This window comes from Ornithorhynchus anatinus, chromosome 17 (assembly GCF_004115215.2).
Source record: "Ornithorhynchus anatinus isolate Pmale09 chromosome 17, mOrnAna1.pri.v4, whole genome shotgun sequence".
Lineage (NCBI taxonomy): Eukaryota > Metazoa > Chordata > Mammalia > Monotremata > Ornithorhynchidae > Ornithorhynchus > Ornithorhynchus anatinus.
The window spans coordinates 21,846,632-21,965,144 of NC_041744.1; the positions used below are offsets into that span (position 1 = coordinate 21,846,632).

A 118,513-nucleotide genomic window follows, 5' to 3' on the forward strand; every position below is an offset into this window, starting at 1 on the left:
TATTGAGCATTTACTGTGTGCAGAGCGCTGTAATGAGTGCTTGGAAAGTACAATTTGGCAACAGAGACAATCCTTGCCCAACAAAGGGGGCTCACAGTCTAGAAAAGGGAGACAGACAACAAAACAAAACGAGTAGGCATCAATAGCATCAAAATAGATAAATAGAATTATAGATATGTACACATCATTAATAAAATAGAATAAGAAGTACATACAAATATACACAAGCGCCGCGGGGCGAGGAAGGGGGTAGAGCAGAGGGAGGGAATAGGGGTGATGGAGGTGAGGAGGAGCAGAGGAGTCTTCGTGTGTGTAGCGATTTATGGTTTGGAATTTTTTTTCATTTATTCCTCTGTGCCTAATGATGATGATAACCAGGGTATTTGTGAAGGGCTTACTGTGTGTCAAGCACCGAACTGATCGCTGAGCTCAGATTCAGTCCTGTCCCACGTGGGGGCTCACAGTCTAGGTGGGAGGGAGAACGGGATCTTATCCCCATTTTACAGATGAGGAAACTGAGGCTCAGAGAAGTTAAACGACGTGTCCCAGGTCGCCCAACAGGCAAGGGATGGCGTCAGGATTAGAACCCAGGTCTCCTGACTCCCAGGCCTGTGCTCTTCCAAGGATGCCAGGTGCTTCCCGGTCATTATTACTTATGTCTATTATTTATATCTCCTCTTTTGCTCTCGTGCCTCGTGTGTATTTGGTATTTTGCGTCCACCTGTTTCCCTAATTGAGCTCGAATATTCCCAAGCCCCCAGGACAGTGCTTTGCCCTCAGCTCAGCGCTCCGTGCTCACTACAGCGCTCTGCCCCAGGCACCTTGCTCTCTTCTCGGCAGAGTGGTCTACGTCCAATAAAGCGCTCTGTGCCCGGTACAGAGTTCGGCACCCAACAGATACGATGATACACTTTGGTCTAAACATTTAAGAAATCTCGAAGGGTTTTTTTTCTGTTTTGGCTTGGTTTTTCTGGGGGGTGGTCAGAGACGTCCGGACCCTTGAAATCTTCAGCTGGCCCACCTGGCCAGCTTCTAGACTGCGAGCCCGTGGTGGGGCAGGGATGGTCTCTATCTGTGGCCGACTTGTACATTCCAAGCGCTTAGGCCAGTGCTCTGCACACAGGAAGCGCTCGATAAACACAATTGAATGACTGAATGGATGGCCCCTTCCCCCCGAGGCAGTGATCAGAGCGAAGGCAGGGGAATGGCTCCTTCCTGCTCTGGCCGGCGACCGGTCCTTTCGGGACGCGGCCCCACCCCCGGGCCAGAGAAATCCTTTTATTCTGCGGCCGCGGAAAGGGGGGGGGGGAGGGGGAGGGGGAGAAGGGAGCGTTATAGCCGCCCGCACTCCGTTAGCCAGGGAATAGGAATTATGTGGGCGCCGGGCCCTGGGAGTAGCCCCCACATTCGGGGCTCTCCGAGGGTGCTTGCGACCAAAGCAGGATGCGGGGAAAGGGGTTCCTTCCGGAGGAAAAATCAGCTTCCAGATCTGGGGGCTGACCCGTGTGGGAAGAGGGCTCTGGTTTGGTGCACGTCTGTCGACCCATCGTGCTTAACTCATCAAATACCCATCAATTATTATCATCATATTTTTATGGCATTTGTTTAACGCTCACTATGTGGCAGGCGCTGGAATGGATAATAACCGTAGTAATTCAGCGCCTACTAAGGGCCAAGCACTGTTCTAAGCGCTGGAGTAGATACAAGGTGAGCAGGTTGTCCCACGTGGGGCTCGCAGTCTTAATCCCTATTTTCCAGACAAGGGAACTGAGGCACAGAGAAGTGAAGTGACTTGCCCAGAGTCACACGGCAGACAAGTGGCGGAGGCGAGATTCGAACCCGCGACTTCTGACTCCCAAGCCCGAGCTCTTTCCACTAAGCCACGTTGTAAAGCGCTTACTCTGCGTCGGGCACCGTTCTAAGTGCTGGAGTGATAATAATGATAATAATAACAATAATGGTATCTGCTACGCGCTTACTATGTGGCGGGCACCGTTCTAAGCGCTGGAGTTGATGATAGTAATAATGGTATTGATTAAGCACTTACTCTGTACCAGGCACCGTGCTAAGCCCTAGAGTCGATAATAATAATAATAACGATGGTGTTTGAGAGCTTACTGTGTGCCAGACATTGTTCTAAACTCGGGAGTAGATAATAATAATAATGATGCTATTTGTTAAGCACTTACTATGTGCCGGGCACCGTTCTAAGCGCTGGAGTAGATAATCATATAATAATAATGAAGGTATTTGTTAAGCGCTTACTATGTGCCAAGCACTGTTCTGAGCGCTGGAGTAGATAATAATGCTGATGGTATTTGTTAAGCGCTATGTGCCAAGCACTGTTCTAAGCGCTGGGGTAGATCCAAGGTGATCAGGTTGTCCCAGGTGGGGCTCACAGTCTTCATCCCCATTTCCCAAATGAGGGAACTGAGGCCCAGAGAAGTGCAGGGACTCGCCCAAAGTCACACAGCGGAGCCGGGATGAGAGCCCCACATCCTCCGACTCCCAAGCCCGCGCTCTTGCTACTAGGCCACGGGGTTTCGACTCAGTGTCCTAAGCCCCATTTTCCCGGTGAAGTTATTGAGGCGCAGAGAAGTAAAGCGACTCGCCCAAGGTCTCCCAGCAGACGGGTGGCGGAGCCGGGATTAGCCCCGAATATTTATTTGGAGAGTCCGGTGGAGCTAATGGAGAAGATTCCCTGCCCCCCGGGCATTTTCCAGGCTAGCGGATTTGGTGATGGCGTATATACGGGCGCGGGAAAGTGCCAAAGTGTGCCAGTCCCGGAAGAAAGAAAATAATAATAATTCATTCATTCAATCGTATTTATTGAGCGCTTACTATGTGCAGAGCACTATACTAAGCGACTGGAAAGTACAGTGCGGCAACGGATAGAGACAATCCCTACCCAGAAACGGGCTCACGGTTTAGAAGGGGGAGACAGACAACAAAACAAGGAGACGGGCATAATGTTGGTATTTGTTAAGCGCTTACGATGTGCCAAGCACTGTTCTAAGCGCTGGGGGAGATACAAGGTGATCGAGTTGTCCCCAGGTGGGGCTCACAGTGTCCATCCCCATTTTCCAGATGAGGTCACTGAGGCATCCTCGACTGCGGCCCCAAATTAAAATCTCTTCTGACCAAGTCCCCGTCGCCGGCTCTGTCCGTGTGTCTGTCCGAACCCCGCGTCTCTCTATGTCCTTGTCCCCAAGTCATTCGTTCATTCATTCAATCGTATTTATTGAGCGCTGACTGTGTGCAGAACACTGTACTAAGTGCTGAAAGTACACTACAGCAAGAAAGAGAGGCAATCCCTGCCCACAGCGGACTCACCGTCTGGAGGGGGAGGGAGACAGACATTAATGCGAGTAAACAGACATCAGTAGACATAAAATAATAGATAGATATGGACGTAAGCGTTGTGGGGAGGGGAGAGAAAAGGGAGCGAGTCGGGGTGACAGGGAAGTAGGGGGGAGATGAGGAAAAGCGGGGCTTAATCTGGGAAGGCTTCCCGGAGGAGATGGGCCTTCAGTAAAGCTTTGAAGGTCCGCCCTTGTGCTCCGTGACCCCGTCCACTTGTCTCTCTACGCCTCTGTCTCCAGAGACCCCAGTGAACGGGACTGTTCCACCCTCACAGCTGCGCGGCTCAGTGGCAAGAGCCCGGGCCTGGGAGTCAGAGGACGTGGGTTCTAATCCCGGCTCTGCCGCTTGTCTGCTGGGCGACCTTGGGCAAGCCGCCTAACCTCTCTGAGCCTCAGTGACCTCATCTGTAAAATGGGGATTCAGACTGTGAGCCCCACGTGGGACCTCCTGATTACCTTGGATCGACCCCAGCGCTTAGAACAGCGCTTGACACATAGTAAGCACTTAACAAATACCTTACTTATTATGATTATTATTATCATCTCCGGGTTGTGTGACAGGCATCCGGGAATCCTGCCACCCCCTCCCAGTTCTTCGAAACCAATTCCTGAAAAGATCCCCCCTTCCGCTTTGGGCGATGTCAGGAATGATGAATTGGGTATCGGCTAAACGCGTACTACGCGCTAAACGCTGAGGTCGATTCGGTTCCCATCGGGCACCAGCCCCTCCCCGACCCGGGACTCCTAATCCAAGGTGGGAGGAGGCCCAGGTGGCGATTGGCCCCCGGACTCGGAGGGAGAAGCGCTTTCAAGGATTCTAGGGATTTTTCGCTGAACTCTTGTGGACTGTTTGGTTTTTAGGGTGCGGGTCGTCTGCGTCCCCGACCCAGCCCCGACCCCGGGGGTTCCGGGACGTCTTTGGTTGGAGGCGGGATTTGATGATGACGATGATGGTATCTGTTAAGCCCTGTCCTAAGCGCTGGGGTAGATCCAAGGTCCACGTGGGGCTCACGGGCTTCATCCCCATTTTCCGCGTGAGGGAACTGAGGCCCAGAGAAGTGAAGTGGCTTGCCCAGGGTCACCCAGCAGACAGGGTGGCGGAGGCGGGATTAGAACCCACGTTCCTCTGACCCCCCGGCCGGGGCTCTTGCCACTAAGCCAGGCTGCTCCATCAAGTCCCTGGGGTGACGCTGCCAACTTCGGTGCCCGTTGGCGACCGGCCCCACCCCCCACCCCCCCAGGACCGGCCCGAGGAGTCCCCGCCGTCCCCGCTCCCAGCCTCGGCCGGGCAGGTCGGGACCCCCTGAACAGGACCCCCTCCCCCCAGCAGCCCCCCACCCCGTAGCCCGCCCCCCGCCCCGCCCCTCCCCGCCCCCGCCTCCGCCTCCAGGCCGCCCGGGCTGGGCCGGGACTCCTCCGGCCCCGCGGTCTAGTCGGGAAGACGCAGCCCCGGAGCGCGGGGGGCGGGAGGGTGCCCAGCCGGTGCCCGGGCGGTGCCCGGGCGGTGCCATGCCCGGCGCGGGGGCGCGATGAAGGAGAAATCCAAGAACGCGGCCAAGACGCGGCGGGAGAAGGAGAATGGGGAGTTCTACGAGCTGGCCAAGCTCCTGCCCCTGCCTTCGGCCATCACCTCCCAGCTGGACAAGGCCTCCATCATCCGCCTCACCACCAGCTACCTGAAGATGCGGGCCGTCTTCCCCGAAGGTGCGGGGGGCCCCCGGCCCGGGCGGGAGGAAAGGCAGGGGTACTTAGTATCGGTCAGTAATGGGACTGATGAACGGCTCGGGAGACTTGCCTCCCGGAGAGAGCCCCTTCCCCCTCGGCCACCCTGGCCAACCGCCCGTGGCCCCCGGCCCCCCAGCCCCGGCCCTTGGGACCTGCCCTCCGTCCCCTCGCTTCCGTTCGGCCTCGGCGGGGGGCTACCGCGGTCGCCGGCCGGGAGGGGTCTTCAAGGGTCTTCCCACCCCGCGGCCTGGAGGCTGGGGAGGCGGGAAAGGATATTCGATGCGGGGGATACCCATTTCGGGTTCACCTGGGGGCGAGGGATATTGGTTTTAAGCTATCCGGGGGCGAGGGATGTCGGTTTGGGGGTACCCGGGGGCGACGGGTATTGGTTTGGGGGTGCCCGGGGGCGAGGGATGTCGGTTTGGGGTTGTCCGGAGGCGGCGGATATAGGTTTAGGGATGCCCGGGGGCGAGGGTTATTGGTTTGGGGGTGCCCGGGGGCGAGGGATGTCGGTTTGGGGTGGTCCGGGGGTGGGGGATATTGGTTTTGGGGTGCCCGAGGGCGAGGGAATATTATTTTGGTGGTACCTGGGGGCGAGGAATACTGTTTTGGGGGTACCCGGGGGCGAGGGATGTTGGTTTGGGGGTACCCGGGGAAGGGGGGTATTGTTCTTGGGGTACCGGGGGCGAGGGAGATTGGTTCTGGAGAGTCCGGGGGCTGGGGGTATGGGTTTTGGGGTGCCCTGGGGCGGAGGATATGGGTTTGGGGGTGTCCAGGGGTCGGGGGATATTACTGTCGGTCTGCCCAGGCGCGGGGGTTGGCCTGACCTGCCAAGCCGGAGGAGCTGCGGCCTACCGGCTCCGTGGATCCCGTCCTGATTGATTCCAGGAGGGCGATCGTTCCGACGGAGGGGCGAATTCAGGGCTCGGTATTGGGGTGGCCTAGGAAGGGAGGCCGGAGGGGGCGTGCTGGAAGAAGGGGACCGAGGGGGCAGTCCGGAGCGATTGGACCGAGAGGAATTTTAGGAGCCGTTTGGAAGCGGGCCCGGATCTGGATTGGGGCTGACACCGAGGGGTCTTTTTCATTCAGTAGCGTTTATTGAGAGCTTACTATGTGCAGAGCACTGTACTAAGCGCTTGGAATGTACAATTCGGCATTTTGGAGGGAAGACGGGGCCGGGGGGGCGGGGGGCGACCGAGGAAGACATTCGGGCCCGGGAATTGGTCTCCGGGTGGACAGGAGGAGCCCCTCACTCGTTCCCGCTTTCGTTCAAAATGGTCCATGGCCAGGGCGAAGGACCGCAAAATTCCTTCGGCCCCGGGGGTGAGCGAACATCGGGTCCACCCCGAGGACGGACCGACCGACTGACCGAGCCGTGGCACAGCTCGCCCCGAAGGACCGGCCCTGGGGAAAAGAAGCGAAAGAAAGGAAAGAAAACAGCCAGGGCGGCGGGACCGGCCGGGATTCCCGGACTCCAGGGAACCCGCCTGGAGCGAATCGGGTCAGGAGCTCAGACGTCGGGGGCTGCTGAGTCCGGGGAAACTGAGTCCGGGACAGGGGGATAATAATAATGATAATAATAATGGTCACTGTGGTATTTAGAGAAGCGGAGTGGCTTAGTGGAAAGAGCACGGGCTTGGGAGTCAGAGGACATGGGTTCTAATCCCGGCCCCGCCACTCGTCGGCTGTGTGACCTTGGGCCAGGCACTTCGCTTCTCTGTGCCTCAGTTACCTCATCTGTTAAATGAGGATTAAGACTGTGAACCCCGTGTGGGACACAACCTGATTTCCTCGTATCTACCCCAGGGCTTAAAACAGTACTTGGTATATAGTAAGTGCTTAACAAGTACCATCATTATTATATTATTACTAATGATATTATTATTATTAATCGCCAGGCATCGTACTAAGCGCTGGGGTGGATATAACGAAGTCTCTGTCCGGCATGGGGCTCACGGTCGTCATCCCCATTTTACAGATGAGGTAACTGAGGACCAGAGAAGTGAAGTGACTTGCCCAGAGTCACACAGCTGATAAGTGGCCGAGGCGGGATTAGAACCCTTGACCTTCAGACTCCCAGGCCGGCGTTCTTGCCACTGTCGGGAGAGGGATTTCGCCCCTTTCCAAGGAGGAGCGGGCAGGGTCGCACGGTGCAAGACCCCCGCGAGAAGGACGAGCGCGGGACCCGTCGTCTGGGGAGCGGGGTGCGTGCGCGTCCGTGCCCGGGAAGGTCTTTATTCATCCATTCAATCGGATTTATTGAGCGTTTACGATGTGCAGAGCATCTTGATGATGTTGTCTTGTTTTTGTTTTGCTCTGTTTTGCTTTGCCGTCTGTCTCCCCCGTTTAGACTGTGAGCCCGTCACTGGGCAGCGATGGTCTCTATCTGTTGCCGAATTGTCCATTCAAGCGCTTGGTACAGTGCTCTGCGCATAGTAAGCGCTCAATAATAGTAATTGAATGAATGAACTGGAACTAAACACTCGGAAGGTGCAACTGGCAACAGATAGAGACCATCCCTGCCCAACAACGGGCTCACAGTCTAAACGGGGGAGACGGACAGAAAAACAGAACAAGTAGTCAATACCGTCAAAATAAATAGAATCATAGATATAGACACATCATTAACAAAATAGAGTAATAAATATGTACAAATATGCACAAGTGCTGTGGAGGAGGGGAAGGGGGATTGGGGAGGAAGGAGGAGCAGAGGGAAGGGAGGGCTCAATCTGGGAAGGCCTCCTGGAGGAGATGAGCTCCTGGTTTAGGCCTACGTGCGTGTCTGGGTCCGACTCATCTGGGTTTCTTCCCACATTTTGTGGGGCAGGGACATTTCGCACCTCCGTTCGTGAGTGCGCTTACCCGGTGGTCAGTTGCTCGTGGGGCAGCGAGCGTGTCTATCCGCTCTGTTGTACGGTAATTCTCCCAAGCGCTTCAGAGCAGTGTCCTGCCCATAGTAAGCACTCAATAAATACCGCTAGTTGATTGGTTGCTGAGTGTGTACGGGGCTTGTATTTTTCTATCATTTTAGGTCATTTTTAGGGGCGGGTTTGTGGGGAAGCCGTGGGTATGTGTGCGTTTTGAAGGTGTTCCCGTGCCTGTGCGGGGTAGATTGTCGCTATCTGTTGCCGAACTGTACATTCCAAGCGCCTTAGTACAGTGCTCTGCACATAGTAAGCGCTCGATAAACACGACTGAGTAAAATGCACGATGTCTACACCTACCTCCCGACTTCTCCCGACCACGAGCAGCTTCGATTTTCCGGTCGGAGCTGGGACCGGCACCCCCAAAATCTGGGAAGAGAGAGGTATGTGTGAGTGTGTGAGAGAAAAGGAGGTTATTTTTGTGTGTGGTGTGTGTGAGAATTTTGTGTACGCGTGTGTGTTTTTTGTGTGGTTTTATGTGGTTTTTGTGGTGTGTGAAAGTGATTTTGTGTATGTGAGGATGGTTTTGTGTGTGTGTGTGTGTTGATGTATGGAGAGAGAGAGATAAAGCGCTTTCTCCGAATACACTACTCTTTGCTAGGCAGTCCGGGGAGCGGGCCGTTCCTGTTCTGCCCCCCGGGAATCTGGAAAGGGCCCGTCTTCAGCCTTGGAAAATCGGTCACAGACTACGTCTATACCCGTCAGGGACCCGGGAGATTCCAGCGAAATAAGACCCTGGCCCAGGAACTTTCGGATCATTGAATCCAAAGGGTATTTCGAGAGAAGAGCGGTATAATCCGGTTGGTTTCTCGGTGTGGACTCGGGCCTCGGCCTCCTCACTGCCCGGCTCTAACAAACCGATGGTCCGGGGGAGAGGAGGGGTCCGTTCCCTTTGCAAATTACCCTGACAATAATAATTAATAAGAAGAATTAATAATGGTATTTGTTAAGCGCTTACTACATGTCAAGCACTGTTCTAAGCGCTGGGGGAGATACAAGGTGATCAGGTTGTCCCACGGGGGGGCTCAGAGTCTTCATCCCCATTTTCCAGATGCGGGAAACTGTGGCTCAGAGAAGTGAAGTGACTTGCCCAGAGTCACCCCAGCTGACAAGTGGCGGAGTCTGGATAGAACCCACGACCCTGACTCCCAAGCCCGGGCTCTTGCCCACTGAGGCTTGCCCGAATAATTCGAACCCCCAACGACGCCCCGTTGGCCACGGTTCCCTGGCGGTGGTTTGGGAGCCTGAAATCCGCGGATCGCTGAGGTTCGAAGGGAGTTTTCCGGGCGTGAGGGATGGGATGGAAAGGGTTTCTTCTCTGGAGCCGCCGCCGCCTCCCCCGCGCGGCCTCCGGGCTTGCTTGTTTTTGGGTCGTCGCCGCTGCCTCGGGTCGGCCTCCACGCCCCGGGGGTCTCGCCTAGGGCCGGGGGCCCCCAAATCGGCCCCTTGCTCGTCTCCTTCCCTGCCAGGACCGCCGTCTCCACGCCGTGTTGTAAAATAACATGTGTTCATTCATTCATCGTATTTATTGAGCGCTTACCGGGTGCCAAGCATTGTACTAAAGCACTCGGAAAGTACATTTCGGCAACAGAGTCAGTCCCTACCCAACAACGGACTCACGGTCTAGAAGGGTAATGGTATTTGTTAACGCTTACTGTAAATCACCGTTCTAAGCGGCCGGGGTAGGTACAAGATAAGCAGGTTGATCCCACGTGGGGCTCATAGTCTTCATCCTCATTTTCAAGAGGAGGTCACTGAGGCCCAGAGAAGTAAAGTGCCAAGGTCACGCAGCAGACAAGTAAGTGGCGGAGGCGGGATTCGACCCACGTCCTCTGACACCCAACACCGGGCTCTTGCCACGTAATTGAGCCACCCGGCCCCGATGAAACATTTGGAGTATCCAGGGGCAGATTGCGTGGTTTTGTCAAGGCAGTTTTCCCCGGCGGAGCGAAGTCTGCGGGATTCGGACTTTTTTGGGAAGCCGGGAAACCGCGGGGTCCGGGAACCCTCACGTGGGCTCGGGGGAGGGAGACGAAGAGACATGAGAAACTGAGGCAGGAGCCCGCCTTTCCAAACGGGCCTTAGCCACGGGCCTCGGCCTTCCTTCCCCGGAGGCCTGGGTTTGGGTAGGTGGGCTTTGCCCGGGGGAAGGTAAGGGGGTGGAAGGGGTGAAGCCCGGCCCTCCGGCTCGGAGGCGTTTTTCTGAGAGGTGGGGACACGGGTCTTCTCCCTGGATGATGATGATGGTATTTGTTAAGCGCTTACTATGTGCAAAGCACTGTTCTAAGCGCTGGAGCCTTCTCACGGGCCAAAGCGGCCGGGAGAATTGGCCATTTACCCACTTTATTTAATCTTCGTAATAATAATAATGGTATTTGTTAAGGCGCTTACTACGTGCCAAGCACTGTTCTAAGCGCTGGGGTAGATCCACGGTAATCAGGTTGTCCCACGTGGGGCTTACAGTCTTAGTCACCGTTTTACAGATGAGGGAACTGAGGCACAGAGAATAATAATAGTAACGTTGGTATTTGTTAAGCGCTTACTATGTGCCGGGCACCGTTCTAAGAGCTGGGGTAGATCCAAGGTAATCAGGTTGTCCCCACGTGGGGCTTACAGTCTTAGTCACCATTTTACAGATGAGGGAACTGAGGCATAGAGAATAATAATAATAATGGTATTTGTTAAGGGCTTACTATGTGCCGAGCACCGTTCTAAGCGCTGGGGTAGATCCAAGGTAATCAGGTTGTCCCACGTAGAGCTCACAGTCTTAATCCCCATTTCCACAGAGGCACAGAGAAGTGAAGTGACTTGTCCAAAGTCACACAGCTGCATGTGAGGGAAGTCGGAATTAGAACCCATGACCTCTGATTCCCAAGCCCGGGTTCTTTCCAATGAGACAGGGTAATGACACGCAGCCCCTAAAGTGGAATGATCCCGTTTGTCCGTCTGCACAATCGAAACAAGACGGTTTTCCACCAATCCCTGGCGCTGCGGGGCGGTGGAAAAGAAGCAGCGGGGCTCAGTGGCAGGAAGCCCGGGTTTGGAAGTCACAGGACGTGGGTTCTAATCCCGCCTCTGGCACTTGTCTGCTCTGTGACTTTGGGCAAGCTACTTCACTTCTCTGGGCCTCAATTCCCTCATCCGAAAAATGGGGATGAAGACTGTGAGCTCCAGGTGGGACAGCCAGATTACCTTGTTATCTACCCCAGCGCTTAGAACGGTGCGTGACACTTCGAAAGCGCTTAACAAATACCATCATTATTATCCTTTCCTTCAATCTTATTTATTGAGCGTTTACTGTCCGCAGAGCGCTGGACTCAGGGCTCGGGAAAGTACGGTGCAACAATAAACAGTGACATCCCCCCGGCCCGGGGGACGTGCTCTGCACCCAGTAAGCGCTCAAGAAATACGTTTGAATTATTAATTAACTAATGATTAATTAATAAAAAGGCAGGGGAGCGCCGGAGATACCAGGAGCAGGAGGGTGAGGGGTCTACGGAGTCGACACGGTTGGATTCGATTGGATTCGGCCCGGCTTGGGTCCGATTCGGTGAGGTGCTGTTTGCGGGCGTCGATTCGATCTCTTCGGGGCGGTTTGATTGGGAGGGAGGTCGCCGTTTTCCCGTATTTCGAGCGAAAGCACGCCGCTCCTGAAATATACGAATATTTGCGGTTTTATTCATTCGTATTTATTGAGCGCTTACTTTGTGCAGAGCACTGTACTAAGCGCTTGGAATGTTCAATTCCGCAACATTTTAGTGCCTCTTTAGCCCGAATGACCCGGATTAATCATCCCCTTTAGACCCGGGCTCTTTGCGGGCCGGGATTGTCTCTCTTTATTGCCGTATTGGACTTTCCCAAACGCTTGGGGTACAGTGCTTTGCACACAGTAAGCGCTCAAGGAATATGATCGAATGAATGAATGAACCTGATCCATTAGCCTCCAACAAAACTCCACTTGCGAATAATAATAATAATGATGGTATTTGTTAAGCACTTACTGTGAGCCAAGTACTGTTCTAGGCGCTGGGGTAGATTCAAGGTAAGTAGGCTGGCCAACGCGGGGCTCGCAATCTTAATCCCCATTTTACAGACGAGGAACTGAGGCCCCAGTGAATAATAATAATGATGGTACTTGTTAAGCGCTATGTGCCAAGCACTGTCCTAAGCGCTGGAATAATAATAAAGCGCTTATTATGTGCCAAACACTGTTCTAAGCGCTGGGGTAGATACAAGGTCATCAGGTTGTCCCACGTGGGGCTCCCAGTCTTCATCCCCATTTTCCAGAGGAGGTAATTGAGGCCCAGAGAAGCGAAGTCGTTTGCCCAAGGTCACCCAGCAGACAAGTGGCGGAGCTGGGATTACGAAGAAAATCTTCCTGCAGAATTCGGCATTGAAGCAGGGTGGTCTAGTGGGTAGAGAAGCAGACAAGTGGCGGAGGCGGGATTAGAACCCACGACCTGTGACTCCCGAGCCCGGGCTCTGGCCACTGAGGCCACCCCTGCTTTTCTGTATAAAGCTCCACTTGGTCCGGCATCCTTTGAGCGGGTGGGCACGACCTGGGTCTGGTCCCTTCGGATGCCAGTGCGCCTTCCTTCCTCTCTCCTGCCTCCTCCTCCTCTCCTTCCTGGCGGCAGTCATTCCTCCGGGAAAACGAAAGCAGGCGGCGGGAGGGAAGAAGAGGGAAGGGGACGGGTGCTTTGAACCGATCCCCCGCCCCTCTGGAGCAGAGTAGCAGCACACTACCCCGCAGACCCCAGGACTCTCCGTGCCTCAGTGTCCCCTCTCCTATCCCCCCTTCTATAGCGCGAGCGCGCTCTTGGGAATTTCCTAGGGAGCGTTATTTGGGGCGGGGGAGGCGGAATTTGGTCCGGGTCGGAAGATTGCGGTTTTTCGGGAGGGAGGGAGGTGCTGGAAGGACATGGCCCGGGAGGTGGGGAGGGGGAGGTCTAACAGTCATGGTGATGATAATGATGATGGTATTTGTTAAGCGTTTACTATGTGCCAAGCACTGTTCTAAACCCTGGGTTGGATACAAGGTAATCAGATTTGTCCCAGTGGGGCTTCACAGTCTTCATCCCCAATTTTCCAGATGAGGTCACGGAGACCCAGAGAATAATAATAATGGTATTTGTTAAGCGCTTACTATATGCCAAGCACTGTTCTAAGCACTGGGGTAGATACAAGACAATAATAATAATGGTATTTGGTAAGCGCTTACTATGTGCCAGGCGCTATTCAAAGGTAATCCGGTTGTCCCACGTGGGGCTCACAGTCTCAATCCCCATTTTCCAGATGAGGTCACTGAGGCCCAGAGAAGCGAAGTGGCTTGCCCCAAGTCACACAGCAGACAAGTGGCGGGTCGGGATTAGAACCCATCACCTTCTGACTCCCCAGCCCGGGCTCTTGCCACAAAACCACGCCGCCCCTCGGGCAGGGTGAAAATGGGGGCTGGAGGATGTGCGGTGAGGGGAGGTGGGGGACGGGGCTTTGCCTGGCCCCCTCCCCCGGGTGTGTGTCTGCGGGGAGGGGGGCGTCCCCCTCGAAATCTGATTCCTAGAACAAGGAAAATCAAATATCCCGGCCTCCTGCTTGCTGCTGTGGTGTGTGGGTGTGTGTAACGTCGTACGCTTGTATGGATCTAGGCGTCCTGTGTATTTGTGCTTAATGATTAGGGTATTTGTTAAGCGCTTATTATGTGCCTGGGACTGCCCTAAGCGCTGGGTTTGCGGTGTCCCCCCCCTTTCTGTGTGCTTGTGGGGACCTGGGTGTCCTCAATGTTCACCGTGTCCCAGACGTCGCGTATCCCTTGAAGCAGTGTCTCAAACCCTCCCTTTCCACTTCCCAGACGGTTTCGGCCCCCTGGGAAGAGGCCGGCGAGACCCGGAACTTGGACCGTCCCCGGGATTTTCCGGGAACTCACAGGCGCCGGATTCTCTCTCCCTCGGGTCTGCTCCCCGACCCAAACAGGAATCCAAGAGCAGAGGCCGCCTCTCTCCTGCTCAGTCTCCCCACCCGCAAACTTCCCACCCCTGTTTCTCCTGCCGAGACGGACTCGTGCGGTCCTGCAGCCGGGGCGAGGGGCTGTAGGCAGCGCCTTTTCCAAGTGGTCCCGCCTCGTTTGTCCTCTTCCCTCCCCAGGTCTGGGAGACGCCTGGGGCAGCCGAGCGCCTCGGGCCGCTGGACAGCATGGCCAAGGAGCTGGGCTCCCCACCTGCTGCAGGTAAGGGCGTGCCCGGCTTTCGGGGAGGGCCCAGGAAGACCGCGGGGGCCACTCCACGGCCCCACGGACATGCGAGCGTCTCGGCTCGCGGGGTCCGGCCTTGGGAGTCAGAGGTCCCTGGATTCTAGTCCCGACCCCGCCACTTGCCGCTGTGTGACCTCCGGCAAGTCACTTCGCTTCTCTGGGCCTCGGTTGCCTCCTCTGGAAAATGGGGGGTTGAGACTGTGAGCCCACGTGGGACAGACTGATGACCCTGGATCTACCCCAGCGCCTAGAACAGTGTTCGGCACGTAGAAAGCGCTTAAAAAATACCATTGTTGTTATTGCTATTATAAGGAGAGTTCGTTTCCCTCCTCTTTCCCTCTAAAGCCCTCCCGTCTACTTCCCAGCTCGTTTCGGCCCCGGGGAGAGGCCGGGAGACCCAGAAGCTTGGACCATCCCCGGGAACTCCCGGGATTCACTCTCCCTTGGGCCTTCCCCCAACCCAAACAGGAATCCGGGGAGCAGAGGCCGCCCCGCTCCTGCCTCAGTCTCTACACCCCCGAAAAATTCCCGCCCTCTTTTCTCCTACCAGGCGGATTCACCTTCTCCCATCTTTCCCTCCCCCAGACCCTGGACGGCTTTGTGTTCGTGGTGGCGTCTGACGGCAAGATCATGTACATTTCCGAAACGGCCTCCGTGCACCTGGGCCTGTCTCAGGTAGGACACGCTTTCTTGTCCCGAAAAGGGAACTTCCGCGGAAGGAAAATACCGGGAGGCGAGCAGAGGTCCCGGCACCCCCTTCTCTCTCTCTCTGTGTGACACAGAGATTCAGTCAATCGTATTTATTGAGCGCTTACTATGTGCAGAGCACTGTACTAAGCGCTTGGACCGTATAATTGGGCAACAGATAAGAGACAATCCCTTCCCAGTAACGGGCTCACGGTCTAGAAGCGGGGAGACCAGACAACAAAGCAAAACAGAACAAAACAAGTAGTCTACCGTAGATATCATCAGGATAAATAGAATCATAGATTTTCGTGTCCGTGAACGCAGGAGAGAGCCAGAGCTTGGGAGCCAGAGGGTCGGGGAGGTTCTAATCTGGGCCTGTGACCTGGGCCGAGTCACTTCACTTCCCTGGGCCTCAGTTACCTCATCTGGAAAGTAGGTATCAAGGCTATGAGCCCTCTGCCCGACAGGAACTACGTCCAGCCCGATTTGCTCGTAGCCACCCCAGCGCTTAGTATAGTGCCTGGCACATAGAAAAGCCCTTAACAAATACCAGAATAATAATAATTATTATTTTCTGAGACTCAGTTTCCTCAGCTGTAGAATGGGGATTAAAACTCTGAGCCCCATGAGGGGCGTGGATTGGGTCCAACCTGATTTACTTGTATTCAACTCGGCGTTTAGGCACACAGTAAGCGCTTAAGAAATACCAGAATTATTAATATTATTATTTTTATTACGCGACGGAGTACATCTATGTGTGATTACAAGACTGTAGTTTCCTCGAGGGGAGACTCTTCCCGCGCGTTTTCCCCGAGCGGCTGGGCCCGGACCCTGACAACAGAAGGGGCTCGTTAAACGCTCACTACGTGTGTGTGTGTGAGCGCGGAACTGTAGAGTGTGTGTCTTTGTGAGCGCAGAACTATAGGCGTGTGTGTTTGAGCGTGGAACTGTAGGCGTGTGTGTCTTTGTGAGCGCTAAACTGGAGGCATGTGTGTCTGCGTGCGTGGAGCTGTAGGCGTGTGTGTCTTTGTGAGCACGGAACTGTAGGCGTGCGTGTCTTTGTGAGCGCGGAGCTGTAGGCGTGTGTATTTTTGCGCGTGGAACTGCAGGCGTGTGTGTCTTTGTTAACGCAGAACTGAAGGCTTCTGTGTCTGAGCGCGGAAGTGTAGACGTGTGCCCCTGTGTGAGCGGGCAACTGTAGACGTGTGTGTCTGTGTGAGCGCGGAACTGTAGGCGTGTCTTTGTGAGCGCGGAGCTGTAGGCGTGTGTGTCTCTGTGAGCGTGGAACTGTAGACGTGTGTGTCTTCGTGCGCGTGGAATTGTAGGCGTGTGTGTCTTTGTGCGCGTGGAACTGTAGCCGTGTGTCTGTGTGAGCGCGGAACTGTAGGCGTGTGTGTCTGTGTGCGCGTGGAAATGAAGTCGTGTGTGTCAGTGTGTCCGCGGAACTGGAGCCTTGTGTGTCTGTGTGCGCGCGGAACTCCAGTCGTATTTATTAAGCCCTTACTATGTGCAGAGCACTGCCCTAAGCGCTGGGGAAAGCACAATGCAATAATAGAGGCGGGTCCGTGCCCACAACGAGCTCACGGTCCCGAGTGGGGGGAGAGACAGGCATCAAGTGGAGGCTGGTGGGTGCCCATGCCCACTCCTAGAAGGGTGTTTTTCGGTCCCCCGGGCACTCAGCTGAATTTCCCAGTCAGGAGCGTCTTCGGGTGCAAAAAATAAGCGTATGTGTGAGTGAACGTAGTGTGCGGTGGGCAAGCCAAATCCCTCTCCCGCCAGCGGAAAGGGACAGGCCGTCGAGATGCATTCAACCGTATTTCGTTCAATCGTATTTACTGGGCGCTGTGTGTACTAAGCGTTTGGAAAGGACAGTCCCACGCAGGCTCGGCCTCTCGGGCTTTTGTTTTCCCTTCTGGGCCAGGGCCACCAGGGCTCCGTTCGCCAACGGGGCTCCCGGCTGAGGGCTCGCTGGCCCAAAGGGCGAGGCCCGGGGCACCCTGCCGGGGCGGGGAGCGGGGGGGGACGCCGACCTCCACAGTGCTCAGTACGCTTTTGAGCGGGAGAAAGCCAAGGGGGAAGGAGCCCGTTATTAGGCAGGGATTGTCTCTACATGTTGCCGAATTGTACATTCCAAGCGCTTAGTACAGTGCTCTGCTCATAGTAAGCGCTCAGGAAATACGATTGAATGAATGAAAGAGGGCAGATTTATCGAGCGCTCAACTAGCCCCAATTCAGCGGCCCGAGGCTTTCCAGGCCAGTGCACTTGCCAGTAAAGCGTTTTATATGCCTGCCATTCACTCAATCGTATTTACTGAGCGTTTACTATGTGCAGAGCGCTGGACTGAGTGTTTGGAAGGTACAATTCGGCAACAGAGACAATCCCTGCCCAACAGCGGACTCACCGTCTAAACGGGGGGAGACAGACAACAAAACAAGTAGTCAGGTGTCGATATCATCAGGATGAATAGAATGGTAGATATAGACACAACATTAACAAAATAGAGTAATAATATATAGAAATAGGCACGAGTGCTGTGGGGAAGGGAAGGGGGAAAAGCAGAGGGGGAGGGAGTAAGGGGAATGGGGAGGAGGAGCAGAGGGAAAGGGGAGCTCAGTCTGGGAAGGCCTCCTAGAGGAGGTGAGCGCTCAGGAGGGCTTTGAAGAGGGGAAGAGAGTTCGTTTGGCAGATAAAAAACCTCGTCCGTCTCCTACTGTTCCATGCCCTCGGGCTCGTCGATCTCGGCCCAAAGTTTCTCACTCTTGGCATCGAGAGGCCCTCCTCCTCCAAGAGGTCTTCTCAGACTAAGCCTCCCCCCACCCGCCTTTTCCTCAGCACCTCGACTGGCTCTCCCCGCCCCACAGCATGAATGTGTCTATATGTATACATCTAGAATTCGATTTATATTGATGCCTGTTTTGCTGTCTCCCCCGCCGCCCCAGCCTGTAAAGCACGCTGTGAGCAGGAATTGTCTCTCGTTATTGCTCTGTTGTACTCTCCAAGCGCTTAGTACAGTGCTCCTCTGCACATAGAAAAATTCATCCATTTGATTCATTCAGTCGTGTTTATTGAGCGCTTACTGCGTGCAGAGCACCGCATGAATGATTGAGGACTTTGCCCAGAGTCGGCTTTGATGGCACGGGTGGGCGCCCATCACAGCGCGGAAAATAGCGCGTTTTTCAGACGGGTATCCCCGTGGCCCGAAGATGAAACCGCACAAGCCGTCGACTGTGTCCGACAGAGCGGTTTTTCCCCACCTCCCCGACCGCCCGGCAGCCCCAGACAAACGGGGGAACGATAACCCGAAACCCCAAGGCCTTTGGACCAAAGCTGCATTACATCAGTTTACCTAAACGCGGTTAAGCGGAAACGAAACATGTGGGCTTCTGTGTTTTGGGGCTTTGGTAATTGAAAAAGTAAATGACCGAATCTGAACCGCCTTGCCGGGGCTTGGGCCCGAGGGGAGGGCGTCCCCTCCCCGCCCTCCGCTTGCCAATTCTTCTATTTGATTTTTGGTAAACTGGCAGAGCGAGGCGTCTGTTGTGCCTCTTGTTTACAAACTCCTGTCTACCCTCCGTGCCCGGTGGGGAGGGGAAGGAGGGGAACACGGGCTACCCAAGCTGCCCTGGAAAGGAAAATCCTGGTGGAATTGTTTGGGGATGGGGCCCTTTCCCGAAAAGGTATTTTCCTGATAGAAATCCCGAGAAGGACGGCGTGGAAAGCCCCATTACCAACTTCGGGCGGCTCCGAGGCCCTTTCCCTGCCCGGATCACCTTCGGGGGTTCCTCTACGGGGTAGTCGATCCAGGGATTTTCGTGTCGACTCGTTCCTCTCACAGCCGGACCCTCCCCACCTCAGGGTCGACCTTCTCAGCCTTTTTGTCTCTATTTGTTGCCGAATTGTACTTTGCAAGCGTTTAGGACAGTGCTCTACACACAGTAAGCGCTCACTAAATACGATTGAATGAATGAAGCCCAGTACCCTAGCGCTACTACAGTGCCCCAGCGCATAGTACAGAAGCAGCGTGGCTTAGTGGCAAGATCCCGGACTTGGGAGTCAGAGGACGTGGGTTCTAATTCCGACTCTGCCACTTGTCTGCTGGGTGACCCTGGGCAAGCCACTTCATTCTTCTGTGCCTCGGTTTACCTCCTCTGGAAAATGGAAATGAAGACTGTGAGCCCCACGTGGGGCAACCTGATTACCTTATATCTACTGCAGCGCTTAGTAAGCGCTTTATTATTGTTATTATTTTGATATTTGTTTAGCGCTTACTATGTGCCAGGCACTGTACTAAGCGTTGGGGTGTATACAAGCAAATCGGGTTGGACACAGTCCCTGTCCCGCATAGGGCTCACAGTCTTAACCCTTAACAAATCCCAGAATTATTATTATAATAATTATTATAGTACAGTGGCTGGTACGTAAGCGCTTAACAAATACCATTAAACCCCCTCTTCCCTTAGTCGTAAGATCAATCAATCAATATATTTATTGCGCCTTTACTCTGTGCAGAGCATTGGACTGAGCGCTCGGGAGAAGACAGTACAGTAGAGATGGTAGGCACGTTCCCTACCAGCGGGAATTTACATCTGTGTGGTGACGGTGGAGGGGCGGGCGGCGGTGCAGTGCCCGCCCGGTTGACATGGATTTTCCTGTGATAACCTGTTGGAGTTGGATTTTCCGTGACTTGGTGGAAAGAGCCCGGGTTTGGGAGTCGGAGGTCGTGGGTTCAAATCCCGCCTCCGCCACTTGTCAGCTGGATGACTTTGGTCAGGTCGCTTAACTTCTCTGTGCCTCATTCCCTCATCTGTTAAAATGGGCTTTAAGACTGTGAGCCCCACGTGGGACAACCTAATTAATTTGTAGCCGCCCCCGGCGCTTAGAACGGTGCTTGACACACAGTAAGCGTTTAACAAATACCATTATTATGATTATTTTCCTGGTGAATAACCTGTTGGAGTTGACCATTCTTTTTATGGCTGTTTCAAGCGGAGGGAAATGGAGTAAGGCAAAGTTTATTTGCACGTGAAATGAATCCCCTGCCGGCCCGTGGCGATAAAATGGGGGAAGAAGAAGAAAAAACAAGCTTTCTATTCTGCTCTCTCCTCTCCGGAGTAGAACTCCTTAGACAAAACGTGCCCAGCTAGGTTGGTGGGGAGTGTATTTTGGCCGGGTTTGTTTAAAACACCAGCAACAAGCCTTTCTCCTCCCCCCGCGCGACTCCATGTTGGGATTAACTCCACATCAGAAGATCCAGGAAGGATAACAGTGTGGTTTACCCCCTCCCCCTTTATCTTCTGCATTTGGACGGGCCATTGAATAGAAGCCTCGCTTTTCTGTTTTCGTGGCAGCTCTTTTAGAGGTGAACCCCTAACTGGCGGCTCGAACGGGGTTGGTGTTTTAGGTTGGGGACCCCCCCGGCCCTCCCCACCCTCCCCTAGAGAAGGGACTGTTCATCGTCCTTGTGCCAGTCCCAGCCCGAAGCTGTCGGGAGGCGAGGGCCTCTCTCGGCCCCGGGGTCCTGGAGAGACGCTTTGCAACCTTTGCACAAAAGCCAGGCCCTGGCTTAGAAGCCCCGGGCTCTGCCCACGGAACAAAAGCCGCAATTGGCCGGCCGGGGTCCGTGCCTTTGGGCTCGGAAATTGGCCTCGGGTCTCCCGGTTCCTCGATCCCCCCTAGCCGGGATTCGGACAGAGCGCCGAAGCCTGCCACATAGGGTTATCTGGGAGCGGCAGAACAGCACAAAACCAGAGAATTTTTAAAGCAGGGTGAAACGCCTTCTGTCTGTTCAAGAAGTTTGGGGAGGAAGGGCCGGGATTTTGATATTTCTCGGCTCAGAAGGGCCTTGTGGTCCAGGCTCGGCCAGCAAGAAGGTCCGAAGGAAAAGGGCGTGGATTGGGGTGGGGACGGGCAGAAAGGGAGCGCCGATAGATACCCATTTGTGCCTCTAACTGTGCCCTAGGGTAGCGGGCGGAGACGGGGTCTTCCACACCTAGGGCAAGTGATTTCATTAGGGCCAAAGCAGCAAGAACAAGCCCTCGGGGGTGCGAGCCGGGCTCGTTCTAGAGGAAAAGATGGTGCCCCCCCACTCGAGTCCAGCCAAGGCGACATTTTAATAATAAAATAATAATTATAATAATGATGGCATTGGGTTAAATGCTTTGTGCCAAGCACTCTTCTAAACACTGGGGTAGATGCAAGGTATGTCAGGTTGTTCCACGTGGGGCTCACAGCCTTAATCCTCATTTTAACAGATGAGGTCAATGAGGCCCAGAGAAGTTAAGTGACTTACCCAAAGTCACACAGCTGACAAGTGGCAGAGGCAGGATTAGAACCCACTACCTCTGACTCCCACTTAGAATCCACAGGGATGCTTGTGTGGCCGAGCCTGCTCCCCTTGCTTTCCGGGATCAAAGGCAGGAGGTGGGAGGGGGATCCGATCATCCTTCCCAGCACTGTGTTCGGCGCATAGTAAGGCCCTATTATTATTATTATTATCGTTTTTATTATTATTAGCATCAATTGGCTGCAGCACCCAGTTCGGGTGAGCATTTGCCGGCTGACCCAGGAGGCCCCACCAGCCGGGTCTGTAGGGGGTGAGGAGTGGTGGGTGTGGAGGCAGGGGACAGCCCTCAGCGCTAGATGTCACTCGGGGCCCCTCCTGGCAGTGACTTGTCGTAGGCCGGTCTCTCCCCTGCGAGACCAATCCATGGATCCTAATGGATCCGATGCCTCCTAAATCGATTCTTGTGTGCTGGTCTCCGAGCAAGCCCCTGAACTATCCCCCAATCCAGCAACATCTGGGAAGGCAGCGCTCAGTGGGGTGAGTCGGACGTGCCGGGGTTCAGGGCACTGCTGCCCTGGGATTGGCAGGGGACGGAGGGGACAGTGTGTTTTAGTCAGCAGTCCGGGAGGAGTGGATCACATGGCCCAGATGGGCCCCGAGTGACATCTAGGCTCACACAGGCCAGGGCCTGGGTCACCTCAAGCGATGGGGCACCCCATCCTGGCCGGAAGGCCAGTGCTCGGGCAGCAGGTTGCAAATGCCCAGGCTTGGGCCAACGTTATCCTGGGAGAGCCATTCCCTCCCTGTGGGGCCAGGCCAGGTTTCTCCCTTCGTCCTCCCGGAGAATGTGTGTGTGTGTGTGGTGTCCTGCTGTCCCTTTGCCCCTGCACCCTCTTTGGGCAGGAAGCTGCTTCTGGGCCAGAGGGAGGGTCTGCAAACCATCTGAAGTCTTGGCTGGGCGCCTTGACCCTGATTACGCAAAGGGACTGGTTCCTCCCTCCTTCTGGACTGGCCTTTCCCACCTTTATCTTTTCCTAGAAAGGCTGCGTGGCAGGATCTGTGAGAAGGGGGTGACAGAGCTCTGCCCAGCCCCGGCCCACTTGTCACTTCCCTCCTCTTCTTTCCTTCTCAACTTCCCCCGTCCCTCGGCCCCCTGTCTGCCTTCTGGGCCTCTCCTACCCACTTTGCCGCAGACTCCTCTTGGACATGGGGGAACATTTTCATTCTGAGGGTCCCGTCTGTCATCAGGGTGACATCCTCTTCAGGCAGAGGGTCCCAGCAGGTTCAGGAAGCATCGGCCTGGTCTGGAGCTGCCACCGTGGACAGAACTCCACCCTTCCAGGCCTGACGTCCTGGGGATTCTGAGTGGGCAGGGCCAGATCCCAGGCAGGCCAGGCGGGTGTCGGGTGGGCGTGGAGCTTCCATGGCCAAACTGGATCTGGACCCTGGTCGGCAGACATGGGGTCTCAGGGCCTGGTGGGGTGCCCCAGGCAATCCGGGCCGTAACCTAAATCGAGGGACTGGATGGGCTACCCCAGATATGTGTTTCCCCGTCCCCTTGGCTGAACGCATCCCTCCCCAGCTCCGCTCGTCTGCCGGGCACCCCTCCCGTCCCCACCATTCCTACTCCACCAAGAAGCAATCTCAGATTAGCCCCGCCTGGCTCCAGCTGCTCTGCAACCCCCTTCCATTCACCATCGCCCCGATAGGTTTTTTGGGTGCGCCCATCATCCGGGTTGGCGTGCTTCTGTGATGGTTAGGCGTCTCTGTGCCTGGTCTTCGTGTTTGCCCGTGCGCGGGCTGGCCCGTCTCTACTCCCGCATCCGACCGTGAGCTCCTCGTGAGCAGACACCGTGACTCGTCTGCTCTGCCCCTTCCTTCCGGCCCCCGGTTGAGGATTTCGCCCAAGTGACTCACCGTCGATGGACTGTGAAACGACTGGCCGTCTGACTGACGGTCGGTGACGGGTGACTGAGTGATGTTTGGATTGCTGCCGGACCGGGGAGCAGGAGACGCGGGAAAGGCCAGGAGGGGAAATGTCCGCGTCTCTGGTTCTGGGAGGGGGGGCCCAAGTGGAGCTCTCTCACGGGCAGTAGAGCCGGCAGCCCTGTACCCGGCTGAGCCCCCCAGGGGCCAGAGGCCTGTCTGACCGTCTCCCCCCCGTGACAGGTGGAGCTCACCGGCAACAGCATTTACGAGTACATCCACCCCTCGGACCACGACGAGATGACGGCTGTGCTCACGGCACACCAGCCTCTTCACCCCCACCTCCTCCAAGGTACAGTCACCCTCCCCCCTCAAAAGGCAGTCACGGGAAGATGACACGGTCACGGCTCCTCTCGCTCCATCAGGCCGGTAGAGCCGTGGTGGGGAGAGGGAGGCAGTTGTGAGCTGGGGGGGAGGGGGTGCGGTGACCAGCATGGAGACTGGCCTCAATTTGGGTTCAAGCCCCCCTGCGGCCTGTCTGTCCAGGGGGGGAATGCACTGGCCGGGCAAAGCCATTCAGAGCGGGCACTGGGACGGGGGTCTGGTCCGCCCCGGGTGAGAGGATCCCTAGGTTGGGAGCGGGGAAGCTGAGGCGGGTGTCCGGCAGGGCCCCGGGTAAAGATAGCCGCCTTCCGGCCTCCAGGAGACCTCACACCCTCAGCCTCCAGCCCTGCTCGCTGGCCGGACCCCTCTGGCTTGCCCCAGCCCAGTTGCTTTCCCCTGAGTTGGTTGCCGCCCTCGGGATCCGAGCGGAGGGTGAGTCTCGGCTTGTGAGGCTCCCCCAACGAGGCTCGGGGGTCTCTGCGCCTCTCCCACCCGACCCGGGTGGTAGGGTGGCAACCTGACGGCCGGGATTGACGCCGGAGCCCACCGGTGGAAGCCAACGCCCTTTCCCAGAGGGCGGAGGAGACCGGGCCCGGTTGGGGCAGGATTAGTTCCACCCTCTGCATCCGTGGGAACATAAAATGTGGGAATCACATGCAAGTAAGAATAGGCCTGAGAGCAGGATGCGAGGGGGGCCGAATGCAGGGGGTGTTTCCTCTCCGACCGCAAAGTGAAGAGGGTGGTCACCTTGGGCCCCAGGAAGAATCCAACCCTCATGCAAGAATGGCGAGCATTTGGAAAAGAAATCTAATCCCTGCTCCGTCACTTGTCTGCTTGGACAGGTCGCCTCACTTTTCTATGCCTCAGTTCCGTCATCTGTAAAACGGGGATGGAGACTGCAGAGCCCCATGTGATACGGGGACTCTGTCCAACCTGATCAGCTTGTATCTTCCCCAGGGCATAGTACAGTGTCTGGCACATAGTAAGCACTTAAGAAATACCATTTTTTTAAAAAAGGCATCGGACCCTAGGGACCGCGATTCCCTCAGTGACACAGAAATGCCAAGCCATTTGGAGCTAAGGTAGAGGCGGCCAAGTTTTGAGGGAGGGGGCTCCTGTGGAGGAGAGAGGAGACTTCAAAGACTGGATGGTCGGGGAAGGGGGACCTGAGTCTGGGTAAATAAGAGCATCACTGGAGGTCCCCATGGTGTTAATTCTGTACTGGTTCTAGAGCCGAATAAAGAAAAGCACCAGCCTGAAGGCTGGGGGCTGGATTAGGTGACCTCGACTTTGATTCTAGGACTCTGGGCTTCTGGAATTTCAGAGATCTGGGCTCTGGTCCCGGCTCTGCCTGCCCTCGCTGTGTGCCCCGGAGTTCATCCCCTAACCTCTCGGTTCCTCTTCCCTCCCTCCGGGGCTTCTAGCAGACGGCAGGGGCAGGGGAGAGGAGAAATGCCTCCAGACGCTGGGGCACTGTACTTCAAGTCCGACCTCTGCTTTCAGAGTACGAAATAGAGCGCTCTTTCTTCCTCCGGATGAAGTGTGTCCTGGCCAAGAGAAACGCAGGGTTGACCTGCAGCGGGTACAAGGTAGGAGGGGTGACGCTGCGGCCGGGCCAGAGGCAGGGGCTTCGGTGGTCTCGAGCTCACGGGAGAGCTGGCTTGGTGTTCCGGTACCTTCGGCTTGGCCCCAAGCGATGCCAGGGATTCGGGTCAGCATCTTTCAGGTTCATCTCCGCCAGCTGGTACGGCTGACACGGACCTCTCCAAAAAAGCACCCCCCCTCAAAACGCAACTTGTATGCCCTCGCGGGTAAATGGTTTCCCCAACACTGAGGGAAAAAGAGGGAATGTGGAGTCAGTCTGTCAGTCAGCCATATTTATTGAGCACTCACTGTGTGCAGAGCACTGTAGAATGCAACAATAAACAGGCACATTCCCTGCCCACAAGCTTACAATCCAGAGCTTGGGGACAGACATGATTAGAAATAAAAAGTAAATTACTATGATTAAATTGGAGCAAATAATAATAACTGTGGTATTTGTTAAGTGCTTCCTATGTGCCAAGCACTGTTCTAAGCGCTGGAAAGGCCTCTCTGCAGAGGACTGACCAGGGGCTCAGTGTTGCCCACGGAGCTACAGGTAGTGTGGTCGTCTACTAGGCCTCCTCCCCCAACATCCCTGCAGCCCCGAGAGAGGGATCCTGTTCGGAGGCCGGCCGTGAGCCAGCACAAGCTGACATTGGCCAACGGACTCTTCCCAGGAGCTCCTCACTTGCCCCACCTGACTCTGGGAAGCGAGTGTCCTGGATAACTAACTCAGCCCTCTGCCCTCTTTGCCCCCACTGTCGAGCCTCCCTGGATTATCTGGGTAATTGAGGCCATATTGGCTTCAGAGGCCTGAATTTTCTCCATAGTTGAATAATATAGAAGTCACCCCAGAGAGGGGAAAGAATCGGCTTTGGAAAAGCCCTCCTGCCGCCGGTGATTAGCACGTCAGACCAGGAGCGGGTTGTGGTTGGGGGGGGAGTACCCACCCTACCCGCACCGAGCCTGCCTCTCTGGATGCTGTGGGCGGCGTGGCCCGGAGGCCAGGAGATATTTGGATTCCGGCCCTCCGTGAGCCCTCGGTGATTCCCCGGATGGAATTGGGCAAGGAGCGTGGGCACGGTTTGGGCTCCCGTATTCTCACCCCTCCAGAGGCTCACGGGAGAGGCTCAGGGCCTAGGCCACCCCCACTCGTCTCTTCGCCCAGGAAGTCCGTGGAGCCTCAGTCAGGAGGGACCCGGTCCGGTGGGATGACCAGGGTGACGTCCAGGACTAGCTAGGGGACTGGGACCTCCAGCCGGGCCCTCGCCTGCTCTGAAATGGGAGTCGATAGGTTGCTTTTCACCCACCAAGCTGAGGGACTTGAGTCAGGAATAAATGGCACTTTTCAGGGGTTTCGCATAGCAGGAAGTGGTGGGCGACTGTGCCCCCCGGCCTGAGCTCCAGTCAGCTCTGACCCTCTCTGCCTTCCCTTTCTTCCTATCCCTCTCTCCCTCCCTCCTGCCTGCTCGCCTGCCCTCGCCCCAGGTGATCCACTGCAGCGGCTATTTGAAGATCAGGCAGTACATGCTGGACGTGTCCCTGTACGACTCCTGTTACCAGATCGTGGGGCTCGTGGCCGTCGGCCAGTCCCTGCCTCCCAGCGCCGTCACCGAGATCAAGCTACACAGCAACATGTTCATGTTCCGGGCCAGTCTGGACCTGAAGCTCATCTTCCTTGATTCCAGGTCAGTCGACGGCATCTACTCCCGCCGAAGGAGGCTCGGGCGTTGGGAACGCCGCCTCCGCGGCCGGGAGCCGGGCCGGGTTCGGGCCGGGAGCGTGAGCTGCTGTGGATGCTGCCGACACCGGGCCTGGGCTGGGAACGTGGGTCTCTGCGGCCGCTGTGGCTACCGTGGCCGCCGCTGAGAACGGTGCCAGGCCTGGACCGGAAGCTTGGGCCGCTGCGGCTGCCGCTGACGTTAAGCCCGGGATGGGAGCGTGGGCCGCTGAGGCTGTTGCTGATGCCGGCGCTGGGCCAGGAGAATGGGCCGCTGGTGTAGATGCCAGGCTGGGCAGTGGTCCCCCGAGCAAGACGGTAGCTGGGGCGGCCTTCCACGGTGTCAGTCCTCTAGGAGGAACCAGGTGGGACCGGGTAAGCTCTGCTGGCCTCACCCGACCCTCCTGGAGTACCAGTGGTAGTGGGTCCTTTCTGCGACAGCCCAGAGGGACCGGAAAGGGTTAGATTGGACCCAGCCTCTAGGATTTTGGCGGGAAGATCGTTTCAGGTCCCGGCAGCTCCGCCTCCTGCAGGCTGAGATTGGGAGAGGAATTTTCCACGGGACTTCTAAGTTTCCCCTGGAAGGAGGCAGGAAAGTGTTGTCGCGGGGGCCGGGCAGATGCCTGCCAGGCCCACTGGCCCTTGCCGCTCTTGACCGTGGCCTCCGTGGGCAGGGGGAGAGGGTGGGGCCCGGCTCGGGCCCCAGTGCGGATGCCTCTTGGCTGGGAGGAGCCGAGGAGAGGACGCAGTCGCTCCAGCGGGGACCGGGCCGCGTCGCACGCGTTCTCTTCTGCAGTCAGCACCCTGGGGCCGGGTGAGCGGGACCCGACTCCAAAGAGGGCTGTGTCACGGGCCCGGACTCCTGGGGAGCCGGTGGTCAGTGTCCCCCCACCTAGAGTCCCGGATGGCTGGCCCGGGCCGACTTCCTAGTAGCCCTGTATCGAGTGATGGGGCCGGGGCTGAGGCCGGGGGTCCACGGCCGACCGGTTTTGGGGTTTGGCGCGTGGCTCCGAGGAGTCTTCAGACACTCAGGGTTTGGAAAAACCCAGGATGGAGCCCGGCCAGTCGCCCGCTTTTCCCTCTAATTGTTGGAATCCAGCGCGCATTTTAATGGGAACCTTAATCCATGTGTTTCTGATTCATTTACACTTAACTTATCAAGTCGTTCTGCAACTTGAGCTCCCGAGAGTTGGAGGGGGTTCTCCGCCACCCTGCCGCCCCCGCAGACTGGCACCTGGAACCCCACGCGGTTCAGCCTCCAGGTGGAGTTTTTAGAAGCCCTCAACTCAGTTGGACTCCGACCGTACCAGGGGCACGGGGGCTTCCGACTTTTGCCTCGCCCCTCTCTTCTCTCCACCTCTCGCCTTCTCCCCTCCCGTCCTCCTTCCCAGCCTTTTCTCTCCCTCCTGAACGGAGAGAAATACCATGGAAATATAAACACCAAACAGTGAGCAATTCCAGGGAAAAATGATGCCTTCAGAGATTTACGATCAAAAGCATGAACAGAACCCGGAGAAGAAAACAAGCAAAAGAATAATAATCAAAATGCGGTCGGGTCCCTCGGTCCCTCGAACCCGCGGCCAACACTGAGGAGCCCGGAGCAGAGGGTGTCGGTGAGCGTGAAATCCCTCCCGTCCGGCTGGGTCCGAGCTCCTCGCTCTCCCCGCCAGCCAACGTGCCCCGCTCTCTCCTCCTGGAACGTCTGCAGAATTCCCGCCTCCGCCACCCTACCTCCGGGTCTGGCCGCCACTTGGACTGGACAGGGGAGGGGAAGGCCGGCTGGCGCCGGAAGGCAGGGGGAGGTCGGCGGGGCCCGGAGCCGAGGCCAGCCGACACCCGAGACCGAGCATGGAGAGGGGCCACGCTGGGCCTATGGGATCCGGGGTCTGAAGGCACCTCACCCCAGGGGATTTGGGCGGGATTCTGCCCATGTACAATCACCTAACGGAAAGTGACAGTAATAATAATAATAATAATAATAATAATTGTGATATTCGTTAAGCGCTTACTGTGTGCCAGGCACCGTACTAAGGGCTGGGATGGATACAAGCAAATCGGATTGGACACGGTCCCTGTCCCAGGTGGAGCTCACGGTCTCAGTTCCCATTTTACGGATAGGGAACTGAGGCCCAGAGAAGTGAAGTGACTTGCACGAGGTCACCCAGCAGACGAGCGGTAGAGCCGGAATTAGAACCCTTGACCTTCTGAATTCCCAGGCCCGTGCTCTATCCACTACGCCATGTTGCTTTTAGCCCACGGAGAGTCAGAGGCCTGTTCGCGGAGCTCAAAGCCGGGGCACGGGTCCGTTTGTGTTACTCTCGGTAGGGGCTTGGAAAATGCCCAAAGGGCCTGACTGACGAGGATGAGTCAGGGGTGAGGGTGGGACAGCTTGGGGAGGCCGAGCTTATTAAACTTTTTCTCTGCTTTGGGCTTTCCCCTCTCCAGCGGGGGCTCGGGGAGGGAAGTAACGCTCTTATATGTAGTCCTCTTTTGGGCGGACCCCAGCAATCCAGAGTTGAAAGGGCCCCTGGGGTCAAGTAATCCAGCCCTCTGCCTCCAGGCAGCCCCACATCCAAACAGTCGCAGGCGGATTCGGGGGGGGCAGCTTGTCTGTTCCCGTGCTCAGTCCCTGAAGAGGGACGGAGCCACCAGTGCCACCCCAGCTCCCCCGGCCCGCTGTCAGTCACTGCCCAGTCAGGTGCCCACGTTCCCAGAAGTCCCGCAGGTGAATCGTGGGAGTCTGCTTAAGGGTACCAGCGGCACGCCAATTGTCCCCAGTTTAGACAGACGCATACACACACTTACTGGTTGCACCTCTGTGAAGCACTGTTTGAGGAATGCTCTGTAGAAGGCCGGGCCTGAGCAGTCGGTTAGTTGTATTCATTGAGCTCTGTACTAAGTACTCTGCACTACAGTACTCTACATTTAGTACTGTACTAAGCACTTGGGAAAGTCCAGTATAACAGAAAAGTGCTTATTACAGTGCTTTGCACACGGTAGGCGCTCAGGAAATCCGGTCGAATGAAAGAATTCCCCACCCACAATAAGCTTACAGTATAGAAGCGGTTGACCTGAGATCAGCTCTGAGCTGACCGCCTTCCGGCCGGGGCCGGGGGGAGGGGTGCGTCGGCGACGGCTCCCCGGGGCGGGAGGGTGGACTTGACTGCCGGTTTGGAGTTGAAAAGTTGCACTTCTTGTCAAAAGATGATGCTCGGCTTCCAAGATCAACAGCTTCTCCCCCCGCAGCCCTTGAGCTTTTGATTAGTTGGCAAGATGAAGATCTGTCTGGAGGGGAACGTGGCAGGGCCCGCAGACGGGCCTGATTAAGCGACGCCTCCCTCTTCCAGGGTGACGGAGCTGACGGGCTACGAGCCACAGGACCTGATCGAGAAAACCCTGTATCACCACGTCCACGGCTGCGACGCCTTCTACCTGCGCTACGCTCACCATCTCTGTGAGTTTCCCGGCCTTCCCCAGGGGCGGGGGGGCACGCCCGGGTTTTCAGCCTGTCTCGAGCACCCGCATCGGCCTGTCTGAAAAACGTGAAAACGATCGGAGCGAATCCCGCTGCCCCCCCCCCCCGGTCCCTCCCAGCCCTTGCCCTATAGCAGTCAGTGACGTGGGGGTGGGGGTCCTTTCCTCCTGGAACCTCGGGGTACCCGCTCGGAAAAGCCGGGGGGCGAGATTGGGCCAGGAGTCTGCATGATTGGCGGCTGGTCCTCAGGGATGCCCTCTCGCCCCCGCACTCTCCCAACTAGAGTCTCCTGGCCGCTGGGGCATCTCCTGGCCGCTGGGGCAGCAGCAGGGGGCAGAGGCTGAGCTGGAGATGCTCTCTGTCAAGCAGGGTGCAGCAGGGGCAGGCTGGGAGGTGGGGCCAGTAGCCAGAGGGGCCTCCAGCCTGCGGTGTCCCTGGGCCCCATCTGGGGGTCCCACCCCCTGGCCCTGGGTGTTCAGATGGAGTTTTACATTTTCCTGGATTGTTGGTTAAGGAAAAATTTCCAGGTCTGGAGGTTCTCTGAGGTCTCCCTCCCCATAAAGGTTCGAGGCTCGGGTGCGAAGGGATGCCGGGAGGTCAGGTTAGCCGTACCTCTGCAGGCCTGCCCGCCACCAGCTCCTGTTGTCAGTCCCGGGCCACCTGGCTCTTTCAGTCAGGAGGCGGGGGCTAAGCTCACGGGCCGCAGCCCCGGAGTCGCTCGGCCCAGAGGGAGTTTGACCTCCTGGGAGCTTCTCGGTGGAAGGCTGATTCAGAACGGGCACACTTGATGAGGGACAGGGGAGAGGGAATGTGTGCGGGTATGTGAGAGAACCCAGTTAGTTCTTGCTTTAGGGATCCTGTGGGGTTGTGTATGTGTGTGCACAGGCTTGTGGGCTTGGTATTCACCTTTTTGCCTTGGGTGTTGGGTCCACAGTGCTGGTGAAAGGCCAGGTGACGACCAAGTACTACCGGCTGCTGGCCAAGCGCGGAGGCTGGCTCTGGGTGCAGAGCTGTGCCACCATCGTCCACAACAGCCGCTCGTCCCGGCCTCACTGCATCGTGAGTGTCAATTATGTCCTCACGTAAGTCATAGCGTCTTCCCCCACCCTCCTCCCTCCTCCTTCCTCCAGACCATCCACCGCCCTCCAGCTTTCCTGCCCTCCCTTCTCCCTCCTCCCGCCACTGCCTTCCTTCCCCCCCGCCTGTCTCCTCCTGACTTCCCTTCACCCGTCGTTTCCCATCTCTTGGCTGCTGCCCGCTCCCTGCTGCCTTCGCTCCTCATCGCCGCCTTGCCTCTTCCTTCCCCTTTCTCCTGGCCGCATCCCTCCTCCCTTCTCTTCTCCCCGTCGTTTCTTTCCTCCCTGTTGTCTTTCTTTCCTTCCGCCCCACCTCCCTGCAGTTTCTCCTCCTGGCTGCTTCCCTCTTCCCTACCACTTTGTCTCAAATGCCTTCCTTCCTGTCTTCCCTTCTGTCATTTCCCTCCTCCCTGCCCCCTTCCCTTTTCCCTGCTGCCCTCCTCCTTCCCTATTTTCCTCCTCCCTGCTATTTCCTTCTTCCCTGCTTTCCTCCTCCCTGCCATTTTCTCCTTCCCCGCTTTCCTCCTCCTTGCCATTTGCCTCTTCCCCCCTTTCCCCCTCCCTGCCATTTCCCTCTTCCCCACTTTTCTTCTCCCTGCCATTTTTTCCTCCCCTCCTCCCTATCATTTTCCTTCTCCCTTCCCTGCTTTCCTCCTCCCTACCGTTTTTGCCCCCTCCCCTCCTGTTTTTTCCTTCTCCCAGTCATTTCCCTCCTCCTTGTGGCCTCCTCTGTTCCCTGCCACCTTCCACCATCCTGGCTGTTTTCAATCTCCCTGCTGCTTCCAAGCCCTGGCCTGACGGGGAAAGAGCCTGAGTCCCAGACAGACTTGGCGGGGGGAAGTGTGCGGACACAGCTTGGGGGAAGCAGAGGGACAGAGGTGCTCACTCTGCACCCGGGACTCTGGGGGAAACTGCTCCCCTTCCCCTCTTCCTTTGCCCCATCCGAGGGCCTGGCCTCTCTGCTCGCCAGAATCCAGGGGTCGGGGGGATGGGTCCGGGGAATCCCAGGAGCTGAGCGTCCCTGCCGCCAACTTCCCACTGAGGCCGTGCAAATGGAAGTGAGGGTGTGCTCGCCCTCGTCGGGGCCACGTACATGGGAAAATGCATGCACGCTCACTGGGGCCTTGCACACAGGAACACATAATCGCTGCGAGTGTGTACATTCACTCACGGGGACCACGCACATGAGAACGTGTACTCACTGAGAATGTGGACTCATACACTCATTGGGGACATACACATAAACGTGGTCGGTGGGGCCGTGTACAGGGGAACGTGTACGCAAACACTCGCCGGGCCCCCCGCCACGGACACGCTCATGGGATTGTGCTCTTTTTTTATGGTATTTGATAAGGGTTTAATTTCCTCCAGACACTGTTCTAAGCACTGGGGTAGATACATACTAATCGGGTTGGACACGGTCCATGTCCCACATGGGACTCTCAAGTCTTAATCCCCATTTTATAGATGAGGTAACTGAGGCCCAGAGAAGTGAAGGGACTTGGCTGAGGTCACATAGACAAGTGGTGGAGCTGGGATTAGAACTCAGAACCTTCCGAGTCCTGGGCCCCACTGGCTGGAGCCTGACAGAGAGGAAGGGTCCTGGCCGGACGTGGGGGTCGAGGGCGGCGGGGTCTGGGGCTTTTCCATCTGCCGGTAATCCCTGCCCCGTGGAAGAGGATTTGGGGTTGGGGGGCCCAGTTGGGCCCTTTCCCTTTGGCCACTGCGAGGGGACTCTGGGTCCAGACTGTGGCCAGGGTGGCTCTTCACCTGGCCAGGAGGCCCCATCCCAGGAGGCCCTGGGACTCAGGTGTCTCTCTCTCGCTCTCTCTCCCCCATTTCTTTCTCTTTCTCCCCCCCTTTCTCTGTCTCTCTCCCTCCTCCTCTCCCCTCCCCCTCTCCCCTGCCCCCCCCCCGGTGCGCAGGGACGTAGAGTACAAGGAACTCCAGCTCTCCCTGGATCAGGCCTCCAGCTCCAAGCCCCGGTACGCCTGCAGGACCTCCCCGTCCACCTCTCACGAAGCCCGGAAGGCCGCCAAGCCCAGAAGCGGCAGTCACAAGGCCAGGACCAAGGCCCGCAGCTCCGGCCCTTACCTGCCCCAGGTAGCTGACGGCCGGGGGGAGCTGGGGGGAGGCGGCGGCAGCGTCACTGCCCAGAGGTTTTGGATGTAAAAAGGAGTTTGCCATCAGTCTCTCCCCGGGGCCGGTGGGCCGGGCATCTCTGAGAAGGGGAAGGTGGGACTGGGGTGGGTACGCTGGGCCCCGAGTCCCACCGTCAGGGGCTCGGACCCTCCTGGCGGGAAGGATCCCCCAGCGCTACTCCCGCGGGTCCTGCAGGTCGCCCTTAAGGTGAGCCGGCTCCCGCAGTGTCCCACAGTCATCCTACAGTGTCCAACAGGGCTCCTGTAGCGTCTCCCAGTGCTCCCGCAGCATCCTGCAGGGCGCCACAGAGCTCCTACACTATCCCGTAGGGCTCTCGCGGAGCTCCGTCTGTGCTTCTGTAGTGCTCTGGCTGCCCTCCCGCAGTGCTCCGGTCATGCTCCCGAAGCGCTCCCGCAGCAGGCCAGGAGGGTGGCCGGGCAACGGGGCCGAGTCTACTAGGCCGGCGGCACTGACCCTCCTCCTCCTCGTCTTCCTCTTCCTCCCCCATTTCCTCGACCGTCTCAGCCGTACAGCTTGTTCCAGTTGGACAAACCGGACTGCGGCAGCCAACCGGGCCCCTGGAGAGCCGGGCCCCCGGCCCAGGCCCCCGCCTCCGAAGCCCACCTTCGTCCCGAGGGCGGCGAACTGCTCTTAGGCCCCCCGTCCTACGGCCTGCCCTTCTCCTACCGCTACGGCCCCTTCCCCGTCGATCCCCACGTCCTGGGCGGCAAGAAGGCCGGGGCGCTGCCCCCGAGGCTCGGCCAGCCGCAGGGCCCCCCGTGCCAGGTGGCCCGCCTCCTACTGGGCACGCTGCAGCCCGGCCCGGCCGACTGCCAGTGGCACCACCCTGCCGCCCTCCTGCCCCCGGGCCCGACCCCGGCCCGAGCCCTGCCCCAGCTGCCCGGGACCGGCGCCCGCCTCGGCTTGGCCCCCAGCTACCAAGGTGAGTGTCCGCCGGGCGTTCGGTTCTGTGCCCGGGAGGAGATGGCACGGGGTGGGGGTTGTCGTATTTATTGCGCACTTAACTGTGTGCGGACCACCGTTCTGAGCACTCGGGAGAGACAGGCACGTTCCCTTCCCACAACGAACTTAGGGTCTAGAGGACGAGCCTGTGGTCTAGGAGGACCAGATCCGGCCACTGCGGGGTCGCGACGCACAGGGGAGGCACAGGCTAATGGGGATATGGGGAAAAGGGAACCATCAGCCAGTGGGATCTATTGAGAGGTTACGGTGGGCGCAGAGGATACGGACAGAGGTGCCGTGGGCTTAAGGGCTACCCAGCCAAGCGCATAGTCAACGCAGCGAGGAAGGCGGGGAGGGAAATGAAGGGCTTAGTCCGGGAAGGCCTCTTGGGATCTTTTAGGATTTTTTAGTGGGATTTTTTAGGAGTATTTGGAAGGATGAGGCCGAGGATCTGTCGGATCTGAAGGGGAAGGGAATTCCAGGCCTGAGGGAGGATGTGGGCGAGGGTCCGTGGCAGGATGGGGGAGATGGAAGACAGTAGGTTATGGTTAGAGGAGCGAAGTGAGTGGGCTGGGTTTTTTTTTCTTTTATTTTTTAATGGTATTTAGTGCTTACTTTGTGCCAGGCTCTGTACTGAGGGCTGGGGTAGATGCAAGCTAATCAGGTTGGACAGTCCCCTTCTCGCATGGGGCTCCCAGTCTTTATCCCCATTTTACAGATTAGGTAATTGAGGCTCAGAGAAGTGAAGCGATTTGCCCAAGGTCACAGAGCAGACAAGTGGAGGGAACTGGGTTTAGAACACAAGTCCTTCTGATTCCCAGGCCCGTGCTCTATCCACTAGGTCACGCTGCTTCTGCTGGGATATAGTCTTGATCAATCGATGGTATTTTTTGAGTGCTTACCATGTGCAGAGCACTGTATTAAGCGCTTGGGAGAGTGCTGTCTGTTTTACGGTCCTTGTAAAGTGTTAACTCTTCACCCCCCGTCTCAAGGTCCTCTCCGCCAACCACCTCCCCCCTTTCACCCCTTCCGATCTGGCTTCCGTCCCCTTCGCTGCACAGAAACGGCCCTCTCAAAAGTCACCAGCGATCCCCTTCACGCCAAATCCAACTGCCTCTACTCCATCCTAATCCTCCTCGATCTCTCAGCTGCCTTCGACACTGTTGACCGTCCTCTTTTCCCAGAAACACTACCCAGCCTCAGCTTCACTGACACTGTCTTCTCCTGCTGCACTTTCTGCCTCTCGGGCCGCTCATTCCCAGTCTCTTTGGTGGGCTCCTCTTCTGCTTCCCAACCCCCCATACTGTGGGGGTCCCTCAAGGTTCAGTTCTGGTTCCCCTTCTATTCTCCATCTACAGCCACTTTCTTGGAGAACTCACTATGCGGATGATTCCCAGATTTCCATCTCCAACCCTGAGCTCTCTCCCTCTGCAGTCTCACATTTCCTCCTGCCTTCAAGACATCTCTACTTAGATATCCTCCTATCACCTCAAACTTTACACGTCTGTAACAGAACTTATCTTCCCACCCAAACCCTGCCCTCCCCGTGACTTTCCCATAACCGTAGATGGCACCACCATCCTTCCTGTCTCACAGGCCCATAACCTTGGCATTACCCTTGACTCGTTCCTCTCATTCGGCCCACATATTCAATCCATCACTAAATCCCGTCAGACCTTCGCAACGTGGCTAAAATCCTCCCTCTCCTCTCCATCCAAACTGCTAGCATATTAATCCAATCACCCTATCCCACCCTGATTACTCTATCAGCCTCTCTGCTGACCTCCCCGCCTCCAGTTTCTCCCCACTCCTCAAAAACCTCCAGTGGTTGCCCGTCCACCTCCGCATCCAACAGAAACTCCTCACCGTCGGCTTTAGAGCGCTCAATCTCCTCACCTCCTCCTCCCTCACCTCGCTACTCTCCTGTTACGGCCCAGCCCGCACACTTGCCTCCTCTGATGCCGGCCGTCTCACCGTACCTCCATCTCGCCGCTGACCTCTCGCCCACTTCCTGCCTCTGGCCAGGAACGCCCTCCTTCAAAGCCTTCCCGAAGGCCCCTCTCCTCCAACAGGCCTCCCCAGACTAAGCCCCTCCTTTCCTCTTCTCCCACTTCCTTTCGGCGTCGCCTTGACTCGTTCCCTTTCTCCGTCCCCATTCCCGGTCCCCGCAGCACTCACGTCTGTGTCTCCTCTCGCCCCACAGCGGCCCCGCCGCCCCGCCGCTACGCCGAGGGGTTCGGACCGTCCAGCTGTGCGGCGGCCGGGTCCCCCGCCGGGTTCAAGCCGGACGCCTACGCCCCGAGAGCCGGCAAGGCGGAAGCGGGCCCCGTCGGCGAGGAGGAAGACAAGGGGGCGTTCGGACGGGACTCGGCCCCTGGGGCCGCCCCCGGGCCCCACTGCCTCCGGCCCAAAGCGCCGCCCCCGGCCGCGTACGAGGCGGGCACGAGGCCGTGCGCCAAGGAACCCCGCTCGGGCGGCCCCGGCCCGCAGGCCGCAGGGGAGCGCGGGGCGGAGGGTCGGGCGTCCGGGGGGCCGCTGCCCTTCATGCTCCTCAATTACCGCCACGTGTTGGCCAAGCACGGGGCGCTCACGCCGCCCGCCGGCCCGGGCCCCGGCCCGGGCCCCGACCAGCCCTTGGGCTACGGCCCACAAGATGTCAACGCCTTCCTCTACCGCAACCCCGGCCCCGCCGCCCCGCCCCCGGACGCCCTCCCCCACTACATCGGTACCTCTGTCATCATCACCAACGGCAGGTGATGGGACCCGGATGCTCGGACGGACGTGGAGGAGGGACCCCGGCCGCCAACAGGCCCCCCGCCTAGCCGACGGAGACGGGAGAAATCCCACCCCGGGTCACCCCCCGGGCTGAGCCCCAGCGGCCTCGGCTCTTCCCGGGGCCCGCGGGCACCGAGGTCGGTCCGGACGTGAGGCTCCGCCCCCCGGCGCCTCGACACCCCCCCGCCCCGGTGGGCCCCCCCGGGCGGTCAGGGAGACGACCGGGGAGACGCGCGCCTCCCCCCCTCCCACCTCTCTGCTCCGTACTTTGGGGGCCCGGGGGCCCGGCCCGCACCACGCCAAAGAAAGACAGTGACAAAGGGATGGAGGTAGCGACACGGAGCAGTTTATTCAGAGTTTCCACATCTCAAGTGGAGCGAGCGGGTCTGTTGCAGGCCCCAGCCTGCCGAGCCGGGGCTTCACATGTCCGCCTTGGACCGGAAGCCCTTGTGGGGCGGGGACCGTGTCTACGGCGCTCGAGAGCTGTGCCGACCAACTCCCGGCAACTTCGGAGAGACGGACCGAAGCGACGGGGCCGTGGCCCCCTCCCCGCCCACCGCTCACCCCCCACCTGGCTCTGCCCCTCCTCTGGGCCTGACTTGGGTGGTGGGGGGGAGGAGAAAGGAGGGAGGATGGGGCGGCTCACACGCGTCTCGGTCGGGCCCGGTCCACCACAGGGCATGCGACATCCTCCGGTTCTCAGGAGGGCCAGGGAGGGGCGCCGAGGACGGACGGGCACGGGTGGGGCTCGGGGAAGAGACGCCATCGGCCGCTCAATAAAGTCCCCAGAAGCGAGCGTCAGTGTCTGCAGGAGGCCGCCGGGGCGGCCACCAGCCGTCTGTGGGAGATGAAAACACAAGGCTCCCGGTCAGTGCGTGGGGGTGAACACGTGAACTAGTGGACGCAGGTGAGTGTGTGTGGCTGAGGCAGTGAGTATGTGGGGTGAATGGGTCTGGGCGTGGCCATGCAAGTGAGGGGATGAGTGCGTCCATGTACGAGGGCGGGCGATGACTGTGTTTGAGTGGACAAGTGGCCACGCCAAGGGGGGGGGGGGGGGATAATGGGTGAGTGCATGCATGACTGATAATGGGGATGAGTGTGTGTGGGACCGGGAGACATGAGTGTGTGACCGCGGTGAGGGCGTGATTGACCGCGGTGAGTGCGTGCGTGACGGCGGTTAGTGCGTGAGAGTGCGTGCGTGACCGTGGTGAGTGCGTGCGTGACAGCGGTGAGTGCGTGAGTGACCGCGGTGAGTGCGTGCGAGTGCGTGCGTGACCGCGTGCGTGACGGCGGTTAGTGCGTGAGAGTACGTGCGTGACCGCGGTGAGTGCGTGCGTGACAGCGGTGAGTGCGTGTGAGTGCGTGTGTGACCGCGGTGAGTGCGTGACCGCGGTGAGTGCGTGATGGCGGTGAGTGCGTGAGAGTGCGTGCGTGACCGCGGTGAGTGCGTGCGTGACCGCGGTGAGTGCGTGCGTGACCGCGGTGAGTGCGTGCGTGACCGCGGTGAGTGCGTGTGAGTGCATGCGTGAACGCGGTGAGTGCGTGAGAGTGCGTGACCGCGGTGAGTGCGTGCGTGACGGCGGTGAGTGCGTGAGAGTGCGTGCGTGACCGCGGTGAGTGCGGGTGAGTGCGTGCGTGACAGCGGTGAGTGCATGTGAGTGCGTGCGTGACCGCGGTGAGTGCGTGCGAGACCGCGTGACCGCGGGCGTGACCGCGGTGAGTGCGTGTGAGTGCGTGCGTGACCGCGGTGAGTGCGTGCGAGTGCGTGCGTGAGAGTGTGTGACCGCGGTGAGTGCGTGCGTGACTGCGGTGAGTGCGTGCGTGACCGCGGTGAGTGCGTGCGTGACTGCGGTGAGTGCGCGTGCGTGCGTGACAGCGGTGAGTGCGTGAGTGACCGCGGTGAGTGCGTGCGAGTGCGTGCGTGACGGCGGTGAGTGCGTGAGAGTGCGTGCGTGACCGCAGTGAGTGCGTGACCGCGGTGAGTGCGTGCGAGACCGCGTGACCGCGGGCGTGACCGCGGTGAGTGCGGGTGAGTGCGTGCGTGACAGCGGTGAGTGCATGTGAGTGCGTGCGTGACCGCGGTGAGTGCATGTGAGTGCGTGCGTGACCGCGGTGAGTGCGTGCGAGACCGCGTGACCGCGGGCGTGACCGCGGTGAGTGTGGGCGTGACCGCGGTGAGTGCGTGCGAGTGCGTGCGTGACTGCGGTGTGTGCGTGAGAGTGCGTGACCGCGGCGAGTGCGTGCGTGATGGCGGTGAGTGCGTGAGAGTGCGTGCGTGACCGCGGGCGTGACTGCGGTGAGTGCGTGCGTGACTGCGGTGAGTGCGTGCGTGACGGCGGTTAGTGCGTGAGAGTGTGTGCGTGACCGCGGTGAGTGCGTGCGAGTGCGTGCGTGACTGCGGTGAGTGCGTGAGAGTGCATGAGAGTGCCGTGAGTGCCTGCGTGACCACGGCGAGTGCGTGTGACCGCGGTGAGTGCGTGAGAGTGCGTGCGTGACCACGGTGAGTGACCGCGTGTGACTGCAGGACCAGGAAAATGGTGGTGAGTACGTGAGTGCATGCGTGACTAGGAAAACAGCAGTGAACACAGGGGTGTGTGTATGTGTGAGACCCTGAAAACAGGGGAAGTGTGTGTGTGGCTGCACAGATGGGGGTTAGGGGGAGGTCTGGCAGCGTGTTCACAATGGGGGTGAGCGTGGGGCCGTGGCGGGAGTTCCTCTGCAGCGGGTGGGCGGACTCAGGGGCACGGGGCCTTCGCCCCCCTCGAACTTACCTGGCACGGACGCGGTTCCTTCCGTGGGCCGAGATGGAGCCTCTCCTGGCCGCTCGCGACGGAGCCGGAGACCCCGCCGTCGGAGGGGAAACGGCACGGCCTAGGGAGAAGAGTCACGGGCCAGAAGTCAGAGGACCGGGGTTCAACTCTCCACCCCGGTCTCCCTCGGCCCCTCGCGGGACGGGGCCTGAGCCCAAACCGATCGTCTCTGCGGCGGAGGAGACGCCACCTACTACCCGCTTGACCGAGACCGCCGCCATTATTCGTATCCCTCGTCTCGGGGTCGAGACGGTCGAGGTTCTCACACACAGAGAGGGAAGGGGCCCGGGGTGGCCGTCCCAGGATTATCAGGGCATGACTGAAAGCCACACGGGCTTTCGCCCCCGCTGGCCGCCTCCGGGCGGGGAGGCCGAAGGAGCTCTCCCTCTGGCACCTACCGCTTTGGATTAGGGCCCTCGGGCCGCTCTTTCCCTCAGGCCGGCCACTCCCCTCTTCCCCATCCCTTCCCCCCGCCTCACCAGAGTCCGGTCAGAGGAGGAAGCCGTCCCATCCGAGCGGACACCCTCGCCGCTGTCGGAAATCCAGGGGCGCCGTAGGGGAGCTTCTGGCCAGCGCGGCTCTCCGCTTCCATCCTTTCTCCTGAGCTGAAAGTGCAACATCTTCCATTGAATCCACTGGGGGAGACTCCGTGCCCGACCCACCCCGAGGGGCCCCGGCAGTGGGGGAGGGAGCGGGGCCCACCCCTCATCTGTCTTAGACTTACCCAGCACTCAGAGTGCTCATCCCGAGCACCACCCTCAGCTACGGAGCTTGGCTTTCCTCCCGCTCACTGGGGACACCTGCCGCCTCCTCCCCAAAGGGAGCGCTTTTCCCTCAAGAAGCAGCGCCCGCTCCCTGCCCCTCGCTTCCCAATTCACGCCCTTCTCTTCTCCCCGCCTAGGTCCCGGCGGGTGACCCACGGGAAACCCCTCCTGTACCTGGCGGTCTCGGCGGTTGGCCGCTTCGATGGCGGCGGTCACCTCGGCAGTCGGCGGTCTTGGCGGTTGGCGGGCGGAGCAGCAGGATTCTCAGGCGATGGGACTTTGTCAGTGAATCGCATGGCAGAAAAAGGGTTTCCAGTGGGCCCGGCAGCGGGGGAAAGGCCCGGGCACTAACATCCTGGGCAGAAAGCTCTCAGGGTTAATTCCCGAGGGGTGGGGGACCAAACCTCAAGAACTCGGGAGTCCCTCTCTCCCCGGCCCCCTCGGACACCACCGACCAACACCCTCGACGCTCTTGACCCAGCCCCGTGCCCTCAGCAGGTCTCAGCTCCCTCTGCTTTGGGAGGATATGGCAATTCCTGTCCTCAGTCAGTGCCCACGGCGGAGCCCGACCCCTGCCCCGGCCCCGGGGGGAGCTCAGCCGGGGCCCTGAGGCGGCGGGTTGGCAGACGTCACTTCCCGACGGAGCCACTGCACCTCTGCACCCCGATCTGGTAGCTCTACACCGGGCCTGTTTCTCCCTCGGTAGAAAGGCCGAAGGCTTCCCCAGGGTGGCACGGGCCTGGGAGTCAGAAGGACCTGGGACCTCGACTCCATCACAAAATAATAATTATAATAATAGTAACTGTACTAAACACTGGGGTGGATACCCACAAATCAGTTGTATGCAGTCCCCGTCCCATGAGGGGGGTCAATCCCCATTTTACAGATGAGAAAACTGAGGCACAGAGAAGTGATCTGCCCAAGATCTCACAGCAGATACGTGGCAGAGCCGGGACTAGAACCCACGACCTTCTGACTCCCGGGCCCGCGCTCTAGCCATTACACCGTGCTGCTTCTGTGATCTTGGGAGAGTCACTTTACTTCTCTGGTCCTCAGTTCCCAGTTACTTCATCTGGAAAACAGGAATTAATTCTGTAAACTCATTTGGGACATGGATTGTGGCCAATCTGATTAGCTTGCATCTACCTCAGCGCTTAGTACGGTGCCTGGCACCTAGTAGGCGCTTAACAGATACCATAAAGAAGAAAGAAAAGAAGTCACTTCACGCATCTGGGCCTCAGTTCCCTCATCAGCCAAATGGGGATCCAATAGCCGTTCTCCCTCTTACATAGCCCGCAAGCTCCGGGGGCCACATGATGCTCTTTCGTCTACCAGTGCTAGTACAGTGTTAGGCAGCTAGTAAACGCTTAACCAATACCAGAATCGCCATCGTCGTCATTAGGAAAAGCTCTCCGGCAAGCCGGAAGCAGGGAGCTCGAGCGCCGGTTCCGGGCGGCCACGGGGCAGTAGCCTCGCCGGGCCCCGCACTTCATTAGTTTTCATTTGCAGAGAGGAAATGAAATGATCACGTCTCCCCCGACGCAGAGCGTCTGGGACGGCGCTAAGTCACCGACCAAAACCCAACCTGCTTCTCATTAGGTCTCCCTGCCCCCGGAACCCCCGGCCCCAGCCCCACGGCAGCCACCGCCACCGCCCCCGCGCCTCGGGTACACGGGAAGAATCCCCTCCACCACTGCCATCCCCTGATGCCCACGCGCCCATCCGCCACCCTTAACCTCATGGACAGAATCCCTGCACCCCTGCCACCCACGTACCCACCTGCCACCCTGTGTGCATGGACAGAATTCTGGCCACCACCGCCACCCCCTGCTGCCCACACTCCTATCACCAACCCCCATGTGTACGGGCAGAATTCCCTTTAACACCACCACCCCCTGCTACCTACACACACACACACACACACACACACACACACACACACTCTCGCACACTCGGACGAGACCCCGCCCTCCCAGCCACACATGGCTGGTCACACGTGCCCGCGGGGCACCAGGGTCACTTTGTCCATGTATTGGCGACACCCACGGTGAGGGGAAACGGTACGGTTCGACCGCCGGCCCTCTCCGCGCGACAGAGCGGGGCGGGATCCCGCTGGGAAAGGCCGCGGTCGCTCCCAGGACGGAGCCCTTCCCTCGGGACGCCACTCCCCATCTCGCTCGAGAAAAACAGGCCCGACGCTCCAAAGACAAGCCACCACAAGAGCCACGGGAGAGAGAGGGAAACCCAAACTCCGGCAGGTTCCGGAGTCTGCGCCGGAAGGACTTCCCGGCCCGGGCCCCCGGTCCCCGGCCCCGCCGCGGGCGGGCCTACGGCCGTTTGGGGAGGATGAGATTGTGCAACATGTCGAAGGAATTGCCGTCGGGATGCACAGTGTCGATGCCCTGGCCCTCGCGGTGGACCTGCAGGAACCCCGAGTCGTCGAGCCCCACCACCCAGGCCAGGGGCCCGGAGTCGCCGCCCAGGCGGATCTGTTGGCCGCTGCAAGGAAAGAGGCGGCCGCTAGCCCGAGGGCCCCTGGACGGGGCGGACGCAAGAGCCGAGCCGCTCGGATGGAGGGACCCGGGGTCAGGAGGCGCTGGCCTGGGAGGCCAGCTGACGGCCGGGGGTTGAGGGGGTGCCAGAGGGGAAGGGGTCGGGGGGGGACCCGTAGGCATGGCCGGTACTTGTGCTGCAGGGGAAGGACACTGTGGTCGGAAGGGGTTAGGGGTCCGAGGCCAGAAGGCAGCGCCGATCTCCACATGTGGTGCGCACATGGGTGCACGCGTGTTTTTAGACTGCAAGCCCGTTCTTGGGCAGGGACTTTATCTGTTGTCGGATTGTACATTCCAAGCGCTTAGTACAGTGCTCTGCACCTAGGAAGCGCTCAATAGATATGAATGAATGAATGAATGAATGAATGAATGAATGAATGCAGTACTTGTGCTACAGGAGGACGACACTAAGGTCCGGGGGGAGATGGGTCAGAGGGTGGGACTGAACTACATGGCCACTACTTGGGCTTCAGGGGAAGGAGACACCACGGCCGGTGGGCGGGAGGAGCCAAGGGTCAAAGGGTGGGGGTCAGAAGGCAGCACTGACCTACGGGGCCGGTATTTATAGGACAGGGAAAGGACGGTGTGGCTGAAGGGTCAGAGGGGGCCACTGATCTGCGTGGCCGGTACTCGAAGGACAGAGCAAGGATGCCGTGGGTGAGGGGTCAGAGGGTGGCACCTGTCTGAGACGACGGTACCTGTGCTACAGGGGAAGGGCACCGTGGGTGGGGGGTGAAGGGTCAGGGGGTGGAACCGACCTGTGCAGCCAGTATTTGTAGTACAGGGGCAAGACGCCGTCAGGGCCTCGGGCCTGGAATGCGTCCAGCAGCCCCTCGAGCGCGGTCAGGGTCCGGGCGATGAGCGCGTCGGCGTGCAGGGGCGGGAGTCCGCCCGCGTGCTTCCTGTTGTGCTCCTCGATGAGGTCGTTGATGCAGACGGTGGGGTTGCTGTTGCTCACGTTCACTCCAAACCCTAAACAGCGAGAACGAGACGGTGAGATGAGGGAGGGCAAGGTGGTCATTGTCATCCTCCCCGTCCCCATCCCAGACAAGCCCTGCCGAAGCCTAAGGCTCCCCCCAGGCTCAGAAGCGTCAAGAGATGCAGGGAGAATTAGGCAGAACTCTCTGTCTCCCCTCGAAGAACTGTGCCGACCCCAAGGAATTCGGGCAAGGCGGTGGGGTACTTACCGGCCAGAATATAAAAAGTGGTCCCCAGAAGTATGGAATTGACCAGTACCCCGCCCAGCTTCAGGAGGTCACCGTAGTAAATATCATTGGGCCACTTCACCCGTAAGTCGATGTCCTAGATAAAGAGCCTCGGTCAGTCGGGGGTGGTCGACCGAGCGTGCTGAGCCCTACGCTGAGTGCTGGGGAGTAGGCCAGAAGCTTGATCCAGGATCCCTGCCCTCGCCGACTATACATCCTCATGTGGGCGAGGCGGCGGACCCACTCGGGGTGTAGCAAGAAGGGGAGCGGGAGGAAGGGTCAGAGCAGGAAGCAGGGTGCAGGTCAAGACAGCAGGTCGGAAGGCACCGGGAAGGCCGGCATCCCGGAAGTGGCCAGGGAGTGGGCGGCCCGGCATCGGCCCGACGGGTCACGCTCAAGGGTCCCTGCGATAAACTTGGCACGGCCCCCTCCGATTGGGACTGGCTGGGGCACCTCACCACACCTCGCCAAATGGGCATCCCTCCTCCTTCTGCTCCTGCTGCCCGCCCGGAGCCTCCTCTGCCTTTCTGTCAGAGTTGGGAGGCAGCCACGGCCATCCCATGGGGAGGGTCGCCCGAGTGCCTCTGGAAGCTGCGTCCAGGAGCCGCTGGAGCTGCCCTGTCCCGGCAAGCTGTCCCAGCGTGGCTGGGCCTCGGGGTCACTACCGGTCAAAGGTTAGGGCGGCGAGTGGGCAAAATCCTGGAATCCCACCCACCTCCCACCAAACCCTGACCGCAGGAGCCGACCCGGGCCGGTCAGGGAAACCACTCGTTACGGCTTCCGCCCCGGCCGATTCCGGTGAGGGGAGCCAGCTGCCGGGGGTGCGGTTTGACTCAATCTCCTCTGGGAGGCCCTGGTGCTGGTCAGAGGCCCGGCAGGAAAGCCGACGGCGCCTGTGGACCCGAGCCGGGGAGAGGAGGGCCGTGGCTGCCGGGGCCTGGGGCAGAGGTCCCCGTGGGGAGGCCGCTAGCTCCTCTAAGAGAGGCGGTGGACAAGGTCTTGGCTCATGGGGCCCGGGTCTCGTCCCAAGCAGGGGCTTCGGCGAGCTCGAGCCGTCCGAGCCGGATGGCTCGCCCGGTCTTCCGGGGAAAACGGCCGAGCCAGGTGAGGGCGGGCACCAGATCGAGAGCCCGCAAGGTCCGGCAGTGGCTCCAGGACCAAAGGCCCCCAGACCGGAGGGAAGCACATACCTGGTAGCCAGGGATTGTCCGCACCGCCTCCACCACGGCCAGGGACACCAGATGCTGGACAAAGGGGATTCGCTGCCCCAGGTGGGATGCCAGAGGCACGGAGAGGAGGGCCGTGGACAGGGCACAGCCCACCGGGCTCAGCCAAGCGTTCCCACCGCGGCCTGCAACGACAACAACCGGCGGCTGAGGCCCCCCGCCTGGTGGCCCGACCCATTGGCCCCCCAACCTGCCCACCTGCCGGGGCCCGGCCAGGGCCAACGAGGACCTCCAAGCTCAAGCCCCAGAGTTGCCAGAGGAACTGAGGGGTCACTGACCTCGGCCCTGCGTCTGGCGGCCCGCGATGGCGACGAGCCCCATCTCCGCCGGTGTCTCGAGCATCAATCTGCAGATGGGAGAAAGTTGCCGGTCAGGCAAGGCGGGATCCCCCTTCACGTGCATCCCCTGGACCCAGTTCCCCCCCACCTCCCGCTGAGGCCTGGGGGCCGAGAAGAGGCTGCTCAGAGAGACACCCTGCGGATCGGCCCCATCCCCACGTGGCAGGGAGGCCCCCGAGCTCACAGGGGTTTCCCCGAACCCTCGCCCTGCCCGTCGGGGCATCCTGCAGGTCCCGAGGTGACGGGCAGCCAGCAATTCTGACATTTGTTTCTCCTTACACGGGGGCTGCTTTTGTCCGACTTCGAGACGAGAATAAAAACAGAAGTTTCTGATTATTTAGCAAACCAATATGGTGGCCATAAAGCTGTTTAAAGGCTACGCTCTCCCCCGAGAACTAATTACGCTTTAACTACAGTAAATAAATCTACACCTTCTGAGAACGCGGGGTTATTTTCCACCCCGCACCCCGCCTTTAAAATGGTTCCCCTTAAAAGGATGCTAACGTCCCTTCTGGGAGCATGGAGACAGCCACTGCCGCTGGATCGCGGCCGACGGAGTCCTCTCCCGAGCGTTCTCGCTCTGGGCTTCGTATTACGATGGACGTGCTTGTTCAGCCAAACGCTGGGTGGATAGAAGACCATCGGGTTGGACTCTGCCCCCGTTCACAGTCTATGGGAGAAGGACAGTTCTCAATTCCCATCTTACAGATGAGGAAATGGAGACCCGGGGCAGTCAAGTGACTTGCTCCAGGTACACAGCTGTACAATTTGATGTCTGAATCAGATCAAGTCTTGGCAGGTTCTGGGGTAGAGGAATTGTGGTGCCAGTAGGGCCCCAGGTAAGGGAACCCGGTCTGGACTCTCCGCTCTAACCGCTGCCAAGGCAGGCAGCTTCCCCGGGACCGATGGCATCGGTCTGCCAGACGGTCCGGTCCCCAAGACCCCTATCCTCCACCTGGCCCCCGGCCCGTCACAGAGTCCCACCGTCGAGGGTCTTCCGGGCTCAAGGTGACAGAGGGGAGGTGGGCGGGTGGCCACCCGGCCGGGAGGAGAAAGCACGGACTCGCGCGTGGCCATGGCCAGAGAGGAGACAACGTGGAAACTCCAGACCAAGGAACAGAAGGTCGGTTCCACCCCCGGTCTGCTGTGTGACCTGAAGCCGGCCGCTTAATCTCTCCGGGCCTCAGTTTCCTCATCTGTAAAACGGGGATCAGACTTCTGTTTTCCCTTTCCTATGGGGCAGGGACTGTGTCTGATCTGATTAGCTCATCTCTACCCCAGCATTTAGCATACAGTGAGCGCTGAATGCATCCCACAGCCTATTCGCCTCACAGAAGGCTCTCCTTCGGCCAGAGAAACTTCAGGCCCCAAGACACTGTTTCTTGTGAGAAATCTTGAGCCCCGAGGGCCCGACAGAGTTGGACCGCTGCCTTTGAGGGGGTGGCATCATCAGGTGTTGTCAGAGAGCTCTGAACCTGGGGATGTAATAACAGTATAATAATAATAATGGCAATAAGGACAAAAGGAGTAGTATGTGTTGAGTGCTTACTAGGTGCCAAGCACTGTATTAAGCGTGGGGTAGATACAAGATTCTCAGGTCAAACAGAACCCCTCTCCCTCCTAGGGCTCCCTCTGAGGCTGTCTATCCTTCATAGCCCCGACAGGAACTGAACCCCTACTGCAGAGATGAAGAAAATGAAGCATAGAGAAGTGAAGAGACTGGTCCAAAAGTCACCCAGCAGGCAAGTGGTGGACCGGAATTAGAACCCAGGTCCAGACTCTTGCCACTGGGCCTCACTGCTTCTCTAAGTAGGGGGACCCATCTTCGCTGGCTCGCTCATCGGGAAATTCAGAGCGGATCTCCCGCGGCTCCATCGTCCCCAAGGGTTTCTGCTTTCCGGCTCTGCCTGGACGGGGTTGGGGAGTCCTCCAGTGGGGAGCAGCTGTGTATATTTGTACATATTTATTCTATTTCTTTTATTAATGACGTGCATATATCTATAATTCTATTTATTTTGATGTTATTGATGTCTGCTTGTTTTGTTTTGTTGTGTCTCCCTCTTCTAGACCGTGAGCCTGTTGTTGGGTAGAGATTGTCTGTTGCCAAATTGTAGTTTCCAAGTGCTTAGTACAGTGCTCTGCACACAGTGAGCACTCAATATAATAATGATGGTATTCGTTAAGCGCTTACTATGTGCAGAGCACTGTTCTAAGCGCTGGGGTAGATACAGGGGGATCAGGTTGTCCCACGTGGGGCTCACAGACTTCATCCCCATTTTACAGATGAGGTAACTGAGGCACAGAGAAGTGAAGCGACTTGCCCACAGTCACACAGCTGGCAAGTGGACACAGCTGGCAAGTCACTCAATATGACTGAATGAATGAATGAGGGGATGACTTGGCTTTTCAAAGGACCCGGGGTCCTCCCAAGCCCCTCCTGCAGGCCACTGGGCTCCCCCCTGGGCGGTTGGGGATGGGGGTGGGGTGTATGTGGCTCAGCATCCTCTCCGGCTTGCCTGACGAAGATCACTCTGTAAATAAACCCCCAGACAGTCTCGCACAGCAGCCGCCGGTGGGGGTGGCAGTGGGGCGAGAACCCTCCGGAGCAGGGAAAACCTTGGTTCGGAAATCAAACCCAGGTCTCTCGAACAAAGGGAAAGGACAAAGGGAACATGTGCACGCACGGAGCTCTTAGCGTGCTGGCCCCGGTGAACGCGGCACAATCAAGACAAGATGCCCGAGCTCGTGGTGCTCCAGGCCCCTGGGACCAGAGATGGGGGGAGCGGGCGGAGACACCTGGGAGGTCGGACGGTTGTTCCAATGTCCTCCCGGCTCGTGCCTCGCCCCTGGGAAGACGAGTCGGCCCCTCCGCCTTTCCTGCCCCGAAGGGGAAAATCACCAACACGTTGAGAAGAAGTGTGGCCTAGTGGAGAGAGCACGGGTTTGGGAGTCAGAAGGACCTGTGTTCTAGTCCTGGCTGTGCTGCTTGTCTGCTGTGTGTGACTCTGGGCAAGTCACTTTACTACTCTATGCCTCAGTTACCTCATCGGTAAAATGGGGAATAAGACTGAGCCCCGTGTGGGACGTAGACCGTGTCCAACCTGATTACCTTGTATCTACCCCAGCACTTAGAAGAATGCTGGCACATAGTAAGCCATTAACAAATACCAAAGGAAAAAACCAAAAACTAATTACCAACGTCCCCGCTCCAAAAAAAAAAAAAAAAAAGGGTGCATTTCTTTTTCTCTGGCCGCCCCCGGTATCCTTGAAAGGAAGAAGGGAAGATGGGAAGCAGCAGTCGCCGCTCTGGTTCGTCTTGGCCCTGGCCCCCGGTTCCCTGTAGCTCAGAGGTTACCCTGATAGATCGAAAGGTCTTTGGAAGGCAGGGAAAAATTTCATCAGGGGTGAGAGTCTCTGACCGAAGAACCAACTCGGGCCTTCCGCCGGGGTCCAGACCGACAGGAACCACGAAGCGGCAGAGCGGAGACCTCAGCACAGACCGAGCCATTCACCTGCCACGCCCCTCGCAACCTGCCATCGGCCCCTGCCAACGAGAATCGCTTCCTCCCAAGGGGCTGCCCCGGAGCCCCCTCGCTGGACCCCAGAGTCTCTGGCTGCAGCGGGGAGAAACCCGGCCGGGCAGGGGTCCCCCTCATACAGCTCCGAATTCAGTCCTGCGGGGCCTGGCCCGGTTTGTTCAGGTCTGCCGTCCCCATCCCTACTTCCACCACTGACGCTGACCCCTGACTCCCACTCGGCCCAAGGCCCAGGCCCGGCCTCCCACCCTTGTCCACCCTTCTCCTCTCCAACTGCCTCCCCGTTCCCTCTGTGGCTCATGCTTTCACTCCCTTGCTTTCTGGCTTCTATTTTAGAAACCAGCGTGTGTGTGTGTGTGTGTGTGTGTGTGTGTGTTTATTTACGCCCTTAACCCAAGGAGGGAAAAAATGCGAAGATTTAAGGCGGCCGGTCCAGTGCCATACAGCTCAAGGTGTCGGGAAACACGCTCAATGAGGTCGGACTCCAGAAACCACCCCGCCAGCCAAATGCCAGTAAAATCCGGGGGCCGGTTCAGGCACACTGGGCCCGTTCCAAGATTTGGAGCTTAAAGAACTTCTTTATTCCAGGAAATCGGCCTCCCTGCGAATATCATCCAGGCCCGTGGCCTCGGTGCGCGGTGGAGGCGGGAGGAAGCGGTGGGGGAGGGGGGTGGCTGCCGAGCGGCCCGAAGCTCAATGGAGAAACCAAAAAATATAACACACCGTTAGCAATTTCACGTTTCTGCCCTTAAGGCGCAGGCAACTCTCCATCTTTCCTTTGTTCCAGTCCCCCATTTCCCCTTATTTATGGTATTTGTTAAACTCTTACTATGCGCCAGACTCTATACTAAGCGCTGGGGTCGACAGACAAGATTGGAAACAGTTCACGTTCTGCTTAGGGCTCTTAAATCTCCATTTTAGAGATGAGGTAGCTGAGGCACAGCAAAGTGACATGACTTAGCCAAGGTCACAAGGCAGACGAGTGGCGAAACCGAAACTGGAAACCGGGTCGTTGGGACTCCCGGGCCTGTGCTATCCACTAGACCATGCTTCTCCCCCTTCCTTCGAGGTTCTCTGAACCACTGGAAAAGTCATTCCCAGGGGTCACAGAGGAGTGAGTGACTAGGGAAGGCCATAAGCCACTCTCTACATGGACACGTTTCAAGCCAGGCGGCCAGGGAAGGCTCGGGGGTCCCAGTGCCCTCCTCTACGGCCAACCAATGAAGGGGATTTTTTTGGAGTTTCCTTGCGCACGTTTTCCAAGGCGGCCCTGGGATCTCCTGCCCCCACCCCCTGACTCTTGGACTGGGGATCCCAAGATTTCCCCTCCTCCCCGGGACAATGAGTTTCCAAATTTGTTTTTTTTTAATAGTATTTGTTAAACGCTTCCTATGTGCCAGGCACCGTACTAAGTAGTGGGGTAAGAAGCAGCTTGTCTTAGTGGAAAGAGCCTGGGCTTGGGAGTCGGAGGTCATGGGATCTAATCCCAGCTCCTCCTCTTATCAGCTGTTTGACTTTGGGCAAGTCACTCAACTTCTCTGTGCCTCAGTTACTGCATCTGTAAAATGGGGATTAAGACTGTGAACCCCACATGGAACAACCTGATTACCTTGTATCTATCCCAGTGCTTAGAACAATGTTTGGCACATAGTAAGCACTTCACAAATGCCATTATTATTATTATTATTATGAGACCATCAGGTTGGACACAGTCCCACTTGAGGCTCCCGGTCTTAATCTCCATTTAAGAGATGAGGTAACTGAGGGATATTGAAGTTAAGTGACTTGTTCAAGGTCACAGAGCAGACAGGTGGCAGAGCCAGGATTAGAACTAGGGTCTCCGCCACCCAGGCCCATGCTCTTTCCATTAGGTCATGCTGCTCCTGAGAATCTGTAGGTTCTGCACTCAGATTTCTACCTTGGATCAGGAGCAGATAACTGGTGCTTACCTAGTTATGGCTTTCACCGACCCCACGAATGTCTGACAAGATCCCAAACTAGGTCCTGGAATAAGCGCTTTTCCCCGATCTGGTCCACTAACAAAACTAATAGTAATCGTTCAACTCGTACAGTTTGCTGGGGTAGACGAGTCTAAGAGGGAGAAAGGAGAGGAAGTTGATCGCCATTTTATAGATGAGGAAAATGAGGCCCAGAGAAGTGGATTTTGGCCAAGGTCTGGGTGCGCAGGGTTAGAAGGCTCATGGGGAAAGTTCCCGGCCAGGGCAGCCTCTCTGGACATAAAGTAGAGTTCTAGGTGCAATCACGACAGTCTGAGTGCCGGTACACATCTGACTGGATGCTTCCTTGAGGGCAGGGACCGTGAGTAACTTCCTCTTCTATTGAATGCTTCCCTGCCTGGGAGTTAGAAGGACCTGACTTTTAATCCCGGCTCTGCCACTAGTGTGCTGTGCCATCTTGGGCAAGTCGCTTCACTTCTCTGAGCCCAAGTTACCTTATCTGTAAAATGGGAAGTAAGACTGTGAGGCCCATGTGGGACAGAGATTGTGTCCAACCCGATTAACTTGTATCTACCGCAGAGCTTAGAAAAGTGCTTGGCACATAGTAAACGTTCAACAAGTACCAAATTTATTATTATTATGATGCCTCTAGAACACTGCTGTATACTGAGTGTGCAAGAGTGAGAGAGAGAGAGGGAGAAACTCCGTGCTCACTGTGATGTCAGACCCACCCTCTCGGGGCTGTTCTTCTCAGGAGATGCCTTACCACCCCAAACTGGTCAGGGACATCCACTGCCTTTCCCGTCCTGGGGAGAAGGAAGGGGTCTCTGGGCTGGAGTCATTCCTGCTGGGAAGTGTTCCTTTCAGCCCACCTCTCCTCCCTCCAGGATTTGTTCAGGCCTCTACCGGATCATCAACCCCCAATCCTTCGGGGGCTTGGGAAAGGTTGCCGGGCCTTCCCTCTGCAGACCCGTTCCCAAGCCGCCAGGCTCCAAAGATGCCGTCAAGGAGCGGAAACAAAGCCCCCAACTTGTCAGAAACTGAGCAATTCCCAAGCCTTGGAACTCAGTGGCAGCGGGGATGGAGATGTCTGAAACAGAGAGATGTCCAAGAGAGAGACATCTGGGGCAGAGACACATCCGGTGCTGTTGTTTTCTCAGATGGGGACAGATTGGCGGAAAGCGGGACAGACAGGTCTCAAACCAGACGAATGACTGGTTACCCTGCTTCCCCATCACCAGAAAAGCTACCACAAACCCACCCTTCAATCCCTCCAAGATCTGCCTCAGAAGAAAAACAAAACTCCAAAGAGCCCGCCAAAACCCTCAGGAGCCACGGGACCCGGTGGGGCCTCAGATTCGGGGGTCTATTCCAAGATGAACCGGGGGTCGTCTGGTTCGGAGCTGATACGGCCCTAGGGGGCAAGTGAGGAAGGAGCGGGGCGGACCAGGCCTCGGCCTCACCTCCTTGCCTTCTCGCTCCACCTCCCGCCTCCTCTCCCCGCCTCCAATCCGGGGTCTTGGAGCCAAAGGCACCTCCAGCCCCAGGCTGGGGGCGGCTCTCCCTCCTCCCGGCCCTCTCCCGCCTCCGTCGCGGCCCTGGGCATCCGGGCTGGCCAGTGACCGAGCGGGAGGGAACATGCCCCGCTCTGCTCTGTGGCAGGTTAAGCGTCCTGATTGAACGATGCTGCTAATTAAGGGCCCTCCGGGTTGGGCAGGGCCGCCGCGGAACCTTCTGCACTTGTTCATGACGGCGGCACCTCGCTCGGAAATTAACTTTGATGAGAGCGGACAGGGGGCCCAGCTGGGCCTGCCGAGGGCTCCCGCTACCTAAATGAAGTGTAATCAGAGCACTGCCCACGGCCGGGGGAGCGCGGGGGGGGGAGGGGGCAGGCGTCCGTGACCTCTCCCCGAAAACCGCACTCTACTTTTCCATCACCTTAATTCTCCGCGTCGGAGGCCCGGGACGCAGCTGGGTTCGGCGGGGGAGGACCGGGATGGCGGAGGGAGGCGCCCGCGGGCCAGAAGAGGGGCGAGGCTGCTCGACGAAACCCTCGACGACTCCCCAAGCTCATTTTCAGTGGGCAAACCACCCAAGACTGGGGAGTGTTTCCGCACGGCCGCTCCTGGGCCCGTGCTCTTCCCGTTAGGCTACGCTACTTCTCTATCATTTCTGTTGGTGGCCAACCCCACCTCACTCCTCCCGTCTCTGACGCCTGCATCTTGACATTATCCTTGACACCCCTCTCTCTCCCTCTTTCAATACCCATATTCGGTCAGTTACCAAATCCTGCAAAACATCTCCAGGATCCACCCCTTGCTTTCCAGCCACATCAATCAGTCAATCATATTTATTGAGGGCTGCCCTCCCTTCCGCTCCAACTTCTACCACACTGGCCCAAACCCTTGCTACACGTCGACTCAGCTACTGGATCGGCCTCCTCATAGACCTCCCATCCTCCAGCCTCTCCCCGCTCCAGTCCATAGATCATCCTGCTGCCTCTATCATTTCTCTAAAACATCAGCTGATCAATCGTATTTATGGAGTGCTTACTACATGCAGAACTGGTTTAAGTGCTTGGCAGAGTACGATATAAGAGTTGGTAGGCATGTTCCCTGCCCACCAGGAGACAGACATTAAAATTTGAGCTATGCACATAAGTGCTGTAGGGTTGAGGGTGGGGTGAATCAAGGGTACAGATCCAAGTGCTAGTGCAACGCAGAAGGGAGTAGGGAGGAGGGGAAATGAGGCCTTAGTCGGGAAAGACCTCTTGAAGGAGATGTGATTTTTAACACAGCTTCGAAGGTGGGAAGATCATTGGACATGAAGAGGGAGGGAGTTCCAGGCCAGAGGGAGGAAGCGGGTGAGGGGTCGGCAGTGAGGGAGACGAGATCGAGGTACAGTGGTAAGACGGCATTAGAGGAGCGAAATGAGCGTACAGGGCTCTAGTAGGAAATCAGAGAGGTAAGATAGAGAGGGCAAGGTGACTGCTTTAAAACCAACGATAAGGAAGTTCTATTTAATGCGGAGGTGGATGGGAAATATTGTTTCCTGCACGCCTCCCCACTGCTCAAAAACCTCTGCTAGTCATCCATCCCTCCCCGCGTCAAACAGAAACTCCTGAGGGTTGGATTCAAGGCATTCAATCGGCTCTCTCTTCACCCCCCATACTAAGCCTCACTCCTCTCCAACTCCGCCCCAGCTCGCACCCTTGGCTCCTCTTGAGCCATCCTACTCACTGTGCCTCCTTCTCGTCTCTTCACGCCTTTCCTTCTGCCTCAAACATCCTTCCCCCTTACATCCAGCAGATCGCCGCTCTCCCCATCTTCACAGCCCTCCTGAAATCACACCTCCTCCAGGAAGCCTTCCCTGTTTCATCTCTCATCTTCCCAACCTATCTCCCCCTACTACTGCCACTTCACCTTGTCTGTGTCACCAGAGGGGTCGGGTTCTCCCTCTTCCTCTCCTCCCACTGAAGTACATACGGAGGCGTGATTGAACTCTGTTTTTTCTCCTTACCTGTAATTTACTTTAGTGCCCGTCTACCCACTCTGTTGCACTGTACTCTTCCAATCTTTAGTAGGGTGCCTTTTACAGAGTAAGCACTCAATAAAAACTAGCGATTGACTGACGTTCAAGAGAGAGGGGAGGGGGCGGGGGTTGAGGGTCCTATTTGGAGTGCAGGGTGAGGGCACAGGAAGCAGGACAGGGAAAAGGAATGGAAAGACTAAAGGGGAAAAACCCCACAGAACACAAACTGAAACACAGAAGGGACACAGAATAGGCCAGAAAGAGGGTAACGGATGGGGGATGAACGAGGGGAGAGGGAACTGAACGAGAAGGGAGAGGGGAGAAATCGGGGCAAGCGGGGCAGAGACCCCAGTTCCCAATTTATGCCGGATTACGGAAGCTTAGTTCGCTATTAGTACAAAGACAACAATGGGAATCACACCAGAGCTTTCTCTTTACGACTGCAAGATCTCTTTTCCTAACCCCCCCCCCCCACCTAAAACTATCTTAAGTGATTTCTACAGAATTTACACACTTGCTATGTGCCCCTTTTGGCAGAAAAGAAAAAGTTCCAGGGATTTCATTTTGTCCTGAGGCTTCAAGGGCACAGGGGCTCAGAGCACCGCACTCTGAAACCTCGTGGCCGTTCCCTCCGGGCCTCAGCGGGAGGGATTCCCCATCGGCCTGCCTTTCAGCACCACGAACAGTACACAACTTGGTCTCTCCAACCTGGCATCCCAAGAGTTGCAGCTCGGGGACAGGCGCGAGGTGAGCTTGGCGGTGACGGTGGCTTCGCGTTCTCCAGTTCGGGAGGGATTGAGAAAATGTCACCTCCTCCCCTGCCTCGTCCCTCCTCCCTGCCTCTGGTACCCTCAGGAGAGATGACAAGGAGAGACAGCTCGCTCTGCTCTGGGCAGTGCTCTGCAGGAAAAAGATCCCAGGACATTTCCCTGATCGTGGATCCAGTGGCTTGTCCTCGGCTCCACAAGCTGAACATTAGGATCCTCAAAGAGGTCGGCGAAGGGAAGCTGAGACACCTTCTGCCTGCCCCTCCAAGCAGCGTGGCTCAGTGGCTAGAGCCGGGGCCTGCGAGTCAGAAGGAGCTGGGCTCCAATCCCAGCACCGCCGCACGTCTGCTGTGTGACCTGTAAAATCCCTCTTCTGTAAAATGGAGATTAGGAGTGTGTGCCCCATGTGGGACAGGGACTGTGTCCACCTGACTAAACTGTACCCATCCAGTGCTTAGAACAGTCGGCCGGGTCGGTCGGCAGAAAACCCACGTGGAGACTTCAAACCGGTCCATTGACTACAATCCCCCAAACGAGGGTGCCGGGCACACTCAGCCTTGGGGGGAGGGAGAGGGAGACGGGGGTGGGGGAGAGAGAAAGAGGAAGAGAGAAAAGGAGGAGGAAGACTGAGAGGGAAGGCGGGTGAGAGACAATCGTCTGTCATAGCCAACAGACAGTGACTTTCTCCCCATTCAGAGCCTTATTGAAGGCCCATCTCCTCCAAGAGGCCTTCTCTAAGCCCTCCTTTCCTCTTTTCCCTCTTCCTTCTGCATCGCCCTGACCTGTCCCCTTCATCATCCCCCCCCTCCCCCACTTAAGTATCTGTAATTTATTTATTTATATTAATATCCATCTTCCCCTCTAGACTGGCTTGTTGTAAGCAGGTAATGTGCCTGTTTCTTGTTATATCGTACTCTTCCAAGCGCTTAGTACAGTTCTTTGCCCACAGTAAGTGCTCAATAAATATGACCGAATGAACGGATGGAGAGAATGAGTGGCTCCACGAAGCTGACACTTGGCATCCCTCAGCAGGGAGGCTCCAAGTCCCTGGAAGCAGGACCTGCCCTCCCTCCTTTTATGGTAACTGAGGAGGCTTCTCATGTAAACCTTCCACATGGCCGTGAAAAATGTTGGAGCCGTCGGCCACGGTGCTGGAAAATGGGCTCAAAGAGCACAAGCCGCCGGCCAGAAAACCAACACCTCCAAATTCCACGGTGCCCACCGCCTCATTTCCTGCGCCCCTCCGTCCACGCCTGGAGCCCAAGGATGTTCTCCAATTTCCCCAAGGCCACGCCTGCACAGCCGAATGCTCGATCGGGTCCGAAACCAATTTCCGCTCCCGGCACCTCGTGCTCTCCCAACAGCGGATCGGCTGGGAAGACTCACTTACTGGAAAGTGGTTCTGATGCCATTTCCCCTTAAAGTCCCAAGAGATTTACAGCGATCGAGTAATACGTCAGGTTCTTTCCAGGATGCTTGATGCCAAGGCAATTACAAATTGGAAAAATGTGGAACGCAGAAGGGTAGCTCACAATTTCCTGTACAATATGTGCATACAACTTATTAGCTGGCACGCGAGGCCATGAAAAATGGTCTAAGCTAAAACTTTAAATCTGGGTTGTACTGCTGTGGAGCTTTGGCATGGACCTTGTCATCCAAAAGGCCCCAGTGAGAGGTCACGTACTGGGTCACGAGCGGATCTGGAAAGACCTGCCATGTTTTGGCCTAATGAGGGGAGTAAAAGAAAAAAACTTCAAGTTTCCGGGAAGCAGCCTAGCCTACCGGAAAGAGCCCAGGCCTGGGAGTCGGAGGGCCTCGGTTCTAATCCCGGCACTGCCGCCTGCCTTCTCTGTGACATTGGGCAAGTCACTCCACTTCTCTGTGCCTCAGTTCGCTCATCTGCAGAATGGGGATTCAATACCTGTTCTCCCTCCTAGTTAGACTGTAAGCCCCAGGAGGGACCTGATGATCTGTATTTACTCCAGGGCTTAGTGTAGAGCTTGGCACCTAATAAGTGCCTAATATAATGATAATGATGATATGAATCTACATTTATTCTGCTGTCCCTGAGTCAGTGGAAATTGCCCCTATGCTACCCCCTTTACCACTTCCTCCTTTCACTGTCTCATCACCTCTCCAGATTCCTCCTGCTCATCCTTTAAACAGCCCACCCGTCAGTGGTATTTATTGAGCGCTTCCTACGTGTAGAGCACCGTACCTCATGAACGCTTGGGATGGTACAATACAGTACAGTTGGTAGACACCATCCCTGCCTTCAAGGAGTTGACAGTCTAGCGGTGGAGACAGACGGAAAAATCAGTTGCAGAGAAGATGAGCAGGCATGTTCAAGAAATTGGTCATAACTGCTGGAGAGGTGGGTTCTGTAACAACCTGGTGGTAAAAGGATCTCCCAGTGCCATTTTGCCCTGGATGGGGGGTGGAGTTGTGGAGGGAAAGGGCAGGAAGGGTGGCAGGTGAGGGCCCGGCGCCCACCTTAACCGCTTTGACCTTTTGAAGATGAGAGCAGACTTTCAGGAAGCGATCTCTCCTTTCACTGGTGCTCTTAGCCACGCTCACGCTCCTCTCCCTTCCCTTGAGTCTGGCATCCCCCTCGCTTCTCCCAGAAGGTGACACCCCTACCCCCAAGCTGACACTACACAGTTCCTGGCAAGTCATCATCCACAGTGCTTATTACCAAGAACTTGCAAGAGTACAATAGAGCAAGTAAGTTCATTGTGGACGGGGAACGTGTCTGTTTACTGTTATACTGTACTCTCCCGAGTGTTTACTACAGTGCTTTCCACACAGTAAGTGCTCAGTAAATACGACTGAATGAATAAATGAAGGTAGACTCCACTAGGGAAGCAATGTGGCCTAGTACGAAGAGCCCAGTCCTGGAAGTCAAAAGACCAGGGATCTAATCCCAGCTCGGCCACTTGTCTGCCAGGTGATCTTGGACAAGTCGTGACTTCTCTGTGCCTTGGTCTCTTCATATGAAAATGGGAATTAAATCCTCCTCCTTTTGAATTAGTGTGTGAGCACCATATGGGATAGGGACTGTATCCCACCTGATTGCCTTGTACCTATCTCACCAGCACTTAGTACAGTTCTTGGCACAGAGTAAGTCTTTCACAAATACCACAAAGGTTTTGATGAAGATTCTAGACTCTCCTCGGATGGTTAAATTCCACAGAGCAGGATTTCCCCCACTGTCCTGTTTGGTCAGAGGCTCCCCAGGACCCGAGCCCTAAAAATTCAAGGCTCAGGCAACTTCGTTAAGCTTCTAGGTATTTGTTAAGCGCTTATTAGGTGGTGGAGAAAAACAAAGTCCACTAGGCTGAAGAGCCATGAGTTGTAATAATCATTCAATATAATATTGATAAATTATTTTATGAAATGATCAAATATAATATCAAAGGTGTTTTCTAAGTGCTTACTGTGTGCTGATGTGTGGGGTGGATCGAACCCAGTTCCTGTCCCCTGGGGATTCGTATTCTGAGAGCCTGGGCCTCATCCCCATTTTACAGATGAGGCGACTGAGGCTTAGGAAAGAGACTTACCTAAAGTCACCCAGCAGGCCATGCCACATCACAGAGAGACAATACTCCAGAGACCTCTTCCCCTGGCCACGGGATCCCAGGCCAGGTAACAACGAAGCCCCGGGCCCCATTCCCAGGCTCTCTCTCCTCCTTTCCATCCACCGTATTTACTGAGCGCTTACTGTGTGCAGTACACTGTACTAAGCACTTGGGAGAGGAGAATGTAACAGAGTTGGTAAGCATATTCCCTGCCCACAATCCTCTCCAAGGCGACTGCTTCTCCCTGATGATCTGGCATTCTTTCCCTGCCCCTTGTGATTTTTCTAAGTTTATTGCGTTTCCGTATATGAAAAGAAACCAGGCTCTCCCTCATGTCCCCACCACACCGAGATAGGATGGGGCATTATTACTGGTCTCGCCCCAACGATTCATTCGAGGCAACGGGGGAATTGCCTCGGTTTTAATTCTCTCACACCAGGCCGCCCACTTCCCCGGCCCCGTTACGTTCCTGTATTTGTGTGGGGGTCCTGCCTTCTTTCCTCCCTCCCTGCCTCAGCCAGGGGGGAGAGGGGAGCTAGCTGGGGTCCTTGCATGCAGAAGAGTGGCCGAAATTCCTAGTGGAGATAAAAAAAAAAAAGGACGCAAGATACACGTCAACTGTGTGGGGTTTTTTTTTTTTTTCCTTTTAAGCTGCTTCGGCTGCTTTTAAAAGTCCTGTTCCGTTATTGGGAATGTTTATGGCTCAAAAGAAGACTGTGTGTCCCATTGTGTCCGAAGCTTTCAAAGTGCAATTGTTCAATTTGCAAACTGCAACGGGTTAACGAAGCTCAACTTAATTAGTTCAACTATCCTGCGGATCCCATCAGGCTCCACTGTTTGATGTATTCTGCGCGGAGACTGGGACTCCTCCAGCTGGCTGAGTGTCACAATGAAAAGGCATCTCGACTTAAGTCTGGGAACTGAAATGAGCTGTTTTAAGTGGAGTTTCTCTTCCATTTTCTGAGCTTGCACCGCTCTGACCTCCCCTAAATCAATCCTTTGCGGATTAACATGTAAAGCAGTGTCGAATTAATTTCAGAAAGCGAATATGAGATCAGTCTGGGATCATACAAAACATCTAACTCCTAAATACACTAATGCTGCTAGCCATTCAATGAGAAGCTGTCAATAAAAAAACAGAGGGGGTGGGGGGGAGGAGGGCGGGGGGAGAGCAGTTGGAAGGATTTGGAGCGTGGAGCGATTTATCAGGCTAGTTAGAGGACTGACTACTTTTGTGGCCTGGCTAATGCATTCCTGTAGGAGTTAATCCCATTTCTAAAGCCCCTCCAGTGAGGAGCCCAGAGGCCAGGCTGAATGAGAACTAAAGTGCATTAAAATTCTCCCCGACTTCACCAAAAGGCGGGCCGAGGTGCCGAGGGCCTCCGATGCGATGGTTCAATCCGAGTGCCACGGGTCCGGAGGGTCCCGCTTTGTTCCAGTCCCATCTGGAAGAGGGACGGCGCTGCGCCGCTCCCAACACCTGCAGGAGGAGGCTCTGACCCCGCCACCGGAAGTGCCGGGCCGGGGAGGACCGGGGAAGGCCGCGGATGCTGCCCGAGGGCCGGTCCGCTCCGGGAGAGGTTGCCCACGTCCCCCTGGCCGGGAAAGCCATTACCCCCCTCCGCCTCTCTGGGAAGCAGGCCCGGGCCCCGGACCGGCCTCCCTCTCCACCTGCGAGCCCGGCGATCGATGGAGAGGGGTAGCGGCCCCTGGGCGAGGACGAGTTGGGCCCGGGCGGGGAGCGGTGAGGCTGAAATCAACGCGGAGGTCACTGGCACCACCCCCCACCCTACAACGGCCTGGAAATCACATTTGGTCAGGGAGCGCCCCGGATCCCAGGAAGGAGAGTCACGGGGGGAAGGACGAGTCAAGTCAGATGGGCATCCGGGAGCGCGGGGGAGGGTGGGAGATGAATAGTCAGCAGGGCTTTGCAGCTGATGGGAGTCCCTAGCCGAGAAGATGGAGACAAAATCAGGCATCCGAGAGAGGAAACTCTCTCGAGTTTAACTAGGCGAGGTGGCGTGCCAGGCCATTGCATGGGGAGAGATGGGAGAGCTACCTCTCCCCTATTCCTCTAGCTAGGAAATTCGGCATGGCCCAAGAAGCAGCTTGGCCTAGTTAGTGTTTAGAGCACAGCCCTGGGAGTCGGAAGGATCTGGGAAGTTCTCATCCCAGCTCTTTCACTTGTCTGCTGTGTGATCTCAGGCGAGTCACTTCACATCTCTGACTCAGTTCCTCCTCAGGAAAATGGGGATTAAGATTGTGACCCCCTTGCGGGACCGGGACTGTGTCCACACCACTTGTATCTACTCCAGCGCTAGTACAGTGCCTGGCATATAGTAAGCACTTAACATATATGATTAAAACATTTTTTAAAAAAAGAGATTCAAGGGAATCCCCCAGTCAGATCTCTCCAGCCCACCGGAGTCGGGCTGCCATGGGGACAGCTCCCCACTCTCCCACTGCAATAAGAGGACACCACTCTGAGAACGCCCAGGAATATCGCAAAAGGGGCCCCGGGGGTGGGCTTCTGCTTTGAGGAAGGTTCTTAAGGTCAGGCCCAAAGCAGTGCAGGAGGTTGCCACCACTCCTTCCTCGGCGCGCCCACCAGAAGCAAAACATACGCGTTTCCTGCCCTCGTGACGCCAATACCCAACCTGTGTGCACATTTCTCTGTCCTGATGTTCTGAAAGCCTACTGTGTGCAGAGCACTGTGCTAGGTTTCCAAGAATATGGAACAGAATGAAAAGACACAGTCTCTGTCCTCAAGAACCAGCAGTGTGTCATTCGTCCCAATTTCTTTTTACCAGAATTTTTTTAAACCCTTTTCTTGGGTTTTGAAATTTCAGAAGACAAGTTGCTCAAGGCATAAAAAAATGGAGAGGCATAGTATAACGAACATCTGAGAACATTGAAGGAAGATGATTCCTTGCCACATGTTGAAGATGGGCTGGAGCAAATTAGAGGGGGACCCCCGCCTGGACTAGTGAAAAGAGCTTGGGACTGGAAGTCAGAGGACCTGGGTTCCAGGTCCAGTTTCCATCACTGGCCTGCCAGGCAGCCTTGGGCAAGTCCTTTGACCTCTTGGTACCTTAGTCTCCTCATCTGTACAACGGGAATAAGATACTTTCTCTATCCTTGGATGGTGAGCCCTGAATGTAAGCTCAGTATGGGCAGAGATTATCTTTCTTTATTGCCGAATTGTACTTTTCAAGTGCTTAGTACAGTGCTCTGCACACAGTAAGAGCTCAATAATTAAGACAATGAATGAATGGGGTAGGGACAATGTCTGATCCATCCTGCACCAACCACATACTGCTTAATATAACAATAATAACAACAGTAATATTGATAAAGAGAGCAGGGAAAGAGCAGAATGCCAGCTTTCCCTCCATGCAAATTTCCCAACTCCCCATCCTCTCCAAGCAGCGGGACCCCAGATGAATGAGACGAGAGTATAGAGGGGAGCTGTATTTCTGTTTAAACATTTTCTCTGAGGCCTTACGGCAGTGGGCGTGTTTGAATAAATGGCAATTGATGTACTCATGTAAGGCCCCCGGTTGGAAGGACTATTATCCCACTTTACCCAAGAAAATTCCTGCAGGAAAAGTCTTGCTGCCTTTCCAGCCTTAGGTGCCTTCCTCCCTCCACCATCCAACCTGGAGACCGGTCAGAGGAAGCCCTTCCTGTCCTGGCCCTTTACAATGACTGGAAAGCAGTTTCCGTCATCTTGGATCGTGGCTCGGCTCCCCTCGTCCTGCCCTGCACGTCTCCGGCGCCCGGTATCCCGCGGGCCCCGGATCTCCATTTAGAAGGAAGCTCCTTTCCTTTCGGCAGTCAGCTGTTGCGGGGAGTTCAAAGACCTACCCTGAATTTTCCATTCCAAAACATCGATAATTATCCTGTTAGCTTCTTAAACCAGTTATGAGAGATCAGGTCGGGGCTGCCGGGGTGAGTGGAGAGACCCCCCCCGCCCCCGTCCAAGTCTGGGGCAGGAGGCCGAGGTGGGGGTGGGGTGAAGGGGAGGTCTCTCTGCTGTGAGGATGACCCCCTCCATCTCAACTCCCTCAGCCTCTCCACTGTCCCCACAATGGGGCAAAACCATGTGGCCTCCTATCCCAGTTGGATCTAGGGTATGGAGGGGCTGGGGGGTGGCGCGGGATGCAGAAAGCCAAACAGCCCCAGCAGGGAAGAGTGGCCTGACATTTGAGGGGGATTCGATGAGCCCCCACCTCTGAGGAGACAAATGAAACAAGGAAAGGTAAATAAGAGAAGTAGACAAATCAAACCCATTAGCCACACCCCAGAATCACCCTTCAACGGTGCCATGAAGCTAGTGTTAAGTGAAAGAGCGCTGGAGTTTCCCACAAGAAGCCATGGCAAGGGGCCATTTGGTGAACCAAACCAATCTTTATGAAAAAAGTGGAAAAAAAAAACCCCTAAAAGTACACTGTTACCTGATCCAAGAGCACTGTCAATAGAGATCAATAATGAGAGATGGTTTCAATTGGATTTTTTAGATGAGCATATGCTAAAACAGTACTTAGTTTTCGAAGTGTCGTCTGCATCCTCCTGCCAAAAGTCACCTTGTGCTAAGGTGACAGTAACTTGGGCTAAAGGGATCTGCTGGTGCTAATCTGATGTTACAATGAAATTGGATTTAACCACTCTAATTGGTCCATCAAAATACTTCAGAGGGAGGGAAAGCAAACTTAGCAGAGAATCTCCAAGAGAAAGAGAGCTGAAGTCTGACCTCCACGGGACCCTTATGTGCTCACACTGCACACATGCACACACATGCACACACAACGAGAGGCCTTGGGTCACATTTCCAAGTTGGGCCCGAATTGACCCAAAATGGCTCGGATGGGCCACCGCTCAAATTCCCACAGATAACAGCTTAGAGAAAAGAGCCCAGGTCAGGGAGTCACAAGACCTGGGTTCTACAGCCCCAGATCTACCACCAACCTGCTGTGTCACAAGTCCACCACCAAATCTTTCTGGAACTCTGTTTCTTCATCTATATAATGAGGATAAGCAGCTAGTTTTCTCTGCCTCCCCAACTGAGTCTCCTATGGAGCAGGGCCAGTGTCTGGTTTGATTATCTTGAATTATAATAATAATAATATGTCTGTTAAGCACTATGTGCTGGGAGAACTGGAACTAAATCCCCATTTTACAGAAGAGGAAACTGAGGCACAGATAAGTTCAGAGCCTTGCCCAGGGTAATGCAGAAGGTAAGTGGCAGTGCCAGGAATAGAATTCAGGCCTCCCAGGCCCGTGATCTTTCCACTAGACCATACTGCTTTTCAGTGTGTTTAGCCCAGTGCTGTGGTACATAGCAAGGCACCATGAATACCCTGATTACAACAAGCAGCTCCCTAAAGGATCGTGTCTGAACGGTATCAAAAGGCCAAATATCTGCAACTTGCATAAAGCACAGTCTTCTCCTAAAGGTGTGGGGCTTTCTTTTTGGCTTATTTCCAGGGACAAATTAGTTGCCCACACTGCCAACCCTTCTTCCCCAAATCCCTGTGGGGGGTCAGAAACCAAGGCACTAAACCTCCCAAATGAAATTTCCCTCTAGGGAGGATTATGCCAACTGGCATCAATGCTCATTTTAAAAAATGGATTAGCAATTAAAGATTTAAAGCAGGTTAGCATTGATCCTTGGTGTGGGATAGTTGCGATCGATAGAAAAACTCATCTGTAAATTTGACTCATTGGGCAAATCCCGTTTACAGAACTCCACTGTAAGCATAATCCGTGCATCTTGGAGTCTGCGAGATCAGGGCCCAAGCTTGCTGAGTAGGGGGAATGTGTCGGGAGAAAAGATTTCCGAAAACATCGTGGCTGTGGGTGAGAGGGAGCAAATTCCTCTTAAAGCTAAGTGGTGGAGAAAAAGGCCCAAGGCATATGGGCGGGGGAATCACCGGGACCCATGAGGTCCAGGGGAAGCTGCTCTCCACCCACGGTCCATCCAGGAGACTTTGACCCGTCGATGGCTCCCACCCTGGGCAAACAGGTCCCTCATGATCTTAAGGAGGGACTGGATGTCTGCCAGTAGGGATGCCTCTCCCCATGATGCCTCTCCCCATTACCCCAACAATCCACCTACATTTTCTCTGGGAAACTTCTTGGGTCTGGAGGGGTCACTGGGAGCTTTGTGGATTCCTGGGCTTCTCCATCTGTTGAAAGAGTTTGAAGCCTGGGGATCTGGTGGGATGCAGCATCTCACACAGGAAGGTCGCCCTGTCGATGGGGGGCCTGTGACCTCCAGCTCGAAGAGGAAGGCAGCTCGGGGCCACCAGCTCCCTCCATGGCGTGAAAACCACTGGGAAGCACACAGAGCCCCACAGGCTGGACCTTTATCCCATGCTGGGTCAGAGAAGGAGGGCTACTCTTGCTGGAGTGACTTGTCAGGGACACATCCAACCTTGGCAAGTCAGAGGGAGAGAGAGAAATACACACACACACACCCTTCCCCCCAAAAAAACTCCTGACCCTCTGACTTTCTCCCTTCCATTAAGCTCCTGTAGAGGTACCAACTTCCTTGCTTCCTGTAGCTAACGGCATAACCAAGTGGAAAGAGCAAGGAGCTGGGTGGGAGTCAGAAAAGCTGGATTCTCACACCAGCTCTGGCACTCGCCTGCAGGGTGACCTTCACCTCCCTGAGTCTCAGTCTCCTCAGCTGTAATGAGTATTCAATGGGGAGCTGAGAAGCGGCGTGGCCTACCGGAAAAAGCATGGGCCTGGGATTCAAAAGGACCTGGATTCTAATCCTGGCCCTGCCACTTGTCTGCTGTGTGACCTTGGGTAAGACACTTAACTTCTCTGGGCCTCAGTTACCTCATCTGCCAAACAGGGAGTAAGGCAGTGAGCCTCATAGATTTCGTCCAGTCTAATCAGCGAGTATCTACCCCAGCACTTAGCCAAGCTGCTTCTCAGGGCAATCCGTGAGAAAATTGGGCTGCAGGGCAGCTAGAAAATCCCACCCCACCAGACCTCTTCTGGGGCCTTCGCAGTACCAACAGTATATAGGGCTTCCGTCGAAGCTCCGCTCACCTCAACACGGTTAAGTTGGGCGGGCCCCGAGAGGAGAGTGAACAGCATTAGGGGATGCAAGCAGCTGCTGGTGGAGAGCTGGAATCGGGAAGCCAGAAGCCAGGAGGGCAGAGGAAACACTCTGAGGACCCTCGTCAGACGGAGCCTCCGATGAGCAGGCCTCCAGCCTGAAAACCGGGGCTCCATCGCTCCCAACAGACCAGCACGGCCATGCCGTCAATGATTAAAGGACCGGCTCTCTTTGAGCAAAAACCTCACAAGGAACAAGAGGCGAGGAGGTAAAGGAGAAAACAGAAGCCAAGGACAGTGGACAGGGAAGGACCAAATCTGTAAGTGATGATTCCTGAGTAGGACGGGACGGGGACGAATGGGGATCGCGAAGGGTCGGAGAGACTGGAACAGGGAAAAGCTGCTTCTAGTGACTCATCCCTTCCCCTCTAGATTGAAAACTCATTACGGGCAGAGAGTGTTTCGGCCAATTCTGCTGTATTGTATTCCCTCAAGATCTTAGTACAGTGCTCTGCACATAGTAAGCGCACGATAAACACCACTGATCGACAGATTCGCCTCCACCCATTATCCGCCGAGATACTTCCCCAAGCGCTTAGAACTGTGCATTGCTCTCAAGAGGCACTCGATAAATACCGCAACCACTAGGACGCCTGGGCCTACAGCCCCCACGGGGGCTGCTGTAGCTGAGCGAACCCCCTTCTCCCGCCCCCTCCTATCCAGCGACAAAAGGTTTTATTTTCAGTCTCGGTATCTGGGGTGTCTGTTCCTGCCTCCTATTAAATTGATGCTGAAGGGGAAAGCAAAGTGGCTCGGGACGAGGCTATCTGGCGTCTAGAAAGACCTAAAGCTCCAACCTCCTGCTTCCAAGCCCCGGCCCAGACCCCCGGCTCCCAGAGCGGGAACAAGGCCTGGCCATGCTCCAGAGGGCTTTTACCAAGAGGGACCGCTCGCATTTGTAAGGGGCTTTGAAAGGTAAAAGCCCTATAAAAACTGTTGATTATTATGTGCCGCGAACATTTTAAAATCGGGGCCCTCTAACGCAAAACAATGACATTTATGGACCCCTCTCTCCCATTATACCTCTCTCACCTCCTTTCCCGCCATCCCCGGCTCCCCCAAAATGGGCATTACGACCCGAACATTCGCACAAAACGCCACCTGAGCTGGCAGCTCCCGTGCCCGCTCTGGGCCCAAGGAAAATTCCAGCGGCTGGATTATAGATCCCAGCAGAGGGAGTTTACGGCCCGAAAGGGACCTGAACCTGAACCGAGCTAGTGGGTGCTGTTCTCCTGACTCCTGAAAAACAACCCCACAAAATCTCCGGCAGGAATGTATTAAATAAAAAAGTAAAGGGGGCTCCTTTCTCCCGGGCAAGGCTAGGCCAAGGCGAGAAATAAGCGTCGGCCAGATCGACGGAAGCCAAACCTCCAAGAAGCGAGTGCTGAGTTTTACACACTGGAAGAGCTGTTTTCCCACCCGGGTGTCATTTCGGAGAAATCTGCGAGTCGACTGCCGTCGCGAACGGTTCGTCAGACTCAATAATGAATGCTACTGTGTGCTCTAGGACCGCGGCGCAGGGGCCGCGGTGAGCCGATGAAATTTTATCCGCTCCACCGAGCTTCCATTCAACACCCGGAGGAAACGAGGTTATTCCCTCCGTAGCAATTTGAAAAATGGAAAAAAGAAAACGGCAACAAAGTCTAAGTCGGCGACCCAATGATAGCCCGTTTCCTGAAATAAAGACAAACTGGAATGATACTTAGGTAATGGCTACTTATGCATTTATAGTTTCCTGAATTTCCCAAGGAAAGTAACGGGTGACTCTAGGCGTACCCTTTTAGGGCTAGAGAGTTGGGGAATTGGGGATTTGGGGCTAGACCGGGTACCCTCCTTTCATTTGATGAATGTGGCTTGTTTACGCACCCTTTAAAAATGCTGCCTCAGGGCCATGGGCACGTGACCTCGGGAGCTGTGAGAGTGGTTCCCTCCCTAGGCCGGGAATTGGGCAAGAGGACAAGGACTCTGGCTCTCTAGGAGGTACAATCCCACTTTTTGGACCTTAGAGGGCCTACACTCCCACAGTGCTCCATTCCCTCCTAGCCCCTACCACCCTGACACAAACACACAATGCACCACACACCCCACCTGTGACGGAAGAGAGATTGTCTCCTCCCAAGGAGCCATGGCACTGGGCAGAAGTGGGGCCCTGAGATCCTCAGGGAGGGGAACACTAGCATAAACTGTGAATATTATCCTTGTTGCTCTTGGCGGATGCTGCTCAGTGGAAAGAGCACAGGGTTGGTAGTCGGAAGACCGGGCTTCAAATCCCGGCTCCACCACCACCATCTAAGTAAATGCCTGCTGCTGTCACCTTGGGCAAGTCGCATAACTGCTCTGGGCCTCAGTTTCCTCATCAGTACAATGGAGATGGTATACCCGTTCTCCCTTCCCCTCGGTCAGTGAGACCATATGGGACGGAAACTTTGTCTGATCTGATTATCTTATATCTATCCCAGGCCTGGTACCGTGCTTGATACACAGTAAGGCCTTGACAAATACCATAATAATAATAATACTAATGGTAATAATGTTGGTATTTGTTAAGCGCTTACTATGTGCTGAGCACTGTTCTAAGCGCTGGGGTAGACATAGGGGAATCAGGTCGTCCCACGTGGGGCTCACAGTCTTAATCCCCATTTTACAGATGAGGGAACTGAGGCACAGAGAAATTCAGTGACTTGCCCACAGTCACACAGCCGACAAGTGGCAGAGCCGGGATTCGAACTCATGAGCCCTGACTCCAAAGCCCGTGCTCTTTCCACTGAGCAACGCTGCTTCTCTTAATGGTACTTAAGTGCTATGTGCCAAGCACTGTTCTAAGCGCTGGGGTGGGTACAAGGTAACTGGGTCGGATCCAGTCCCTGTCCCAAGTGGGGCTCACAGTCTCAATCCCCATTTTACAGAAGAGATAACCGAGGCACAGAGAAGTATAGCGACTTGCCCAAGGTCACACAGCAGAACCGTGGTGGAGCCGGAATTAGAACCCATGACCTTCTACCCACTATACAACGCTGAGACAGACGGGCGGCAAAAGGGCAGATTCTGGGGAGGGGAGTGGTTACAATGGCTCTCCACACCGACGCAGGGTCATTTGGCATTCGGGTGAGGAAGAGTGGCCCACTCCGCAACTGAAGGTCCTGGGGCGGGTAATCGGGGTAGGTGGGGCTGACTGGCCGGTGGCTGACTGGTGAGAGACTGCCAGCCGCCCCCAGCGAAGCACCTCCAGGCAGAGGCGAGGGGAGGTTTAACAAGGCCTCCCTCCCCAAGAGCAAGCATCCCCGCCAGGGCGAGGCCTCCATCCGAGGAGACTCCATGGGGGCCGCGGCCCCGGTTTGGCCTCCCGGACACGCTCCCCCTAGGAATCCCACAACCTCAGGATGTTATTTTTGAATGTGCTAAGAGGCTTTTTATGCCTAAATGGCCTACGGTTATGTTTAAACAGCTTTAAGATCCCAGATGTGGGTACTCGGTGTCTGAGGTGGGATTGTTCTCTTTTGCCAGACCCGGACGGAATACCCCAGATCGGGCTCGAGGCAGTGAGGGCCTGCAGTCCAGGAGCCGGGCAGCGTGTGTCCACTGGCAAAACCATCCCACGGTGCTCGGGGCCAACACAACCCAGCAACCATAATAAAGTCCCTCCCCATTGATAGCGCGCAGGCCCCGAGGCAGAATTTTTCTCCTCCACCGGAAGCCGGAAGCCTGACGGTCCACAGCCGGACCCATCCTGGTTCCGCAGCGAGGGGGGGGGGGCTCACTCTGGGGGTTCTGGGCAGCGGGCTCAGGCAGCGACCTTGACCGTCGCCAGTCACGGACCTTGCCAGGGGGACCCTTGGGAAGTGTGGAGGGGGTGCGTGGTTTGCCCTGAACCTAGACAAAACCATGTGCAGGTTAGCATATTCATGAGGTTTCGGAAATACGTGACTTCCCCAACTCTAGGTCCCTTCCCGTCCTTGGCTCCTTGTTCTTAACCCGTCTCATAGTTGGGCAGAAGCAGCATGGCCTCATGGAAAGAGCACCGCCTGGGAGCCAGGAGACCTGGGTTTTAATCCCCTCGGTTTTGTCTCTTGCCCGCTCTGTGCCCCCCGGAGGAGTCACTTAACAATAACAACAACATTGGTATTTGTTAAGCTTACTAGGTGCAAAGCACTGTTCTAAGCACTGGGGGGGATACGAAGTGATCAGGTTGTCCCTCATGGGACTCTCAGTCTTCATCCCCATTTGACAGATGAGGTCACTGAGGCCCAGAGAAGTGAAATGACTTGCCCACAGTCACACAGCTGACAAGTGGCGGAGTCTGGATTCGAACCCATGACCTCTGACTCCCAAGCATGGGCTCTTTCCACTGAGCCACGCTGCTTCTCAACCTCTTAACTTTTCTGGGCCTCGGTTGCTTCATCTGTGAAATGGAAACATTTCTACTGTGAGGTTGCTGTGGGAGAAGGATCTTGTCTGACCCGATTGTGTTGTAGGATTAACACAGTGGGTGGCACATGGTAAGCACTGAGCAAATTGCAAATCCTTACCAGAAAACTATGTTAGCCGGTTACAAAGCAAAACTCTCCCTAAAATCATTCAACAAATTTATAGGGGGAGAGAGTGGTAAGTGGCTTGAAAGAGACAGTTTCCCTAGGTTGGAATTGTTCATCTTCTGAAACATCTGAGGAGTCACCTTTCAAGTCCCACTGCACACACCCAAAAAACCCCAAAGTCTCTCCAGATTAAGCAGCAGCATGGCTTAGTGGATAGAACATGGGGCTGAGAGTCAGAGGACCTGGGTTCTAATCCTGACTCCTCCACTTGCAAGTGACCTTGAGCAAGTTACTTCCACCTCTCTGTGCCTGTTACCTCATCTGTAAAATGGGGATTAATACGGCGAGTCCCATATGGGACATGGACTGAGTCCACCCTGATTAGCTTCTATCTACCCCAGCGCTTTGTACAGCGCCTGGCACATAGTGAGCGCTCAACAAATACCATTAAAAAAAAAAGAACTGAAGGAAGGAGTAGAGAATGGGCAAGTTTTCTCTCCGGGAGCCTCACATTTCACCAGCCAAGAATCCACGCGGACACATTTCCATGTGGCCCTGCTATATTCTTTCCAGGTCCTTTCTAAGCTCACACGGGCAGTAGGAAAACAGATTCCAAAGGTGCTCTGAAATGTCAAACACTTGGGCCCAAAAGGCCAAACTGACGTAACTGCTTCCCTGGAGAGTGAGTGGGGGTGTCCATCTGTCTACGTGCCGCTTGTGCAACCGTGTGTGTCCATGTGGTGTGTGAGCGGGTGTCCGCCTCTGTGAATGTGGACCTGGGCACGTGGGTGACTCGGCATGCCCGTGCAACACGGCAGTGTGGATGTGCAAGTGTCTACGTTGTGTGTGGGTGCCTGCATGTTTTGGGTGGGGGGGGTCTGAGACAGAGACTGCGAGCACAAGTGATACTTTTTACATGAAACAGAAATGACAATGTGTAAGAGAAACCTCCATTCTCCATGGCCCCGGCTCTTCCCATTAGGCCTCGGGGGTTGGGTGGAGGTTGCGGTGACTCCATCCGCCTCGTTTCGGTCATCAATTGTTGTCGGTTTCTTTTCCCCGTTTAGTATCATTTGGCCCCTACTGTTGAGAACACGCATTTTATCATCCCGTGAGCGGCACCGCCAGAAGCAGCAGCAGATCCCAGCTATCAAACGTCTCGCACGGCACCTAGTAATTCACGCCGGGATTATTGTTCCCAGAATCCACTGAACCAGGTTTGGGGCCAGTGGCAGTGGACGAGCCTTCGCTCACAGTCGGGGGCCCCCCCGACCTTTCCGCGAGGGACGAAAAGGGTGCGAGATGGCGTCCCGTAAAGCCTCGGCCCCTGGGAGGAATCGGATCGATTGGGTCAGTAAGGGGAGATGTGTGCACTGGGTGCTGGACTAATTACGACTGCTTTGGTGGGCCGGTATCGCTGCCGAAACAGATGTTCGGGGCCTATTAACTAAGGGTTTTCAAACATCTGCTTACAATTTTGAGGCAATTGTAAATACAGCACAGAAGGTCAATTGGGCCAATTAAGGTCTATGTGCAAATCCACTGCTGCAGGTTTCTTTTCAGACTCTTATGGATTCAGATTTTTTTTTCCTCTTTCTTAGCCCTTTGCCTTTCCCTGTAAGCTCCCCTGGTCTTTTAACACAGGAAACAGAGTTCAATAGCAACTTGTGCCAATTTGGATGGCGAGTCTTTCTAGAACAACAAACACTGTGCTTCACCCAATGACCCACTTCCCCACTCCCATCCCCCACCTCCAGGGCATGTAACCCACCGGGCACTGCCGGTCCCAAGGATGGCCACTGGGGAGACCTACCCATGCTGAGGGGTTGGTTAGTTGTTTTTTTTTGGGTATTTGTTAAGCGCTTACAACGTGCCAGGCACTGCAGTAAATGCTGGGGTAGATAAAAAGCTAATCAGGTTGGACGCAGTCCCTGTCCCTTTTGGGGCTCACAGTCTTCATCTTCATTTTACAGATGAAGTAACTGAGGCATAGAGAAGTGAAGCGACTTGCTCACGGCCACACAGCAGACAAGTGGTGGAACCAGAATTAGAAGCCAGGCCCTTGCAACTCCCAAGCTTATGGTCTATCCACTAGGCCATGCTGCTTCTCTGACCATCCCCCTACAAGGAATTGGCACGAAGGGCACATAGAGAGTTTGTCACTAAGGGGCATGAGGTGACTTGAAGAAACCTCACTCCCACTGATAGCGTCGCTAGCCACAGGCTTCGTGTGAATTAGGACCGACGACGACGCTCCTTTCCCTTACCCAGTTTACCTGAAGGGCATGGGTGTCTCGATAGACACCTCTGGGAAGATTTCAGTCATCCCCTCTTGGGTACGGGGATCACACCCCTCACCCCCTGAGCCACCTCAGCCCCCGTGTGTCTGGGATCCGGAGCCCCTGCCGGCCTCAGGACCAGGCCGGGATTGCCACATTCTGTCCCTAAACCTTAGCATCGGGCTCTGCACGTTGTGAGTGCTTAATAAATATAATCAATTATTATTCAGTTTACTTAGTTGCCTCATCAGGCTCCCAGCACAGGCATTCCCGCTGCAGTCACTTTGGCTATAAGTGGGTCCTGTGCCCCTGCCTGCCTGCTCTCCCGTGGCACTCCGAACCCCAATGGGGACCCGACCGGGAGGACACGAGAGCACGAGCGGCAGGGTGTCGGCTGGTTCGCCCAATCTACAGCGGGTGACTGGATCCATCGCCCATGTTTTGGTCATCAATCGTTGGCTCATTTTTCCCTTCTTCCAAGGCGGTATCATGCGGCTTACACTTCCACTGCTCAGTGCTCTGCACTGCCCTGTGGCTGACGCTGGTGATGGGACAAAGGTCAGAAAGCACAGGGCCAGACCTCGGCAGAAACCTCGGCAGAGGGGAGGGCTTTAGCTGGCCAGGCAGTACCGATAGTGCTCCATCAGCTCAACCTCTCCTACCTTATCTGACTTACTACTATAGACCTGCCCACACATCTAACACCAACCTGCTCACTCTACCTGGACTCTACCTAGGTCGCCACCGACCCCTTGCCCACCTCCTCCTTCTGGCCTGGAACTCCCTCCCTCCTTCACGGATGACAGACCATCACTCTCCCATCCTTGAAAGCCTTATTAAAATCCCATCTGCTCCAAGAGGCCTTCCCTGATTTAGCCCTCACCTCCCCTACTCCCTCTCCCTTTTGTGTCACCTATGCCCTTGGATCAAGTACACCCTTTAAGCACTTGATGTTCAGCCCACCTTCTCCCCCGCAGAATTTACATACATCTCCGTAATTTATTTTAACGACTGACTCCCCCTCTAGACTGTAAGCTCTTTTTATCTGATTACCGTGTATCTCCCCCAGTGCTTAGAACAGTACTTGGCACAAAGTAAGTGCTGAACAAATAACATTATTATTATTATTTGGGAGGGCAGGGAACGTATCTACCAACTCTGTAGTAGTGTAGTCTCCCAAGCGCTTGTATGGTGCTCTGCACACAGTAAGCGCTCAATAAATACCACTGACTGACTGGTCGGCTGATTGGCCGAGTCTCCGGTTAAAAACTAACTGGCTCCAGTTCTGAGGGAGGACTGGTTTAGGATGATCTTAGATAAATGCCCGGACCATCGATTCACACCGAGTCAGGAGGGGAGAGCATGGAAATAGCAGGCAGTCTGGCCCGAATCACCAGGATGGGGGGAGTTCAGAGAGCAGCCAGATCACCCACCTGAGCTTTTTCCCTGAGTTTTTCCCTTGCCCCTTTTGGAGGCGGGATCCTGGGCCGGACAGGCTGAAGGGCTGACCGTGTAATGGTGTGCCACATGGCTGGGCGTCCCAAGGTGGACCGTCCCCTGGACGCCCCGCTTCCTTGTGGGTGAGTCTGCAGAGCCAGGGCAGGGCCGGGGTCGGGGGGGAGGTGAACTCTCCCTCACCGGGGGAAATTACACATCCCACTCCATTTAACAATAATAATAATGATAACGATAATTATTCTCTCTCCCACTTCCCTCCCATGCCCCAATTCCCTCCTCTTGCTCGGCCCAATTTAGCAGCACCTGATCCTCAGCCCACTTGTGAGGGACAGCCCTTCTCCTCTCCTCTGCTTCGGGCCCCGCTAAAGGGATTTCCTTAAGAAGGACAGGGGAAAGTGATCTGTGAAGTATATCCCTGGGCTGAGGGGAGCCTTCAGGGACCACGGGGAGGAGAAATTGTGTGAAATCAAGGCAGCCCAGGGAGGGAAATCAATCGCGGGTGGGGAAAGCTCCCTTCAGAATAGACACAATTACTGCTCCTTCCTCCCCCGCACTCCCATCAGCCCGTCAGCTTCTCCTTTCTCTTTCAACCTTGAGGAGGGCCTGCTCTGACTGAAGTGGAATCAGGAGTTTGGCTTGTCTAAACAACCACTAAATCTGCTGGCAAACAGCTCATCTCCTCGACCCGCCTCAAAGCCATTCTTGTCGATAAATACTTGTCTTTGCTCAGGTTTGCCGAAGATCCCGACTTCGGCCTGGCTTTGTTTACCAGGTGGCTGGGGGCGCCGGGTAGGGCCTCTCTGGGAGGTGGGGTGGGGGGGGGGGGGTCTTTCTCTCTGTTTCTCTGTGAAATCCATGCACTGTGGCTCCTGGCCAACTAGACGATTGATTTCCCTTGAACTCCGGACTACAAGAACCTTGCTCCAGGAGTCACCCTGGGCTCCAGAGGGCCTGCGGCAAGATGGGAGAACGGTGATGGCGCTCGCTACCAGGTTACCTCAGGGGAAAGACACAACAGAGCCAGAAGGGAGGCGAAAGGCTAGCAGGGGAATGAACAAAGGTAAATGCGGATACTGTCTGGCAGTTCCAGAGATGGTGGCCAACCCCCTTCCCTCACCCCACATGTTCATTCTGTCCATCCTGGGGGCTAATCTCAGGGTTGGGCCTCAAGACGACTGGGGGAGAGTGAGGGCATGGGGAAGGTTTTCCTTCTCCCTCTCTGCCCCCACCAGACCCCCTGGGGACTTCAGCAGGGACGGTCCCTGAGCCCTGGGGCACAGGGCAGGAAAGAGGAACCTGACTAGACCTCCCCCGGCCACCATGTCCCCTTGCCAAGGCCCGTCTTCTAACAAACGGCAGCCTGTTCTGGTCACCATCATTGCAGTAACAGACTACCTACCTTGGAATTTATATACATATCTTGGAACTATATTATATAATTTATGTTAATGTCTGTCTTCTCCTCTAGACTGTAAGCTCATAAAGGACAGGGAACGTGTCTGCTAATCCTATGGTGCTGTACTCTCCCAGGCGCTTAACCCAGTGTTCCGCCCATAGTAAGTGCTCAATAAATGACATTGATTGGAATACGATTGATGGATATCGGCTCTGAAGTCACGGCCAGGCGTAGGCCACGGGCAGCAGCGACCGGCCCTGGCGGGTCCAGATGACCCTGCCTTGCTGAGCCCGGCTGCCACCCTGCCCGATCGCATGGGGCGGACCCCTCCCGGTGTTCACATCAGGACTTGCCTGGTGCGAGGCGCTGAGGCGGATACAAGAAAATCAGCTCAGACGCAGAGCTCATAGTCTAGGGATAAGGGAGAGAAGGGTCCCCATCCCCAATTTGTAGATGAGGAGACCGAAGCTCAGAGAGGTTAAGAGACTTGCTCACGGTCAGCCAGCGGGTCTGTGGCAGGGCCAGAGCTAGAATGGGGGTCTCCTAACCCCCTCAGTGTCCCATGGAGCTCATGCCGTTTCCCGCCAACCTGTTGGGGGGGCCCTAGTCTCGGCTACAAAAACTCCAGGGGCTGGGGCCGGGGCTGACGAACAGAGAAAATGCTTTTTCTGGGGCAGGGAGAAAGAAGTGGGTTGCTAACCCACACTGGGTGAGCAGTAGCCCCGGGGGCCAGGCCGACTTGCTCTTTGGTTAACGAAGGAGACTTGGGGATGGGCAGTGCCTAACCGGCACTCCATTTTGGAAGGGGTTAATAAAACCCTGCTGCAGAAAATCATAACATTCTTGTTGTACAAGGAAATCTAATCCTAAAATAATAAAGGATAGATTGATATAACACTGGGGTGAATAAATGCCACTGGAGTATTTGTGCTAATAAATTACACTGTGTTATTTTAACAGTGACCTTGAAGAGGCTGAAATAGAGTGGCTGAGTGGTGAGACAGAGTGGTGAGACAACTTGGTATCTCAAACATTCTGCGCCTCGGGAAGACCTTCTAGGTAAAACGGAAAATTCCCTTTGGATTAGCGGAACTTTCCCTCCTTATCCAACGGGCTGGCGGGTTATTTCCCAGAGGAATTGTCTTTTAGGTCGTAAACGCTTCGAGGTCAGAAATCGTGTCTTCTAACTCTGCTATATCCCACTAAGTGCTCGGGGCTGTGCTCTGCACAGTCAGCGCTCAAAAAATACCACCGGCTGATTGATTACAGAGCACTTTACCAAAAATCATGTTTTCCAACGAAAGAAAAACACTTATCAATACAACTAATGGAAAGCCAGGACTCTGTTGCCTAATGCCCACGGACAAGAAACACCTTACTCTTTGGCCCGCTGTTTCTAAATGATTTAGACTCCAAACTCATTCGATTCTGTTCATTTTTTCCGTTGACGTAATCTGATTGTTTGCATTCCTCAGGGGGTGGGGGGTGGCGAATTCTGGAAAGCAAACTCCATCATTTGTGCTCAACAAATCATTCTCCCACAACACTACCATGTGTGTTCAGGAACGTGCCACCCAAAACCCGGAGACACAAGGACCCTGTCCTCTGCACCTGCCCGCCGGAAGGCTCCGAAGGTCATCAGGTGACCATACCAATGGGATCTCATAAAGGGAGGAGAAGGTGGCAGAAGGTGGCAGGGCCAGGATCATGTCAATCAATTAATCAATGGTATTTATTGAGCATTTGCAATACCAACTCTGTTGTCTTGTGCTCTCTCAAGCACTCAGGACAGTGCTCTGCACACAGTAAGTGCCAAATAGCTTTGACTGACTGATAGAAGCAGTACTAGAAGTTGTAATAGCATTTAATAAGGGGCCTGCCCTGAACTAAGTGATCAAGAATCAATCAATTGATGGTGTTTATTGAGTGCTTTAAGTGTGTGCAAAGGAGTGTACTAAGCGCTTGGGAGAGTACCATACAAGGTAGACAAACTCCCTGCCCAGAGTTCAAAATAAAGAACGGACACACTCCCTGCCCACAAAAAAACCCAAACTATCTGCAGGTGGAAATTCCCTCCACAAATTTTCCTTCCTTCATCATGACTAGGTAAAAGGCTGGCTCTCTTCATCTTCAGCCAAAACACAGTATTACTAAGCTCTGTGAACTGTTTATCTGGGGGTCATTTTCTCTAGGAAAAAGTCACCCTGCTTTCCTTGTTTCCCTTAAATACAGCCCTCTGCAAAAGGTCTTGAGCTGCCCTGACCTTCATCTTTGGACTTCTGAGAGACTGTTCTGTCACGGACATTCCCTCCCACCCGACGGTCTTCGGCCGGAATGCCGGCTCTCGCCAGGAAGGCGGACATTCTCATTCCCCTGGAAGCCACAATAGCGTCATGAGGACATGTGGACTGAAGGAAAGAGCCAGAAGCCCTTGGCTCTGACCACCAGGCCCCTCCCCGTCCCCCATCACCAGCCCCCCCCGCCTAGTGGAGGGACAGAACACGGTCCTGGGAGCCAGGCTCTAACCCCGGCTCTGCCACTTGTCTGCTGGGGTCCCTTGGGCAAGTCACTTGCCCATTTGGGGCCTCAGTTTCCCCATTTATAAAATGGGGATAATCCCCCACCTCTCTCTTCTTCCCTCCATTAGAATGTAATCTGTAATTTATGTATTTTAATGTCTGTCCCCCGTCTACATCAAAAGCTCGTTGTGGGTAGGGAATGTGTCTGCATTGTTATATCATACTCTCCCAGGCACTTAGTACAGTGCTTTGCACATGGTAAGCACTCAATAAATACGATGAATGAATTAGACCCTGGGGGTAAACAATGCTCCAGAAGGGATCGTGTCTACCAATTCTCCTGCAGTGTACTCACCCAAGAGCTTAGTATGATCCTACTTCCCTGTTCCATTTCCCCCGTGTCACCTCTGCACTTGGATCTGTACCCTTTAACAACTTGATATTCACCCCACCCTCAACCCCCCACTTATGTCCATATCTGTAATTTATTTTAATGTTTATCTCCCCCTCTAGACTGTAAACCCCTTATGGCAGGGAATGTGCCTACCTACTCTGTTGTACTGTATTTTCCCAAGCACTTAGGACTGTGGTCCGCACATCGTAAGTGCTCGATAAACACCACTGATTGATCTGCATTATTATTACTATTAAGTCCCATTTCAGAAGGAAGGTTTGCTCACTTGATTTGTTTTAGGGAATCTGTTAAGCGTTTACTACGTGTCAAGCACGGTTCTAAACGCTGGAGTAGATACAAGTTTATCAGGTTGGACAAAGTCCATGTCCCTCATGGACCCTTCAGACATTTCCTCATCTTCCACTTCCTTCTGCGTAATCCTTGTGCTTGGATTTGCTATTTTTCATCCCTCCCCCAGCCCCACCGTACTTAGGTCCAGATCCATAATTCATTTACTTATGTTAATGTCTGTCTCCCCGTCTAGACTGGAAGCTCACTGTGGACCAGGAACTCTTCTACCAACTCTGCTGTCTTGTCTTCTCCCGGGCGCTTGGTACAGTGTTCTGCACGCAGTGAGGACTCAATAAATATGACTGATTGGTTGACTGATTGACTGCCATGCCCACGGACCCAGACAAATCACAGGCCTCTTCTGGTCCCCGGGGCTGTACCGAGCCCGTCTGGCCCAGGCCATAGGTTGGCTGCTTGAGATCAGGGACGCCATCCACCCCTCAAGGGAAAGACTGGCAGTGGGCAGTGGTCTCCGAGGGCCTCCTGGTGGGAGCCCGTCGGGTTACAAATATGCCACGAACCTGGAGGCGGGGGGGCCAGAGGGGTGGACGGGCTGCTGGATTCAGAACGTATGCAGCCCGGGTTATGAGAGACCCGCAAATGGTCCTTAACTTAGGTGGGATTTCCTAAAATAGGATTTCATCTCGGATTACAAACCAACACCACTGCCTCCACGTATCTGAAGGACATAAATAACCTGTGCGACACCAAGACTGGCCTTCTGAAACCCTGCAAACCCAATTAACGCCTGGGGAGAGCTCGGGGCAGGCTACCGGGGAAAGCAATGTGATACAACCCCCGCCGTGGAGAGAACCCAAGCCCCGACTGCCCGGGCTGTATGCCTCCCCCGCACCGCCCCCCCGGGCGACCCCCGGGCCCCTGCAATAATCACCTAGTTAGGGAGAAACCACCGAGAGAGACCCCCCGCCCCCCCCATTCCTTTTCCTCCAGGAATCCCGGGCAAGATGGCTGCCAAGTCCCAAAGCCCAAAAAGAAAATGGGAAAACCCAAGACTCATCGAGCCTGGGAAACCAAATGAGAACATATATATGGCCCGTCCCACGGCCTGCTGCTCTGATCGTTTAAAGCAGCATTCCCCCTCCCGCCTTTTTTTTATGGTATTTGCTAAGGGCTTATGTGCCAGGCACTAATGATAATAATAATTGTGGGATTTGTTAAGCGCTTACTAAGTGCCAAGCACTATACTAAGCAATGGGGTAGATACAAGAATATCAAATTGGACACAGTGCCTGTCCCATGTAGGGCTTGGAATCTTAATACCTATTTTACAGCCGAGGTACCTGAGGCACAGAGAAGTGAAGTGACCTGCCCAATGCCATACAGCAGACAAGTGACAGAGCCAGAATCAGAACCCAGGTCCTACTGACTTCCAGGCTCTGTCCTTAGAGCTTAGAACAGTGCTTGGCTCATGGTAAGCGCTTAACAATACCATCATCGTCATCACTAGGCCATGCTGCTTCTCCAGCCCGCCCCCGGCTCCTGAATCAAGACTGTTTGGGTTCCTTCCAGCTTCCCTCGGACATTTACGAACCCTAACCCTTTAGCCAAACTAGTATTCCTGGCCAACCATTGAAACCGCTCATCTGGTCAGCCAAACAAACATGACCGCTTTCCCCTGCTGCAGTGGATGATGGGGGACACAGAGAGAAATTGTGCCTGGCTCTGTTTTCAACAGTAATGGTTCTCTCCATCAGCTGCCAAACAACCGAAAAGGTATTACTCTCCCCAACTTCGAAGTCTTATTGAAGGCACATCTCCTCCAAGGGGCCTTCTCTAAGTCCTCCTTTCCGCCTCTTTCACTCCCTTCTGCGTCGCTTTGACTTACTTGCTCCCTTTATTAATTCCCCCTCCTAGTCTCACAGCTCTAACGTCCAAATCTGTCATTTATATATCTATATTAACATCAGTCTCCCCCTCTAGACTGTAAGCTCGTTGTGGGCAGGAAATGTGTGTTATATTGTACTGTCCCAAGTGCTTAGTACAATGCCCCTCACATAGTAAGCCCTCAATAAATATGATCGAATGTAACCCAAAAGTCCCTATCTCTTCTTGTAGTCAGCCTTTGCTCATGTTTGCTCCCTGTAAACTGGGAAGCGTCTGGGGGTTTTCTGGGACCTGTTCTGTGCCTGGCCCGAGTTGGGGGCTGAACGGTCGGCCCGGCGGAGGGACCAGGGAGTGAAGCGGTGTCGGTGGACGACTCTCGTGGGCTGGCTCCAATGCCAGCTTGGGGCTTGAGTGGAGAATGCGTGAAGGCAGGGAGAACAGCCATGCCGGAGAGGGGTCAGGGAAGGTCCACGGTTCTCGGGTTGTGCACAGCTACGGCGTAAAATCCCGGGTGGCCCTTTTAAATATGTTTTCAAACGACGTTTCAAACGGTGCCGGGGGGCGGGGGGAAGCAGCTGGGGGGGACAAAGTATAGAAACCCGGAAAAAGGGTGAGCCCTCGAGCCTGACGGCATCTAACCTTCGTTCGGGTGGCGGGATGGGACTTGGCGGGGGTGGGCCGGAGAAGGGGGCCAGGGTTGGGAGGGGGCCCGGGAGCGCCGCGGCATGAATCAACTTCCGTGAAAACCAACCCAGCCAGGGATTACCGTGTTTTACACCCCGTGCCTAATTCGAACCCGGCACATCTGGTAGGACAGATATCATGAATGAATGGAAGAAAGTCTGGAGTAATAAATGTTTCCCAGAATTAAAATAAACGCCTCGGCTCTTCGGCCGTGGACAGGCAGTTTTCTCCACAGTGGGAGGCACTTATCGACTTTAACACTTTGCTACTTATAAATTATCACTCAATCAGCTCCCCTCAGAATGGGTTTGTTTTTTCAGAGAACCACAATAAAATCAGTTTGAAATGAGTTGAAACATTTCCCGTTCAGGGTCTCGCTTTTCCATTTCCCTCAACGGCCAAACGGGCTTTAAAAAAAAAAACACGAGAGGAGGGTTTCGGCCTCTCCATCTTTCATGAAAAACTGGCTCGGTCACCACGCCCCAGAGGAGATGCGATTCTGAGGGAAGGGGGAAAAAGAGGGAAAATCCAGCCTTGACCTTTCTTGGCCTGGATAATGTCGGCCTAGTTGGACATTTCACCTGCACACCTTCTATCTAGAACATTCCCTCACTTTCAACTCTGCCTCGTTAGCTAAATGACAGGACTAGGACCCTTGCTCTGAGCTGTTCCCAGTTAACGCCAATCCCTTCCCCTACCAGCAGCACGACCCGGGACTCTCGTCTCTCCAATTCACTCCTACCATCACGAGATAAAAGCACACCCATATGGGTGTGAACTGCCAATCCCCCACCCAACTGTGGGCCACCTGAGGTCAGGATGGGGTTTGTTAATAATAATAGTAATAAGAATAGTAATAATAGTATTTGCTAATAATTGTTGGTCCTTGTTAAAAGCCTCACGGGGGGCTCACAGTCTCAATCCCCATTTTACAGATAAGGCACCAAGAAGTGAAGTGACTTGCCCAGTGTCACACAGCAGACAAGGTGTGGGGCCAGGATTAAAACATTCATTCAGTCGTATTTATTGAGCGCTTACTATGAAAAGTACAGTTTGGCAACAGATAGAAAACTTACGACTGACAGGCTGTAAGGGAATATTTTAAATAAGGAGCAGAGGCCTAAGAACACCAAAGAGGCCATACCCACCCCCTGCTCTCTCCTTGGCACCGACCCCCTCACCTTGCCAAAAGACACTTTTCCAATGACTCTCCCGCTCTGATGGATTCTTGAGGTCACACCATTCACCCGCAAATACAATACTTATCTTATATTTTCAGGGTCTGCTAGGCAGAATTCAATCTTCACTACTCTCCGAAGCACACATTTTTCCAGTGTCACGTTTGGCAATGTAAAGGCAGTTAGGGCTGTTTCTACACTGGCATGGATGCCCTCAAAGCTGGACAGTGAAGCATAATTTGAGAAAATAGAGAATGGTTGCCTTGCCCAAAGGCACAGGAAATTTGTCATGGTCCAGATTCCCCTGACTTTCTGTCTGCAGTCTGATTTGACCCTGGATAAAGCTGCATGAACTTTGTCAGGTCAGTGTAGAAAAGTCTTTAGCTTATTTGCTTCTGCCTATGGCACCTGAGGTTAAAAGACAGCACCGAATATTCCGAAAACCAGGGCCTAGAATGACGTGTTGGCCTCAACTATCTGCCTACCTCAGCCCTCCTCAACCCCTAAAAGCTATCACTGAAATCGCCAGATGAAGGAGTCTGATTCTTTCTTCTCTGAGACTGTCCCACCTTGACCAGGCCAGTGTAGACGTGGGCCCAGACTACTCATTCAATCATATTTATTGAGTGCTTACTGTGTGCAAAGCACTGTACTAAGCGCTTGTGGGAGTACAACAACAGACGCATTCCCTGCCCACAATGAACTCACAGTCTGGAGGGAGACAGAGTAGGTAGATAAATCTCTGTGGTAGTTACCATAGTCACCACAGGGTCCAAGCCCAGCACCCTGGCCCATGAGCTGATCCTTCATCTATGTAGGTGCCAGAGCCCCTGGAGGCCTGATTATCCGGATTGCGTGGATTTTTTTCCATTGCTAGGCTCAATAATTAAAGAAAGTGGAGGGACTGTGTCGTCATCTCCTGACACCTTATTCATCGCCCACACCTTGGGGGGTATTCTGGACAGTCTCCTGAAAGATTGAAGTTATGCTCTGTGGTTTCTGTTCATCGGGTCTCCCCCATCGACTTGCAAACTACTCAGGGACACAGGCTATTTCTTCTCCTGCTGCTCCTCGCCTTGCCCGGTACAGAGCTCGGAAGAGTGGGCAGTATCTGTTGTATGACTTTAGACACGTCGCCTAACTTCTCTGGATCTGTTACCTTCATCTCTAAAATGGAGATTTAACGCTGTGAACCCCACGTGGGGCATGGACTGTGTCCAACCTGATCAGCCTGTATCTACCCCAGTGCTTAGCACAATACCTGGCACATAGTAAGTGCTTAACTAATGCCATTTTTTTTGGAAAAAAAAAAAAAACTGCCCAGGGGAGAGACTGACGGAAGAAGGGGAAAGTTAAGAGATGTACTTTGGAGCTAGTCGGTCCGTTTCCCCGGACTGCGGCTCCAGGAGCAGCTGGCCCCTGCTGTGTCCACACAAGCCCACCCTGTCACCCTCTACCTAATGGTCTTCCCCGACTCCCTCTGGAAAAGGGGATTATTTGGAAAACCGGGGATAAAGCAGACGGACAGACGGCGATAGCAAAGTTCTGAGCATTCCGTCACCAATGCTCCACACTAGCCCTGATCTGGAGCGTTAAGAGTGTACAATTATTCACTGCCGCATGCACTGCCCCAGAACCTCAGCCACCCCGGAGATTTTAATACTCAGGAAGCAGGTGGCCTGCCACAATTTCTCTTCTATCTCACATCTGGAATTGTACTCCGAAGAAGGTGCTGAGTTCAAATTTTTAATAAAAACACGGGCCTGAGCCTGTTAAAAATTCAAGTCAAAGAAAAGTTTAAAAAGCCCCTGTATCTGATTTCCAGTTCTGAAAAAGTCTAAAATTATGGTAAAATTAAACCACCGCCTCACTCGCGGATCTATTCTGCGATGCCTGAGACGGGCTTTCCGAGAGAAAAAGGGCTCACTGGCCTTGGGTTCCCAGAAGACTCCTGCCCTTGGAAAGATATAACTTTCCAACATGGACAAAATGAGCTCGGTAACTACTATTTCATTTCTGGGATGTATGTGAGGGTTTGGAGTTGCGGGGGGAAGGAGGGGTAGGCCAGAGTGGACAGTTGTCCAGTTTTATGCCAGACACTGATCCGTTTTTCGGCCACTGCATCCCGTCTGGTAAAGTTACGGCACCGGATGCCTTTCTGTCCACTGTTTTTAAGTGTCCAGTCTCCCAGCTCAACTACTCCTGCCACCGAGATCCAGGGCTCAGAAGAGATGCCCATGCTCACGGAGACCTGGTAAGGTAGTGCAGCAGTTCTGAGCAGGGGGCGGGAACAATAATAATAATAGTAATAATAATAATGATAATTCTAGCATTTTTTAAGTGCAATCTGCCAGGCACTGTACTTAGCGCTGTGGGGGATACCAGCAAATCAGGTTGGATGCAGTCCCTGTCCCACATCGGGCTCACGGTCTTAATGTCCATTTTAAAGATGAGGTAACTGAGGCCCAGAGAAATGAAGTGAAGTGCCTTGCCCAAAGTCACAGAGTAGACAAGTGCTGGAGCACTTAGGTCCTTTTGACTTCCAGGCCCGTGCTTTATTCACTAGGCCATGCTGCTTTTCATGAAGCCTGGGGGCCTCCCAGCAACAGACTTTAGATTTGGGAGGACTCAACTGGCCTTCCATAAAATGTTCTGTTTGATGTCATTGTGTCGGAGTGCCTGCCTGGCATAACAAGTGATGGCACAGACCTCTCGGTGCCCGGCGGCCGTGAGACCCCCCCCACCCCGGCAGCCACCCCGGCAGCCACCCCAGGGGGGAGGACGGAAAAGAGAAGAGGAGGAGGAGTTTGGGGGAGGCTGTGGTGTAAGGGAAGCAAAACTGGAGAACCATCAGCCCAGTATTAATTTCGGGTCACTAAATCAGGAAACCCTCCCTCAAGAACCAAAACCCATCCACCCTTCCAGCACACACACACGTGAGAAATATCATGACGTTAAGCTGTGTCATATACCCTGAAATCCGGCAGGTTGTCACCCAAGAGAACTAGCCACACGAACAGTCCACGCGGCAGAGAAGGCCATGGGTCACCTCAGGGGGACTGGGCATCTGTGAATCTATCCTGTTAAAAGGGGTTCTGGTGAGAGCTGGGCAGCTCACAAATCTTCTGCCATCCAGGTTCTGAAGGGTGGAAGGGTGGCCCGAGGTCCCGGGGCTCTGGGCTGGCATTGCGGGAGCTTAGTCCTGCCATTCGTACAAACCCAAAGAGAACAGGGGATGTGATGACTGGGTTTCACCAAGGACAGTTTGGGGTTCTTGAAGGCTGTATCGCCAGAGTAGTGTCCAACTTACACAACCACCTTCCCCTTACCTGGATTTGATTATGATATCTCTCTCCCCTACTAATAACTGGGGCATTCGTGAAGTGCTTACTATGTGCCAAGCAATGAGCTAGGTGCTGGGGTAGATACCAGAAAAACCAAGTTGGACACAGTCCTTGTCCCACACGGGGTTCACAGTCTAAGTAGGAGGAAGAGCAGATACTACACCCCCAATTTACAGATGAGGAAGCAAGCGAAAAGGTTTTCTCCTGACCATTTATCAAAACTTCCTCTTCTAGACCGTAAGCTTGTTGTGGACAGGGAACGTGTCTAACAACTGTTACACTGTACTCACCCAAGTGCTTAGTATAGTGCTCTTGCACACAGTAAGCGCTCAATAAATACCACTGATTGATTCAAAGACGTGACCAAGGTCACCTAGATAGCAAGTGATGAAGCTGGAAATAGAACCCAGGTCCTCTGACTCACAGCTCCCAAAGGGCAGGGTTCGGGTCTTGTAATAATAATAATAATAGATAATGATGGTATTTGTTAAGTGCTTACTATGTGCCAAGCACTGTTCTAAGTGCTAAGGTAGATACAAGGTAATGAGGTTGTCCCACATGGGGCTCACAGTCTTAATCTCCATTTTACAGTTGCAGTAACTGAGGCACAGAGAAGTTAAGTGACTTGCCCAGAGTCACAGAGCTGATAAGTGGCGGAGCTGGGATTAGAACCCATGACCCCTGACTCCCAAGCCCGTGCTCTACCCACTAAGCCATGGTGCTTCTCTTACTCTCCCAAGCGCTCAGCATAGTGTTCCACACTCAGCAAGTGCTCAACAACCACCACTGGCTTGACTGGTTCACTGGGGGACTTTCTGAAAGGCAGAATGATCACACGCTTCCCAGTTGGCTGAATTACAGTCTCGGTGCTCCCTGTCTTTATCTCCCGCTCTGAGATTGTGAAGCCCCTTGAGGGTCGGGGATTGTGTCTGAATTGATTCTTCTACAGTCTCCCCAAAGCTTACTGGAGTGTTTGCAGAACAATAATCATCACGGTCACAATCATAAGCACACTGCTCCTCTGCCTCTGCGGCAGCCAAAGGGCCGCCGATCCAAGATGGCACATTTTCCTTGGTTTGAGGCAAGACCCGGGGGGAAGCTTAGAGATCCCGTGCCAGGGATCGTAAATTCCTCAGAAGGAACCTGGCCCTGCGGCGGCTAGTGCCGTGTCTCCGCTAACTTTCATTTCCTTTAAACAGTGCAGTCCCATCTTTAGCCATCATTTACCGCCAAAAATTTTCATTTGCTGCTAAATTACATAAGTAGAAACAAATTAAATCTCAGAATCTGGCAGTAAAAAAAAAAAAAGAATAAAGAATAAATATGAGGAAAATTGGCCTGCTTCAAGAATCTGCCTAATAACCATTTTTGGTATTACATTCTCTCTCTCAATATCCCCCCCGGCCGAAAACTACCTGACTTTGTTTGCCTCTTTTTTGAGGTTTTTTTTTTTTTTTAAAGACCTTCTCTTCAACAAGGCTTTAAAATCCCTTTAAATTCTAATCTGTTTTCCTCACCTAAACCCCTATTGAAAACTCTTTCAGTTTCTTTCCTAATTTCTACACATTTTTCCCTCTTGCCCTGTGCAATAAAAGGAACTAATGGTATTCACTGATTGCTTACTGAGTGCTTTGGTTAGTGCAAGGAATGGTTTGAAATGGTGGCTCAGGGATGACAGAATGCCGAGTACACCCTCTTAGATTAGCAGAGTGATCCAAGGCCACCAATCAGCTAAAAGGAGGCCGAGAATTAGAGGGCTCCCAAGTTCTCCCCCTGCTTCCATCTTTGCATTTCACGACAACCAATCTATCGAATCACTGGGCACACATTTCATAGCTCCTCCAAACCCTCCGCCATCTCCCCGGGCCCTCTTCTTCAATGAAAAATGCCTCCCCTCCGGACTCGGGCTGCACCCAGCTCGGGCTGGGAGGTGGCGGGCTAAGCGTTCAATAGATGCCGTAACTGGGAAACGTTAGAAGGGCTGGGTGTGTGACTTGAGGAATACAGAGATATACAGAGGTATACAGAGGTATTCCCTGTGCTCTTTCTTCCAATGGCTCTTTCTCTCCTCACTACAAGAATCCGATGGCCGGATGGCAGGGAGGCAGACCCATGTCAGCGCCCTGGCTCGGATTCCCAGGAGGCAGGACAAGGGAGTGAGCTCTCAAAGTGTGGGGAATGCTAAACCCATCCTTTTTTCCTGCCCCGTTCCCATTCTGGCAGCACCCCTGAGCCCCTGCCACCACCCAGGCCCGTGTCAGCCCGTCCCCTGCCCCGGGAGATGCTAGGCTTGAATCCTGGACACCGGACAATCGCAGCACAGAAACGCTCTGGAGACAAGTTCCCCAGAAGTCCTGGGGACCACAAACATGAAGCCAAGGGGAGCCCACGTACCCCCAATCCTAGACACGGCCCCGGGCTCACAAAAGGAAGTTTTACATGCACTTAAATATTTTCATTTGGGGCACTGTGGGAGAGAAACAAGACCTTTGGTAAGGAGAGGAAAGAAGGCCCGGATTCTGACTTTCACATTTGGTTACAGACGCTTAATGTCATCTGAGAGCCGTAGATTTTAAAATCCGGGAAGCCTGAGAGGGTAAAGTCTCCTTGCCTTTGGTGCTTTCAAGATGACGTGCAATTGTTTCTGACAGACTGTAAAAAGAGATGAGAAGCAATGAGGCTGAGTGAAAAGGGCATAGGACTAGTAGTCAGGTGACCTGAGTTCTAATTCTGGTTCCACCACTTGTCTGCTGGGTGACCTTAAGGAAGTCACTTAAGTTCTTGGTTCCTCTGTTTTTTCATGTGTAAAATGGGGATTCAAAGCCTGCTTCACTCTCCCCTTTAGTCTGTGATACCCGGAAGGGACAGAGACTGTGCCTGGTATGACTGTACTGTATCTACCCCAGTGTCTGCCACAGTGTTTGGCACATAGTGACATATACCACAGTTGTTAGTATTACCACTATGAAAACACTCACATGCCCAGAGACAGAGTGAGAGTGACAAAGCCAGACAGAGACGGGAAGCACACAATCCCAGCGAGTGCTCAGAGAGATAGAGGATGAAGAGGAGGGAGGACAGAGAGGGAAGGAGAAAGAGGGAAGAGAGAGGAGGGAGAGAGGGAAAGGGAGAGAGAGAGAAGGAGGGGGAGAGAGAAAGAGAGAGAGAGGGAGAGAGAGAGAAGGAAAGCAGACACTCTCGTGGCTCCATCTTCTCCCCTACATTCCCACGACTCTCTTGCAGCTCCCAGGAAAGACTCCCCCAGGCCCCACTGGCTAAGACGAGCAGAGCCTAGTGGAGCTCGCTGTCCCGCTGGCAGGGAGGGCTGGGAGCGGGTGTAAAGGGGGAAGACCGTCCAGTATGTGGAGCTGGGAAGTTGGACGCCAAGAGCTGGCCTGGGTGGAGGAGCGGGGAGCAACACAGAAATTCCAGGTGTCCGGGTGCTGCCAGGCATGTAACTGGCTAACTTGGGATCGAACGATCGAATGCCCATTCTGGAGGACGGAACTGCACACCCCAGCCCAGCCATCTGAAGACACAGTGTCTTCTTCGGAGGCCGGACCATTCACTCTCTCGGGCAGCTAGCACCGTCCCGCCCGGGAAGCGTCGCCTGCTTGTGGGATCCCGGCGGGTCAAGTTCGGGGGCCGGGGAAGGGAGGGGAGCAAGAACAGACACACACCACCAACACACCACCATCCGCGGCCCCTCTGAGAAAAACAGGATCAGCAAGTATCTTTCTGCCAGGCATAACTTCATCACTTTCCCTCTCGCTAATGTGACTACTCTTGTGGGAGAGCAAAGGGGGAGAAAAAGAGCACGCAAGTGATGAATGACTCCTTGTGCAATGCAGAAAAAATGCCGGGCCTCAGACTGATGGGTGATGGAATCCCCCTCATGCAGAAACAGCGCGTGCCCCCCGGCCCCGGGAATGAGTAGAAACCGATCTGGCGGGGGGGGGGGAGCGTTTCAGAGCAGAGAGTGTGAGGTCCAGCCCGATGCGATGCAATCGCTGCACAAAAAGGATTCAACACCCGGGAGCCTCCTCCCGGCCTGTTTGGTTTGGAAGGAGCACGGCGAGGGAGACATGGTCTTTGTCACTAACCCCCCACACGATCCGGGGGGAGCCCCACTCCCCAAACTCATTAGGCCCGAGGCCAGGGCAGAGCATCCAGAGTTCAGCGAACCGGGGCCTCCGGAGAAGCGCTCTCCCAAGTCCGCTCGGGTCACCCGGCGCTCCGGGCCGGGAGCCCGATCCCAACAGTCTCGGGTCGGGGAGCCCACCGGTTGGCTAGGATCCTCGGCTTTCTGCCGCCGAGGTCCAAAAACTGAACGGGGATGGGGAGACCAGGAGGACAAACAACCGCCTGGCCATCAGAGTCCAGGACCCCAGACTGAGCGCCACCTAACCAAGCTAATGCAGGTGCATTACTCCCTAGAGTTCTTGGCGAGGCCCGGTTACGGGTGGTTCTCACCTAAAATGGGAGTCCTTGTTTCTGCGCGGATGTCACCACTGTGGTCATCCAGGTATAAATCTCTGCCTTCCCCAGGCCCGCCGACATCCGGGGACTACTACAAGGCAGCGGCCAGGAACCTTCGAACCCATCTGGGCCTCGAAGCCGCCACCGGAAAGGCAGCCTTCGGCCACCGCCCGCCCATGAGGATCAGGGTGCGGATCCCACCGCCCGTGACAAGCAGGGCTCTCGGGGAGGGAGCAGAGCCCGACAACCAGAGCGGAGGAAGCATCGGGCCGGACTCAAGCCTTGCTTTCCAGGTGGCAAAGAATACACAGAAAACACTCCTCACCTAGAAAAATGGGGCTTCTTAAACACCAGCCTTCTCTGAGGGTTCACCCTCATACCCAGTGTGTCAAGGTCAGGTCAGAGAACCCAGGGTAGCTAGGCCAAGCACCCTTCCTTTTTTTTACAATCACGCTAATGCGCCTTCATCAGAGCCGCTTATAGGTACATTCACACTCGGCTCGCTCCCTCCGTGCACGCGAAGCGCGGGGCAGCGATAACACGGTACGTGCTCTGATATGCAAAACATCAACACGGGCCATCTGGAGAGCTAATGAATAATCAAGGGAGTCCAAATTATACTACAGAATTTTCCCTTAGAATCTGTAGGACAACACTGTCAGGTTCAATCTATTCACTTAGGCTGGAGAATCAATTTTTCAAACTTTATGACAGGTCTAATAGTTTCCACCTGTTTCTGGAGCTGGACTCTTGACTGGCATGTTACCAGCCAGGGTGGAAATGCAGACAAAGACCCCTATTAGAATCCGCCTGTTTCTCTACTGTGAGGTCACTGAGCCATTAAATTAGTTCCAGTTCCCTTTCTGCCCTCCCCAGGTCCGGAGCACTTTGGGGGTTTGGGGGCAGGGGCGGAGAGGGAGCCGGCGGGGGGCCCACGGGAGTTCTGCCCGGGACCTTTCGGGCACCTGAGGTTTTTGCCTCCGTTCCCGACTCGAGGAGCAGCGAGCCCCTGGACAGGGAGGGTGGTTTCTCCTCCAACCTGGCCCGGTTTATGGGGTGGCAGCGGCTTTCATTTCTCCCCCGGGGTTTCAGGAACGCAGACCCCGCTCTTCCGTTAGATTCCCGAGATGCAATTCGGACCAGGGAGCCCCGTGCTGCCGCCCGCCTCCGCGTGGGCCTTCGGGGGGAGAGGAGCCCCCAGGGTGGGGCCGGAAACGTGGTCCAAGGGGAAGCCGACCCTTCCTCCTCACCTCTTCCCCCCCGCTTCCTCGGCCCCTGGCCTGGCCCCTTGTGGGCGGGGAACTTGCCTACCGACTCTGTGCAGAGGACTGTACTAAACGCTTGGGAACGTACGACAGAGTAAGTACTCAATAAATACCACCGGTTGACTGATTTCCCTGTCCTGGGGGGTCTCGGGCCTGCTCCCTCCCAGGGCCAACACTCATCTGCTAGGTCCCTCAAGGACTCTCCCTCAAGCCCTGGCCAGGCACCGGGCAGGCGGATGCCCGCACGCACACCCACCTCTCTGATTCAGGGATACAGCTGGCTAGGACTCCAGCCTCCCTACTCCTGCCTCTGGGGAGGAGGCCCTGTTCTGGATGAAAGGAGTCCCCTTTATGGGAAAGACGAATCTAACCGAAACGACTGCACCTCCCACCCCTCACCCGGTCCCCAAACTCTCCAGGACACCCCGCCCAGCTTGCGGTGCCCCTCCAATAACCCATCACCACGGGCCCCATCCCATTTGGGAAGGCTGTCCGGGAGGGGAACCGTCACCCTCTCAGAAGCGAAGGCGCGGCCCAAGAGGCGTGAGCGGAAGGAAAGGCCTTCAAGCGTCAGTCACCTGACCGTGGATTCACAGTTCCATTAGAGCATCTCTTAAAACGTCACCATCTGAAGAAATCCAGCTCCCCTTGTGTTTGACCTCCAATGTCTCCCCATCCCCAGGGTCTCCCTGGGACCTGTCAGCCAGGGGCAGCGCACCCTGAAACTCAGGAGGCCGGCGGAGCCCCGAATCCATCACCCCGGTCTGCCCACCGGCCAGCCGCCGCCCCCGGGCCTCCTGGACGCGCCGACTCGCCGCTCCAACCCTACCCGCTGAGCCCCGGCAACTGACATCCCCCTGTTGCATTTCTTTTCATCTGTTTTGGATTTTGGAAGCTTTAATCAAAGCCCGGGAAACCAGAAGGGCGGAGGAAACCTCTGGCAGCCAAGGGAAAAATGTCGAAGCGTCCGAGGGGGATGACGGAGGGGTTGAAAAATGTAAATTGGGCCGGAGCGGAGCGAGCGTGGGTCTCGGCGGCACGCGCGGCTCCGTCGGCCTCTATCAGCTGGATTTGACGTACCAGACGGGACCCCTCCATCTGCCGGGCTAAACCCAGCCGAGCCGCTGGAAGGAGGTCCCAGGCTCCACCTGCTCCACCGTATGGAGGCCGCGCTTAGAGCCCAACCTTCCCGAGTCCCGGGCCGGATTCAGCCCCGGCCACGGGGTCAACCGGGACGGGCACCATCACCCACACAGTACTGCAAGTATCCCCCACAGCTACTATTCCTACTTCCGCTGCTCTAGTCGGGTGGCATCCACCACCAGTGCCGCCACCGTGAAGGGGCTCCCGGGGAGTTAAGCGGCCAGAGGGGCCCACCGCTCAGGGCACGGGACAGCCCGAGGGTGAGCCCGGTGGGCCTCGACGCAATCCGCTCTGCCGGCGCTCGGGCCCAGCCCGCGCCAGGCTCTTACCCGTCCAGGAGGCTCATGGTGGAGGTAGTCACTTCGGCGAACAGCACCACCTTCCCCAGCGTCTTAGTCCGCAGGTTCTCCCGATAGGTGTCCATGCTGAAATACTCGGAGGCGAAGCCCTCGGTCTCTGTGACGACAGGGATGCGGGCCGGGGTCACTTCCATCTCCGGCTCGTAGGAGGGAACGAACTGGAGGGTGACCTGGTGAGAAGGGATCATCCCCTGGGCATCCACGTGCTTTTCCAGCCACTGCCTGAATACCCCTCCAGTTTCCTGGAAGGAAGAGAAGAAAGAAGACACGTGACGACCTCAATCAGCAGGAGGGGACAGAGGTGGTGTTACCCACCGCCTCTCGGGGCCCTGAGCCAAGCCTGGGCTCATGGCCCCTCTGTACCCTTCTTCCACCTTATTGTTCTATTGAATTTTCCCAAGCACTTAATACAGTGCTCTGCACATAGTAAGTGCTCAAAAAAATACAACTGAGTGAACAAACGAACCTGCATTCACACACACAGCAGGGGGAATTCACCATGCCATCTCCCATCTTCTGCCGAGCCTCAGCCGCACAGCCACCATGGGAGAAGCAGCGTGGCCCGGAAAGGGCCCGGAAGTCAGAAGTGGGTTTTCGTTCATTTATTCAATCGTGAGTGCTTACTGGGTGCAGAGCACTGTACTAACTGCTTGGGAAAGGACAATACAACAATAGACACATTTCCTGCCCACAACAAGCTTATAGTCTAGAGGGGGAAAGACAGGCAATATAAATAAATTACATACATTACAGATATGCACATAAGCGCTGTGGGGTGGGGAGAGGGGAAAAGAACAAAGGGAGCAAGTCGGGGTGACGCAGAAGGGTGCAGGAGAAGAGGAGAGTGGGGGTTTAGTCAAGGAGGACCTCCCGGCTCTGCCACTGGCTTGCTGGGTGACTCTGGATAAGTCACTTCACTTCTCTGGGCCTGTTTCCTCACCTGTCAAATGGGGATTCCACACCCTTTCTCCCTCCCTCAGACTGGAAACCCCACCTAGGACGGGGCCTGTGTCTCATTGATGATCTTGTATCCATCCCAGCGCTTAGTTCAGTCCTTGGCATACGGTAAGCACTTAACCAATACCATCCCCATCACCGTCACCGCGGCCTACCCAGGTCTGAAGCAAGATGATTAGCAGCGATTGTAAACTCATCTGCCATGCCGTAAGCTCTCTGAAAGTACCACTTGTGTCTCTTACCCCTGTGGATGCTCCCGAGGGCACTCAGTCTATTAAAGAACAGTGCTGGGCACTCAGTAGGTGCTCAGCCAACGCTACCGACTGAGTCAAGTACAAACTGAGTCAGATAAAACGACGGAATCACCGCACCCAACAGATCAAGAAGCAGTCTCAGAAAGGCGACAAAGTGGGCCGAGAACCACACAAGTGGGACCCGAGGGAGAAGTCCGGGCCTCGCTAAAACCAGAAACCCCTCCATGATCTCGGCCTTCGGCCTGTTCCCTATGTCCCACTGCCCCCCGCCTCCCCACCTTCTCCCTCCTGCGAAGGCCCCGCCACAGAAACAGGGACTGTGTCCACCCTGAATATCTCTCTGGATTGTAAGCTCCTAGTGGGCAGGGGTCATATCTATCAACTCCACTATAATGGATTCTCTCGAGGGCTCAGCACGGTACCCTGCAAACAGTAAGTGCTCAGTAAACACCTGTGACTGACGGATGGATTGGGCACCCATGTGCCAGCCAGTCCTCCCGACTCCAACTTTTCTCTCACGTATCCATAGGTGGCTCCGTTTTGTTCTGGCCCTTGGCCAGAGCCGGGAGGGGAAGATTTGGGGAGCCCCTCATCGTCCCTTAGAGATAGTGCCCCTGCTCTCTTATCGCTGAATAGAACGGGACAACGAGCAGAGGCGAGGAGGCAGCACGAGGCTCTCAGTCGCAGCCCGGTCACTTGTATGTGTAGATGGGCCGGACCCTGTGGCAGGATCTGGGCTAAAGAAGGCCACCAAAGTGACCCCCTGCCTACCAGCCAAGGTTGGGTGGGGTCCCTGTGGGAAGACTACAAAAGGGAGTGATACTGACCCCGGAGACCTTGGTGCAGGGAAAGATCTTCACAAGGGGGGAGAGACAGTGACATTGATAGGCACCCCAAGAAAGAGGCTTGGGACAGAGCCCTGAGAAGAAGAAGCAGTGCGACCTAATTGAGGGAGTGCAGGCCTAGGAGTCAGGGCACTGGGGTTCTCAGCCCGGCTCTGCCACTTAACTGCTGGATGACTTGGAGCAAGGTGCTTACTTTCTCTGGACCTTGGTTTCCTCAGCTGTAAAACAGGGATAAGATACCTATTCTCCCTCTCTCAGTCTCTAACATGGCGCTCACAGGCTGTTTCTGACCTGATGATTCTGTATCTATTCTAGCATTTAGTACAGTGCTGAGCACATAGTAAGCGCTTAACAAAGGCCATTATTATTGCCAACATCATTAAGTTGAGGTAAAAAAAAATTTCATGGCCATAGTTCCCGATGTTTAGGTTTGGAAAACATTCACGAATTCTGGAGACACCTACATAACGAACGTCTGCGATGCAAAGGGACCAAGATTCAGGCCCAATGCCAGACCCCCGGCCCCAGCCGTGACCCCTTCCCCATTAAAACATGGAAGGCGGGGGGGACGGACTGGAATAGCGAGGGACGCCAAGGAGGACACGGGTGGAGGAGGAGACTGTGACTCTCAGAGGAGTGGGGGTAGCAGCCCAATGTGTCCACATGACCCCTCGACTCACCCTGCTTCCCACCGCCTCCTCCCCGGCCCCCTGGGAGCTGGGAATAAGCCTGGATTCGGAAGCCCGGCTCCTCCACCCCAGCTGCAGAAGCTGATTGACACCTCTTAATCGGAATCACTGGCCCCCGCCACCTGGCAGGCAGGGAGACCTGGGGGCTGGCGGGGCTCAGGCGCCGAGGGAGGGGCTGTAAATTTTCCGGGGCGGGTTCTCCGCCGGCGGGGAAGACGGCTCGGGGCCGGGGAGGAAGGAGGGCCCGGGCGGGCTAGGCCCACGCAGCAGGTGTCGGAGGAATCCGGTACCAGGCGCAGCGTCTCGCCTCCCCACGGCCAACCTGCCTCATTCCCGGAGCAGGGGATTCTGGGCCAGAGGTCCCGTTGATCTCTTGGCTGCCCCGAATTCTCCTGTCGTCGGCTACGTGCGGTACGTATGTCCTGAGCTGGGCTGGGGAGGCCCTGGCTCAACGCTGTCCAGCCCCAGACCTCCCCGACGTCCGCCCGTGGCCCCGCCGAGAGGAGAGCGGCGCCTCCTTTCAAGGTTTGGGTCACTGCCCGGAGGACGCCGTGCGACAGAGGGAGCCGGACTCAGGGCTCATGCCCGGAGGTGTCCGCTGGCTGGCCGGCGAGTGGCCCCTGGTGGTCAGCGTGACTATCGCTGTCGGCTCCGGCGGGAGCGGGACATCGGGCAGAGGGCGGCCTGCCCCGACCAGGTCAGAGGGCTGAGGGGATGGGCCTCTGATGGATGAAGCTCCCCGCTATTTGGAAATGGCTAAAACTATTCTTTTATCAAACCCCTTTCAGAGGCCGGAAGCGCCACCTGGGGGAGAGAGGTTAATTCGCTAGACAAACACTTGGGTTTTTAATAATAATAATAATAATAATAATGATGGTATTTGTTAAGCGCTTACTATGTGCCAAGCCCTGTTCTAAGCGTTGGGGTAGATACAAGCTAATCAGGTTGCCGACTTGTTCATTCCAAGCGCTTAATACAGTGCTCTGCACATAGTAAGCGCTCAATAAATACTACTGAATGAAGGTTGTCCCACGTGGGGCTCAGAGTTTGAATCCCCATTTTACAGATGAGGTAACAGGCACAGAGAAGGGAAGAATTTTGCCCAAAGTCACACAGTTGATTAGTGGCAGAGCTGAAATTAGAACCCACGACCGCTGACCCCCAAGCCCAGGCTTTTGACACCAAACCACGTTTTTAAAGTCCACTTTGCACACTCCCAACCCCAGCGCCCGTAGAATTTAGACCGTTTCTATTCTAGAACTTTCAAGGGGAAGATTGATAGATTGGTAGTCTCAAAGAAGGCCCTACTATGTCGGCAGCAGGTTGAACTAGTGGAAAGAGCACCAGCCCTCATATCGAGGGACCCGAAACCCTGGTTCTGCCACTTGCCGGCTAAGTTACCTAGGGCAAGTCACTTCTCTGTGCCTCAGTCATCTCAACCGTCATATGGGGATTCGATACCGGCTCTCCTTTCCACGGAAACTGTGAGCCCCACGTGGGACAGGGTCTGTATGTGATCTGATTACTCTGCATCTACCCCGATGCTCAGCACAGAGCTTCACACCTATAAATGCTTAACACTCGCCACCGTTATCATTATCAATACCACAGAATTAGTAGACATGATCCCTTCCCTCTAGGACCTTACAGTCTCACAGGGCGACAGACCTCAAAAGACATTACAGGTGGGAAGACAGAAGAGAATGACGGAACATGCGCAGACCAGTAGCGGGATGACGCGGGAACGCCGACATGGCAGTAGGGAAGAATAAGAGGGGGCTGAGAATTTACTAGACGTCGGCGGCTTCTGCCTTCCGAGTCCGGCCCACAACAGCCTCTCTCTGAGCCCGGTGACTGGAAGAAAGCCGGCAGGTCACAGGTCAAACACCTTCCCACGGCAAGAGCTGGCTGAGCCCACTCCGGTCTGTCCCCAGAAACGCACCCAGTCCCTCGGTCCGATTGGCCACGGACCTGCCCAAACCCAGGCTCTCGGAAAGGGCGCGCGACACTCTACCAATACAACGGCTAACTGGGTCCGCCTTAGTCCGACGGCCAACCGGCTGGTGATTTTGACCACTGCCCCGCCACGTAAAGGCAAAAGCCAATGGGCAAAAGCGCTCGGATCACGGGAGGGAACTTGGACCATTTTGCTTCATCTCGAATCGACCGCAGGCTGAGTTTGCAGTGGATTCCAGAATGACTTATTTGTTCATCTCCAGAATCAAGTTATAAGAAAATTTCTGGAAGGAGGAGCAAAGTTTTCCTTGTGAATTCTTGAGGGTTTTTTTCTTGCCATCAAAAACCGCTTTCGACCCTCTCTCTTCCCTCCCCAAGGGGCAGTGTGGTGGATCACCCTACTGCTTAGGATGGCGTGAAATGCAACTATTCAACTGAAGGCTGAGAGCCTGAAAAAGAAAAAAAACCCAGAGACATATGTTCCTGGGCAACTTTCAATTAGCACCAAATCGGTTTAAGAGAGTTTGGCTCTAGGAATCACTCTGTGCCAAAAGTTGACATTTTGGCTGTGATGGTCCAATCCAAGATTAAACGCGATACATAAAATTCTCGGGGCCAAAGGCACCATTAAAAAGGAAGTCCTCCCACCTCCCCGAAAAAAGTCATTTCACCATGTCCAGGCCAAGGGCATTAATCATTTACTCCACCACTCACCAGGAGATGTGATTCCAGGTTCCAGACCAGTTTCCAGGTTCATATAGCTCAAGAAGGCGACACCAGGAGAACTGTTTATGAAGCGAGGATACCCTGCCCAGCTCTGATTATAACGCTTTCGTTTCTAGAAGTAGCTAAAGCGGGGCTCCAGGTTTAAACCTCTGTACATTTCTCTGCACACGGAACTCATTCAATAAATATGACTGATTGACTGATTCTGGGCCATGGGATCACAGACCCAATAATAATAGTAATAATACTTGTTAGGTGCTTACTCTGTGCCAAGCACTGTACTTGGGAGAGCACGATATGATGGCTCTGTTGAAGACCTCCGGCGCTGGGTGGAGTCACAGGCCTGAGGTAAAGCATAGTCAAAATCCAGGCCTTGAACAGAGACCCTGATTTATGTAAATAGGAAGAGTTAAAGAAAACGCCCACGGGGACTCCAAAAACCTCTCCAACTGGCACGGTTCAAATCACTTTCTTCCCGGAGGACCACAATGGGACTGCGCCCAGTCCACCAGGGCATCACCTTGGGGGCGGAGGCTGGGGTCACCACCCAGCCCGGCCCCTCCACGGCCTTCGGCAGCGACGTCACAGGATCCTCCAGGTACTGACCTTCCGGCACCCCCAGAACTCCCCCCTCACAAAGTGGTCGTCCGTGAATGTAGCTGCACTCTTCTGCCACCGGCTGATATCATCTGTTCCCCATCCCCAACTTTCCCATCACTGCGGGTGGTAAAGACGTGCTTCCTTTGGCTTCTCGGCCACCCGCTGCTGCGTTTCAATGACTGGGGGGGGGCGAGGGAGAGACTTGGTGAGCGACAGTTCCACGTCCGCCCTCTCTGCGGCTCTGTAAACCTGACCTTTCACACGGCAAGCATCCACCCTTTTCATCTTATCTTACGGCCCAGGATCAATCAATGCTGGAACACAATCATTCGAAAGCCCTGGACAGTGAAGTTTCTTGCTTGCCAACACCCCAGGATTTCACAGAAATTCTACACTTTTCTAAGGCACAAAACTCATCGGGTTGGATCAACTGGGTTGGGGGACTTGATCGCTATCCATCTCTCTTTGAAATCAGAGAAACCGCAGTCCAGAGTTGAGGGTAAGGGATAACAATGATGATAATTTGTGGTAAGTGCTAAGTGCCGGGGTGGATTCGGTATACAGAGGTCCGACACGGAGCTCACAGTCTTAAGGCGGAGGAGAACAGGTACTTAATCCCCACTGGACAGATGAGGAAACTGAGGCAGGGAGCGGTCAAATGACTTGCCCAAAGTCACATAGCAGGCAAGTAATATGGCCTAATGGAATGTGTATGGGCCTGGGAGTCTAAGGATCTGCGTTCTAATTCCAGCTCTGCTACTTGCCTGCTGTGTGGTCTTAAGCAAGCCACTTTAACTTTTCTGGGTCTCGGTTTTCTCATCCATGCAATGGAGTTAAGATGACTGTTCGTGTCCCAAATGAGGCTTTCAGTCTAAGTCAAACAAGGACTGTGTCCAACCTGATTAACTTGTAACCACTCCAGCACCTAGTGAAGTGTTTGGGAGACAGTATGCGCTTAACAAGCCCTGCATTTATTATCAGTGCTATTACACAGGGTCAGTGTCACAATGAGAGTTTACCTCCACGCGGGATTCTGAAATAATGTGACTCCCACCTCCTAGGATAACAGGGCATGATCTGAACCCAGCTGTCACCACACATGGCAGAGAAAAGGCCAAGCAATGTAGCAAAGTGGATAGAGCATGGCTCGGGAGTCAGACAAACCTGAGTTCTAATCCCGGCTCGGCCACTTACCTATGAGACCGTGGACAAGCTACTTAACTTCTTTGTGCCTCAGTTACCTCAACTTTAAAATGGGGATTAAGGCTGGGAGTCCACGTGGGATATTGTCTGTGTCCATCCAGATTACAATGTATCTACTCTGGTGTTTAGAACAGTGTCTGGCATATAGTGAGCCCTTGACAAATACCATTCGAGGGGGAAAAAAGAAACAAAAAACACCTCATCAGTCAGCGGCCTTCCAAAACCCTGAAGTCTGACCTAAAGACAACCTAGGGACCCATCATCAGGGACCGGTCACTGCCAGGAGATTTAATCTCCACCATGGGGTGATTTCTGGATTCTTGGCACAGGCCAATTTCATCTGAAAAATAATAACAGGTTGGGGAGTTAGGGTTTAGCGCCTTTCAGCTCAAGTCCTCATCAGGAGAAATATCCTCTGGAAAAAAAGAAAAAAAACCCTCACATACTTTCCCCAGAAATTTGATCCTTGGCAAAAAACACAGGGCAATAATAATGCTGCACATTTCCCTTGAAGGTCAGGACATCGGGATCAACACGGCCTACTCCCGCGCGCATTCTCAAATACGAAACGACCCCTGCGCAGGCCAGCGGGTTTTCAAGCGATCAATCCTAAAAGCAATTTTGCCTAGAGTTTTGGCCAGAACAGGCGCCAGGACTGAAAAAAACCCATGGAAAAATCCATGAAAACCCACGGGGCTCTAGGAATGATGGTCCCAGGCACAATGGAATTCTGAACTCTCAGGCCACGGAGCTGTGGCTTTTACCTCTAAGAAATATGAGCGGGCCGACTGGGCCCTGGAACTCTGTCTGCTCTCCCGCTCCGATTTCCCTCCTCTCTCCTGCTCTTCGCTTCAGGTGCTCTCTCTTCCTCGTTTCTGACGCAAACACTCACACGTACACAAACACACAGACACACAAACCCTCTTTCTGTCTCTGTTTCTCTCTCTCTCATGCTATGGTAATGTCTCAGTCTCTCTCTCTCTCTCTACGGGGAGCCCGACCTGTTTTTGTGGCAGTCAGCCCAGCTGAGGTTATTATTGAGGCCTTCCAGGGTGCAGAGCCCTGCTCACCCATGACAAAGGTAAGACGCCACCCCTACCCTGGAGAGGCTTACAATCTCGTGGTGGGGGAGGGAGGCGCTGAGTCGGCTGTTCTGAAGGCAAAAGAGTGGAGAGCGTAGACAGATGAGAAAAGCCGAAACTGGGAATTTAATCAACAGCTAATGACCGGGCAGATATACACCCACCTCTGCCCGGGGAGCTGGTGAAGGAGTGGAAGGCAGGGGCAGCCAGGAACCTGGGTGTGTGCATGAGCACATATAAATGAGCAGCGTGGCCTAGTGGGAGTCAGAAGGACCTGGGTTCTAACCTGGTTCCGCCTCTTATCTGCTGTGTGACCTTGGACAAGTTACTTCACTTCTCTGTGCCTCAGTTCCCTCATCTGTAAAACGGGGATTCAGATTGTGAGCCGGATATGGACTGGGTCCAACTGAGTAGCCTTTATCTACTGCAGTGCTTAGTATGGTGCCCGGAACATAGTAAGCACTTAAATATTAAAAAAAAAAAAAAAAGGAGCACGGAGAGAAAGAAGGATCTGAGGTTTTGAAGCAGCATTTTTAGCCGCTGGGCTTTCTCCCTCCTGACCATCAACTTCATCATTAGCCAGGATCAAGATCCTGATGACTTGTGCAAGAAGAGACTCAGTTAAGGCGTCCCCGCGCCTCTTCCAGAGCCGTGGCAGTGCCCGGGGCTGCCCCCGAGGAGCCCACGGGGGCCTCGGGCAGACTGACATCGAAGCCTTCCTGCCAGGGGCTTCCCCGGGACCGGGGGAGGCCAGCGACAGCCACGGCTCCGGCCCGCGGCTCGGGGGGTCCCCAGCCTGTCACACGATCCCCTCTGTGGGCAAGAGGATCCAAGGAGCTGGAAAGGGCTTCCAAACGGAGCACATCCTCCAACTCTGCTGAACCGCGGAGCGAGCACAGGGAACCTGGCCGAGACCCGCCCGGGGTGGCCCCAGCACAACGGTCCGACCCGGCCCGGCCTCCTCCCACGCCAGCACAACCAGGCTTCTGTGCGACCCCGCTTGGCTGGGGCGGGGGAGGAGGGTGGGCAGCACGGAGAACATTCCATCGGCTGAGTGTCACCCCATATCACCGCCCCTCCGGCTCCCCTAAAAGATACTCCCATAGAGAGTCTTCTTTTCTCCAGAGTTCCCCGCTGCAAGGTGATCCCTTCCCCGGGCAGAGACCTCCGCTCTCCCCGCCTCCCGAACCGGTGGGCGCCGCCCAGATCCCGGAAATCTCTGGCCAGCCGAGAGGGAGGGCTGCCGCCACCGGCCCCCCCATCCCAGGCTCCCCCATCTCCGATGTCCTTTCCTCTCGTCATCTCATCCGTCTTGGGAAGCCTCTTTGTCAGAGACAGACTGGGAAGGGGGAAAACCCAGCCAGCGCCCAGACTGCACTACGACAAGCAGACCAAGCGCAAATCCCAACCTCAAGTCCCGTCGCCTGGGGCCCCACTGATCCCTCTAAGAAGCTGGGCCCCGGACCCCCATCCCTGCCGCCTACCCCCTCCCCACCACCCCCAATGTGGCCGGCGAGAAAAACTTGCTAGTTCAACCGGTCCCTCCCCGACCCCGGGCCTCACGCGGACAGTTCGACGATCGCTGGCCGAGGAAGGCTGAGGAGGCGGTCGCGAGGAGGGCGGGAAGGCTCCCCCGGACGGGAGGATCCATCGCCTTGGCTCCCGCGGAAGGGTCCCCCTGCCTGGCACCTAGTAAGCGCTTAATAAATACCATCATATTCATCATCCACCTCTCCCGACCCGACCCCGAGGTTTCTGCAGAAAAGGGAGTTTGGGGACCAACCTAGCTCGGCAGCGCCACCCTGCGGTGAGGCCTGGCAATGGCCCCGGGCCATGGCGGGGCTTGGAGTCCTCCAACCTGCCCCGCCACCCCCTTCCCGCCTCCCCAATTAATAACAGTAATAATAACAGTAAAGGTATTTGTTAAGCGCTTACTATGTTCCAAGCACTAGGACAAATACAAGGTAACGAGGTTGTCTCCCGTGGGGCTCACGGTCTTAATCCCCATTTTACAGATGAGGTCACTGGGGCACAGAGATGTCAAGTGGTTTCCCCAAGGTCCCGCAGCAGACAAGTGGCAGAGCCGGGATTAGAACCCATGTCCTCTGACCCCCAAGCCCTGGCTCTTGCCACTAGGTTCTCTAATTCTCCAATTCGGCCTGGACTCTCCACCCGACTGATTTGCCCCCTGCGCTGCTATACCCCCAGGGGCACCGTTACGAGCTGGAAGGACACAAATGCCAACTCCTGTTGTGCTCTGGAGAAGGGTCTCCTCTGGAGAAAATGGCTGTCTCTGCAGGGCCGGGGAGATGAGGGGAGGTGCTGCCTGCTCCAATCCCCAACATTTCCCCACTCCCCAACATTTCCCCTCTCGCTCCCAATCCCGGGTGGCCGACACGCTGCCCCCGGGGACAAGAGTTCAGCTGCCCGGGACCAACTACGGGGGCCAGAGCAGGCTCTTGTTACCAGAGGGAGGCCCACAGGTGTGTGTGCGGACACCAGCGGTCCCAGGATTCCCTGGTGATGGCACAAAGCCGCACAAAGTGTCCACTCTTGGAAAAGGAACAGTGAAGTCAAGGGATAGAGGTATTATTCCCCACAGCATTCCCAGGAAGACCCAAACTCAGATTCTGTTCTGGAGTCTTCCCTTCTGTAAAACGGGCCCAGCAAACCCGGCACTCCAGCCGGGGACCTCCCAAAGCTCTAACCACCGCCACTCCCCAAGCCCTCTCCCACGGAGCCGCGGGCTCCACTCACCGGTTGGGGCGTCAGCAGGTACAGGGGGGTCAAGGGAGGGGCCGGCTGGGGGTCACAGTTCAGGCCGAGTGCAGTCAGGATCTCCTTCAGCACCTCAAACCTCTCGCTGTTGCTGGTTTTCAGCAGGTTGAAGTCATCCGGGGACTGGGTGGCCACCGAGCCCGGAGACGCTTCCAAGTGAACCTGTGGGGAAGGGTGTCGGCCGTCAGTGGCAGACCGGCCTACCTGAGAACACCAGCTCCGGCCACCTCCGCCTCCACCCTTCAACTCCCCCATGTTCCCACCCCCTCCGACGTTGTCGCCGATATCACCGTCGTCACCACCCGGGCTTGCCTGGCCCTCGTTGCCAACCCAAGCGCCAGCGGCGTATCCCTGCGGGCGGTCGGCCCCTTGAGGATAGAGCCCCGGGGGGCCGACAGCCCAGCTCTCCAGCTCCTCGGCACCCGACACTAAGCCCTGCGGGCATCAGAAGCAGTGTGACCTAGTGGATAGAGCCCGGGTCTGGAAGTCAGAAAGACATGGGTTCTAAACCCAGCTCTGCCACTTGCCACTTCACTTCTCTCAGACTCAGTTACCTCATCTGGAAAATGGCGATTAAGACTGTGAGCTCAATATGGTTCAGGGACCGTGTCCAACTCCATTTGCTTGTATCCACCCGGGCACTTAATACAGTGCCTGACACATAGTAAGCGGGTAACAATTACCATAATTATTATTACTACTTCCTAAGGCGGGGCAAGTCGGGAAACTCCTGTAATCCCTTCCCCAACCCCGTGGGATGCACCGGCCCTTGGTTCCCACGGGATCACGTCTCCCCTCCACTCCTGGGCTGGGTGGATCGATCATCTGATGGCTCCTGGAGCGCTCGGGGTGGTCCCCGAGGAGAGGGCATCTCCCCTTGGCTTCCAGCCCTATAGGAAGTGACTTTTGGTCCCTCCGAATCGACGGTCTAACCCCACCGAGCCGGGTTCCGAGGCTGCGCCCTAAGGCGGCTCTGTCCTGGGCAGCAGTCCGGGCTGGCGGGTTTTATTGTGGCAGGGGTAGGGGCGGTGGGCCCCAAGCCCGGAGCTGGAGAGCCTTGGGCCCTTCTCAGATTTTCACCTGAGCAGCAGACCGAGGGCGAGGAAGCCGCCATTCAGAGCAGAGACCGGACACCAGAAACAGGGGTGCTGGCCCGGGATTCTCAGAAAATAAATCCTGGGGCCTCTTGGGAGGTGGAGACATAAACCCCAGGGTTGGCAGAGAGAGGAGGCTCACCTGTACAGACTAGCCCATGGTGCCAGCCAGCCCCCCCAAATGAGCGACTGTCACACGAGAGGACTCTGGGACTGGACGCTTGACGCTCCAGGAAGTGACCTTTCGTTCATAAGGGGCTCGTTACAAGGAGGCAAAGGGGCCATTTTGTTTGAAAGGGGCTCTTTACAGGGAATTAAGGGGCTCCCGCGCACCGTCCCCTACCTGGCACAGGACGGCTTCCCCGCCAGCCTCCCCGTGGGGCAGGTGGACGACGAGCCCCTCTCCTTCCGCCTCGGCCGGGTGACCCCGCAGCCTTCCCGGGCCGGCGGCCGGCTCCCCCTCGAACGTCCAGCCGCTGGTCAGGACGTGCAGACGGTGCCCTCTGCGGCCGGCCCCCACGGAGAACACCAGGTCCCGCACGGCCGGGCCCGGGGCGTCCCATCTCCGGAGGCGGAGGCCACCGCACACGAAGGAGGAGGCCAGGCCCAGCACCTTCCCGCCCCGGTCCAGGTAGGCCAGGACCCGCTGGCGGACCGCCTCGGGCAGCGGCCCCGCAGCGGCGAGCACCAGGAGCGCGGCGCAGTCCAGCCACGGGGCCCCCAGCACGTCCTCCTCCCGCAGCGGGTACACGGTGTAGCTGTCCGCGGCCAGGCAGTCGGCCAGGACGGCCCGGAGCGGCTGGAACCGGGCGGGATCGGCGCCCACGTACACCAGCACGTTGGGGACCTTTTCGGAGGCGCCGGCTTTCCGTCCCCGTCCGGCGGGCAGGCCGGAGTCGCCGGCCGCGGGTCCGCCGTCGCCGCAGCCGTCGTAGGGGAGGTCGGGGATGTCCTCGGCGGACGCGAACTTGACCGACTCGATGGTGCTGTTTTCCAGCTCAAGGCACTCGTGGCAGCTGGACAGGTGGAGGGGATGGAGGTGGCGGTGGGGGTGGGCGGGACCGGCGGCCTCTCTGGGGGAAGCGCGGCCTCCCCGCGGCTCCGGAGGGCCCTCGGGGGCGGGCCTCCCCACCGGCCGCTCCGCTGCCGTGGGGGCCACCAGCTGCTGCAGCTCCTTCAGCACGGATGCCTGCAGGTGCACGGCTGAGGGGTTGGAGGAGAACAAACAGGCCACGTTAACGGTTTACGGAGCAGGAAGCGGACCAAGGGGGGTTTTCCGTCCCGGGGCCCGGGGCTTACGAAGCTGGGCCCCGATTGAGGGCCCAAGGCTCGGCTTCTGACAACAGGCCAAGACTCAAACGAGGACCAGCTTCAGGCGGAAACAGCGGGCAGTGTGGCCCAGTGGATAGAGCACGGGCCTCAGAGTCAGAAGGACCCCGCTCCGCCACTTGCCTGGGGTGGGACCTTGGGCAAGTCATTTCACTTCTCTGTGCCTCAGATACCTCGTGTGAAATGGGGATTAAGACTGAGAGACCCATGTGGGACAGGGACTGTGTCCAACCAAATTTGCTTGACTCCTCCCGAACCCAGCACTTGGAACAGTGCCTGGCACATAGCAAGCACTTAAATACCACAATTATTGTCATAGTTATTTTTTGAGGGGGAGAGGGAGGACGGCGGCTGCATCAGCAAAGGGGATGGGACAGAGAACCACTGAAGCCCGGGGGTCGCACTTGGCAGTGTCATGTATGAACGCTGCGGGGGCTCACGACATCACTTCACGATGCCATAGGGAACGGAAAGGAGCAGGAAATTTCTCCCTGCTCTAGCGGCACGATGACTGAAGCCGGCGTTGCCCACCGGGCAGCAGGAATGCCCGCTGCAGCTCAGAAACGGGCACCCTCCCTCCCCTCTTCCAGAACACCACGGATGAAGTCCTCGGTTCCCTCCTCTGTAAAATGGGGATTGAGACTGTGAGCCCTCTGTGGGTCGGGGACTGCGTCCAACCCGATTTGACTGTACCCACTCCAGAGCTTAGTACGGCGCCTTGCACACGGTAAGCACTTTACAAATACCACAGTCATTCTTATTAGAGTTGGCTCCACTTTAACCCCAGGTGGCCACAAATCAGCATCTCGGTGCCCTCTTGCTGAAAAACCAGAAGCTGCCCGCCAACACAAATGGGCTCCGTCTATACTAAGAACCATCATCTAGGAGCGACGCTCAGTCCAGCGCTCTGCCTACAGTAAGCGTTCCATAAATATCGCCAAGTGACTGACTGTTCAGGACCCTGACAGCTGACCTAGGAGTGGGATCCCCGGAACTGGAGTGGATAGAGCCCGGGATTACCAGTCAGGAGACCTGGGTTCAAGTCCCACCTGCTGTGTGGCTTTGGGTGGGTGATTTTACCTCTCTAGACCTCAGTTTCCTCCATCTGTAAAATGGGGGTAAGACAACGATTCACTCTCCCTCTTAGACAGCTGCAGACGCCATGCGGGACAAGGATGGTCTTGCTAGTCCTCTAGCACTTAGCCCAGTGTTTGGGACTCAGTAAGTGCTTAATGACTGTCATTCTAATTGGGATGATGACTGCACACCACTCTACATCTTTCATCTCAGTGATCTTCCCCGTTTCCTAGGCCCAGCCCCAGACCGCCCAGCCTCACGGGATTGAGAACCATCTGCAGGGCTGAGGGTCTGGCTCAGCTCTCCCGTTTTGATATTGATCCTGGCCCCCACTGCGGGGTTCCTGGGGGCTCTGGAGGGACAGTGCCCTAATCCCTGAGGTCGGGCCCTCGTGGTCACCTGAACACCACGGGGACCCCCAGGCCATTCAAGGCCAGACCTAAGGCCAAGAGTCCACGGACAGTGGGGAGATCCTTTCTCAGAGGATTCTGGACCCTACGCTCATATTTCAGCCGGGGATCCTAGTGAGGTGTTTTGGAACTAGCTCTAGGACCCTCCCCACCCAGGGAAGTTTCCACGACGGTCCAGTGGAGTGTCTCTCCGGAGGGGGAGGGTCCGGTACGGAGAGGTCTGTCCAGCGGGCGGGGATACTCACAGACGATCTTCTGCGGGACCATTCCATCGTCCATTCGGAGTCTGCCTTCCATGAACGCTATCCCCAGCTTGCTGAAGTCGTCCACGCTGGCTTCGGCCATTAACTGGTACGGTTCCCCGGGCCGGCAGGCCAAAGGTAAGCAACAGTCTGAAAGCCTAACGATCTGGGGGAGAGGGGGAGAGAGGGGCTTTAGACTCTGCTAGGTTACTCTCCCTCTGGGCATTGAGGAAGAAGGAAGCAGGGCCCCAGGCTTCCAACCGGGAAGCAGACTTTGTTGCCAGTGTCAATCGCCCCAGGACAGAAGAGTTCTTTGCTTACGCTGGCTCTCATTCCCACCCACTCGATTGCCCAACGGGGACAGGGTGGAAAATCGTAACCCACAGGAACCCGCCGATGAGGAAAGAGGAAAAAAAAGGGAAGATGAGCCAGCTGAAGAGAAAGGAGTGGAGAAAACCAAGCGGTCCCTCACCTTTTCGGACGAGGCGGTTGCTGCCTGCAAACTCTCGGCGTGAGTCGCCACGCTCTCGGCCACGAAGGCGATGCGTTCCGCGCCCAGGATGTCGCCCCGGTACACAAAGGGAGAAACCAGTAGCAGGACCCACGTGTTCAAGTCATCAATCGACTAGACGGGAAAAGGGATGTTTTCGCCTCCGTTTCTCCAGCTGCAAACCAGCCCCCGCATCGCCTTCCCACCATTCAAGATGGACCCCATCATCTTTCATCAGAGAAGAAGGGCACCGGGTTGACATCTCCAGTGCTTCCTCTGTGCCTCACATCTCCCAAATGCAGCCCCCAAGTCCTGACTGGTGTGGGCCGTTTCTGGTCCAGACTATCGCGCCGCGGGCAGGGACTGTGCCAGACCAAGGACCCCAACCCCCCACATCCCAGCCATCAATCTCGTGAGGGCTTAGCCTTAATGATGAGGAGTAAGACTAGTCCTGGATTCTAAGGAGAGGGGCGTTGCAGTGACGCATCCAGTCTGTCAATCGATCGTATTTATTGAGCACTTGCTATGTGCAGAGCACTGTATTAAGCTCTTAGGAGAAGATAACAGAGTTGGTAGACACATTCCCTGCCCACAACGAACTCTCAACTAACAGAGTCTCTGGGTAACAAAGAGAGGTTTGGGGGAGAAAGCTGGTGGTGGCTACTCAAGATGAGGGCGGGATAAAGTGGCAGGGTGGGGCCGGGTGGGGCTGGTCTTAAGAGGTGAGAGCCACTGGGGTCTAATAATAATAATAATTACAGTATTTTATTAAGCACTTACTATGTGCCAGGCACCATTCTAAGTGCTGGGGAGGTCATTCAGGCAAATCGGGTTGGGCGCAGTCCCTGTCCCATGTGGGGCTCCCAGTCTTCATCCCCATTCTACAGATGAATTGAGGCCCAGAGTCGTGAAGTGACTTGCCCAAGGCCACACAGCAGACAAGCGGCAGAGAGAGGATTAAAACCCATGACTCTCTGTCTAACGAGCCCCCATACTTCTCACAGAGCTAATTCACCCCTCCAGGGATCTTAGGAAGGAAACAGAGGGACTACGAGGTGAACGTCGTCGTTATCACAAAGGAAGGAGCTTATACATTTCTAAAACTGAAGCCTCGGTAGTGGCCAAGCCAGCTGCTGCTGCTCTCTGATTTACACACATTTGCTTACATATACGCGTGCAATAAAAACTTGGTAATGAGTCATGCGAGACATAAGTTCAACAGCATTTTCAAAACCGTCACAGCTGGACAAAAAACCCATCCTGCTCCCCATTTTCCTTCCAAACTTTGAGGAGCCAAGGCTGTGGTCCGATCCCTTCATATTTCACCTAAGAAATGGCAAAGTCCCTTGTAGTAAAAATAATTATTATTCCAGTACCCTTGTAGTAATAATAATAATTATGGTACCTGTTATAATAATAATAATAATGTTGGTATTTGTTAAGTGCTTACTATGTGCAGAGCACTGTTCTAAGTGCTGGGGTAGACACAGGGTCATCAGATTGTCCCCTGTGAGGCTCTTCATCTTCATCCCCATTTTACAGATGAGGTCATAGAGGCACAGAGAAGTTAAGTGACTTGCCCACAATCACACAGCTGACAAGTGGCAGAGCCGGCATTCGAACCCATGACCTCTGACTCCCAGGCCTGTGCTCTTTCCACTGAGCCATGCTGCTTCTCTATGCACTTACTGTGTCAAACACTAAGCACTGGGGTAGGGGCAAGGTCATCAGGTCGGACACAGTCCCTCTCCCACATGTGGCTCATACTCTTAATCCCCCACTTGACAGATGAGGTAATTTAGGCACAGAGAAGTTAAATAACTTGCTCAAGGTCACCCGAAAGACGACAAGTGGTTGTTCTGGGATTAGAACCCAGGTCCTTCTGACTCCCAGGCCCGTGCTCTATCCACTAAGCCCCGCTGCTTCTCTGGTACTTGAGCATTACACTTTAGAAAAATACCCTAACCCTAATTAGTACATAAAAAGGTAACACGACCCACCCAAACACACTATCTTCATCACGACAAATTGTCAAGTACAGTCTTATCCCCGTCGTCACAATCCCATCCCAATCCCTTCCGAGCAGCCCACGCTCCCTTTTTTCAACCCCTCCTTAGCTCCACAGCACTTACCTAACCACTTGTACATAACCGTAACTGATTCCTACTAACCTACTGAGAGCTCACCTCCTCCAAGAGGCCTTCCCAGACTGAGCTTCCCCTTTTCCCTCTGCTCCCCCTTCACCTCCCCTCAGCTAAGCCCCCTTTCCCCCTTTGCCCTCTGCTCCTCCCCCTCCCCTCAGCACTGTGCTCATTTGTCTAGATTTTTATGACCCTATTTATTTTGTTAATGAGGTGTCCATCCCCTTGAATCTAATAATGTTGGTATTTGTTAAGCGCTTACTATGTGCCGAGCACTGTTCTAAGCGCTGGGGTAGACATAGGGGAATCAGGTTGTCCCACGTGGGGCTCACAGTCTTAATCCCCATTTTACAGATGAGGTAACTGAGGCACAGAGAAGTTAAGTGACTTGCCCACAGTCACACAGCCGACAAGTGGCAGAGCTAGGATTCGAACTCATGAGCCCTGACTCCAAAGTCCGTGCTCTTTCCACTGAGCCACGCTGCTTCTCCAATCTATTTATCGTGATTAAGTTGTCTTGTTTTTGTCCGTCCGTCTCCCCCCATTAGACTGCGAGCCCGTCAATGGGCAGGGACCGTCTCTCTCTGTTGCCGAATTGTACATTCCAAGCGCTTACTACGGTGCTCTGCACATAGTAAGCGCTCAATAGATATTACTGAATGAATGATTCGTATTAATGCCGGTCTCCCCCTCCCCTCGACCGTGAGCTCGGTGCGGGCAGGGAACGTCTCCGCCAAATCCGTTCTCAGTGCTCACAGTACGAGCTCAATCAATTCGCCTGATCGATTGATCGTCCGAGCCGAAAGCCTCCTGCACAAACCCCGGATCGATGGGTCGGTCCAGGGCAGGACTTCGGAGGCAGAGAGACAAGAGAGACGAGACAGGCCCCATTCCTCTATAAACCGAGGCCCGGTCCTCTCCACTGGCAGGGCCCCTGGCACTATCCACCCCCCCACCCTTACATTTCATATTTTTTTCTTCTTTTTACTTGGTTTTGCAGAGGCAGGGGAGGAGCAGAAGCACGAGGAGCAAGCAGGAAGCAGTGCATCGGATTATCTGCACCTGATGCACGTGAAAGGGATGGCACCTGGAGGCGGCCCTCCCAGCTGGGCCGTGACCTCCGGTGACCCCGCTCGGGCGGAGCCTCGGGCCCTGATCCAAGTGCAGGGGGAAGGGAAAGGGAAAGTGAGCATACCTCCAATCAACTCCTTTCTAGCCGTCTAATTGTTGTCTGTCTCTCCCCCCCCCCCCCCCCCCCCCCCGCCCCCGTGAGCCCGTTGTTGGGTAGGGGTTGTCTCTCTCTCACCGAACTGTACTTTCCAAGTACACACATTAAGCAGCTCAATAAATGCAACTGAACGAACATACGCTATGGCACACATATTAAGTGCTCAATAAATACGATTGAACGAACATACGATATGGAGCACGGGCCTGGGAATCAGAAGGTCACGGGTTCTAATCCTGGCTCTGCCACTTGGCTGCTGTGTAACCCTTGGGCAAGGCACTTCACCGGGCCTCCGTTCCCTCCTCTGTCAAATGGGGAGGAAGGCGGTGAGCCCCAGGTGGGACAGGGACTGTGTCCAACCTCATTATCGTGAATCTATATCTACCCCAGTGCTTAGAACAGTGCCTGGCATAGTAACTAATGCCATAATAATTATTACCTAGGAGTTCATCTATGACCCCAGACGGGGGGGGACACAGAAACAGCCAGTAAAGCAGCGTGGCTTAGTGGAGAGAGCCCGGGCTTGTGGGCCCTCTGGGTCATGGGTTCTAATCCCAGCTCCGCCACTTGTCTGCTGCGTGACCGTGGGCAAGCCACTTCACTTCTCTGGGCCTCAGTCCCCTCATCTGTCAAATGGGATGAAGACTGTGAACCCCACCCGATTACCCTATAGTTCCCCCAGCACTTAGAACAGTCCTTGGCACATAGCAAGCACTTAAATACCATCGTCATTACTATTACCGCTGAGTTGTACTTTCCAAGCACTTAGTACAGTGCTCTGCGCAGAGGGGGCACTCAGTAAATACAACTGCATGAAAGGAGGGACATGGTGAGCACTCAATAATTAGGAGGAACGGCGAGCCCATTGCTTCCAGCCTGGGAGGCCGGGGTTGCACAGGTGCTGTCTCCCCAACTGTCCTCCCCCAAGCCCTTAGCACAGTGCTGAGCACACAGTGAGCGCTCAATAAATAGGAGGAACGGTGAGCCCGCTGCTTCCACGCTGGGAGGCCGGGGTTGGACGGGGACTGTCTCTGCTGCCCAACTCTCCTTTTCAAGTGCTTGGCACAGTTCTGGGCACACAGTGAGCACTCACTAAATAGGAGGAACGGTGAGCCCGTTGCTTCCAGGCTGGGAGGCCGGGGTTGCACAGGGGCTGTCTCCCCAGCTGTCCTCCCCCATGGGCTTAGCACAGAGCTGAGCACACAGGGAGCGCTCAATAAATAGGAGGAACGGTGAGCCCGCTGCTTCCAGGCTGGGAGACCGGGGTTGCACAGGGGCTGTCTCCCCAGCTGTCCTCCCCCATGGTCTGAGCACAGAACTGAGCACACAGTAAGCGCTCAATAAATAGGAGGAACGGTGAGCCCGTTCCTTCCAGGCTGGGAGGCCGGGGTTGCACGGGGCCATCTCTGCTGCCTAACTGTCCTCCCCCAAGCGCTTAGTACAGTGCTGAGCACACAGTGAGCGCTCCACAAATGCAATGATAGGAAGGAAGAAGTACCTGATCCGCCCCTTGTCAGCTGTGTGACCGTGGGCAAGTCACTTAACTTCTCTGTGCCTCAGTGACCTCATCTGTCAAATGGGGATTAACTGGGAGCCTCACGGGGGTCAACCTGATGACCCTGTATCTACCCCAGCGCTCAGAACAGTGCTCTGCACCTAGTAGGCGCTTAACAACTACCAACATTATTATTCTCTGTGCCTCGGTGACCTCATCTGTCAAATGGGGCTTAACTGGGAGCCTCACGGGGGTCAACCTGATGACCCTGTATCTACCCCAGCGCTCAGAACAGTGCTCTGCACCTGGTAAGCGCTTAACAACTACCAACATCATTATTCTCTGTGACTCGGTGACCTCATCTGTCAAAAGGGGATTAACTGGGAGCCTCACGGGGGACCAGCTGAGGAGCCCGTCTCTCCCGCAGCGCTGAGAACAGTGCTCTGCACCTAGCAAGCACTTAGAAATAATACCATAATCATTATTATTACCTGGCTGCAGCCGGTGAAGAAGAGCCGAGCGCCGACCCGCAGGCAGACGCCGTCGTCGCGGGGGCCCGGGGTGGGGGTCGGGGTCGGGGTCAGGGTGGGTGTGGGGTCCCCGGGCCCCCGGCAGAAGGTGAAGGAGCAGGGGGAGCGGTGCAGACGGCGCACGGCGGAGCGCACGAGGCCGGCGGGGCTGCGGCCCCAACGCGCCCACAGGTACAAGTAGCACAGCGTGATGAGCATGGTCCTTGCACCCCCTTCACCCCCCCCACCCACCCCCAGCCTGCGCATGCGCGGCTCCGCCCGGCCCCTCCCTCCCGCCTGGGGGGCGGGGCCTCCGCGCCGCCGGCTCCCATTGGCTCAGCCCGGGTCACCCCGAGCCCCCATTGGCTGCCGAAAGAGAAACCTCGAACCTGATTGGTCCCTCTTCCCCCCCCCCGGCAGGACCGGCCTCCTACTCTGTGCCCGGCCCCTAGGACGCCACCCTTCATTCATTCAGTCGTATTTAATAGTAATAACGTTGGTATTTAATAATGTTGGTATTTGTTAAGCGCTTACTAGGTGCCGAGCACTGTTCTAAGCACTGGGGTAGACACAGGGGAATCAGGTTGTCCCACTTGGGGCTCAGTCTTCATCCCCATTTTACAGATGAGGGAACTGAGGCACCGAGAAGTTAAGTGACTTGCCCAAAGTCACACAGCTGACAAGTGGCCGAGCCGGGATTCGAACCCATGACCTCTGACTCCAAAGCCCGTGCTCTTTCCACTGAGCCACGCTGCCTAGGTGCAGAGCACTTTTCTAAGAGCTGGGGGAAACACAGGGCAATCTCTATTTATTGAGTGCTTACTATGTGCAGAGCACTGGGCTGAGCAGGGAAGCAGCTAGAGAAGCAGCGTGGCTCAGTGGAAAGAGCCCGGGCTTGGGAGGCAGAGGTCATGGGTTCGAATTCCGGCTCTGGCACTTATCAGCTGTGTGACTCTGGGCAAGTCACTTCACTTCTCTGGGCCTCGGTGACCTCATCTGTAAAATGGGGATTAAGACTGTGAGCCTCATATGGGACACCCTGATGACCCTGTATCTACCCCAGCGCTTAGAACTGTGCTCTGCACATAGTGAGCGCTTAACAAATGCCAACATTATTATTATTAAGCGCTTGGGATGTACAAATCGGTAACAGAGACAGTCCCTGCCCTTTGACCATCCCTCCATCGAATTTACAAAGGGCTTACTCTGTGCGCAGCACTGTGCCCAGTGCCTGGGATGCGCGACCATCCCTCCATCGCATTTACAGAGCGCTTACTCTGTGTGCGGCACTGTGTTAAGCGCTTAGGGGAGGACAGTTGGGCAGCAGAGACAGTCCCTGCCCAATCACGGCCTGGGAGAGTATGATCCCTCCATCGCATTTACGGAGCGCTCACTCTGTGCGCGGCCCTGTGCCCAGCGCCTAGGAGAGTCCGATCCCTCCATCGTATTTACGGAACGCTTACGGTATGCGCGACTCGGTGCTAGGTGCTTAGGGAGGGTACAATCCATCCATCGTATTTACAGAGTGCTTACGGTGTGTGTAACACCGTGCTAGGCACTTAAAAAAAATGTTGTATTTAAGCGTTTACTATGTGCAGAGCACTGTTCTAAGCCCTGGGGTAGATACAGGGTGATCAGGTTGTCCAACGTGAGGCTCACAGTTAATCCTCATTTTACAGATGAGGTAACCGAGGCACAGAGAAGTTAAATGACTTGCCCACAATCACACAGCTGACAAGTGGCAGAGCGGGGATTCGGACCCACGACCTCTGACTCCCAAGCCCGGGCTCTTTCCACTGAGCCACACTGCTTCTCTACCATTATACCCTTGTACATTACCCTTGTACCCTTAAGGAGGGTACAATCCCTCCATCACATTTACGGAACGCTTACCGTGTGCACGGCACTGTGCCGAGCGCTTCGGAGGGTGTCTGTGAAGCGCTTCCTATATGCCAAGCGCTGGATTAGATACAAAGTCATCAGGTGGTCTCACGTGGGGCTCACAGTCTTCATCCCCATTTTCCAGAGGAGACCCCTGAGGCCCAGAGAAGCGAAGGGGTTCATCCAAGGCCACAGAGCAGACAAGCGGCAGAGTCGGCATTAGAACCCAGGACCTGAGACTCTCCCGCGGACACCATCCGTCCCGGACCCCACGATGCCCCCCGGTATCCCCAGGGCCCAGACACTGACCATGGCTCCTCGCTGACCCCGTGTCCTCCTCCGTGCCTCCGGCCGGCCGGGCAACCAGGGGGTGCCCCTCAGCTCCCCCAACACCCGGGCAGGTCTGTGTGGCCTGCCAGCAGCCACCAGGCTCGATCCTCTGGCCCCCTTTTCGAGGGACACTTGCACAAAAAGCACTGTGGGTGCGGGGCAACAGCCCGGGGCTTCTAATCTGCCTTGTCTGCCGGGCGTGACCTGAAGTAAAACACTTTTCTGGGTCTCAATTCCCTCCTCTGCAAAATGGGGATTAAGACTGCCAGGCCCACGTGGGGCAACCCGATTACCTCGTATCCACCCTCCTCTGCAAAATGGGGATTAAGACTGTCAGCCCACGTGGGGCAACCCTCTCACCTTGTTATCCCCCTCCAGGTTTAGAACAGTCCTTGGTGCAGAGTAAGCGCTTAACAAAGACGATCGTTATTATCATCATCACTGATTTGACCGTGACCCTTCGATCGCTGCCAGCGGCTTCCTCCGGGGACTGGGGCACAGGGGTGAGAATAAACTTCGGAGTGACTTCTTTCCGGGTTCGGTGATCCGGTGCGGCCCCCTCCCCCATCCCTTTCTCTTCAGAAACCCAGAATGAGAAGGGCAAGACAGTCCCTTAAGGCACTTCACCTGGGCCCCCAGCTGAATCTCCTTAACAAACAAACGAACACACACACCTCTCTCTCCCTCCTCCCCCTCCCCCAGTGATTTAGTGGCTAAATCACGGGCCTGGGAATCAGAAGGTCATGGATTCTAATCCCTGCTCCGCCACATGTCTGCTGTGTGAGCTTGGTTAAATCACTTCCCTTCTCTGTGCCTCATTTCCCTCATCTGTAAAATGGGGATTAAGACCGTGAGCCCCATATGGGACAGGGACTGTGTCCAACCTAACTTGCATCTACCCCAGCGCTTGGAACATAGTAAGCACTTAACAACTACCACCTTATTACGATTATTATTAATAAAAAGTGTTCAGAGCCTGTATTGAGCCGAGAACAGCAGCATTTCTGGAAGAGTGCGGGCCCACCCAAACTGGGTGGGCAGAGGTCCAGGGTTCCAGGGAAAGTGGGGCAACGGAATGTTCCTTCACCCAGAAGCGGGATGGGGGCGGGGATGGCTTGGGGCACGGAGGTCGGGGCGAGCTGCCAACGCAGGGCCAGGAGAAAGGGTCATGGGGAAACTTCACTGCTGCCTTTTCTCCCTTCCCTCTCCCCCTCCTCCTCCTGAGACAGTGAGGGGATGAGAGGTGGGCACAGGTGCCCAGGTTAAGGGGCAGCAAGGAGGATGGACACTGGGCCAGT

At 55.6% G+C, this 118,513-nt stretch overlaps 2 protein-coding genes and 1 long non-coding RNA gene across 3 annotated transcripts; 1 reads left to right on the forward strand and 2 right to left on the reverse strand.

Moving 5' to 3' along the window:
- The first annotated feature begins 4,891 nt into the window (after positions 1-4,891).
- SIM2 (SIM bHLH transcription factor 2) lies at positions 4,892-37,256 on the forward strand. The gene is given in 13 exon segments (XM_039914556.1): positions 4,892-5,066; positions 14,153-14,174; positions 14,176-14,221; positions 14,223-14,234; positions 14,844-14,933; positions 23,399-23,507; positions 25,043-25,128; positions 26,612-26,811; positions 30,191-30,297; positions 31,253-31,400; positions 33,320-33,497; positions 34,062-34,479; positions 36,703-37,256. Coding segments are annotated over 13 exon segments (2,145 nt in total).
- A 342-nt stretch (positions 37,257-37,598) lies between these two features.
- LOC103170680 lies at positions 37,599-41,654 on the reverse strand. Its single transcript, XR_486341.2, has 4 exons — positions 41,023-41,654; positions 40,564-40,689; positions 40,046-40,145; positions 37,599-38,112 (listed from the first exon to the last, which is right to left on the reverse strand). It is a non-coding gene; the product is annotated as an uncharacterized LOC103170680 (long non-coding RNA).
- Positions 41,655-42,132: 478 nt separating this feature from the next.
- Positions 42,133-115,238, reverse strand: HLCS (holocarboxylase synthetase). The gene is made up of 11 exons (XM_029082771.2): positions 114,987-115,238; positions 109,614-109,766; positions 109,145-109,307; positions 106,427-107,286; positions 104,969-105,151; positions 93,870-94,141; positions 46,110-46,177; positions 45,796-45,956; positions 44,588-44,702; positions 44,159-44,372; positions 42,133-43,347 (listed from the first exon to the last, which is right to left on the reverse strand). Exons 1-11 carry the CDS (start codon positions 115,221-115,223, stop codon positions 43,176-43,178), a joined length of 2,598 nt encoding a protein of 865 aa, XP_028938604.1. The 5' UTR covers positions 115,224-115,238; the 3' UTR covers positions 42,133-43,175.
- Positions 115,239-118,513: the final 3,275 nt, after the last annotated feature.

Excerpts from the sequence above, each read along its gene's own strand:
- HLCS (XM_029082771.2), bottom strand. The coding sequence starts at position 115,223 with ATGCTCATCACGCTGTGCTACTTGTACCTGTGGGCGCGTTGGGGCCGC. Across the intron at positions 44,373-44,587 it reads CACTTTTTATATTCTGGCCG|GGTTTGGAGTGAACGTGAGC; the intron begins GTAAGTACCCCA and ends CTCGCTGTTTAG. Across the intron at positions 43,348-44,158 it reads TACAAATACTGGCTGCACAG|CGGCCAACAGATCCGCCTGG; the intron begins GTCGGTTCCACC and ends CTTTCCTTGCAG.